This window comes from Manis pentadactyla, chromosome 1, assembly GCF_030020395.1.
Source record: "Manis pentadactyla isolate mManPen7 chromosome 1, mManPen7.hap1, whole genome shotgun sequence".
Classification (NCBI taxonomy): domain Eukaryota; kingdom Metazoa; phylum Chordata; class Mammalia; order Pholidota; family Manidae; genus Manis; species Manis pentadactyla.
Genome location: NC_080019.1, coordinates 233401800 through 233522727, shown reverse-complemented (window position 1 = coordinate 233522727; position 120928 = coordinate 233401800). Strand labels below are relative to the sequence as shown.

The 120928-nt window shown below is 41.6% G+C and overlaps 1 protein-coding gene and 1 pseudogene across 6 annotated transcripts; both read right to left on the bottom strand.

The window, feature by feature from the left end:
* Positions 1-434: 434 nt before the first annotated feature.
* Positions 435-118414, bottom strand: SFMBT1 (Scm like with four mbt domains 1). 6 transcript variants are annotated; one of them, XM_036877671.2, is made up of 22 exons: positions 118180-118414; positions 94339-94442; positions 50252-50404; positions 42964-43058; positions 36953-37193; positions 29357-29445; positions 26985-27231; positions 26208-26302; positions 25619-25720; positions 24255-24405; positions 22080-22162; positions 18065-18191; positions 16987-17100; positions 14750-14792; positions 13238-13302; positions 10299-10438; positions 9497-9606; positions 8619-8794; positions 3274-3452; positions 2916-3158; positions 1917-2045; positions 435-1069 (listed from the first exon to the last, which is right to left on the bottom strand). In XM_036877671.2, exons 3-22 carry the CDS (start codon positions 50277-50279, stop codon positions 929-931), a joined length of 2598 nt encoding a protein of 865 aa, XP_036733566.1. In that variant the 5' UTR covers positions 50280-50404; positions 94339-94442; positions 118180-118414; the 3' UTR covers positions 435-928. The 6 variants fall into 6 exon arrangements, with proteins under 6 accessions (XP_036733566.1, XP_057342511.1, XP_036733564.1 ...); XM_057486528.1 differs by lacking the exon at positions 94339-94442 and adding an exon at positions 75848-75919; XM_036877669.2 differs by lacking the exon at positions 94339-94442.
* Positions 3460-6460, bottom strand: LOC118908383 (translationally-controlled tumor protein-like; annotated as a pseudogene).
* Positions 118415-120928: the final 2514 nt, after the last annotated feature.

Sequence of the window (120928 nt, the reverse complement as noted above, 5' to 3'; positions counted from 1 at the left end):
CTTGAAATGGAACAGTTAGACAGAACAACTTAGAGAAAAGTAAACACAGAAATAAAAGCCATGGAAGTCCCTCTGAGAAATAGTGGGGAGGAGCAGTTAATCTGAAATACCAGTACTCCGAGATACTACTTAAGACAGGCAGCCGCACTGGGTCAAGGCGGAAGAGAACGGCAGCAGAGTTCCAGATCAGGTCAGTTAAGGAACTGGTGTAAGTGCTCACATGGTTTTTTTAGAAAGCAAACGGTGTTTTTTTTCCCTCCAACTTCTGTCATAGTTTTAGTGTTCATGTAGTTTAAAAATGGCCTCATACAAAAACCTTGCACATGGCTGTAAGCTCAGGTATCAACAGAGGTAGTAAACAAAGCAACTCCTCAGAATAGGTTTCAAAATGGATCAAAGTGTGACTGTACATTCAAAACCCTAGAGCCACATAATCATCCCCAAAAGGAACTGTTTTAATTTTAAAAAGCTTAAAAACACAATGACAATGAAGCACTGATGTGCCGTAGGCATAGTCCCAAATCAGTGCTGACTTAAAGCTATGGCCTCTCTTTCCAAACTAGATGGGAAGCAACAGGAACAAGCAGAAAACCGCCAAAGGGCACTTTCCATGAGCCGTCCTGCTTCGTTCGCAGACCTCACCACTGGAAATGCTCCCTCTTCTTATGTGAGTCTTTTCTTCACAACCTTCAGTTTTTAAAGACTGCACCCTGTTGAACAAGAGGTGCCCATGTTCCCACTGGCAGGAGGGCCACTTCTGTGCAGCCTTTGCTTCCTCAGTGAGGGTCCTCCTTCCTGAAAGTGCAGAGAGCAAGCCGACACCTGCAGGGCCCAGGGCCCCGGGACTATTTTCACTCTGCTTGTGGAGTGGGGCCAAGAGTTTGCTGCATTTGTGCGTCAAAGACACAGCTCACTTTGGTTGTCCTTCTCAGTCAGCAAATTGCTCATAAAAAGCAAACTTGATCCTCTCTATGTGATGGCACAGTTTGATGGCGGGGCCCAGCTTTAGGTCCATGCATTCTTGAACGGTGGAGAGGGTAAGGAGCAACAGGGCCTGCCCATCAATCTCCTGTTAAAGCACAAAATACAAATTACCTATGGTGGGCACATGAATGGCAGCTCGACCATGACAGTGGCACCCACTTTCTTTGTTGATGAGCCCCTGTGCTTCCACAACTTTTCTCTTTAAACCAGCACCACACGTTTCCTTCTAAGGGCCTCTCTAGACCTCCATCCTCATCAGCCGTCAGAGTGACTTTTACCAAGGATAAGAATCCATTCTACAGTTTCTGCTCTTCAGAAATTCAGTAAATTAACTAGCCTTATAACCGGTATCTAATGTGCCAAAAGAAACATCTTTTTACAGGACTCTTTCTAAATCTTAGAGAAAATACGAACTGTAAGCTTCAATGATGTCCTACTCTGCAACATTCATAGAAGCCTGATAAGCTCTTCAAGGATGTTGAGTTTTGAATCTCCCCAATTATCAAAGTAAAATGTATTTCAATATTTACTTAGGGCCATGCACTACTTTAGAAAACTTGCCTTAAAATTGAACAGCACTTTAGAGCCTAACATATTACAGATAATAATTATTTCTTAAAACAGGTCAATTCATTATTTCAGAAAAGAGAAGAACAATTAAACATGACATGCTTGATTTTAAGCAATTTAAATATTTGGGGGATGGAAACAAACTCTCAGGAAAAACAGGAAAGTAATGATAATCTGCTTCAACTATGGAGAAAGTCAGATTAAGTAACCTTGTATTATTTTTCTACTCCTCAATAAAGGAATTACATTTTTTTCTTTTGGCTAGAAATACTTTTCCTAAGACTTGTAAATACATTGCTACTACATCCATAATTGTATGCTAAAGAGACATATTACTAAAAATGAAGGGTCTCTGTGATTACCTGGTCCAGGAATATTCTGGCTAGTGGAGCACAGTCGGTGGATCTGATGAACCGGACCACGTCTGCCACACTCCACTGCAGGGGGTTACTGCTCAGATGGAGCCTTTCAGCAACGTCAAGCCTTATTTCCTTCATGCCCCACAACAAAAGCAAACCAAATGCTGTAAGAGCTGTTTTATTCTAAAAACATCTCTCTCTATAAATTTACAACCTTTCAGACAGGATGGAGATAGTCGAAAAGACATGATTTCCCCCCAGCAAAGATGGCAAAGGCAGATACGCATTAGGTACTTGGGAAATGTTTCTTTTATAAGAAGAAATATCAATAGGGAAGAATTTATCTCAAAGTTTCAGCACAAATCATCTGTACAATTTAACAGAGAATACCAGACTTTAAAACCTGCCATTTGTTACTTGGTGGATTTGAGCTCACTCCCTGGCAGGGTGCTGAGGTGACCGGGCGGCACTTCCAGTGAGAGAAGGCTCACCTAGATTATCAGGAGGAACCACTTACTGCTTCTGTTTACAGAATGTACTTAAAAAGCAACCCAGTTTTAAAACACGAACTTAATTACCATTCTTGGAGCATGTATATATATGCTAGGTTATATGCATATATGTATATATTAAGCGTTCTAAACAAAATGGCTTCCCTGTAAGCAAAAGGATATGTAACTGATTTCTACAAAACCATGTTTATTATGAAAAATATCAAAAATAGAGCCTTCCCTAAATGACAGGCTACAAATACACTAGCAATGAAACCTTTTTTACTAAAAACAAGCAGCCCCTCTGAGAAACCCTCCTCCTGATAAGCAGTTGAGCTCCAAATAATCCTTGAAACCCAAGTCAATCATTGACTTTGGACTCTTAAAAAGAGACTTAGGAAATTCAACTGAGCTCTGTACTGGAATAAATGGAATGCCGACATCATTGACAATCAGATTCTAGAGGGACATTCTAGCGAGGAGACAAGACGCGCTGTTCTCCGACGGGCACCTTTGGTGAGGGCGGCTTGTTCTCATCGTCGGAAAAGGACCCGCCCAGAAGCTCGCGTTTCCTCCGCGGCGCGTCCGGAGGCAGCGGGGCCGACACCTCGCTCTGCGCGGGCGACGAGGAGCACGACTTCTTTTCCGACGCCTCCGACTCGTCCTGCAGCTCGTCCTGCGGCTCGGACGTACTGCCCTCGCTCAGCGAGTCGTCCCCTTCGTCCGCGTCGTCCTCATCCTCAGCCCCGCTTCCCTGCGGGGGGCGCAGACAAGTTCACGGACACTCAGGACCGACCCGTTCCCGGGCGCCTGCCTCGCAAGGGCGGCCTGGCGGCTCCCGCCCCCACGGGTGCCGCCGGATCTCCTACCTGCGGGGACCCCACCGGCGTGTTATCCACAGACGCGGACGAGCGTTTCTTCTTGTGAACAAAAACGTTCTTCCGCCTCTTTCTCCTCTTACTGGCTTTTTTCAGGGCACATGCTAAGTTGCTGTGCCCTCCAGGTGGCCTTCCAATTCTTTTATTTTTCTTCTTGCCGTAATAGTGTGCTAAATGTGAAAGACAGAAAAATTTGCTTCATTATTTTTGTGCACCTCAAACCAGGAGATTCCACTGGTATAGCAGGAAATAGGTACACTGTGTTTTATGAAGCCTTAGATTCTATTCAGTGGAATAAACTTAACTGTAAAGATCTTAAAGGTACAGCGTGATTAGTACTGACAGAAGCATAAACCTGAATAACCCCACCCCATCAGGACCCAGAACATCTGCGGGAACCTAGAAAGTTCCAGGATTTCCTGGCCAGCGCCCCTCACCAGAAGCAACCACTGTTCCACTTTCTGTCACTGCAGACGGGTTCTGCCTCATCGAGGGAACCATTCAGTGGGTACTTTTTTGTACAAGGTTTCCCTCACTCAGCATCATGTTTTACAGTTTCATGTGTGCTGTTGTATGAGTAGTTCAGCCTTTATGCTGATGAATGGCATTCTGTTACATGAATATGCCAGTTTATCTGTTCTCCTGTTGATGGGCACCTGAGCTATTCCCAGGTTTTGGCTATTATTAAGTTGCAATGAACATTCGTGTACAAGGACTTTAATGGGCATGTTTTAATTTTCGTGGGGTAAATACCGAGGAATGGAGTTGCTGGATCACATGCAGGATGTACAATTAAAGTTTAAAGAAACTGCCAAACGTCAAAAGGACTGTATAATGCGACACCCCACCAGCAATGTACACGAGATGTAGCTGCTCTACACCTTTGCCAACACGTGGTGTTGTCAGTCCTTTTTTCCTTTTTTTTCCAACTGCATTAAGTCTCTTTTTATGCCATTGCTAATCTCTTCCAGTTAAGCACTTCCGTTTGGAGGTGATGAAATGTGTAAGCAATCCACATCAAAGGCTGGCACTGTTCTGAGCGGGTCTTGCCCTTTACTTCACTCAGAATTAAGACTCTGATTCTTGGTTTTTACATTCCAGTCTCAGAAGTAGTTTTCATTGTAGAAATTATCTGAAGACAGTCTCACGCTTCTACAACCAGGGCCTAGCTTCTCTAGGTACAGTACACACAGGATGGATTTAAATATGTACTAAACTAACAGGCATTCTCTCAAATGAGTTTAAATGCATTTTTTTAGACAACCTACATGACATGTTTTTTTCTTTAAAACAATGCCTCTGCTCCAAATAATTCAAGGTCAAAATAATTGAAGAGCTCAAGAGGAAATCGGCCCCTCTTGTCTAAATCCTGCTGTTGTGTGGGTGAAAAGTAGGAGCCAGTTACGACAGGTGACAGCTCCAAACAGTCAAACTTATTAACACTCTTCCATTTCCAAACCATCCTTACAGAAAATCACGTATGGGGTTACACCATCCTCATGGTAGTCCAGCAGAGCAACACCCCATCTGGACTCCCGTTTTCATGAAAAAGAACTGGTGGTTTCTGAAATTGGCAAGGCTGGACTCTATTTGTCCTGCAGCCTCTGCCATAAAAGGTTTTACTCTTTCTGGTCTCCGTTCTTCAAGTTTGCCTTTCGCTGATTTCATATAGTCTGTGACGTACTTCTTGCAGGCTTCTTTTGCGAAGCTGGATTCCAGCAAGTGATGGTTCAGACAGTACCAACACCAGCGGTTTTTTGTGCTTCCTGGACCTTTGCCAGTGGGGGGCCTTAAGCAAAGGCACTTCCACTAATGAGCGACTCATCGGTGTTACGTTCTGCCCTAGGGACCATCTTCCCCTCCACCTCCAGGCATAGGCCGTCTGTGATCTCCAGATCTTGTAGATGTCGGAGAACATCTCAGCAGAGCTGATAAGGTCCATGTCGTTGGTCATGACGGCAGCTGGAGGGAGAGGACGGCTGAGCTTGCTTATTAACAGGAGCCTGGCACTCGGGTTGGTGGGAGTGGACAGATTTGGTCTTCTCATGTTAGCACATCTAGTGGATGTGTAGTAATTTCTCATTGTAGCTCAAATCTGCAGTTCCCAGAGGACCACTGACCTTGAACATATTTTTCAAGCACTTACTGTCCATTTGCGTATCTTTTTAGGTGAAGTTTCTATTCAGGTCTTTCATTTTTTTTTAATGTTTTCTCTTAAAAATTTTTTTTATTGAGATATCATTCACATTAACATAAAACCCATCTTTCTAAGGTGTACATAGTCATGGTGTTTAGTACAATCATTAGGTTGTGCAACCACCACCACCATCTAGTTCCAGAACATTTTGCTTTTATTTTTCTTTTTATTAAATTGGGGTGAAAGTCATATACCACCAAGTTAACCAATTTAAATTGTACAACTCAGTTGTATTTATAGTACTTACAATGTTGTACAACAACCAGCTTTCTCTAGTTTCAAAACTCCTCTTTTCATTGAGTTTTTGATATATTCTGGAGAGAAGTTCTTTGTTCGCTATATATATATATTAAGAATATTTTCTCCAAGACTGTGGGTTGCCTTTTCCTTTTTATAAACAGTACTACTAAAGAGATGCTCTTTACATCAGTGATGTTTATTAGTTTCATCCTTTATGTTAGTGTACTCCGTGTCCTCTCTAAGAAATCTTTGCATATCCCCTTGAGCACACCATCCTTGTTTCCTTCTAGAAGCTTTATAGTTTTAGCTTTTACATTAGGTCTACGTTACATCTTGAATTACTTTTTGTACATAGTGAGGTAGAAGCCAAGGACTTTCATTTTTGGTTTTTGATTTGGATATCCAGTTGTACCAGTGCCATTTGTTCAAAGAATTTCCTTTCCCCTTATTAAATTTCTCTGTCATCTCTGTTGAAGATCATCTAACCATATAGGTTTGGCTCTTTTTCTGGACCCTCTGTTCTGTCCTATTACTCTATTGGACTATTTCATTAATACCCAACCCTTGGTTATTATAGCTTTACAGTAAAATGTGAAATCAGATAGAGTAAATTCTCCAACTTTATTCTTCTTTTTCAGGATTGTTTTTGCTGTTCTAGATCCTCTGCATTTTCACATAACTTTCAGAATAGAGAGACAATTCCAAAAATGAAACATATATATTCTAGCTCTCAGTTATATATTAAAGTAATATCAAAATACAATGTAATAATAATAATAAAGAGAGAAATGTGGTATCCACATATAAATCAAGTATAAAAATCAAATGAATATTCATATTTGAACTGACTATTTATAGTTCATAATGCATGAGCAAAACCAAAAAGCTTCTGTGATGACTGCCCTTGTACTGTTCACCATGTAACTTATTCACTATGTAAGAATTTGTTCTCCATGTAAGGACTTGTTCCTTGTTACGCTTCAGAAGATTGGAGACTGACGAAAATTAGGCTTGGGGTGGATTAATGATTGTGCATTGAGCATTGACTCCCCTATACAGAATTTTATTGTTGTTAACAACCATTTGATCAATAAATATGAGAGATGCCCTCACACACACACACAAAAAAAGTACACACTTCCAATTGTAAAATAAATAACCGGGATGTAATGTATAGCATAAGGAATATAGTCAAAATATTGTAACAACTTGGTATGGTGATAGCTGGTACCTAGAATTATCATGTATATAAATGTTGAATCACTGTGTTGTACACCTGAAACTAATGTAATACTGTGTGTCAACTACCCTTCAATAAAAAACAATTATCTAAAAAAAAAAAAAAAAAACAATGTAATTTGAGGAAAAAAAGAATTCTAAAGACAATTAAGTCCATTTGACAGCATTCAGATTACTAGTTGGGAAAAATTATAAACATTCTCTCCTAAAATCTAGGCTAATTTCAACTTTATCATTGTGAAAAATAAATTCAGGCAAAAAGCATGAAAATATCTGCGTATCTTCCAAATCCTCAATGATGTCCTTGCATATGTACTTAATATGAACAGTTTATCTCACTTACCTACCAGTAATTACAATTTGGTAAACTAAGTGCTAAGTCTGACACGATAATAAACTAAGACAATCCTTGCCCTTAAGGGGTTTATAGTCCAGTAAATATAAATGGACATTACGAAGTTAGACACTTGCATGATTTTGTGATTCAAATGCTGATCAGAAAGCTGACTGTGGGTCCCTGGATCAGCAGCCTGAGTCATGTCTGGGAGCTTGCTGGAAATGCAGACACCTAGGCCCCAGATATCCAGAGACCTGAGGAGTCAGAACCTCCATCTGAATGAGATCCTTGGGTAATTTGCATGCTTAATAAAGTTTAAGAGGCACCAAATTACAGATACCTAAAATAAATCTTCAAATTTAACAAAAATCTTCCTTGTATTATTCCTCCCCAGTGACATCAGGCTTGTAGGATTTAAGGAAAGGCAGAATCATAATTCTGTCTTTGGGTAACAAAGCCCTTGACAAAGCTCCAGATGTGGAAATTTCATCCTATGTGACTTTTTTTTCAGTTTCACAAGGGCAGGAGGTAAGCAGTGAGAGGCAAAGGTATTGCTATTAGAGTTCAGAGAGGGTCTAAAACTACCCCACTCCTACGGTCTCTGCCCCGTCACCTGGTTGCTCCTCAGGCACTGAGCACGCTCCTGCCCCAGGCTGTGCCCTTGGTGCCCTGCATCCCCGCCCCAGAGTGCTCTGCCTCCGGGTCTGCACAGCTGGCTCCCCTGCTTCCTGCAGTTATCCACGCCAGTATGAACAGCACCTGCCTCCAAGCCTTCCTCATTCTCCTGCTTTGCTAATCTTGCTGCTTTCTCCTGCACACCGCCTCTCTCTCTGTATTTGTTCACTTGCTTAGTATCTGCACCCCATAGTAAAATGTACACTCAGCACAGACAGGATGTTTGCTTCACTGTCGTACCTCAGGGCCAGAACAGTGGTGGCACACAGCAGGCACATAATATTTGCAGATTGCATGACTGAATGACATTTCCAGTTAATTTATATCCATACTTGATATAAAAGTTGGCAAACTAGGGCCTGTGACCAAATCTGGCCCATGGATTGTTTAAGTGTGGCCCTCAAGCTAAAAATGGTTTTTACATTTTTAAAAGTATTCTTTAAAAAATGAAAATAAGACAACATAAATAAATAAATAAACAATATGCAATAGAGATCACAGCCAGAGACTAAGATATTTACTATCTAGCCCTTTGTAGGAAAAGTCTGTGTACCTCTACTGTAGGTAAATGTCTGAAAAATTAAAACTTTCCAGGATAGAAGGTAGGATCAGCTGTTATACTCAGCACATTTGAAAAACTTGACTCACTATATTTGGTCTTTGTAAGCACAGAGCAGTTCTCAGAACATGTATCCAGAACCATCCGCGGACCGAAGAGATTTGGACAGCACTCCAGCTTGATACAGGTTTGCCGGCAAAAGTCAGTCACCCGGTCTGCAGTTTTCACCACCTCGACAGTAGCCCGATAACTCTTTCCTTTGTATCTGCCACAGGAAGACATCAGACAACAAGTTTACTGGGCTAGAGACCACCCAGGGGAAAATCAGGTCTATTAGCAGACCTGAAAAATATTTTTGCTTCTCATAATATTCTATAGCCCTTATAGTTTGAGGACTCTGAAAATAAGTCCATGCATATTGTACTTAGGTTTATAATCCAGTAAGCTGACAACTAAAAGCTGAGGTTTTTAAATTAGCAAAATGAGGTTCTTGCTTTCTGGCTCCAGTTTGTGGTTTTGAGATAGTAACTTCTACATTAACCACTCAAGAAAAGTGCCTTTCACTGAGTCTTCACCCGGGGGCACGGCGCTCAGAGTGTGGTTCACGGACCAGTACAACCGGCCAACTGTCGCCCACCGCTGGTAAGACCAGGTCAAAAAACAAGAACTTACAACTGTTCACAGTAATTTGCAAAAGCAATTTTATGGGTCTTAAATCTAATAGCAGAAAAGCTGCTCTTGTATTTTATGTCCTGTATATTTTATATTTCTTATAACTCACTTTTACAATCTTTTATAAAAGTATTGGCCCAAGACAGGATGGAAACAAAAAAAGAAACTGAACCGGTCCTTCAGCACAAAGAGCTGGAGAACTGCTCAAGGGACCTGAGAATCCTCAGGTCACCTCTGGGAGCACAGAGGCCGTGACCCGTCACACGTGAGGCCGATAAAGGCAGGAGCTACTCACTTGGCTTTCAGGACCTCGCCGCATCCGTGCCACACGGAGTCCTTGTCCAGCTGCAGCTCCCGAAGGACACGACTGGGTTTATAGGCTGCGTTGATAAGTAAAGTGAGGACCTGGGTGCCATTATTAAAGCAGAAATACAGGTTGGGCAGGAGAAAAGCAGACTGTCAGAACCTTGCTATCCCCTAGAATATCATTTAGAAGATTAATTCTAGTCTTATTAACTAACAAATATTAACAAAAAAATAACATTGAAGATAGGACAGCTGAGCAAAGTTGCAAGTAAGACAGCAATCTTAAATATGCAAAAACATGATGGTCAGGAGAAGCAGCACCACGGATTAGAAATTACTCCAGCATCTGCTCTGCTCTGGCCTCCCCAGACCCTGCCTTGCGGCAAGGACTAAGGGCTGAAAAGCTCAACAGCCCTCACATCTGTGACCCGCAGTGCAGCATCCAGGCTGGGGGCCCTGCTGGCCCAGCAGACACACAGCGTTATTGGGAACCCCAGCTACAGCCCCTCGGTCTGGACTCCGTGCACACTCACCCCTGCACAGCACCCACACAGCCTCCAACAGGAGCCCTTCTCACTGCCAGGGGTGAACCTGCTATGTGGAGAGCTGTCTAGGTGAATGTCCCCCAGGGACTGAAATAATTAAGTCCCCAGGTCATTGTCCAAAACACAGGAAAAGTCAGTCACCTCGCATAAAACCCAGAGCTGGGCACCTATGGCCTGTGGACCCTTGTGTGAATGGGTCTCTCAGAGTGCTGTGAAATAAATTTTCCAGTTCTGCTCCACCCTTACCTCTCTGAGGACCAGGACACAGTTCCCAGGGCCCACGCACTGAGGCAGCTCCGCAATTCTCCCTTTGTTAAGATACGGCCCTGAGAAGCAACGGTGGTTGAAGTATATCTTTGGACAGCAGTATTTTCCATTAATCATAACTGGGAAATGAAGAGAAACAAATATTCAGAACGGAGTCATTTTCCACTCCATGTTTCCAAAGATGGATTACTGGGGGGGAAAAGCAGCATATCCACCATCACAGAAAGCTAGGAATTAAATATTTTGGGGCTTAACGAGTTGTCTGAGAGTGCCCTTGAAATACCTTATCCTTCCAACATCTCTACCACAGAGCTCACCACTCTGCTGAAATCCAGCATCCTGAATCATGTGCAGACTAACTCCTGGGTGAACTGGACACCGTTCCAGACCCCTGTGCTTCTATCCATAAAGGAACTGGTGCATTTACTGCAAGAACACATGATGATTCCTGGCGACCAGCCATCCCACAATCTACTCTGGAATACATCCAGGGGGTGATGGTGGTGATCATCATCCGGAACTACAGTTTGTCCCCTTAGCCCCACCAAACGAATGTGATGGCAGCCTTCAGTACCGTGGGAGCCCTCAGGGCTGCAAGTGCACTGGGGAAACACTGCGAAGTACCCTAAGCACTGCGGGGTTCGGCCTGGCCTGGAGGGCCCTGCCTCCAACCTCTTGGTATGAATACTATACCTCAATACAATGTTTTTTAATCCTCTCATAGTGGTTGGGAATTCAGCTACTGAATGTAAAAAATTCAGACACTAGAACACCTTCATTTTAGCACAGACAAGCTCTTCTAAGGAGCCGTGCGCCCAGCCCTGCTGCAGGACCCTGACGCACCTGGTGCCCATCCTTCACAGCCAGTGTGGTCTTAGCACAGGCCAGCGCATCTGCGCCCGCTTCCTCACTGGGCTCTGCCACCAGGTCCCCCACCTCGGGATGAAGGCACTGGTGCTCTCTGCTGTGGCAGGCAGTTGCAGCTGCCGCTGAGGCCACATGGGAGGTATCAATGTCTTACTTCTGTTTCAGAATTAAGAATTATAGGACTACAGAATTCTGTAGTTAAGACTAGTCAGTCTTAACTGGCTACATCAAAAATAAGCAGTTACCCCTATTTTTTTTTTACTTTAACTTTTGATACCAAATCAAAACCACAATACGATTATCACTTTACATCTGTTAAAATGGCTATTATCAAAAAGACAGGAAATAACAAATGTTGGCAAGGATGTGGAGAAGAGGAAATCCTCATGCATTGTTGGTGGGAATGTAAACTGGTATAGCCACTACAGAAAACAGTATGAAGGGTCCTCAAAAAATTAAAAATAGGACTAAAATATGATCCAGCAATTCTACTTTTGGGTTTTTATCCAAAGAAAATGAAACCATTAATTTGCAAAGATATATACACCCCTGGGTTCACTGCAACACTATTCACAATAGCCAAGAGAAGGAAGCAATCTAAGTGTTTGATAACTTCTTGATGAATTGATAAATGTGGTACATATACACAATTAAAGGTTATTTAGCCACTAAAAAAAGGAAACCCAGCCATTTGTGACAACAAATGGGCCCCTAGGGCATTATGCTAAGTGAAATAATTCAAAGACAGACAAATATCCTATGATCTCACTTATATGTGGGATCTATTAAAAAAAAAAACCTCATAGATACAGAGTACAGACTGGTTGATGCCAGAGGCACGAGTGATTCAAAGTTGCCAACAGAGTGGATCTTAAAAGTTCTTACCATAAGAAAAAAAATTGTAACTATGTGTAGTGACAGATATTAATCAGACTTTGTGGTGATCATTTCACAATATACACAAATATCAAATCATTATGTTCTACACCTGAATAATTGACTAGTATGTCAATTTATGTTATTATATGTTAATTTAAAAATAGGTAATTAAAAGAAGATATTTACTAATGCTATTCTGCTGGGTATTCAAAAGATACCATTATGATCAAGCAAGAGTTATCTTAGAAACACAAGGATGATTCAACATTAGAAAAATCTATTAATGAAATTCAGCATATTAGTAAGAAAGAAAAGTCACATGCAATGTGAAAAAAGTTATTTTGTAAATGTAAACCTATTTATAACCGAGGCTCTTAGAAAACTAGAAATAGAAGGGAATTTGTTTAGCAGTTAAATGCCAGTCACCTCTTTAATAGAGAAAGTTTAAATACCTTCTCTTGAATATCACAAGTAAAACAATGGTGCAACTATCAGCACACCTGTTAAACACAGAGAAAAGTTCTACAAAGAGTTATAAGGAAATAGACAAGTATAGAAAACTTGTTATTATGATAAAGGAGATTGTTAAAAAAAGAGTTACTCAGCCTGGACCTTATGCATAATTGCTGTAATGAAAATACAGTGTGGGTCGAAGCACAGGTTTTGAATTTGAGAAAGATCTGAGCTCTTGTGTGACTTCTCTGAGCTTTGACTTCTTTTCTTTTCTCAGTATTTAGAAAATGCCATCCAAATGCCTAATCTGTGCTAGAATACACACAGTCAATAAGCTAAGCACTGTACACCAGCAAAGGGGGAAGTCAAGCAGTTTCAGGGAGGGCCTAGATGACAGGCATGTTCTTCCAGCAAGGATCCTGTTTCATGCATCAGGCAGTGCCTCTGGGACAATGTTTTTCCTGTGCTTTATTTTTTTAATTGTAAAATATATATGAAGAATATCATATAATTATTAAATATAATTTATTTTATAATTTAAAAGTAATTATTAAACTAAATCCATCTTAGACAATTGTAACTCTTCAGAATTACAGTTAAGAGACCCTTGTATAAAGCCACACCTTGAAAGTCAAATGTATTGTTTAAATTATTTTTAGATACAGTTCATTTTAAGAAAATCAAGGTCCTCTTTTCTCTAAGACTCCACGCGCTTATACCCGAGTCTGTGGGGTTCAGCTCCTGGTTCTTCAGGCCCTCCTGGACAGTCCTCAAGGACGGCATTCTGGGTGACGAAAACACAACAAAACGGTGAGATAATTCTTAAAATCAGTAAAGTGTGGGGATTAGCTTCCCTCGAGTCTCAGAAGAAGGCAAATGTGGCAGATTGCAAAATTTATAACAGAAGGTGCTTCCCTGATCTTTTTTTTTTTTTTTAACAGTAATTGTTTTCAAAACCATGTACATGGCTTAACAAGCCAGCGTTCTGTAGATGGTACTGTGAGACTGCATGTTCAAACCCACTTTCTTTATTCATGTAACAAATTATAGAATTCCTTTTGGGATTCTCAAGCCACAAATAAGCTATTCTTTTTTTAATACTCAAAGAACAAAAATATTTTTTATAAAGGGCCTGTTTTGTCTTCCATCACAATTTCAAAATTAAAGACAAATTATGTTAAAACAGAAAAACAGAATTATGCTATGTGTGACAATCCCTGAAAAAGGCTAGTCTCTCATCAGAATACTTCCTGACCCAAACTTTGGACCCCCCCTGGTGACTAGTCAGGGAGAACCCGCGCGGGGTATTGGTCACTGCTCTCTCGCTTCTCCGCCGGGCACAGAATTCTGTGGCCTTTTCCTACTTCCATTATCAGTTTTATTCCTCACATAGCCACAAAAGCAGCTGTTAATTACATGGAATTTGTTATAGACTGAATGGTATCTCCTTAAAATCCACATGATAAAGCCAAACCCACCCCGTAACTGTGTCTGGAGACAGTTTCCGGAGGTAAGGGTGGGGCTAGGAACAGAAAGGTCTCCCCTGTCCCCTGGCCCCCCACGAGGACAGAGTGATGGCAGTGTACAGCTAGGAAGAAGGCCCTCACCGGGAACCCAGTCAGGCTGGCACATTGACCTTGGACTTCCCAGCCTGCAGGACTGTGAGAAAATAAATGTCTGTTGCTTAAGCCGCCCAGTCTGTGATACATAGGCAGCCGGAGCAAAGACAGAACTGAAGACCCAAGACACAGAGAAACTTTTAAGGCACTAATTAGCTGCTGCTCACAATCGGTGCATGGGGATACTCCACAAAGGTTCCTCGGTGGGACCCAAAGCCCCTTTAGCATGCCTTTTCTTTCAGAGTTCTCGTCTTCTACCTCAAGTGTTTTTTCACTGTGACAAATCATATTCCAATTTACAACTCTTGCTCCTCCTCAACAAATAGTATAGAGACTCTATTTCCTCTTACTCAAATGCCTTCAGACTCTAAAGCCAAAGAAAACTCAATTTGGGGAACATCTTGAGAATGTACTTTAACCTGTTATAAGTGATGCCATTTTAGAAATTGCATCTACTGCAAGAAAGAGATGTAAACTACCAAAAGCTGAACTAAAGGGTTATGCTTCCATCTGAGAAAATAACATGAGAGACGTATTCTCTAAGTTAATTTCTTTTTCTAGATATTCTAACTTTCAAATTCAACTATTTAAACATATTATTATATTACTTACTGCTTTTCTGGTTGAACCACTGCAATTTTCCTCTGTTTGTGTACTGTAAGAAGAAAACAAAAATACAAATGTCATGGAAAATAAGAAAGCTAAGGAAAAGTGATATGTGTATTGAGCTAACATTAGCATACTAAAACTGGGGTCTGTATATGTGTACTACCCAGTACTAGAAATAAGTGCTAATCGGTCTGAATATGTAGACTAAGGCACATTTTCTGGGTAGGAGTCTTTATACAAAGACCATAAATAGTTCTTTCAAGGCTCTCTAGGTGAATCAATTCCTGTGAATATTTTCTAATAAGCAGAAATAGATATTCAAAAGAAAAACTGGTTTTGACAAGGGCACCAAGACCATTCAATGGGGAAATTAGAATTTTTTCAACAAATAGTGCTGGGAAAGCTGACATCCACATTAATGGAACGGGACCCTTACTTTACACCATATACAAAAATTAACTCAAAATGGACTGAAGACATAGCTCCTAAACATAGGAGCTAAAACTATAAAACTCTCAGAAGCAAACACAGGGGAAAACCTTCATGACACTGGATTCGGGGATGACTTCTTAGCTAGGACACCAAAACCACAGGCAACAAAAGAAACAACAGATAAACCGGGCCACATCAAAACTAAAAACTTTTGTGCATCAAAGGACAGTATCAAGGGAGAAAAAGCAACCCACAGAATGGGAGAAAATATTTTTAAATCATATGTCTGATAAAGGATTCATATGTAGAATATGTAACAAATCCTACAACAACAACAAAAAGCCAATTAAGAAATGGGAAAAGAACCTTAACAGACATTCCTCCACAGAATGTATACCAACGCCAACAAGCACATGGAAAGGCCCTCAGCCTTGCTAGTCATTAGGGAAATGCAGATCAAGACCACAGGAAGATACACCCCTACACTCACCAGGATGGCCATTATTAAAAAAAAAAAAAAAACATAAAAATCCCCAAAAACAAACAAGCAGGCAAACACGAACAAAATAACAAGTGTTGGGGAAAACATAACCCTCAGACATTGCCGGTAGGAGTAACGTGCTGCAGTGCTGTAAGAAACAGGTGGCAGTTCCTCAGTGTCACACAGTTATATACTCAAAAGAATAAAAAACATGTCCAAATAAAAACGTGTAGGAGCATTATTCATAGCAGCTGAAGAATGGAAACAATTCAAATGTCCATCAAATGATGCATGGATTAAAACAAAATGTGGTACATCACACAACGGAATAGTATTTAGAAATATAAATGAATGAAGTACTGAAACACTACGGCATGGATGAGCCCTGAAGACACACTCAGGGAAGGAAGCGGTCACAAAAGGCCACGTCCTGAGATCAGCACACATAATGTAGTGGGGGGGACACGGGAAAGGCAGTGTACACAGAGAAGACAAGTAATGATTCTACAGCATCTTACTACACGACGGTGACAGCGGTGGGGTATGTGTGGGGGACTTGATGGTGGGGGGAGTCTAGTAACCATAATGTTCAAGTAATTGTACATTAACGGTACCAAAAAAAAAAAAAAAAGGCCACGTACTGTAGCATTCCAGCTATACCAAATGTCCAGAACAGTAAAATCTATAGAGACGAACAGCAGATGGTCACTGCCGAGGGGTGGGCGTGGGGAGGTGACTGCTGAGGGGCACAGGGCTTGTCAGATGATGAAAACGTTCTTAAACTGACTGTGGTGATAGTTGCCCAACTCCATGAATATATTAAACACCACTGAATTGTACACTTTAAAAGAGCAAATTTTGTGTTATGTAAATGATAAAATGATACCTCAATAAAGCTATTTTTGAAAGGGGAAGTGGGATGGGATGCCACTTTAAGGTAAAGTTACAAGAACACTGGCTTCCATCTCCCTCCACCGCTCTGACGGACACCAACGACCAGGCTGTGAGCTGTGCTATGACGAGGCCCACGTGGCAAGAAATGAGGGAAGCGCTGACCCACAGCCGGCAAGGAACTGAGGCCCTCCACCCAGCACCCAGCACCTGCGCAAACCTGGGAGCTGCGCCCCGCTGGGCCTCAGATGACCAGCGCTCTGGCTGACCCTGCAGAGTGGCTGGCACAAGGGAACAAGTGCTTGTCTCAACAAATGGTTTCTCAGGCACGAACAGAGAACCGAACATTCTGTTTTTCTGGGAAATGTCCAGATTCATCCTAATTGGTTCTCAACAGATTACTTAGCCATCCACCCTCTGAGCCAGAAACAGTTACCTCGTGCCCGGCGAGGAGCACTTAGCGGATGGCCATTGGACTCACACCAGCCCAAAGGAAAGATGTCCATGGAATCCACACTCACAATACACTCAGGTATGGGCTTCTTAGAACCTGTGCAGATAAGAGAAACATTTTTAGGCCACTAAATAACCTTCTTCATTACCACTTCCTAGATAATCGGACACTATGGCAATAATACAGCACAGATTCTCTTGAGCAAGTTCCTGTTACGCAGAAGTCATACTTTTCCATGTGTGACAAACATTAAGAAAAAAGTAAACTGTCCCCCATAAAGACCAAAATGGGTAGTGAATATACAGGGTGACCCCTAGGTATGGAACAGCAAATAAGCAACTGGAACCAGTAAGTATCATTCAGATGGTTGACAAACAGTCAATTCCATAAAATAACATGAGCAGAACACAATTCAATATTCAATGAGAACATTCGTCCTGGTCTTCAGGAACAAGCCAGAAGGGAGACCAGTGAATTCAAATCGGGAGGTGGTGCAGTCAAGCTGACCAGCAGGGGGTTGCCTCAGTCTGTATTCAGCACAGCCCTTGGCATCTGCATTAAATGCCAATTCTACAAACCAGAAGAACAGGTACTGAGTCCATCTGGCAGCAGAATAAAAAAGAAACCCAGGCCCTGCGAGAGCCGCAGCACTGACTCCTCACACCTGTCTGATTGCTGAAGTGGCCTCCAGAGCACCCGAACTACCTTACGTGCTTTTAGGTTCTGTTTGTTGGGGGCAACCAAACTGTTACCTTTTGAGTAAACTAGGTGTTAATGCTCACATGTTTCAGTCACATCAAATACGTGCTATTTGACTTACAATTTTCCCTTCATGAGAACAGGGGACTCTGTAGAAGAAAGCTTTGTACTCCATTGATTTCCCAAAATTTCAAAGTTAAGGACAGGAAGATAAATTTTTAGCTTAGAATCTTGCATTACAAATTAGCAGTCTCTGAACAAGGCCCCCACGCTAACCAAGTTCAGAAGCCATGTGTCAGAAGCAAACAGGCCAGGCAAAGAACAGCGGCTCTGAAGGCTTCTCAGGGCTGCTGGCACTTACCCTCCAGCTGGAGCCACAGGTAGGAGCCCCTCACTGCAGTAATGGTGGCAACGCACACTTCTTCAGGGGAAAGAGGGTTCACGGCCTCCAGCTTCATGTTCTCCTTAAATCCATGCTCAGAAACGGACTAAAAAATCAATGAATCAAGTCCAAATATATACTCAGGATTGACTCACATGCTCATCTGAGAGCCCTTTTCCAGGTAATATTTAATCCCAGAGTATCATGTGAAAGCCCTAAGTTTATTTTGCTTTGTTTTGTTTCTTAATGAAGTAAAGGGAAAATGTCAGTCTCTCGAATGTCACAGGCACCATGGTCTTTGAGGCCAGATACGCTGCTTGACTGCTTCCTGTGTGACCTCGCTCAGGCTGACCTCTCTGCTGCGTCTCCACGTCTGTCAGACGACACTGAGAACACCAACCCACTGCATTACTCTGAGGTCTCCAAGGCTCTGTGCCCTGAACCAGGTGGTTTGCAGCCCCTGCTGGGTGGCTCCCCTTCCCATGAAGGGCCCCACCGCATAGTAACCTGCCTGCTCCCCTCTACGTCTATCATAAAAGGTGGTCAGGAGAAATAATGCTTATGAACAGGGGAAAGGGTCATTTAAAATAAATATGTTTCACACACGTCAAGCTTCTGGGTCCAGGTGGAGAATGAAACCTCTGTCTTTGACTATTCTCCTTCCTTCTGACCAAACCAGGCTTTTAAGAGATAAATCTACTAGGATGAATCTAACAGGCGAGAAGACAAGGGCAGTGTTTCATAAGCTAAAATTTACAACAGCGTCTAGGACTAACTTAGCACATTAAAGGAAGGTGGGTCTAAGCTGGCAGCGAGGCAAGCTGGGAACTGGCGGCAGCAGGCACTGGGCAGCTGGAGGCGGAGCAGCAACAGTCCAAATACGAAGACCGACTGAAAACATTTAAGCAGCATTTGGGTCCTCCAGTCCACACCCCAGGGCAACTGACCTATCCCACCCCTCAGAGGACGACATTTATTCCCCAGAGAGATGAAACACAAGCTCTCAGGAGGGAGGACCCGGGGCTGATGGACCACAAGCAGTGCCCCAATGGGGTCTGCACGTGGAAGGCGGAGAGGGCCAGCTCACACCTCCAGCCCTCAGGCAGGGACTCAACGAGACTCGGCAGCCATATGACGAGCGCACAAAAACCCCACGAAGATGTGCTAGGTGTCCCCAGAGGAAGGCCAGCCAGACCCCACCCTCGGGGAGGTTCAAGGTTGGCAAGCTGCGCTCACGTGCCCAGAGCTTCCCATCAGCTCTTTCAGTCTCCCATTCTCAAATACAAGCCAACAACCAAGAATCAGCAGACATCTAAAGATACGCAGGTCAGAGACCCAGACAGACAGAACAAGACTTGGAGAGGTGGTGGGTGCCCCTTTCTTGGGGAGAAATCATGACGCGAGAAAGACCCTCCCCCAGGCAGGCAGTTAAAGTCCTCTGAGTGCTAAGAGAAACTACCACACCCTCCCACCGAGAATTGGGTGCTACTGAAAACTAACACTGAGAACAGAAATAGTTCTGGAAAATAAAAAACACGACATTAAAAATTAGAAACTCAAAAGGATGGTTGAAAGATAAAGTTTAGGGAATTACTGGCAAGTGAAGCAAAAAGGCTAGGAAACAGAAACTGGAGAAGAAAGGTAAGCACAGCAGAGGTCTGATCTAGAGGACCAGCACTCAAGGAAAAGGAATTCCCGGGAAAGAGCACATGGAAGGGAGGGAGCCACAGGGACGGAAGGGTGGGTCCCCGCACAGAGACGCGAGGCTCTAGAGAGCACGCACTCAGAGAGCCCAGAGCATGGATGACAGCAGGCCCAGCACAGCCCATCACTGCAGACTGGGGTGGCACCGTGGCTCTGAAAGCTCCCAGGGAGGGAGCGAGGCAGGTCACCTCTGAAAGATCAGGAATAAGAATGGCTCTGAACTTCTCAACAGCTGTACTGGGTAGCAGGAAGTAACTGAGGGATGTTTTTAAAATTCTCAAGTAAAGAAACTTCCCACCTAAAATTTCACAGTTGGCCAAACCACCAATCAAGTTAGTAGAATGAAGTCATTTTCAAACATGTAAAGTCTACAGAAATTTACCCTTGCATCCCATTTCCAGAAGCTGCTGAGAGAGGAGCTCCATCAAAACAAGGGAGTAAACCAAGGAAGGGGAAGCCTTGAGATGCGCAAAACAGGAATCCCAAGTCCCAAGGGGCGAGGAGATCCCTAGGGTGGCGCTGAAGGGCAGTTCCCAGCAAGCCTGAAGAACAAACCACCTAGGGGGAGAGAACAGAGGCTGCTAAGTGGGATGCTGCTAAGAAAACTACTAGAACTGACAGACTTCCTACATCAGGGTATCTGAGCAGCCACAGCCATGAGGAAAAGAAAACATGTCTAGGAACACCTTGTACCTTAACCCTTTCACCCTAAAATACAAGGAGATAACTTCAATTAGAAAAAAACATCCATAGGTCGAGTTGGACCCAAGAGACTGTAGGGAAACACTGCAGGGCAGCTGCATGAGCATCGGGCTCCAGGCACGGCCTGTGAGGCAGGCTGGGGACCTGGGTTCTCCAGCCACCTCACTCAGGCCGCCTGAAGGGGATGGAGCCGCAGCAACACGCACTGACGGCAGAACTCGGGACACGTAGAGGTGGTGGGTGCCCCTTCTTGGTCCTTCTGAGCTCTTACCCAGGAGATGGCCGCCCTCCTCCACACACCAACATGAAACTATAGCTGCTAGTCAGAATAATAAAACTTTCAAAACTAGAAAAACTGAGCCAGAACAGGTGTAGGCAAGACAAGCTGAAAGGATGGGGAGAAAAGAAAAATAATTAAAAATTGAGAAGGATTCTGCATTCATGTTATTTCGAAGTATGAAAGTGCTCATTCCACTGAAAATCATACAATTACGTTAAGTGCAGTTTATGCGAGACTCAGGGGAACACGGGTGACAATTGGGTGACAATCTGTATGCACAGGAGAAGCCTCACCAAAGGCTGAGCAAGTGGATACATATTCATTCATCTTAAATGAAAATAGACTGTTTAATCAAAAGATGACTCTTTATCTGACTTTCAATTAACCCATTAATTACCTGTCTGACAGTCAGATAAAGGATTTTCTGCATATATCATTAATGTCTCCCCATCCCTTCAAATAAACTGTTAAGTTTCATAAAGGGGGAAAACAACAGATTTCCTTGATGCACCTGTCTTTGTAGAAATAGTTTTGAGAGGCTACTACAAGGTATAGGAAGAACCAGCAATAGAAACACAGAAAATTAAGCTACAAAAAACAAAGCAATTATTAACATGAGGACAAATGAACAATCAGAAAATACTGCAGCATTCAGTTATGAATAATAACTGAATGCACGTCAGAACATAAATATTCAATTTAGATTAACTAGAATCTTAAGGCAACTGTCACAGGCAGAGGAGGTGGAGAAACAGGACAAGGGCAGTACAGGCCTGCCAACCGCTTGCCACTGCAATGCGGAGCCGCCAGCAGGCCCAAAACGAATGCTCGGGAGACGGCAGCACGCCATTTTGGAAACGAGAAACAGGAATACCGAGGAACGGGGAGGACGCTAAGAAGCCAGGGCAGGGAGGGAAACCCTGGGAAGGGGCAGGGCAGCGCAGGGAGCTGCCGCCTTCTGTTACAAGCTTTTGACTGCTGCTGGGCTTTGTAAGCCATGTACACGTATTGTTTTGATAGAAGTATTTTTAAATAAATCTAAAAAATTTTCTCCACTTAGTATTTGGACATTTTTTCATATTTCTGAACCATTAAAAACAACTAAGAACTAAAATTTTAAACTCATATGATTTCAGCTAATAAAAGATAAAACTGATAAATTTAAAAAATGAACTATATTAACAAATCACTTCTGCAGTAAATGAATTTCCCATGAGCCATTTCACTACAATGAACACACAAACAATGAAGGCCTGTTGGGGTGGCAGGAGAGGGCAGCCATGGAGCCATGGCCACGAGGGTTCTCACCGGAGGGAAGCACCTCTGGGGGGCAGCTTCAGCACCACACTGTTTGAGGTAGTCGGCCCAGTCAAAGTCCTGGCTCAGGAAACCTAGGCAGAGCCGAAAGAACAATGAGCCAGATCACACACTCCACCAGGGGTCCGCCTACAACGTATTTTGCTAATTTGAGAGCTTTGATCGTTTTAGAGAGGGGGGAAAACACCCTAATGAATCAAAAGCATTGTTAATTTTATAAGCAACTCTGGCCAAACTGTAACAATACAATTCAATTCTTTAGGATACATAATACATTCATTCATTCATTCATTCATTCATTTATTAGGAGAGTAAGGCAGAGGCTTTTATTTAGAGATAAAGTGAGAGGACAGAGCTCCTGGCTCAGGCCAGGAGGGGACAAGAGAGCCCCCTCTAGGTAAATTTTAAAACTTCCAAGTTTCAAACTAGGCATTTATTCTGAACAATATATTGTATATGATCAGTTGCTGGCAATTTACCAAAAGAATTTAAGACATTTATGACTGGAGTTGATTTGTACTGAAAAATCCAGTCTTATTATCAATTCTACTATGAGTCAGGCTTTACAGGAGAAGAGACAGCATACAACCCACAGGGTTAGTCAGTGAAGCCTTTTTTCTTTCATAAGGCTACTCCTTAAATGTGTCTTAGCTACTACTGTTAAAACACTCAGCACTGTTTCCAAATTCATGTTCTACAGAATCTCAGGGCTCTGAAGCATGGCTCCATTTCAGGAAAAATGTTGCACTGAACTCCTGGGTTCCTGGGAGAAGCCCTGACAGCACTGTCTGTGGTCTGCAGGCGAGGAGCTGCACATGGCCGGCTGCCAGCTGCATCTGAGCTGAACACCTCACAGGCATGGAGCAGCCTCCTCAGGACCACGCCGCCCTGCAGCCAAACAAGCCTGTAGTTCCCTTCTCTGCCCAACTGGGATGCACCACGTTCTCTCTCAGCCCCCACCTCTATGCCTCCAGTAAATCAGCGGCCATTTTCATAATTAGCTGCAATTCCATTATCCACTACTTCCCTTCTGTTTACAAAGACAGCTAAATTGTCTATAACAATGCTCGAAGTCCCAGAACCTTTTAATAACTGTTTTTTCCTTTTCACATTAAGGCAGCAGGCAGAATAAATAACTTGGAGTATCCTGGGTCTTCCAGCAAAGCAAGAATTTCCTCCTGCAGGCATGTCCCCTTCACCGGTGCCCCCAGGCGGGCATGCCTGGCTTGCTGCTCACTGATGGGGGCACCTGGGGGCTGTTTCTCTTTCCCCATTTGCTCCTTGAAGAAGCTGTCATACTCACTTCTGTCTCCCCAGTGACAAGCCCAAAGCCTGGCTCACAGCAGACATGCCATGGGTGTGTATTAGGTGACTACGGGCTGAAGGGAGGGCAAAAGGTTCTCACTTCATGACTCTTACTAACACAGAAGAACACTCAAGTCCAGTGCTCCACCGTCTAGAAACTGAAGCTGTGCATCACCAAAGGCCTGCTAATAAAAAGTGTACAAACTGCCAATCAAATAATCTGACTGATATAAAAGGCAGATAGAACACCTGACCCTTCCAGGTAGTCTAAGTCAAAAAATATTCACAATTTCAGTCAAGCTCAACTGAATCATATTTATTTATTTTTTTAACTGAGTCATATTTAAAGCCTGGACAAAAGGGTCGAAGATTATATTTTTCGAAGTTGCCAACACCCAGAAAACAAGCCGCGCTTTCCTACCTACAGCCTGAGTCCTATTCTCAACTCTGCAATCTCAAGTTGTCCAGAGAATACCCAGAAACTTAAAAATCAATGTTCACTGCCTCAGTCTGGCTCTAAGGTTTTTCCTCACTCACTGTGCATGCCAGCCCCACACCTCGGTGCCCTCAAACCGACACACAATGGGATGAAACCAGGAATTGCATGGAAACCTAGGCTGTTAGACTTATTTGTCAATGTAGGAAGACAGGACATATTTTGTGTTTAGCTTAATTTAAAATTTTCAAATATATAAATATATGGAATCTAGGCCATCATTTATAATTTTTGGTCTTGGCATGTTAAGGATAGGCTGGGGCACAAGAAGATAAAGGGACAGAAGGTGCAGTTAATGCCATCTGATAAATCCCATTTCTGAGAAGAGTTCCCAAGGAACAATTCAGAACAGAATAAATACGCACCAGGAGGGGGGCTGATGTGTAAACCATTCTTCAGACTCCACTGCACAGGGAAAATACCAGGACTGCCGACGTGACACACAAAAGATCGCCGCACACAATTCTCTGGTCGCAAATCATCCATTTCCACCAGAAAGTACTTCTCATCAAAAACCTGGGCATACATTTAACAGATAAAATAGCCAAATGTTTTATGTGTATGTAAACATACACACACACATATGTGCCATTTCCTTGGCACAGCCAAACATGTTACAAAATTTCATAGCCACAGTGAGGATTGGTAATGATGCTAAGGACTCCGTAAATGTTTCCTTGTGTCAGGCACTGTTTAGATTAAATGCTTTTCACGTATTACTTCAGTTTTAATCTTCTTTACAATCTAATGAGGTAGGTATCATTATCAACTCCATTTTGTAGGTAAGAGGTTAAATAAATTGCCTCATTTTACAAAGCAATGGAAAAGCAGAACCTGGGTTCAAATCCAAGTATTTGGCTCAAAACAAAATTTAGTTAAGGCGTAGTGAGGAGTTGACCACATCTGAATATTTGATTTCCAGATCCTAGCCTAGCCTGAGATGCCAGAGATTTTTATGAACCTCCTCTGGCTCCTTATCACCCCACAGCCCTTCAGACTCCAGACAGGGCCTTCTGACCCCTCTGAGGTCCCGAGTCCCTCCTTTTCAACAACAGTCCTCTTCCAGGGCAAGGAAAATTTAAATCTCAACAGGCCTGACGATTCAGCATCCAAGCAACTATTTCTCTGGTTGCACTTGTGTTTTGGTTCTACTTTAAGTAAATGAGCTTCTACTCTTGTCCCAAACTCAGTCCCTTCCCTTATGCCTCAGTTCTAGTAACTGAGGAACTGGGCCTTGACAACCTGCCCAGTTCTCGTGGTCACTCCTAACAAGTCCCTTACTCTTGTCAGTCTTCCAAAAGACTGAGCCTGAATCTGGAATCCGTATCTGGAGCAGTCCTGCTGGCGGATCCTGCCCTGCTCCCCACCGGTCCTCCCTGCACCTGCTCGGACACTGATGATGCTGCCTGCCTCACACATTTCAGACACCATGGCCTACCTATTGGTGACCTCTCCTCGAGTGATGACAGCATGGCCTGTCCCAAAGATCACGTCCCTTATCACCCCAGTGCCCCGGCTTTGGTAGGCTAGGGCAACCAAGCTCAGGAGAAAGAATGGACCAGAGAGAGCTGCACAGTGCAAATACAAAATGTGCACAGAAGTAACTCTAGCCTCACAGCCTAGGAGGAACAACGGGTCAGATCAGCAGAGCATGAAGAACAAAATGCTACCAATTTCCTAAACCAGTCGCCCAGCAAGAATTCTTACCAGCAGAGTTGCCCCATTTTACCTTCACAACCGTAGCAGGAGAGATCCCAAAAGGAGACCAGGGATCCACAGCTTCCAATTTCATATTCATGCAGAATGAATGAGGGCTGACCACTTGTTTGTCCTGAAATGCAAACACCAAGAAGGAATAAAAATACAGCATTTTCACATTAATTTTATACTCATACGTAGCTGAATATTACTCTTTTAAAATTAATTAAAACTATCCAGCTTCTGGTAAATAATCTAGTCCTACAATTTTCTTTCCTGGAAAAAATCATTCAGAGAAAGAAACCACAGGAGGCTCCCTGACCCTGTCCATTTGGCCACGAAAGACACCTGGAGGAAAAACTAGTTTGTTTCGTACTAGGTCAGGGCTGAGGAGTTAAGAGTAGGTGAGAAAAGATTCTAAGTGCTTTCAGAAACTGGGAGAAAACCTAGACTACTTTTAGAAGAAAAAGAAGACGACTGTCACCCTGGCTTTCAAACCCCCCGCCCCCACAGCACAGCGCTCTCCCTGACCCCACTGGCTGGTAGACTCTGTACCCCCACAAACTGCTACACTCTACCGTGAGGAGGTGAGTATCTGCCCATCAGGCTTCTGCTTTTACCTTAAATATATAAGACGGCAATGGCTCTTCCTCTTCCTCTCTCACTTTGGCCAAGATCCCTTCCCACTCAGCTTCAGTTTTCAAATGTCTGATGGCTTTAGTAAAACAAGACAGGTAACCAAGAGAACACACACACTTTATACATGCTCTATAAGCATCCACATAAACACAAAATGTCACTTTCCACTGGGAAAAGGAAGGGGCTTCAAGCTCAATTACACCATCTTCACTCAAAGAACTTGCACCTAAGCCTCAGTACTCTGTCTCCTTTGCTCAGAGCCTGGGTAGTGAATGTGGTGGAAACACCTTGGTAAGATCATAAGGGTTGCTGAGGTCCACAAAGTAATACAACACAACATCCAAATCGGGGCCCAGGATAATAAATGCAAACTGACTTAAACAGCAACTCCAGCTTTAATAGTATTGGAATTCTTCTAGTTAACAATTTACCTTAAATCCAAGACTTGTCCTATTCCTTTACCTATCTGACTGCTACCTAAAGAATTTTTCTTTAATTTTGGTAAGGGAGTCATATGAGTTGGCACAGAAGCCTATGAAGTATATCAGTTTGTATGGCAAATTACTAAAGCAATGAAAGCAAAAGAAAAATAGGCTTTTAACAACTCCACAGACATTTTTTTGAAATATCTCTATTGTGCAAACTAACAAAGACTTTTCTAATATGCAGGATAATTCATTTTTCAGTCTTTTAGCTATTAATAAAAACATAACAACAATAATGTAATAGCTAAGGAAAAATGTTATATTACTCTTCACCTAATGGGGGCTGGAGCTCATATCCCTGTTGAGCAGCCCAACCAACATGATGAAGAAACGGATCCAAGTAATACAGCCAGTGTTCAAAACCGTCAGAACTTTCCAGCCCTTCATAACGCAGCTTCAGCCTTCCCCCAATGTTCTCTGCTACAGTGACAAGCCACGTGCTTAGAGAGTCCTGGGAAGCTTGACACTCTAGCCTGGAACCTGGAGCAATGAGATCTAAAGGGTTCCTCCCATTACGGAGCTACAGGAAAAAAAAAGAGAAGCAAATGATTAAATAAGAGAAGTCAGCTGAGTATTTTTAAAAGTCAAGTTTTAAATGATCACAAACTCGCCTTTAAATTTTTACTCTTTCAAAGCCAGTGCTGACTAATACCATATTGGTCTTGACAGTATTAGTTCTAGGTGATACAAAAATGATTATCTTAAAGAAACCTACCTACAATGCAATAAAACTAATAGATCTCTATCTCTAGGACTATGTTATAGAGTTTCATCTCGTAACACGTTTTAAAATGTCAACATTACTTAGTCTGATTGTAAAAGTGAATACGATCATTAGTTAAAGGAAAAATCAAACATGACAAAAGTGAAAATCCCCCACAATCTCTCCCAGGGAACCATGACAAACCTTTGACATACACTCTGAGACTGTGTCTGTCTCTTTCCTGCCTATATTTTCCAAAAAATGGGAGCACTGTATACCGTTTTGCAATCTATCACTTGACATATCACAGCTACCTTTCTACCACAGCACACACAAGCTTTTCTCATTCTTTTAAACTGTTTCATTGATATTCTATACTATAAATGGGCAGTAATTTATCTCCTTATTTACTGATGGCATTTCTGTTGTTTCTGATTTTTTAATCATTTCACAGCAATACTCTAATGAACTTTTGGTTACACTAATGGGAGGGAAAAGTTTTAATTTTTACTCGCTGGCTATATATTAAAAGCTACGATAAAGAATAAAAGGAATGCTGTTTCCAATATCATCACTTAACTACTTCTTAATATTCAAGCTTACATTTTTTTCCCTAGTAGAACTGCTCTGTGACACTTACACATTTATATGCAAAAAAGCAGATGAACAAATGGAGGAACACATTTACTGAAGATCAGGGTGGCAAAATCAAGGTCAATGCAAATCAAGGTCATGAACAATGAAATGTTCATGATTTCATTCATTCATTAAAATTTTACTGCATGTTTAGTATGTGCCAGACCCCAGCTAAGCATAATGATATAAAGATCAGCTTGAAATAGTGTTCACCAATCAAGTTTTAAAGAGGAATGTGAGTGGATCACAGAATTAGATTTGAGAGCTAAAATTATAAAAAAAAAACCCTGAAGAAAATAATAGGAGTAAATCTTCACGACCTTGGGCTAAACAAAGCCTTCTCAGATACGATAACAAAAGTATAAGCAACAAAAGAAAAAACAGATAAACTGAATTATATCAAAATGAAAAACTTTTGTGCTACAGTGTCATCAAGCAAGTGAAAAGACAACTCCCCAAATTGGGGAACATATCTGGAAATCATGTATCTGATCTGGACTTGTAAGCAGAATTTAGGAGTAACTTACAATTCAATAAAAGACAAATAACCCAATTTAAAAACGAGCAAAAGCACTTCTCAAAAAAAGATACACAAATGTCAAATAAGCTCATAAAAAGATGTTCAACATTGTTAGTCATCAGGGAAATGCAAATCAAAATGAGACCCTATTTCACACCCGCTTGAGTGGCGGCTATAATCAGAGAGAATAGCAAATGTCAGCAGGGATGTACAGAAATTAGAACCTTCCTAGGTTGCATTTTATATGTGCCAACAGACAATGTTTACTGGTCTGACAGAAAGTGACAAGATATAACTTAGAAATGTCACAACCAATAAATTGATTTCACAATAAGAAATCTATATTCACTAACAAGCTCAGAAGGGACACTCATTTAAAAGGACAGATGAAAGCAGGCAGGTGGTGGGAGTGCAGCGGGGCCAGAGTCTTCTGAGCAGAGGAAGAGGCTGTCTCGAGTGACCTGCTGTGGGCATTTAGTGTTCTTCCTGAAGTAGAATCAACCCTGCTCAGACACAGAGTGAGGCCCCAAAGAGGCCTCATCATCTGTAAAAGTGGATTTTTTGTGTTAGCAACCAATTGAGAACACTTCAGGCCCTGAGCAACCACCAGTGTGCAATCTCGGAGGGTGAGTTTAGATCTCCCAGACCCCATGCCTATGTCTATAGCGAGATGCTTATCTGCCTTAGTGTGGTAAACGAACAACCGGTTTCAAGATTCCTTGGCCAGGAAACATCGCTGAGGATGAGAAGGGTTTTCACGCCGATCCTGCCGGCAGTAATACTCACGCCCTCCAGCAGCGGGACAGGAGGACTACAGGCTCCTGTGAGGGTCTGCCGCAGAAACTCACCCCAGTCGGACAGTTTGTCTCTGATGCCTAGACAGGGGGCATAAGTGAGTGATTACTCATGATGTCAGTCACAAAACACAGGGAAACTAGACAGGATACAGACAAGTTAAGCCATGAAAACGGTGTAGAGGTGCATTTTAATATCTAGGGGTTCAATGTATTGCATCTTGGGGAACTTAAAAAAATCCTCCTCTAGACACATCTCTACTTCCTGGTTATTTAACAGGAGCTGTATACAAAACAAAGAGAATACAGTAACAGGCAATTGGGCTTAATTTAACCAAAACGTACAAAATTTATTTTTTATTATGTAAATTTAAAAATACATATTAAAAATCGAGAAAATAATATAATGTATCCTAGCCTCAACAACAGTCACTTCCTGATCAATCTTTCCACCTAGACCAGGAGTTATTAGCAAACCATAACCTGTGAGCTAAATCTAGCCTGTCTATTTTTATAAATAAAGATTTATTGGGACACAGCTATGGCTGTTTACATACTGTCCGTGGCTGCTTTCACACTACTAAAGTAGAGCTGGGCAGCTGTGACAGGGACCGTGTGGCCCATACAGCCTAAAAGTTCACTATTTCCCCCTTTATAGATACTCTACCAACTCCTGATCTGTACTCGTATGTATTCCACCCACCCGTATTCTACAGATTATTTAGAAGCCAATTCCTGATACCATATAATTTCATCCAATATAATCTCAGTATATATTTCTAAATAAGTAACATTTCTACATCACACCTTAGAAATTGACAGTATTTCCCTAATATCAAATATCTAGTCTGTGGGTTCAAATTTTTCCAAATATCTCATGAATGGACTTTCCAATTTTCTTGGTCAAATCATGATCCAAATGAGATCCATATCTTGACAACAGCTGATATATCGCCTAAATCTCTTTTAATCTGACCTTCCTCCTCCCATCTCCTCACTCCCTCTCTTCCTCCCAGCAAATGCGCTGAGAGGCTCTGCCTTTTGCCCCATAGAGTTTTTCCCGAGTCTGGTTGTACTGGTGGCCTCCCGTGGTAATCAGTTGTTCCACTGGTGTATGTTCCATAAATCAGTATTTAGAGCCAGAGCCTTGATCAAATTCAGATTTGACTCTTTGGGGGGTGCAAAGTCAAGAAAACTTCAAAAGTGGAGTTACATCCCCCCACTAAGGGGCACATTTGGCCTGGTTGGCCCTCCTTTCGTGATGTCAGCAACTGTTAATGGTCACTATATAAATACACTGATTCATCGGGCTCAAAATGGTGATTTTTCTATCATCCCTTCATTTACTCACCAAAATATTTCTATAAAGAAAAATTTCTCCAACTATTTGATGACCCTGAGATATTTATTCACAAAAAGAAGGCAGATACACATTCGACTCTCTTCTTGCCCTGTGTTCACCAGCTTTCAGAATGATCAGTTGGCTCCCTAGCACCCTCCAAAGGTGACCAATGAGAGTTCTCTTTAAGCTTCACCATGAAATCATAGCCTAAATCGCACAAGCTGTTTCAGGCTGCTGCAGCTATTGTCCCACTGGTGCTCGAACTGTGACCAGGTTGGCTTCTCAGACCTTTTGACGTGACCCACGTAAAGAGTCATTTATTTCTTGTTCACACTTGGCATGAAGATGCTGCAGGCTCACCCTGTGCACTTCCTGCCACTTCTCCAAGAAGGCCTAACTTACTTTGGTGAAAATGTATTTAGAGGTCATAATTCGGGTGCTGAGGGTGACTCAGTGTTACTGGGTTTGTTTCTAGGACCTTTCAGTGTCTAGAACTAATAATAATAAATAGCTTCTTTTTTAAAGATGAATCTCATCAGGAGTTCATATTGATACTTCCAATATGTATTCAGGTGACAGTGCATCTATATCATGTACCTGTTTCCTTTATCTCATGCTGAAAATGCCAGTCACACATTTCATTATTAATTAGCTTTATCCCACAATACAGAATTATTTCAAAATAACATTAACTCTATGACCAATAAGATCACTAAGAGCAGCTTACTTTTTTCCTTTTTTTGCAATGTTTTTTGTCCTTATGGATGTACACTTTAATCACTGTATTTGAAAGTCACTGACATGGTCCTTGCCTGGGTAGTTACGTCACAAGCCCCACACACAATCACGCTTCTCTGTTCACTTTTGTTTTCCTTTTTAGGAATGGCTTTTTAAAAATTTAATTGTTTTATAGTTCTATAAAATATTTACATGGTTCAAAATACAGATTTACAAGCGAAGGCATATTCAGAAAATCTAGCTCCTATCACCTTGTCCCCTCCATTCTGCTGCCTTCTTTTCCCACAGGTAACCTTTTAAAATGATTTATTCTTTTTAAAAAACGAACTTCACATATACACACTCACATGCTCTCCCCTCCTTCATCCTGTCCACATTCTTCTTCTTTCATAAAACAAGATATCCTGGAGACCATTCCTGGGCTGTACGGGGATGGTGCCTGTTTCCTCCCACCAATGACTGCAGCTGTTATTACGAAGGACACTTCTGTGTCTTGTAATGCTTCTGCCCGGAATTCCACCTTTGTGAGATACCAAGGCTCAGGCCCCTGCTTTCTGCTCTATTTGCGTTGTCTGTATATCTTTGTATATCCTTGTATTTTTACCCTTTCAGAATCTCCCCATTTAGTCACGTCTTCTGTATACAGTGGGTTTGCTTTGAAAGTCAACTTGCATTGTTTTTTACTTTTAATATAAGAGTAAGCCCATTAATATTTGTAGATATTATCACTTCTCATTGTTAAATATTACATAAATTACAGGTGTGTGTGTGTGTGTGTACAATCTTTCACTATGTGATCTATTTTATTTGAACATATGCCTTTTCTTTTTAAAGTCTATCTTTTGGCTTTAGAAAGGTTTGTGTTTTGTTCTTCTGGTTACCTTTATACTAACACTTTCTATTATACTTAAGTCCTCTCTATTTCTAAACTGTTTTTATAGTTTTGTTCTGTAAACAATACTAAAGTTATCCTTTCTCCTCTTCTTGACCATCTCATTTCGAATAATAGCCTTTTACTCCCATTACTACTTAAACGGCAATTAGCTAAATTACTCAGCAATAGAAAGCTGGAATGAAATGCAGCCACAGGCGGCAGTGAGCGAGGTCTTTGCACTACGCGCCCTCCCCACTGCTGCCCGCTTCCCACCGTGGTGCTGTATCCGCAGAGCACACACCATTATATACCGTACCGTCTCCCTTATAGCATCAGTATGTTTAGTGTTTCTCTAACAGTTCTTATGCTAATGTTTCTTCATTTGATTTTCTGAAGCTCATTCTCTAGTAATTTTCTTAGGAAGGGCTCCTGGGAACAATATTCTTGAATCTTTACAACTTCCTAACAGTCTGCATATGGCCTTCATACCGGAAGTTCAATTTGGCTACATGTAAAATGTTTGCCTCACCCTCCCTTTCACTGAATTCAATACGCTACCCTAGTGTCTTCTGGCGTAAAGCACTGCTGTCAGTTAGTCTGATGACAATCTTGTTTTCCTTCCTACTCAAGAACCAGTTTTTTTCCTGCCTAAATAACCAAGGGATTATTTTTTGCTTTAAAGTTCAATAGTTTCATTAGAAACTAATGTTCATTAGAACATATCAAATGTTCTCATTTGATTTTCCTATATACATAGGGAGCCCTTTCAAAATGTGTTTCGACTGCTATTTCATTTCAGTGCAGTTTTGTGGAATCGTAGTTGACAGCATGCCGTTATCTCACCACCACGCTGCTTCTTCAGGGGTTTCTATTTCATGCATGTTAAATCATTTCTGCCTATCTATACTATTTTTCCCAAGTTCTTTTTTATTTCTTTCTTCATTTTGTTATTAAAGTGTCATTAATAAACAATCTTAGGTTGTTTCAAACGTACATCACAGTGGTTCATCAGTCCCCATGATCAACTTTTATTGTGATTCTGAATTACTGCACCCCTTTACCCCCTCCCCAACTGCATCTGCCCCAACCTCTCCCCCTTGGTAACTACTAGTCACTTCTCAGTGTTTATGTGTCTAATGCTGTTTGGTTCCTTCTGTTTTGTTTTTATATTCCATAAATAAGTGAAATCATATGATACTTGTCTTTCTGCCTGGCTTATTTCACTGAGCATAATACCCTCTAGCTCCATCCATGTTGTTGCAGAAGGCAGGATTTCTTTTCTTTTTATGGCCAAATAATACTCCACTGTGTATATGTACCACATCTCTTTTATTCATTCATCTATTGATGGACACTTAGATTGCTTCCATATCTTGGCTATTGCAAATGGTGCTGCAGTAAACACAGGGATACATATGTCTTTTCAGGTCAGGGACTTTGTTTTCCACTTATGAGTGGAATTACTGGCTTAAATGGTATTTCTATTTTTAGTTTTTTGTGGAACCTCCATACTGTTTTCCACAGCAGTTCCACCAATTTGCAGTCCCACCAAGTGTAGGAGGGTTCCCCTTTCTCCACATCCTTGCCACCATTTGTTGTTTCTTGTCTGTTGGATGTGGGCCATGCTGACTGGTGTGAGGTGATATATCATTGTAGTTTTAATTTGCATATCCCTGATGATTAGTGATATAGAGCATTTTTCATGTGCTTGTTGGCCATCTGTACTTCTTGTTTGGATAAGTGTCCAGGTCCTCTGCCCATTTTTTCACCAGGTTTTTTGTTTTTTGGGTCTTGAGACGTGTGAGTTCTTTATATATTCTGGATGTTAACCTCTTATCAGATGAGTCATTTATGAATATATTCTCCCATACTGTAGGATGCCTTTTTGTTCTGCTGATGGTGTCCTTTGCTGTACAGAGGCTTTTTAGTTTGATGGAGTCTCACTTGTTCATTTTTTATTTTGCTTCCCTTGCCTGAGGAGATGTGCCCAGGAAAAAATTGCTTGTGCAATTCAAGAGATTTTTGCCTATCTTTTTCTTTAAGAGTTTTATGGTTTCATGACTTATATTCAGGTCGTTGTGATCCATTTTGAGTTAACTTTTGTATATGGAGTTAGACAATAATCCAATTTCATTCTTTTACATGTAGCTGTCCAGTTTTCCCAGCATCAGCTGTTGAAGAGGCTGTGTTTTCCCCACTGTATATTCATGACTTCTTTATCATGAATTAATTGACCATGTATGTGTGGGTTTACATAGGGGCTCTCTTCATTTTTTTATTTTAAAATTTTTCCTCTTTTTCATCTCCTATTTATTTCTCTTCAGATATTACACATGGCAGATTCATTCCTATGTTCATTTTAACTTAGTCTTCATTTCTAATATTTTTAAATTTCAAGTCCTTGATTCATTTCTAACCTTTTCTCTTTTCAAATCTTTCTTTACCCCAATGACCTCATTTCTGAATTTTTATAAACTAGCTTTTTTGCACTGCTTTTATGATTGTTACGACTTTCTCTTAACTTGTTTTGAAATCTTTTTATGTAACACAGTGTTCATCTCTACTGTGGTTATGTTTCTCTGGAAGATTTTTTTCTACCCTTTTTTCCTCTTTGTTTTCATAACCTAGTGTGAGATTCAGCTGAAACCACCTTCTGCTGCTCACATTAAGAGAGGTGGTAGGCCGGGCAGCCTCAAGTCTCTAGAGCTTCTCTCTTACATTGTTTTTACACAAATGTTAAAAACTCTGGCCAGCTAGAGCCCACAGTCTCCCAAGGACCCTAATAACCAGATTCTCTTTCTAAATAACCATTCTTTACCAAAAGAAACCAGGACTTCTTGGAGAAAAGGCTGATTTCAGGGCTGAAGCAAAGGAAACTTCTTGAACCAAAACACAAGAAACTACTCAAAGAATGATCGGAACATGACAAAGGACAGAGTAGCTAGCTTGAACAGGTGCCCCAAACCTAATCTAGGACAATGTGAGCATCAGAATAATGACAGTAAAGGATCATAACCTGCTTAATAAGAGTCATGAGTCTACCCTGACATACACACATACATATATGTATGTAAAAGGGGGAAAGGGAAGGCTCTTTCTATAGTAGAAATACAATTATGACATGTAGAAGACATTAGAAAATACGGTTTGGCAATCATGACAGAATAATTGTTTCAGACAAAAACTATCAATGGATGCTAAAAATAGTGAGTGAAAGTTTGAGTAATGGGATATTTACATTATCACAAAGTATCTTCCCACAAGACACCTATTAATAAAAAGGGTAAGAGTAGTTTTACAGTGGAAAAACCTGGCCTCTACCTACTCAATCAAGTGATGGAAGTTAATGTCACCAGTGACAGGACAAATCTATAGCACGTGTCTCCCAACACGACTGACGTGCTAGAGGGACATGGCATCACTCCTGCGTTTTTCCTACTAGAAGCGCACAATCTGAATGTGAGGAACATCAGACAAGCCCATGCCATGGGATGTCCTAAAACACAACTGACCTGTACTCTTCAAAAACATGACACCAAGAAAGACAACAACAGGTCAGGAAACTAAAAGGACACGGCAGCCCAACTCAGTGTGTTACCCTGGACAGAACTGGTCAGGAAAGAAAATGGGGCAGAATTAACATTACTGGGGAAACCAGCACGGAAGACAAGGGAAGCCGAGGGGCTGTCCCAGACTGCAGGAGCCTCATCAGATGTGACAACTGAAGGCAACACATGATCCGGGATTTTCTTTTATTATAAAAACATTGGTGGAACCAAATTAGCTCTATGGATTAAGTAACAGTAGTGTATTAAAATTAATTTCCTGCACGTTATTTTACTGCGCTCATGAATGTCCTTGTTTTTAGAACTACATTAACATATGAGCAAAAGGGCATCATGTCTACAACTAACTCTCAAATGGTTTGTTAAGAAAGTGTGGGGGACAGGGGAGGAAGAAGGGGATGTAATGTCAATATTTAAAAGGAAACTTGGCAAAATGCCACCAGAATTTTCTATACTAATTTGGCAAGTTTTCCATAAATCTGAAATTACATCAAAAGAAGAAACTGAAAGAAAATACATATGGTCTGGTATTTTCTTCAATCTGCAGCCTCCCTTCCCTTTCTCCTCCCTTACGCTACTCCTGTCTTCTGTCCTTTTGTCTCTATCCTGACTACTCTGGATTCTACTCCCAGTGAGGCTCTCTCCTGGAAGGGAGTTGCGGTTGACTCATTTTAAGAGTTCACAGGTCCCTGGCAGTGTGTGGGTGAAAGGAGGGAAGACAATAAAATCAGAAGAGAACCAACAGCACAGCAATCTGACCCAACGCACTTAATGACAATCCGACCTACAAGTCTCAAGCCCAGAGAGATTCACAGTCTTTACAGGATGAAAGGCAACCAATGAGCCCTTTAAATTTCATAACAACTTGGGGCTTTACAAAGCACAAAAAATAATTTCAGAAACAGGGAAATGTGCATTCCTCCTTATATTTTCATTCAAAATGCTAACCGAAAAAAGTTAGAAAAACCTATGTGCGTGGGTACATGGGAGATGGGAAACTTCAAGATTGCGGAAGGCCCAAATTTTCCTAAAGCAGCATCGTATCGCGTGACAGGAAGTATCGATTACCTTCCGGGGCTTCGAGGGTCTTCCTATTCTGCTCACACCACCCGATGGGGTAGAGGCCAGCCTTCCTGATGTCGCACCAGAAGTCTGCTCTGCGGTCCTCCCCGTAGCCGTCGTAGCGGAGGAGGAGCAGCTGTTCGCAGGCGGTGATGACAGTGGCGACCCAGTAGGTCTCAGGGTCTGTCTTCACGGCCACCTCCAGTTTCATCCCAGGAGCAAATCCATTTTGCAGACGTGTGTCCACCTGAACAGAGAAACATTACTAACCACCAGACAAGCACCTCACACGACTACTGCTTTGGCCAACACTGCTCTTTACAGCTTACAATTCTGAAGCAATAACATGCAATAAAATCTTGTGGGGAACCTGAAAAATCCCAGTTCTGACTCATAGGAGCGATCCAAGTGAAAGGGGACAGCAGGGCTGCCTGCTCTGGCTGACTCTGAGAAAGTCTAACAGAACTCAAAATTTTCACCAAAGCAGTCCACTGTGATCACAGGAAGTTTTCTGTTAAGCATGTATATCACTAAACGCTCACCACTTCAACAGCCTTCAACACATTAAGTTTTCAAGAATGAATCTTAAAATTATTCAAAAAATTTATGAAGCTAGAAAAGGAGGACAAAAATAAGCTATAGTGATAGTAACTGATGATAATATGAATCCTATGCAGGGAGCTGTACCTCCCAGTTCCCCTTAAACAGGCTGTGTTCATACCTGTTAATTCTGAGTGATTATTAATAATGCTCTTTTTCTCTCTCAAAAATGTCCTAATTTAGATGATAAGTTACATGGGCACACACATTTGGGTTCGCAATTCTGGAACTACTTCACGTGCACTCAGAATAAGTAATAAATATGTTGTGTATAATAAGGGCCAGGTTTCTCACTGCAGGAGAAAGAATAAGGAAATGGGGAGGCCTGAGTGAGCCACGTGGTGCGTAACTGGAATCGGAGGTACTGGGGCAAGGTCAGGATCACAGACAGACAGAAAGACAGAGAGATACGGGAAGAAGTACAGGTGTGTATGCAAGTATGTGCTAATATACATATATTTCCTAGTTCTGAATTGACAGAGACCAGGAGTAATGATCTCAGTAGAAATAAGCAAACTTAAATGTCCAAATCTTGATTTCTAAATGCCATCCTCCAATTAAAAAGAACAAGGGCTCCATGGAGAGACGACTGATCCCAATTCTGAGGCAGGGAAAACACGAAGAGCCTCGAATACCTTGTTCTACCAGGAAGTAAGGAAATGTCCAGAAATGATGAGGATTTGAAAAGGACACAGGAGCCTATGAGAAGGATCTCCCGATGGTCACCTTTGGGACGATGTGAGATATAAAATAAATAGTGAGAGTAATGGATTATAAACTATAGATTTAAATAAATAACCATGAGTCCATAGAGTTATAAAAATTGACAGAAAAAGGGACAGACCTCCCTTAGAGTAGAAGACCAATTAATAAATACAGAGAAAAATAATGGAACTAAAAAATCACCATTAGACAAACACCACAGAAATAAGCACTGCATAAAGAATCATGGATCGATGCTAAAATACCTAACGACTATGATATTTGAGAAATCTGAAGGATTCTCGCCAAAAGGTTCTTACTAACGAAAAGGGAAAAAGTCACATTAATGACAGTGAAGAAACCTGGCAGACCCGACCGTGGCAGACTGATCGAAGGTAACACCAGGATCACGGGCCCTTGATATTGTATGAGAAGAGCACGACATCATTTCTATGACATTCTTGACAAAGCTGCATAAACTCAAGCTAATCATGAGAGAAAAACAAACCTGCATTGAGAAATATTCTGCAAAATAGCTGATATGCAATATGCTCTTCAAAATGTCAAGGCCATGAAAGCAGAAGAATGAGGACCTGCCACAAGCTGGGGGAGTGTCTGGAGGCCTGACAACCAAACGCAAGGCAGCAGCCACAGCTCAGGAGTGGGGGCACTGAGGGGGCAAGTCCCACGTCTATACCAATTCCTGCCCCTTCTAATCACTGCCTGGAACCACAACACTCCAGCCTGACGTCGTCTGTGCTTTACCACCATGTTGGTGCAGTCACACAGCATGGGCGTTCCTGCGTGGGGCTTCTTCTGCCGAATGAGCCTCATTCATGCTCTTGTCGGTAACAGTGGTTTATTGCTTCTCACTGTTGTATAGTGTCCCATTATACAAATATGCCATGATTTACTCATTCTGATGCTACTAATGTTAGGCCTTTGGGGAAGTTTGCAGTTTTGGAAGGCTCTATATAATACTGCCATGAGTACGTGACTAATTTTGTATGTCTATCAGTGCATCTTTAATTAACTGGAGTCTGCTTACAAATTGTATTATACCATTCATGTGTTGCACAAAGATCTTACAACCACAAACTCCCAAATCCCCCCTTTCATCCTTTGTGCTACTCTAGTATGCTATAAACACATGCTATATTGCTATCATTCTTTGTTTCAGTTATATTTTAGACATATTAAAACTAAAAAAACACCCTAACATGAACCTTACATTTATGCCAATTCCATTGTCCTTCATTTTTTGTGTGTAGATCCAAGTTTCTGTCTTTTATCAAATTCATTCTGCCTTAAAAACTTCCTTTAATATTTTTTTGCAGGTCTTTAATTCTCTCAACTTCTGTTTTCCTGAAAAGGTCTATATTTCTCCTTTACTTTTGGAAGAAATTTCTGATGTGCATAGAATTCTAGGCTGACAGGTTTATTTCTTTTAACACTTTAAAGATCCTACCTCGTTGTCTTCTGATTAGGATAGCTTCTGACAAGAATTTTTGCTCTAAACTCTTACATTTGTTCCTCCGTATGGATTGTGTCTTTTTTTTCCTCTGGCTGCCTTCAAGATTTTCTTTCTCTTTGGTTTTCAGTAGTTTGAATATGATGTGTCAGGATGGGTTATACTTATTGTTTATAAATATTTTACATTCCCTAACCTTGTTCAGTCTGTGGCATGGCATCTTTCTTTCCTTTGGAAAATTTTCTGCCATTCTGTCTTCAAATATCTCTTCCCCACTTTCTCCCCCTTCTCCTGACACTCCAATTACAGGTACACTGGAGTTTTTTTTATAGTGTCCAGAGCTTTGGGTGTTCTGGTCTGTTTTTTTTCACTCTTTTTTCTGTTTGTATTTCAGTCTGGGCAATTTCTATTGAATTACCTTCAAGTACACTGATTCCTCCTTCATTTGTGTCAAGTCCACTGATGAGCCTGGCAAAAGCATCCATCATCTGTTACCATGCATTTTGCTTCCATGTAGTTCTTTCTAGTACTTTCCATCTCTGCTGAAATTCCTTTTATGTTCATGCACATTGTGTACCTATTCTGGAGAGCCTTTAACAAGTTACTCAGTTGTCTAAAAATCTGATAGCTCCATCATCTGGGTCACATGATTGCTTTATCTCTGGACAGTTTGCTGTTTTACTCGTTTCTTTATGTGTACCATAATTTTAGCTGAAAGCCAGACATCTGCACAGATATCCTGTGTAGAACAGAGACTGAGGCAAACATGTTCTGGAAATGGGCATGTTTCTTCTTAGGCCTTAAATTTGAGGGGAAGGTTAAGTCGCCTAGTTAGGAATGGAGCTGCCTTTGGGTTTTGTTGTTGCTACAGGTTATTTGTTGTTGTCCGGTTATTCACAGGACACCACGGGCTTAAAACTCCAAAGTCTAGTGTTTAAGGTGCAGGCACTCTTGTCAGGGGTTTTTATCCCACAATATTTGTTGCGGGATAAAAGACCTCAGATTTAGGTCTTCTCTTTGCAGCAGCATCCCAGAAGCCACCTTTCTCCACACTCCTGCCTCTCCTCCACAGATAGACCTCTGATATCCAACATCTTCTAACTTGGTTTTTGGGAGCAAGGGGCACTGAGCTACAGCCTCAGTCTGCCAGGTTATCCGTTCCTGCTTCTTGAGGCTGGGAACTGCTCCGTGATCTCCCCACCCCCCAACTATAGGGGCCTCAGACGCTCCAGCTTGTATTCCCGCCCCTCTCCCGGGGACAGAGGGCTCTCACTGATTCAGCTCCATCCCTGGATGGCAAGGAGTCTTCATCTGCGCCCTGGGGTTATTAGGGCTCACATTCCTTCCCCAGGCAGCTTGAAGCTTTTGTTCTAGAAGACCAGGTAAAGCTCAGTGTCTTTCCAAGAGAGGTTGCTGTTTCCTCCACCAGATATGTACCAGGAGGAAGGCTTTTTCACTTCAACTTGTCCACCTTGCAAATGTGATTTACTTCTAATTCTTCCTTCAGCCCTGCCTTCCCTGACTCCTTTATTCTAAACTAGGTCCTATAAAACTCTTTTGAGTGGCTTGCACTTCCATCTCCACTGTTTGGAGACCTGACTTTTATCAGCTTTGCTTACGATCTATTAGCCACAGGCATCCCTTCTCAGCATCTCCCTAAACTCCTGCATGATTCTCACTATATTTGGCAGATCTTCGCCATATACTGTTTCAGGTTTACAAATATTTCCTCTATTTGACAATGAGAAAATACACACTTATTTTTCATTCTCTCTGCTTCTTTGTCATTCAAAGAGAAGATGTAATCTGTTTCTTTAAAATTACATATTTGAGACTAGAATTATGGTCAGGGAATTTGTCCTCCATGTGTATTTTAGCATCAATATATAACCTTGTATAAATACATGTTAGATTAGTAATAGCATTAAAAATAAGAATTCAAAGATATTAAATAATTGTTAATGGATTACTTATAATTACTTTCCTTATTTAAAAATATTGAGGACAATTATAAAAGATTAGCCAATGGAATATGAAATGTATTCCTTACCTAAAAAATACAATTCTCACCACTTCAACTTAAGGTAAACTTAAGTGAACTAAGAAGAAATCTAAAAGGACAGCTATTCTGACTGAATTTTCACACGAGGACAGACGGAACATAGCAGGGCTCTTAAGCCGTAAAGACACCTACAGGAGTGCCATCAGCTGCACAAACACCGTGGGCAGTTCTGCAGGAGCACCTCCACGAGTCCCAGACGAGGGGACTGCACCCCCTGAACACTGCTGCGGACTGGGCCGTGCTCCCCCCAATTCCTACGTTCAAGCATAACCCCCAGTGTGACGGCACTTAGAGAGGGCCTTTACGGAGGCAGAAAGCCTAAATGTAGTTGTAAGGGCAAAGCCCTGATCCAACAGGATCACGTCCTTGTGAGAAGAAACACCAGAGGGTGTCCTCTCCCTCCCCACCACGGGAGGACACAGTGAGAGGCAGTCGACTGCCCGCCGGGAAGAGGGCCTCACCAGGAACAGACCACACGCTGCGCCAGACCTCAGACCTCCAGTCTCAGGCTGTGACAAAGTGAACTCCCCCTGTCTAAGCCACCCAGTCTATGGTGCTTTGTTACGGCAGCCTGAGCACACTGAAACACACACGAAACAGTTTTAAGATTAATAATTTTGTGTGTTTTAAGAGGGAGTAAAAGGGGGATAGGTTAAAAATCTGGGTCCATATAGAAATTATTAATAAAATTTTGAGTATTTTCTTGCATTCTAAAGGCATCATGTAGGGCAAATATGCTGTCCACCAACAAAGCATTAAAGCAGGACCTTCGCGTGTAAAGCATGTTGTACAGGCCACAGACATGACCGTGGGTGACATTACTTAGACTCTGCCCAATGACAGAGACAGCGTAACGTTCCTGAAATTACTTTCAATGAGCAAACCAATAGTCATGATATGCTATAAAGCAAAATGCAAGGAAATAAGCCATTTTCTCAACTTCTGAGAAGGTTTTTGGCAAAAACAAAGGAATACTCATGACCAGTTTAAAAGGTAAGTCCTGCACTAAGTGGCAGAAAGTACACAAAATCAAAAAGGATCGTAGAGTATGTCAAGTTTTCTTAATGAGGGTGACAGAGGGAGGGAAAAGGCACTCAAATTCTTTCAGGTGTCCCAGCTTAGAATACCTCTAAACTCTCTAATGAGCAGTGGGTCAGAAGAGCAGACACAATTACTGCTTACATGTTTAAAAGATCCATAGGGAACCGCTGTTGCCCCTGTCTCTTCTAGGTAATCTTCCCAGCTTAATTCCACTTCTTCCACACCAGATCCAGCATCTGAATTACAAACAAACAAAAATAGGTGAGCCCCAATTACAGAAAACTCAAGGTACAAAAACAAAATGTACAAACCTAACTAACAATTTACTTCACAAGTTAGTCCACATGAAATAATCATGTTCTTTTTAAATGGTAGGTTCCCCTGGTGCGTTAATGGTCAAAGAATCCTGGGATGGCCCCAAATGGTGACCATGTGGCAATTACAATCACTTAGACTATAAGTCAGTATCTATGCCAAATATTTGGACACCTAACAGACGTTTCAAACTTAAAGATTTAACCCAATTCTTCCTTAGCACTTCTCAACTGAGTAAAAGATACCAGAAGTTGATATTCTGGCTCAACCCAAAAAATGTGGGGTTATCCTTGCTTTCCTCCCATTCTTTCACATCTTACACCCAAACCACCTGTAGGTACTCCCTTTGAAACACATCCCCAGTCTAATCTCTAGTCCAAGACCTGGGCACAGCCGTCCCCCACCATTCAATCACACTTGGAATCTAACGTCTTCGGGAGACTGCCAAGGTCCCCCAGGGACGAGCCCCCGCTGCCTGCCTGCCACCCACTCCCGACACCCCCCCTGCGGGTGCACTGCACTCAGCAGTCCCGGGCTCCCCGCCAGGCTCCTCGCGTCACACTCGTCCCTCACAGCCTCACACCTGCTGTCTCCTCAGCTCCGAGGCTCATTCCTCAGCAGCATCCACAGCTTCATGTTACCCCAGCCTTTCTCCCCACATGTCACCTGCAAAAAGGCCTTCCACCATTCCCCACCGAAAGTAGAAACCCCCAGGCTGCTTTCATTACTCTCAAGAAACCCACTCCCACCTGACAGTGCATAGGGCCTTCTATTCTTCCCCACTGGATAACCAGCTCCATCAAGACAGGGACTGGGGTCTCTCCTCTGTCTAGGACACAGCAGAGACTCGATCAATGACTGTTGACTGAGAAGATTCAGACACTCCATAACCCAAGGATCCCAATTCACATAAGCTCCCTAAAGAGCAGGTTTTGTTTGCTGGCATATCCCCACTGCCCAGAACAATGCCTGATGGCAGCCAGTTCACATTAAACAGTGGCTGAATGAGTACACCCTAGGGGACCTAAGCTTCAGACAGACACGAGGAGGCAAATACAAGATGCTCGCCACGCCAGTGCTTGTAACAGCAAAAGACAGGCACAATCAGCAGGAGAAGAAGTAAATTATGGCACTCCCTCAAGGGAGCAGCCCTAATAGCAGGAGAGACGAATGCTCTGGCATTCACAAGGACACATCTCAAAAAAACACATCAGCTGAAAGCAGCAGGTGCAGAGTGTAAAGCACAAGAGATGATTTAGGTTTCACAACAGAACCCTGCAGTATCCTGTTTACACATATGCACGTGTTAATAAGAGTCAATCAAAACAAAGATGGGAAGAATATTCGTCAACTTCAACTTTTGGGGGTGAAGAGAAAACAGGATTAGAACGGATATACAAAAGAGGCCTCAGCTGTATCATGTTTCATTTCTTTTAAAAAATGTAAACAGCACATGAAAACAGGTCCACCATCCTTAGGGAAATGCAAATCAAACCAGAAGATACCACCGTCGACCCATTAGGAGGGCTATTATCAAAAATGCAGAAAACAAGTCCTGACAAAGATCTGAGACATTGGAATTGTCTCTGCTGGTCTGGGAAGGTAAGATGGGGCAGCCACTGTGGAAAACTACATGGGGTTCCTCAAACAACTAAAAATACAATTACCATATGATCCAGCCTTTCCACTTCTGGGTATATGACCGGAAGAACTGGAAGAAGGGACTCAAACAGACATTTGCACACCCATGTTCGTGGCAGCAAAATTCACAACCACCAAAAGGTGGAAGGAACCCTAGTGTCCACTGACAGATGAAAGGATAAACAAAATGTGATATATACATATAATGGAATCTTATTCAGCCTTAAAAAAGGAGGAAATTCTAACACATATAGCAACATGGGTTAACCCTGAGGACATGATGCTAAATGAAATAAGCCAGTCACAAAAGGACAAATTCTATATAATTTCACTTATGTGAGGTTTCCAGAGACAGAATTCATAAAGACAGAAAGTAGAATGAGGGTTGCAGGTGGGGATGGGGAGTTAACCGTTTAACAGGCACAGAGTTTCAGTTTGGGAAGATGAAAAACTCTGGAGATAGGATGGTGGTGATGGTTACACAACAATGTACTTAATGTCACTGACCTGTACAGTCAAAAATGGTTAAAACAGTAAACTTTGTGTTATGATAGTTTACCACGATTTAAAAAAAGAAAACAAATACTGGGTAACATTAACATTTAGTGGGTGTCTGTTATGTTGCTATCCATTAATTTTTGTGTATTTGAAATTTTTCTTTGAAATACAAGCCAACAAAGACAACTCTGGGAGCGTCCTGGGAGTACAACGAGTAGGTGATTTCCATCACTAAACAACAGGGTGGACATTCACGGTCCTGAGCAAGAACCCCAGTCCCTCAAACAGCATGCGAACTTAGGTTAAAAATAACAACAAAAAAAAAATAATGAAGAATTAAAACCTGTCATACATTAAAAACTACTAAAAAAACTAAGAAACAAGACTAATGATCTGATAGAAAAATGGGCAAAATATACAAAAAGAGAATTTACCAAAAAGAAATGCAATGGTCCTAAAACATACAGGAGGATGTGCAAATTTACTCACTTTTAAGAGAAATGCAAATTACAACTACACTGAAACATCAGATTAGAAGAAATCCCAAAGTTTGACAACATATTCTATGGTGAGGCTATATAGTTAAGCAGAGAAAGCCTAATGACACAACCCCGGTGAAAGAGAACTTGGAATATCTAACAAAATTACATATGTGTTCTCCTTTTGATCCTGAAATCCCACTTCTAAGAATTTATAGCAAAGACATGCTGGCAAAAATACAAGAAGACATATGTACAAAGCTATTCTTGCAGCACTATTTGTAATACCAAGACTAAAACAACCCAACTGTCCATCAATAAGGAATTGGTAAAAAAAAAATACTAATAAATAAGGAATTGGTAGAATAATCTACCCAGCGCTATCCAGCTGTAAAAAGGAATAGGGATTTCTACATACTGACGTGGGATAATCTCCAGTATATACTAAGTAAAATATAAAACTATAGGGCACTTTTTATTGTATCTCTACCTCTTGTATAAGGTGAGAGAGATATGAATATGCATATGTATGTATGTACACACTCATATTTTTTAATGTTTTTTTAAAATGAACAAAAAACAGAAGAATATAAAATAAAACTAGCTATGTATACAGAGAATAAAAAAGATGAATAGTAGCAGGTTGAAAGTGGGAATATATATAATTTTGACTTTATAAAAACGTAGATACTTTATACAGTTTAGAAGTATATTTAAATCAAAAGAAAAATCCTAAAAGCTGAAAATGAACTGCAACAAATATTCCTAAGTGTTGGTGGTAAAAACCGCAAGAGAAACAGGATTTCTTTAAGTCTTATTAAAAATACAGTATTTTGTCTGCAAACCACAGTGAAATATATTTAAAGGCGAAATCCATAAAGAAATCTTAAACTGTATATTGTTATCTTATTGATATTTGGAATGTTGGTACTGTTGTTTTGAAAAAATTATAGGAGTATTACAGGATAAAAACAAATAGGTAATGATATCAACATTATTATGAAACAATCACATTTCTAAAAGAAATGAGACATAAGCATAAAATCAAAGAAGTAAAATATCTGTAATTCTAAATTAAAATGTAAATATCAGATTAAGTCATTTGACTTTTTCTCTTCAAAAGATGTGTATTTCTAGCTATCTCTATGTATAAAGTCTAGAAGGACAACCTAGTATCAGTGAGCACCCCCATACACAGATTGTGATCTCTAAATATCATATCCACTTTAAAAAAAAAAAAAAAGAGCTCCTCAGAGAAATGGCAGACTGCAGGTTTGGGGCAGGAAATGCATAAGAGGTACCTAGGAATCTCACTACCCCAGAAAGCAAGGACTAGAACTATCACATGTACATGACATTGTATCCAAAGAGCACAGGAACCAATCTGAAAGAACTCTCATTGTTCTAGAGGGGGGCAATTTGATCATCAAATGAATGATGACTGCAAAGGATTCAAATTCAACACATACATATTCTTTTAAATCCATGAGTTACTAGTAACATTGAAAAAAAAAAACACATTAACTTCCTAAATAGTACAGTTGAGTACCTCAGTGAACCCACTCTACTAGAAAAGCAGCAAAAATAGTACTAAAACAATGAAAATCGACCATAAAAGTTCCAAAATCAACTGAAAGCACTGAACAAATCAAAAAGCATCTGTTCAGGACAAGCTACTGATCCTCGGTTAGAACAGCAGGGTGGTGGCATTTTAAACTGGGGCTGTTCCCACTCATCATCCTTCCTCATCTCAATACAGAAATTTCAGAATTGAAGATACAGTATCCAAAAGAAAACTCCATGGGTAAGCTTCACCAGAATGGGAAGGAGAGAGGAAAGAACCACAAAAACTGAAGACAGAGCAAGAGAAAATACCCAATCTAGACAACAGAGAAAATGCTGGGAAAAAACATGAAAAGAGCCTCACAACTGTGGAACAACAACAAAAAATCTAACATTAGTGTCACTGGAGTCCCAGAGGAGAAAGAGGACAGGGCTGAAAATTCTTGAAGGAATAATAGCTGGAAATTTCCAAATTTGGCAAAAGACATAAGCCTATAAATTCAAGCCAAGAAAACTCCAAATAAGACAAACTGAAGGAAATAAGTTCAGAGAGACACCAGTGTCAATCTTTGGAGAACTGAAGACACAAAGTCTTGAAAGCAGCAGGAAAAACAATACTTCTCTTACAGCGGGGGAGGGGGGAGATGGATTCCAAGGACAGCAGATTTCTCATCAGAAATCAGAAATGATGGAGGCCAGAAGACACAATACTTTTCAAGAAATGAAAGAAAACAGCTTTCAACTTAGAATTCTACATCCCGCAAAAACATCCTTCAGTAATGGGGAAATCAAGACATTGCCAGATGAAGGCAGAATAAGAAATTTTATCACCAGCGGACCTACACTTAAAAAAATGGCTAAATGAAATTCTATAAACAGAAATGAAATGAAATGACAGAAGAAGGCATCTTGGAAAATCAGAAAGGAATAAAAGACAATGGAAAGAGTAAAAATACTAGGAAATGTAATACATTTTACTTCTCTTGAGTTTTTAAAATCATGTTTGACAGTGGAAGCAAAAATATTAACAATGTCTGATGTGGTTTACAAAGTATGTAGCGGATATATTTAAGACAATTATATTATAAATAAAAGAAGGTAAAGAGATATAAAAGTAGGAAAACTTTCTCTACTTCACTCAAAGTAACAGTGATGACACCAGCAGCCTGTGATAAGTTCTGTATATATAATGCTATACCAAGAGTAACCAGTAAAAAGTTATAGAGATACACCCCAGAACAATACAGACAAATCAAAATGGAATACTAAAAATGTCTTCAAGTAACCCACTGGACAGCAGGAAAAAAAAAAGAGAAATAAAAAACAGAGAAAACCAATGAACTAAAAATGGCAGACTTGAGCCCTAATATATTAATAGTTACATTAAATGTAAATGGTCTAAAATACCCCCATCATAAGACCGAAATTTTTTACAAGCATATGCTGGTGCAAGAAACTACTTCAGACACAATGACACAGGAAGGTATAGAAAGTGAATGAAAAAGATAAACCTTAACCAAAATAAAGCAGGAATAAGTAAATCTATAGCAACAAAAGAAGGTTAATGGCTGCCAGAAGCTGGATGGAGCAAGAAATGACTAATGGTTTCTTTTGAGGGCGGGTAATGAAAATGTTCTGGAATCAGAGAGTGATGATGATCACACAACTTTGTGAATATGAGAAAAAACACTCAACTGTGCACTCTAAAAGGGTGAATTTTATGATATGTGAGTTCCTCAAGAAAAATCCCTCAACAAAGTTCTTTTTTAAAACCCTCAATAGAAAAAAATCACTACTGATTAAAAAGCAAATATATATATATTTAATAAATGAGTCAAAGACATGAAGACAGTGTACTGAAGAGGATCTAGGGATGGCAAACGAGCACATGTCCAACATCACCAGCCACTAGGGGAATGCAAACTAAGGCCAGGATGAGCTTTTGTTACATACCTATCAGAACAACTGAAATAAAAAATAATGACAGTACCAAATGGCGTTGAGGACATGCAGAAACTAGATCTCTCATACACTGCTGGTGAGAATGTGATGTGGGACAGCCACTCTGGAAAGTAGTTTGACAGTTTCTTTATTAAACATATGATCTAGCAACTGTGTTCCTTGGCATTCATGCCAGAAAAATGAAATCTTATGTATACAAATGCTCACAGCAACTTTCCTTGTAATAACCCAAAACTGGAAGCAACCAAAATGCTCTACAATAGGTGAGTGAGTGGTTAACCAAACTGTAGTATATCCATGGGATATTACTCAGAAAAAAAGGGAACAAACTATCGATATATGTAAGAATTTGGATGGTCTTAAGGGAATTATTTTGAGTGAAAAAAAGTCACATACTATGTGGTCCTTGAAATGACAACAAGATAGAGATGGACAATAGACTAGGCTGCCTGGGGCAAGGGAAGGCTAGGGGAAGAGAACCAGGTGTAACCAGAGGGGCGGTGCGGAGGAGCTCTTCGTAGTGAAGGAATCGCTCTGCATCTCCACTCAGACGGCAGCTACAAGAACCTACACGCAGTAGAATGACATCGAGTTCCTTTATACCTACTGCAGCTTCCCAGCCTTCAGTTTTTAAAACTAACAGTAGAAACCAATCAAGAGGACATGGGACCTGTCTGTACTATACTTGCACCTTCCTATGAGTCTATGATTATTTCAAAGTAATTTGAAAGTAACTATCAAAGTAAAAATGTGGTTTTTTGAAAAAGCTTTTTCATGAAAGTTATTATTTTTTTCAGCAAAAGTATGAGTACCCCACAGTGCCAGATTCTCTGCCTGGTACAGAGAAAGACAACTCATGTCTTCAAAGAGCTTCCCATTTAGTGCTAGAAAGACAAGTCAGACAATACAACACAGGAAAGCAACATAATTCTACACTCTGAAGAATGAATTCTGCTCAGCAAAATGAATACCTGCATCAAGCTGCTGCTCCCCGTTCATTTCCACAGCACATGGGCTATCTCCTTCCTGCACAAACGACAGGCTTTATGGTTCTGCCACAATCTGAAGATTACTTGAACGTCTCAAGCATCTGTCAATAGCATCCAAAGGTCCAAATGAAAGTGCTGAAAAATCAAAAAGAACATGTATTCAGCCTAAAGCCGAAGTATGCTTACTCATTCATAAGACATGGCACTCCGTGGGCTGAGAGGCACTGTGTGTGTGTGTGTGTGCGCGCGCACACATGTGTCTAAAAGTCACAGATTAATATGTATATGAATCACAGCCTTTTAGACTTAAGATTGTAATACTTAGCACAATGTCCTATCCAAACAAAATTCTAAATCCTAATGAACTCCTAGGAGGATAAAGTTAGCTTTCAATATTCTGTCTTACCCCATCGATAAGATTCAGGATACAGTGTATTGCTTTATCTAGTTTTCCATTCCATTTATTGAGAACATTATGCAGAACCAAAAAGTATTGACTACATTAGCCTACAATTAAACCCATAAAGAGGACCCCTCAAAAATAAGCTCTGAACCCTTTTTTTTTTAAAACAGCTTTATTGGGATGTAATTCATGTACCAATATTTCCCACTTTAAGTGTGCAATTCAATAATTTTTAGTACGTTTACTAAACATTGTGTTATCATCACTATAATCCAATCTGAGAATACTTCCATCAGCCTGAAAAGACACTTCATTACTGCCTGTAACTCGTCCCCATTTTGTCCCTAGCCTCAAGCAGCCACTATTTCACTTTCTGTCTCTGGACATTTTACCTCTTCCAGACATTTCACATAAATGGAACCATATGTAATCTTTCACATCTCGCTTCTTTTACTTGGCGTGCTTTTGAGGTTCATCCATGTCGCAGTATGGGTGAGTTATTCCTTCTCCCTTTACACACACGTAAAACAATCTAAGATAGCGCCTTCACATGTGCCTAATAGATTAGCAAGGTGCATACAAGGGGGGCAGGAGCACATCCAGGAAGGCCGGTGTGACCGACCACAGGCGACAATGCAGAGCGCTTCCGAGGCAGGCCGGGAACACGAGGCCGCGGGGGGTCCCTACAGCACCAGGCAACTCCATTTCTATCAAAAAGGCTCTGAGGGTGTGTGAGAGCTCCCGGCAATTGAGTCTCCTACGAAAACCTTTAAACACTACAAAAAAGTTAGTAGAAATTTTAAAATACCCTTTGAAAAAATTTAAGTTAGTTAAATACACAGGCTTGGAGGTAAGAGAAATTACCCAGGTTCTAAATCCTGCCTACTGTTAACTACCTATGCAATCTTAACCATGTTATGTCAATTTTTCAATGTGTAACATGAATATACAACTTGTCAGATTTTTAAATTTCATTTCATTATGACCATAGAGAAAGTCTCAATAAGTGTTAAAATTGTGGATATCCCATCTGAGATAACTGCCAGTTGTTCCAATCAGTACAACAGAAGCAGTGAAACTCACACTTGCACAGACAGAACAATTGAACAGAAACTTGTTAGTGAGATTTAAAGTCTCTAAACATACACTCTTCTCTCCATTTACTTTTCTACCCCAAACCCAAAACATTCAAACTGTACCATCCCACCTACTCACTTATTCATTCCCTCTGTTTATCAAACACCAGTCCATTACCATCCACCATTCTAGGGGTAAGGGTAAATCAATCAAGAAACATAGTTCTTGCTTTCATGAGGTTTATTTTTGACTGGAGGGAGACAAATTAAGCCAACAATTTAAAATAACTATTTAAAGTGCTACAAAAGGAAAAAGTAGCTACAGTACAACACAATGGCAGACGTAACCTAAACTGAGCTCCCTGGCAGCATCCCCCAAAAAGGGGGATTTAAGCTGAGGCTAAAGGAGAAATGGAAGTTCGGTGGGAAGGAGAGGAGCCCTGCAGGCACAGGCGGCTGCACACAGGGGCTCTCCGGCGGCCAGGACCAGGAGGAGGCCCCTGCGGCCGGAGCAGGGGGGCCCGCGGCCAGACTGGATGGGAAGAGAGGGCCTGCCGGCAGCTCGCGCGTACCGAGGCTGCACTCCAGGCCGGGCAGTGCCCTGAGCGCCTGGACATACCTATGGCAGTTCCATAGGGCCAGCGGCAGCCGTGGGAAGTGGGCACAGAGCAGGGACCTGGCCCGCCCAGGGTCCCCCAGCTAATAAGTAGAAGAACCAGGTTGCCAAACAACCAACGTGTCTATATTCCACATCCTCAAGCATTGAATTATACTGCCTCTCAATGGGAAGCAACCAAAGGTTTCTTTAAGCAGGGATAAGAAATGAACAAATTTGTGTTTTAAAAAAGTTTTCTCTGGTCCCCATATAGAAAACCCATAAAAGGGTGACAGCAAGGACAAGATAAAAGGAGAAACTTCTACACGGCCAAAGACCATAAATAAACTCAAAGATATAGAACTTATAAGTTGCAATCACAAGAAAAAAAATTTTTTTGTAACTATGTATGGTGACAGAAGTTAACTAGACTTATTGTGTAAATATGCAAATATTGAATCATTATGTTGTACATCTGAAACTAATATGTTATGCCTCTTGTACTTGGATGAAAATAAATAAGACTAATGAGATGGGTGGGAACATTAGCAACATATAAGATAATGGGGTTAATTTCCATATACAAGTTCTGTAATTCAACCAGGAAGAGAAAAAGACAAAATATAATTAGTCCACATTAAAAAATCAGAGTTAATACTTATAAAAATGTGCTCAATCTCCTTAGCAGTAAGGAAAATAGGAATTTTTAATTACAGGTAACCCTTGGACAACATGGGTTTGAACGGCATGGGTCCACTTGCACATGGATTTTTTTCAGTACGTATGCGCTATCTGTAACTGGAGGTAGGGCAGCAGACTCCACAAGTGATGTGGTTAATAGAAAATGGAAAAGGAAAAGCTTGTACATAGGTAGCCATAGGGGGATCGACCCACAACTTTGGTATTATTAGAATTACACCCTAAGTGAGCTGGCTGGCTACCTGGGCCAGAGAGAAAGCCGCGGTCTGACGGAGCAGAGGAGCCAGGCCTGGACAGGGAAGGGCACCCTTGCAGCCGGGGCCTGATCAGTCTGCGCACAAGCTAATCCACCCTCTGCTGGCTCTTTTCCGGGCAGGACCCTACAACCATCCCATTTCTTTTCTACTATTCTACTTCCTGCTGTATCTGGAGTTAATTAACCCAGCTTATATATAATAGGCGATTAGTAAAAGTTTTTGGGGACTCAAAAAGTTATATGCAGACTTTCAACTGCATGGAGATCAGTGCTCCTAATCCTCACCTTGTTCAAGGGTCAAGTGTACATACTATTTCTTTTCACCTTTCATATTTTTAAACTAAAAATATCTGGTGTTGGCAGGGAAGGTGGATGAATGGAAGGACTAGGGAGTGTAGATTGGTACCACCTCTTTGAAGAAGAACATATCAGTAAATAACTTACCTCATAAAGATGTAAAAGACACAAGCTCTGTGAGCAGTAATTCTAAGAATCTTTGATACAAAGCGTGTGGAAACATATGTGTGGAAGGCTTCATGACCAATGAATGATGTGTGCCGCAGTATCTATGACAGTGAGAAACCAGGGACAACCTACACATCTACCTAACGGGAATGAGATGGCCACATACATTGTGATACACCTACACCAGGAAATGTGCCACAATCATTAGACGAATTTAGGTAGATCCATAAAAGCACACGGGAATGCTGTCTACACTGTTGAGTGGAAAAAAAGAGAAAGACCACATTATTTATATTAACTTTTTAAAATCTCATATCCATTGTGCATTTGGCTAAGTGACTTTTAACAAATAACCAAAGGCATCATTTGTAAAAGGGGGCCATCAATCCCATACCCACCTCACAGGAGGTATGAGGGAAAGTGAGCGAATCCATGAGGAGCACCTGGCACAAAGCTGGCTACGCAGCACACGGTAAATGCTGAGTGAACGCCATCATGCAATGCCAAGCCAAGTCCCTCTGGCACTAAGCACAGCATCTCTCTCTCTCTACATACAGTCCTGATCTTTCATCATGGGTCTGCTATAAACAAAGCAGTACGAGTAAGTATCTGTTGGCTCACTAGGCTTTGAAGATGTTACCCACTGCTGATGTTCATAAACTCTCGGAATACGCTGGCATATTTTGTGCAGAGAGCCACACAGTCCAAAATGATGATGATGATGGTGGAGGAGGAGGAGGCTCAGCTGGGGCGGGGGGTAGGGAGGAGAAATGCAACGCACTAAGGCTGTGATAGTTTTGCGACCTTACAGTATCAGTTAGATTTTAACCAATGAGCCATCAGTTCATCATCCTAATAGGACCATGAGAAATGGATGAAGCCTTTGGCTCTGAAATATACACTAGTTCTCTCTCTTTATTGCTCTCTTTTTATGCAGTGAGGAAAAAAACAGCAAAATATCCAGGAGCTTAGACTATGGAAATTTAACTCACTTTTTATTTCCTCTTACTTCATTTATTTCCTATTCAAATTAAATTGTTTTGCTGACTTTGTTTATTTTATCATTCATTTTGGTACTGTAATTCCTCATGTGGTGATCAGAACACATTAAGAGTTATTTATTTAAACAAGTTCTCATGAACTAAGTGATCTGGACCTTGCTCATCTTATTTAGAGTGTTTCAGTAAACTAAACGGGTGTCTAGGTATTTACAGGAGTTCTTAATAAGACATACTGATGCCAGTATGAGCCATACTAAAATTTGAAACACTTCTAAGAAATACAAAAATTTTAAAAATGAAGTTACATATACAAAACAAGATTTGATGTCAAACACAAAGAAAACAAGAATGAAACCTAGCCAGAATAAAACCAAACTGAATTCACTACTTCACTTTCAGTGTTACATGAATGTAAAAAAACCATCACAGAACAATTACTTTTTAACAGATCTTCTAAAGATCTGAACAACAAACAGCTATATGATGCTTTCCCTCCCCATCTCGTTTTAGCTTACACATGCAGTCCACACTCTAGGCTGATACTATCTGCCTTCATGTAATGCACTTTGTTTTCAAGATTAAACACAGGAGTATGAGTATTTATTACATGGAAAAGTTACAATAATGCAAGAGAGATGTCTATGGGATAAACCATCAGCCAAATAATTTAATATGTCCAACGTAACTCTGAAAGCACTTAGGAACAACAGGAACTCAGTGTGGCTCTACGGATATGTATCCAGTATGTATGGTGGTTGCAAGAAAACACTTTAATTCAATAAATATTTGCCAGGCAGTTAAAAGGAAAACCCCCACTGAGGTGTCTGAATTTGTACTCCTATCCCTCAAAAATGGAAGTCCAGTAATAATTTCAACTATGCTGTTAAATATGGTATATTCAGACAATTCTGCAAAACAGATGCTCTACTTTGGCAGATTTGCAAAGTTAACCCTGCCCATGACTGTAAGTGCTAGTGATCAAGTCATTGCATATTTTTTATTCCCCAAAGGTGCATATTTCTGTTGGCCTTTCCTTATGCATAACAGTCATGACTCCAGGACCTTGTACACTTCCTGTGTGATGGGCCATCTACATGAGATGTTGTGCTTCCATCTCAAAAGTCAATGTACCTTAATTATTAGGGGTAGAAATCTATTGTTTCATTAAGCTGCTTGTTACTGTTATTTTTTTTTTTTTTAATAATTATTTTTTATTGAAGGGTAGTTGACGCACAGTATTACATTACATTAGTTTCAAGTGTACAACACAGTGGTAGAACATTTATATACATAATTCTAGGTTCCAGCTATCACCCTACCAAGCTGTTACAATATCTTGACTATATTCCTTATGCTATACATTACATCCTGGTTACTTACTTATTTTACCATTGGAAGTCTGTCCTTTTTTTTTTTTTTTTTTTTTGTGAGGGCATCTCTCATATTTATTGATCAAATGGTTGTTAACGACAATAAAATTCTGTAATAGGGGAGTCAATGCTCAATGCACAATCATTAATCCACCCCAAGCCTAATTTTCGTCAGTCTCCAATCTTCTGAGGCATAACAAACAAGTTCTTACATGTAGAACAAATTCTTACATAATGAATAAGTTACATAGTGAACAGTACAAGGGCAGTCATCACAGAAACTTTCGGTTTTGCTCATGCATTATGAACTCTAAACAGTCAGTTCAAATATGAATACTCATTTGGTTTTTATACTTGATTTATATGTGGATACCACATTTCTCTCTTTATTATTATTATTTTTAATAAAATGCTGAAGTGGTAGGTAGATGCAAGATAAAGGTAGAAAACATAGTTTAGTGTTGTAAGAGAGCAAATGTAGATGATCAGGTGTGTGCCTGTAGACTATGTGTTAATCCAAGCTAGACAAGGGCAATAAAACATCCACGTATGCAGAAGATTTCTCTCAGAACAGGGGGGGTGAGGTTCTAAGCCTCACCTCTGTTGATCCCCAATTTCTCACCTGACGGCCCCCCTGCGACTGTGCCTGTCTTAGGTTGTTCCTCCCTTGAGGAATCTTACCCGTCTCTGGCTAGCCAGTCATCTTCCGGGGCCATACAGGGAGATGTAAAGTTGGTAAGTGAGAGGGAAGCCTTATTGTTTGAAAAGGTTAGCTTTTTACTTCTTTGCATATTTATGCCCTGTGGCTTCTATGCCCAGCATTTGTCTTGAGGTATCTTTACCACTTGGAAGATTTATGATACTCGGTAAATTTGATATGAGGCACGAATTCTATTTAAGGGTTGTAATTAGGAAGGAAGAAGAAAAGCTATAGAAGTAGCAGGCGGCAGAAAACATGGGAAGATTGATTATTTCTTTGACATATCTTCTTGTAGAGTAACTTCAGCATGTATAGGTTTTAAACTACTACTTAAATTGCGCACACACATTAACATAATAGGAGTATAGTTACATAACCAAAGCATATCTGTAATTACCAGCCATCTCCAGTGAAACCAAGAAAACCAGTTAGGCACCTTAGGCATTTGTGAAAACTTATCTCTGATATGGTGGATATTGTCCAACTGAACTTGAACAGTCTGAGAGAAATCAGACAAATTAAAACAACCCATTCCTGGGGACTGTTCACATCCCATATGTTCTTTTAACAGTAAATAGTCTGTAGTTGTAAGACTTTGGAGCGCTACAATTTGCACTTCTCCTAATTCTTGGTTGAGTTCCAACAGTATAGATCCAGTCAAATTTGTTGTTTTACTGTATGCACAGGCCAGCTTAGATATCTCCTTCCTCATTCCCATGGCAAGTCCAGGAACCGGTGGGATGAGTGCATCTACAGCTGTAGCAGTGCGTGGATCTTTGTTGGGGTTTTTTGATGATCATCTTCTGGCATGAGTCTTCCAGAGAATGCTGATGTTGGAAGTTCTTTTACATATCGTATCTTAGTTCATTTTCGGGGTAGCCAAATTAGGCTTTGATCCTCTGTATAAACACAAACAGACCCTTTGCCTACACTTTTATATGCCCTTTATACCCTTGTGTAGAACTCGTTGGAGGTTACCACACAGTAACTGCCCTTTTTTTTTTTGCTTTGTTTTTGGTATCACTAATCTACACTTACATGACGAATATTATGTTTACTAGGCTCTCCCCTATACCAGCTCTCCCCTATAAACCCCTTTACAGTCACTGTCCATCAGCATAGCAAAATGTTGTAGAATCAATACTTGCCTTCTCTGTGTTGTACAGCCCTCCCTTTTCTTCTACCCCCCCATGCATGTTAATCTTAATACCCCCCTACTTCTCCCCCCCTTATCCCTCCCTACCCACCCATCCTCCCCAGTCCCTTTCCCTTTGGTACCTGTTAGTCCATTCTTGAGTTCTGTGATTCTGCTGCTGTTTTGTTCCTTCAGTTTTTCCTTTGTTCTTATATTCCACAGATAAGTGAAATCATTTGGTATTTCTCTTTCTCCGCTTGGCTTGTTTCACTGAGCATAATACCCTCCAGCTCCATCCATGTTGCTGCAAATGATTGGATTTGCCCTTTTCTTATGGCTGAGTAGTATTCCATTGTGTATATGTACCACATCTTCTTTATCCAGTCATCTATTGATGGACATTTAGGTTGCTTCCAATTCTTGGCTATTGTAAATAGTGCTGCAATAAACATAGGGGTGCATCTGTCTTTCTCAAACTTGATTGCTGCGTTCTTAGGGTAAATTCCTAGGAGTGGAATTCCTGGGTCAAATGGTAAGTCTGTTTTGAGCATTTTGATGTACCTCCATACTGCTTTCCACAATGGTTGAACTAACTTACATTCCCACCAGCAGTGTAGGAGGGTTCCCCTTTCTCCACAGCCTCACCAACATTTGTTGTTGTTTGTCTTTTGGATGGCAGCCATCCTTACTGGTGTGAGGTGATACCTCATTGTAGTTTTAATTTGCATTTCTCTGATAATTAGCGATGTGGAGCATCTTTTCATGTGTCTGTTGGCCATCTGTATTTCTTTTTTGGAGAACTGTCTGTTCAGTTCCTCTGCTCATTTTTTAATTGGGTTATTTGTTTTTTGTTTGTTGAGGCGTGTGAGCTCCTTATATATTCTGGACGTCAAGCCTTTATCGGATGTGTCATTTTCAAATATATTCTCCCATACTGTAGGGATCCTTCTTGTTCTATTGATGGTGTCTTTTGCTGTACAGAAGCTTTTCAGCTTAATATAGTCCCACTTACTCATTTTTGCTGTTGTTTTCCTTGCCCGGGGAGATATGTTCAAGAAGAGGTCACTCATGTTTATGTCTAAGAGGTTTTTGCCTATGTTTTCTTCCAAGAGTTTAATGGTTTCATGGCTTACATTCAGGTCTTTGATCCATTTTGAGTTTACTTTTGTATATGGGGTTAGACAATGGTCCAGTTTCATTCTCCTACATGTAGCTGTCCAGTTTTGCCAGCACCACCTATTGAAGAGACTGTCATTTCGCCATTGTATGTCCATGGCTCCTTTACCAAATATTAATTGACCATATATGTCTGGGTTAATGTCTGGATTCTCTAGTCTGTTCCATTGGTCTGTGGCTCTGCTCTTGTGCCAGTACCAAATTGTCTTGATTACTATGGCTTTATAGTAGAGCTTGAAGTTGGGGAGTGAGATCCCCCCTACTTTATTCTTCTTTCTCAGGATTGCTTTGGCTATTCGGGGTCTTTGGTGTTTCCATATGAATTTTTGAATTATTTGTTCCAGTTCATTGAAGAATGTTGCTGGTAGTTTCATAGGGATTGCATCAAATCTGTATATTGCTTTGGGCAGGATGGCCATTTTAACGATATTAATTCTTCCTAGCCACGAGCATGGGATGAGTTTCCATCTGTTAGTGTCCCCTTTAATTTCTCTTAAGAGTGACTTGTAGTTTTCAGAGTATAAGTCTTTCACTTCTTTGGCTAGGTTTATTCCTAGGTATTTTATTTTTTTTGATGCAATTGTGAATGGAGTTGTTTTCCTGATTTCTCTTTCTGTTGGTTCATTGTTAGTATATAGGAAAGCCACAGATTTCTGTGTGTTGATTTTGTATCCTGCAACTTTGCTGTATTCCGATATCAGTTCTAGTAGTTTTGGGGTGGAGTCTTTAGGGTTTTTTATGTACAGTATCATGTCATCTGCAAATAGTGACAGTTTAACTTCTTCTTTACCAATCTGGATTCCTTGTATTTCTTTATTTTGTCTGATTGCCGTGGCTAGGACCTCCAGTACTATGTTAAATAACAGTGGAGAGAGTGGGCATCCCTGTCTAGTTCCCGATCTCAGAGGAAATGCTTTCAGCTTCTCGCTGTTCAATATAATGTTGGCTGTGGGTTTATCATAGATGGCCTTTATTATGTTGAGGTACTTGCCCTCTATTCCCATTTTGCTGAGAGTTTTTAACATGAATGGATGTTGAACTTTGTCAAATGCTTTTTCAGCATCTATGGAGATGATCATGTGGTTTTTGTCTTTCTTTTTGTTGATGTGGTGGATGATGTTGATGGACTTTCGAATGTTGTACCATCCTTGCATCCCTGGGATGAATCCCACTTGGTCATGGTGTATGATCCTTTTGATGTATTTTTGAATTCGATTTGCTAATATTTTGTTGAGTATTTTTGCATCTACGTTCATCAGGGATATTGGTCTGTAGTTTTCTTTTTTGGTGGGGTCTTTGCCTGGTTTTGGTATTAGGGTGATGTTAGCTTCATAGAATGAGTTTGGGAGTATCCCCTCCTCCTCTATTTTTTGGAAAACTTTAAGGAGAATGGGTATTATGTCTTCCCTGTATGTCTGATAAAATTCCGAGGTAAATCCATCTGGCCCGGGGGTTTTGTTCTTTGGTAGTTTTTTGATTACCGCTTCAATTTCGTTGCTGGTAATTGGTCTGTTTAGATTTTCTGTTTCTTCCTGGGTCAATCTTGGAAGGTTGTATTTTTCTAGGAAGTTGTCCATTTCTCCTAGGTTTCCCAGCTTGTTAGATATAGGTTTTCATAGTATTCTCCAATAATTCTTTGCATTTCCATGGGGTCCGTCGTGATTTTTCCTTTCTCGTTTCTGATACTGTTGATTTGTGTTGACTCTCTTTTCTTCTTAATAAGTCTGGCTAGAGGCTTATCGATTTTGTTTATTTTCTCGAAGAACCAGCTCTTGGTTTCATTGATTTTTGCTATTGTTTTATTCTTCTCAATTTTATTTATTTCTTCTCTGATCTTTATTATGTCCCTCCTTCTGCTGACCTTAGGCCTCATCTGTTCTTCTTTTTCCAATTTCGATAATTGTGACATTAGACCATTCATTTGGGATTGCTCTTCCTTTTTTAAATATGCTTGGATTGCTATATACTTTCCTCTTAAGACTGCTTTTACTGTGTCCCACAGAAGTTGGGGCTTAGTGTTGTTGTTGTCATTTGTTTCCATATATTGCTGGATCTCCATTTTGATTTGGTCATTGATCCATTGATTATTTAGGAGCGTGTTGTTAAGCCTCCATGTGTTTGTGAGCCTCTTTGCTTTCTTTGTACAGTTTATTTCTAGTTTTATGCCTTTGTGGTCTGAAAAGTTGGTTGGTAGGATTTCAATCTTTTGGAATTTATTGAGGCTCTTTTTGTGGCCTAGTATGTGGTCTATTCTGGAGAATGTTCCATGTGCACTTGAGAGGAATGTGTATCCTGCTGCTTTTGGATGTAGAGTTCTATAGATGTCTATTAGGTCCATCTGCTCTACTGTGTTGTTCAGTGCTTCTGTGTCCTTACTTATTTTCTGCCCAGTGGATCTATCCTTTGGGGTGAGTGGTGTGTTGAAGTCTCCTAGAATGAATGCATTGCAGTCTATATCCCCCTTTAGTTCTGTTAGTATTTGTTTCACATATGCTGGTGCTCCTGTGTTGGGTGCATATATATTTAGAATGGTTATATCCTCTTGTTTGACTGAGCCCTTTATCATTATGTAGTGTCCTTCTTTATCTCTTGTTACTTTGTTTTGAAGTCTATTTTGTCTGATATTAGTACTGCAACCCCTGCTTTCTTCTCACTGTTGTTTGCTTGAAATATGTTTTTCCATCCCTTGACTTTTAGTCTGTACATGTCTTTGGGTTTGAGGTGAGTTTCTTGTAAGCAGCCTATAGATGGGTCTTGCTTTTTTATCCATTCTGTTACTCTGTGTCTTTTGATTGGTGCATTCAACCCATTAACATTTAGGGTGACTATTGAAAGATATGTACTTATTGCCATTGCAGGCTTTAAATTCGTGGTTACCAAAGGTTCAAGGTTAGCCTCTTTAGTATCTTACTGCCTAACTTAGCTCGCTTATTGAGCTGTTATATACACTGTCTGGAGATTCTTTTCTTCTCTCCCTTCTTGTTCCTCCTCCTCGATTCTTCATATGTTGGGTGTTTTGTGCTGTGCTCTTTCTAGGAGTGCTCCCATCTAGAGCAGTCCCTGTAAGATGTTCTGTAGAGGTGGTTTGTGGAAAGCAAATTCCCTCAGCTTTTGTTTGTCTGGGAATTGTTTAATCCCACCGTCATATTTGAATGATAGTCGTGCTGGATACAGTATCCTTGGTTCAAGGCCCTTCTGTTTCATTGCATTAAATATATCATGCCATTCTCTTCTGGCCTGTAGGGTTTCTGTTGAGAAATCTGACGTTAGCCTGATGGGTTTCCCTTTATAGGTGACCTTTTTCTCTCTAGCTGCCTTTAACACTCTTTCCTTGTCCTTGATCTTTGCCATTTTAATTATTATGTGTCTTGGTGTTGCCCTTCTTGGATCCTTTCTGTTGGGGGTTCTGTGTATTTCCGTGGTCTGTTTGATTACTTCCTCCCCCAGTGTGGGGAAGTTTTCAGCAATTATTTCTTCTAAGATACTTTCCATCTCTTTTCCTCTCTCTTCTTCTTCTGGGACCCCTATAATACGGATATTGTTCCTTTTGGATTGGTCACACAGTTCTCTTAATATTGTTTCATTCCTGGAGATCCTTTTGTCTCTCTCTCTGTCAGCTTCTATGCGTTCCTGTTCTCTGATTTCAATTCCATCAATGGCCTCTTGCATTCTATCCATTCTGCTTATAAACCCTTCCAGAGTTTGTTTCATTTCTGCGATCTCCTTTCTGGCATCTGTGATCTCCTTCCGGACTTCATCCCATGTCTCTTGCGTATTTCTCTGCATCTCTGTCAGCATGTTTATGATTCTTATTTTGAATTCTTTTTCAGGAAGACTGGTTAGGTCTGTCTCCTTCTCTGGTGTTGTCTCTGTGATCTTTGTCTGCCTGTAGCTTTGCCTTTTCATGGTGATAGGAATAGTCTGCAGAACTGGGACGAGTGACGGCTGGAAGGACTTCCCTTCTTGTTGGTTTGTGGCCCTCCTCTCCTGGGAGAACAGCGGCCTCTAGTGGCTTGTGCTGCGCAGCTGCGCGCAGACAGGGCTTCTGCTTCCTGCCCGGCTGCTATGGAGTTAATCTCCGCTGTTGCTGTGGGCGTGGCCTGGCTCGGGCAGCTGCTCCAAAATGGTGGAGTCGCGTTGGAGCAGGAGCTGCTGGGAGGCTATTTATCTCCGTAAGGGGCCTCCCTGCTCCCTGCAGCCCAGGGGTTAGGGTGCCCAGAGATCCCCGGATTCCCTACCTCTGGATTAAGTGACCCGCCCTGCCCCTTTAAGACTTCCAACAAGCACCCGCCAAAACAAAACAACGCCCACCCAAAAAAAAAATTTTTTTAATTAAAAAAAAAAAAAAGTTTTTAATTAAAAAAAAAAAAAAAAAAGGTGGTCGTTCGTTTGTCTTTATTCTCCGGTGCCAGCCTCGGGCCTCTGCTCACCGGTCTTGCTGCCCTGTTTCCCTAGTATTGGGGTCCTTATCCCTTTAAGACTTCCAAAAAGCGCTCGCCAAAACAAAACAGCAAAAAAGCAAAAAAAAATGGTCGCGCGCTTTTCTTATGCCCTCTGTCGCCCAGCCTCCAGTGCCCGCTCACTGTTCTTGCTGCCCTGTTTTCCTAGTATCGAGCGCCCTGCACTCTGGCCCGGATGGCTGGGGCTGGGTGCTCGGCAGTCCTGGGCTCCGTCTCCCTCCCGCTCTGCCTGCTCTTCTCCCGCCGGGAGCTGGGGGGAGGGGCGCTCGGCTCCCGCGGGGCCGGGGCTTGTATCTTACCCCCTTCGCGAGGCGCTGGGTTCTCTCAGGTGCGGATGTGGTCTGGATATTGTCCTGTGTCCTCTGGTCTTTATTCTGGGAAGGGTTGTCTTTGTTATATTTTCATAGATATATGTTGTTTTGGGAGGAGATTTCCGCTGCTCTACTCACGCCGCCATCTTCCGCCCCTCTGTTACTGTTATTTTTAACCCACTGTTTCATGTCTAATTAGGGAAATAAAAAAATTAAGTCTGATAAAATCAATCTTAGCCACTAAGATTGACAAACCTTAGCCACTTGTATCATCTAAATTAAATCTGACCCTAACTTAACCTTTTCATGATTATATAAACCCAACACAGGGCATATCTATCTCAGTACTAATGAATGTACAAAACCAGTACAAGTTTTAAACAATACCCAGAATTCAAGAATACACTAAATTTTTTTTAAAGGTGCTAAAAATCACTAATCATCACAGAAATGCAAATCAAAACCACAATGAGATATCCCCTCACACCTGTTACAACAGATATGATCAGAAGGACAAGTGGTAACAAGTGTTGGCAAGGATGTGGAGAAAAGGGAACTTTTGGGCACCCACCATTGGTGGGAATGCAAGTGGGTGCAGCCACTATGGAAACCCTGGAGGTTCCTCAGGAAATTTAAAAAGAACTAAAACATGATCCAGCAAGTCCACTTCGAGTATTTATCCGAAGGAAACAAAGACATCTACACCCCCACATTCACTGCAGCATTGTTTACAACAGCCAAGACACAGAAGCAACCTAAGTGCCCACTGGTGGACAAGAAAATGTCACTCTCATAGTATACATAGAGAGGAATATTATTCAGCCATAAAAAAGATGGAACTCCTTTTATTTGCAACAACATGGATGGACCCTGAGAGCATTATGTTAAGTGAAGTAAGCCAGAGAAATCCAACTACTGCCTGATCTCACTTAATATGTGGAATCTAAAGGAGAGAAGGGAGGGAGGGAGGGAACCTGAGCTCATAGATCGGGAGAACAGACTGGTTGTTGCCAGAGGAAGGGGGCAAGAGGGGTAAAGGTGGCCAAAAGGTACAAACTTCCAGTTAGTCCGGGGGATGTCATGTACAGTGTGATGACTACAGTTAACAGTATTATATTATGTATTTGAAGGTTAAGAAAGTAAATCTTAACAGTTCTCATCACAAGAAAAAAATCTGCAACTATATGTGGTGATAGATGTTAATTAAACTCACTGTGGTCATCATTTTGTAATATATACATTTATCAAATCATTATGTTGTACACCTTGGACTAAACACAATGTTATATCAATTATATGTCAATTAAAAAAAAAGGCAAATTATGAGGCAATATTTTAAAAGGGTTATTTTGGGCTAACAGTGAGAAATTTTGAGGTAAAATATGGCACAAGCATACAATATAATACTATGTGGCCATTAAAAATTGTGTTAGTGAAGTGTTTTTCTTCTCAATTAAAATGCCAACAGAGTAATTTGTTCACCTTGGTGAGCTAATTTTATAATGCATCTAAAAGAGAAAATGTGCAACCAGCTGCATTTTTGTAAAAGATGATATATGATAAGGCTAGTTCCTTCTACCAAAATGTTAAAATGGTGTGGTATTAGTGCAAGACAAAAACAAATACATCAACCAAGTAGAATGAGGTTGAGAAACAGACCCATGTCTGAGAGCCACAGGCTGTGACAAATGGCATCCTATATCTGCTGTGGAACAATGGACAAGTGAGTGTTCAAGACTTGGCTGTCTATTCTGGGATGACAAAAATCAGATCCTTACTTCACGCTGCTACACAAATAAATTCCAGGTGAATTAGAAGAGCAAAACATCAAAAAGGAGACTCCAAACTAATTCAAAGAAAACATCAGAGAATATGGTTACAACTGGGATAGCATAAATTTCTTAAGCAAGAAACCCATAAAGTAGGTATGTTTAAAACTTCTGATTGGCAAAAAGACACCATAAACAACTTTTAAAGCCAACTACACTGGAAGAAAATATTTCCAGCATACATAATAGACAAAGGATTACTAGCCATAATCACAGAAATCACCTATAAATCAATAAAGAAAAAAAGAAGACCAAACCTAATAGGGAAAAGTCAGGTATGAACAGGAGTCTTATGGAAGAAATGCAAATGACCAATAAGTAAAATGTGTTCATCGTCAAGAGCTAAAATGAGTTATTTTTCACTCAGACTGGCAAAAACACAGGATTAATAACATCCAATATGGGTGAAAACATGAAGAAATGCATGCTATCATTACCAGCTGAAGAGCACAAATGGATACCACCCTTTCAGAGAGAAATTTTATTCCATTGAGTATTTTAACTTGCATTCTCCACAAACTAGAAATTCCATGTCCAATACCTGTCTCAGAAAAATACCCAAAAGAAGATAAGAAAAATAAGGAAATAAGCAGCATAACAATTTCAAAGAAAGACTAAGCTGTTCTTACTTAAAGGAAAAACAGAGAGCCACACCCCAGGTACACGAAGCACAAGAGCCCCACTGTGTGCCGGAACAACGTCTGTACTAGGGAGAGATTGGGAACTTCATCAGGAATAAGTTAGAGCATATCCACAAGACGAGAGTTAAAAAGTACAGGATAGTTCACTGGGTACAGAATTATGCTGGGGGTGATGGAAGAACTTTTGCGTTTATAGTCAGTTTATGTAATATTTGTGTGTTTGTGTATAAAACATACTCAAACACACACAAACAACTTATTTCTACAGGTGCACATATATATATGTGGAGATACCTTAAGAATGGTCTGGAAGAACACATCCAATCACTCACACCAGTGGCTACCTCTAAAGGAGAGGGATTCAGGGACAGAATAGAAGGGAATTTTTGCCTTATCTGCACTGGATAAACTTTTTATGATGAAAATGTATTCATATGTGTACTTCTATTATTTAAACTTTTATTTTAAGAAAAACAATGCATTTATTGACATGGAAAGTTATTCATTCATTCTTTCAACAAATATTTACCAGCAAACTACCATGTGCTGGGCCCTGTCAAAATACTAGAGATATACCAGCAAAGAAATCTGGTCAAAATCTCTGCCCTGGTGACACTCATGTTTTAGTGAGTAGGGGAAGTAGTACAGTACTTTTTCTAAATGTGGTAAGTGATAGAGCTGGGCAGGGGTGAAGGCTTGGGTTGGAAGCCAAACAGAGTGGCAAGGGGGAGGGCTCACTGCGAAGGTCACTTTTGGACACAGACTTGAAAGACACCAGGAAGGAAAGAACATGCCAGGCAGAGGGAAAAGCCATTACAAAGGCCTTACAGTGAGCACACGAGCTGTGTTTTCGAAGTAACAAGGAGGCCAGGGCAGAAGAGGCGACACCAGTACAAGAGATAAGGCAAGAAAGACATCAGCCTCACACTGCTTGCCACACCCCCAGTCCCCTTTGTGAGCATTCCACATTTACAGCCCTTAAGGAACTGTATTTAACAGGTGCCCCTACTCATCTGGAGGTGAAAAACCTAAAGGCAGTTCTGGTCAGAAGGTGAAATGGTGCGATAACTTTGGGGTTTCTTTTGAAACATTCTAAAATTAGGTTTCATCATGATGGTGTATAACTCTGAATACCAACCATTTAACTGTACACTTAAAATAGGTGAATTTTATGGCATGTGAAATACATCTTGATAAAGCTGTAAAAAAATAAAGGCACTTATATTAGGACACAACTGCTTTTAAAATAAAATTACTCCCATTTTCAAATATGGAGGCTAATGACAAAAAAAGACACAAAAAATCTGGGCTGCCATTAGGATATACAACAGGACAAGGAAAGCAATGATTTAGCTATCACTGTTTCTATTAGTTAGGGTAATGCTGTGCTTTAACAGATAAATTCCAAATTTCGGTTGCTTAATCCAACAGCTATTTATTTCTAACTAAAGTCCAAATAGGTGTTCCTGGTAGGTGGGCAACTCCCCTCCACGTGGTAGTCCCTGAAACCGAGTGCCTTCCACCCTACAGCTCCGCTATCTTCAACACAGGCTTCTCAAACTCGCAAGTACGGGCGGGTCCTTGGACCTGCCACCCCCGCTCTGCTGGTTAGAACGCAGTCACGCAGCCCATCCAACGCCAAGGGAGGCTTGGAATGATGATGCAGTACTTAGATGTGGGCGTTTAGAATCAGCACTATCATTTTCCAGACATTGTGTTAAGTAAGTTCGGTGAGCGATTTTTGTTTAAAGAAGGCTGAGTGAATCAGCTGCAGTGATACTACGAGCTGCTGTGGAACTGCTGTGTCAATTGGAGGTGAACATTTACAGGGCATATACTATTTGCCACATACTGTTTTAAGTAAACAAACAGAGGAAACAAAACCTTTCCTCACAGACCTCACCATCTAGGGTGGGGAGACAGACAATAACGCATACAGTATGTTGAATGAAAGTAAACGTTCGGGGAAAATGAAGCAAGGAAGGACAGGGAGTTACTACTTTCCAAGGGTGATCAAGGTCTTGGTGACGAGGTGCCATGAGCCCACACCTGAGGGAGTGAGGACGTGGCACCTGGGGAAGAACATTCCAGACAGGAGAACGCAAAGCGGGAAGCCCTGAGGTGAGGGATCGTGCAGCAGGTTCTAGCCATCGTTGCTGGTGCTAGGAGAGCCCAGCAAGGTGCCGGGGAGCTGGATCACACACGAACTGCAGTTTGCTGTGAAGACTCTGGTTTGGGGGAAGGCAGTGGAGGACTGGAGCAGAGGAGGGGCATCATTTGACCCATATCGTAAAGGAGCCTCTCCGCTGCTATGCTGAGGACAGACTGTAAGTGGGCGAGAGCAGGAGCAGAAGCACCGATGAAGAGATCCTGGGATGGCCCAGGCGATGGCCCAGGGGGCGAGCTCAGCACCGGAGCAGTGCGAACGCCGCAGGGCAGAAGGGACTGGACACGGGGGGTGGGAGGAAGAGCAGCAGCTGAGCTGACCCCGAGTTTCTGGCCTGAGCAATAGAAAGGATGAAACTGGCAGCTGGGGAAAAAGGGAAGTCTGAAGGAGGAGTGGTTTGAGGAAGAGAAATCAGGGGTTTCAAATACAAAATAGAGCAATATGATTACTTTCTTCATTACTAAAGAATGAAGTTTGCTCTTGGAGTTTTAGGAAGATTTTTTAGTCAAAAAAAGTATAATCATTACACTCCTTATATGTCTAATGCTACCAATTTATAAGCTATTTTCATATGCTATCTTCATCTGAGCATTAAAAAAAACCCTTTAACACAGGTAGAATGGGTTCAATCCCTATTTTTACATCTTAGGAACCTTCTTGTCAGCTTCGATCCCACTTTCACAATTCACTTTTCTTTTCTAGGTTTACTGATCATCCATGAAGGCATTTCCTCAAACCATTTCAGTAATTTATGCTGTTTTATTATTTAAAGCCCCGATTTTAACAACCACACTTTCCATTCAAAGTACTTCAATGTCAATTTTTCTAACTCTTCCTTAATACAAATCTTCCAAAGATTTCAAATGTAAATAATTTTTAAAAACCGATTCATACTAAAATGAGGTTGGCAATTTCATATCAACCAATTTAGAAATGCCCGGGTCCTGGCTCTCAGCACGACCACCTCACAGCCCTGTTTCCTCGGCAGTCACTCACGGGCGCTGGAGTGCTGAGCACCTGTTCTGTGCCAGCTGCCAGGATTAGTAAACTACAGCTTTGAAACCTACATTGTCATGTCAGATGCTTTAAAACTCATTTTTTTACTCTTACATTATCTTGTAAGCTGGTAAAATGGTAGATTTTCCAGAGTCCAAACAGCACATTTTTCATCGATTACAGGCTTTACTGATGGGAGCCAGTAACATGGGCACATGTTGAAACAGTCAGTGAATTTGTTCTGATTAAATAAGAAGGTATTTCATTCACCAACATAAGCACTACCAACAATGTACCAACTTCATTAATATTATAAAATGATTACAGGAATAGATCATGTTCAGATATGAAAAGCCTTGAAATAATTCTATAATTTCACACTTGCTGTTTCTTAGACTTCTCATGGCAAAAAAAAGATTAGAAACTTCATTCCAACTCCACAAATGTTTGTTAACCATTCACCTAAAAAGGGGAAAGATGTAGTGTCTGATCACCTGCTGTGTAGGTGCCTGGCACTTTTTTTTTCTGCCCAACAACATATGGTAAGAATATGAGTGTTAACTCTTGTTGAATTACACCTTATATGATCCTCACATTCTATTTGTTCCATACACGATGACCCCATTTTACGGAGGAGGAACTGAGGGTCAGATAAATTAAACAACGTATGCAACCAGACAGGTAACAGCAGGACCAGCGTCTGAACCCCAGTCTGACTCCAGGGCCCAGACTCCTCTCAGGTCCTTGGCTGTTCTCGGCGCTCAGGATGACTGTGGGAATAGCATGGGGAGTCTGCCTCCTATACCATAAAGTATGGCCACAGATGATGGACACTAGTTCTTTTGTTTATTCACTTATTTAACTTCAAGGTTCTGTATTGTTCTACTATGGTGAGCAACCAGGCCTCTGGATGGTATCTAGATAGGGATCAACATCTAGGAACTTCTGCTAGAATGTTACTCTGGTAGGTCCTTAAACTAGATTAAGACATAAATTAGATGGAAGAATAAAAGTCTAATTAAAACAAAAATTCAGAATTCCTGAATACTTGTACAAAGAAATATAATGTTCTTATTCTTTAAATGAAATGATCAAGCTAATCTCTAAGTGTTTCCAAGTAAGAGGATTTATGAGGCTTTTGCTTAGAGTATTAAGATTTAAGTTGGTTCTCGAATTGGTCAAAATTCCCACTTCACTCTTTTACACACTTAGAAGTTACTTTCATCACAGCACCGCACAAAATCGAGCCCAGTCCAGACTCAAATCTCTCCACTTCTGTAGTAAGTTCTCCCTCTATCTCTTCCCCTTGCCACCAAATCCCACATTTGTTCTGGGTGGCAAAGTCCCCCATCCCCCATGAAGGATCCGCTCAGCCCGTCAGTCTCATCCCTCCTTGTCAGCTATTTGTGTTCTGAGCTTTCCCTGTGGCTGTGTGACCCAGTGCTGGCTGAAAGAGAAGTAACAGAAAGTGCTGGAATACTCTGGGATTATCTTCTCATTCTTAACAGGAGAAGCAAGGCAGTTTCAGAATATCTTGAGTCTTTTTAATGTCACCCAATGTCACCTTGCAGTGATAGTTCCCACAGCTCGGGTCAACCAACACAGTGCATTACAACATGTACAGGTTGTGTATCTGCTTATTTTAGGGCCTTGTGGAGCTAGATAGGCAGGCATTACACAAGAATGCAAACTGATAAGGACCGTGCATTGTGCTTCATTCAACATACCTACTGCATGCCAGGTTCGGGCTGGGCATCAGGTTAGAGTAATGAGCAAGTCAGTTTGAACTCCCTGCTCCTAAAACATAGATGATAATCAATACCTGTTGGATTAATGAACTGCTAATTCAAATGATGAATTACTGAACTAAACTTTGGTAGAATAAACTATTTTTACATTGTAAAATAATAAATTGAACTGAAACTAATATTCAAATAATGTTATATATAATACCTCTAGATCAACCAGTTTTTGCTACATAGCTAATATATATTATTGCTACCAGAGAATAGATAATATAAAAAATATTGTCAGGCAATTACACATATTATAAGCAAACTGGAGAATTTCCAATTTCTCAACAAAAAATATACAGGTATAAACTGAAGGAGAAAGTGCCCCTACAGAATGAATTCTGCTGTACCTCTAAGGAATATAAGTTTAAAGAGAAGCAGACAGTGAAGATTTAAATCAAAATCAAAATCTGATTTCTGCCCACACTCCCCACCCCAAACCTAAAGTATTGTGAGAGGTACAAGGGAAAGTTGGAGCAGGAAACAAAAAATGAACATTTTTAATTACTTGTGGATTTTGATACCCTTATCCCCATCCTGCCTCCAAGCACCATGATCAAGAAGAACAGGTTACGTGACTTTCATCTGGACATCTGCTAAGGGTGCAGTAAAACTCGAGACCATGATCAAATGTACATCTTTAAGCAAAAAGGGAATCTGGCAATAGGACAGACTGATACTCAAAAGGGGTCACTGAGAGACCAGAGACACTAATACAGCCCAACGGTAAGTGCTCAGCTACAGACGGGACAAACAGCCCTAACATAAGGCCTCCAAGTATTCCCGAGGGTCTCAGCTAACGGCTAAGGAACTGACCACCAACCAAAAGACCCAGAAGTTCAAATCAGGCCGAGAAAGTTTCTCAATTGTCTTTACCTCCCAAACAGCAACCTATGTGCTCACTGCATCACAGGCAGCCCCCCAGGAAAGAGCAAGCACTGGACAGGGATGTGGGGAGGCCTGAGAACCCCTTGGTAAGTACACCGGGAATCAGAAAGCCGGGTCGATCAAAGGAGACACGGAGCGCACATACACACGTCAAGAGATAAGAAGGCATCAGACTGGACCACAAAGCCTCCTGACATCTGTACTTTTTTCTCCCTCTAATTCCTGTTGCCTTACATGTGATATTATATTAGCAAATTCTCTGGCACAAAAACTGTTGGAAGTAACACAAAGTAAATTACAGTTCATTAAAAGCAGACTATCCTCTTGAAGAGAATGAAGAACCAACTGAAGCTGGATAATGCGTGTAACTGCATTTGTTCCACCCAGAGGTCAGCTCATAAGTCTCCTGGAAAAGACCACTCAGCAAAACCAGCAGAGCACCCAGAAGGGCGCTCAGGCCTTTAACTCTGGGCCTGTGCCTTCACTGGTCCACCGTGTCTCAGAAGAGTGAACAGCAAAGCTCACACCCTGGGGACTGCAAATAGTGAGCTAAAGGACCGGACGACCCCAAAAATGAGAGTCACTAAATGCCCTGGGCCACCACTTGCTAGCACAGTTTTCTTACCTGTTAAAAAAGGAATACATACAGGCTCAAGAGTTGTTGTCAAGATTAAATGATAATTTACCAAAAAAGGAGCACCATACAGTGGGTACCTAAAAAATCCTATTCATGACAAAATTAGAAAGACGTATAATTTAAGCAAAGGCTACAAGGAGGAAGAAGTGAGCCCTCTTTCCCAGACCAATAGAACCTAGAATGAAGTCTATTTTGAAGTTTCCTGTTTTTATGTATTTGTGAGACTCTGGTATCCCACAGCTTATGTTCACAGGGTGTTGCATGTTCACTGCATATTTTCAGTGCCAAATATTTTGAGAAAATAAAGGGAAGAAATTGCCAGTCAAAAAAAAGAAAGAAAGAAAGATGTCTAAACTCTCATGTTCCCAGGTAACCATGTCTTCCCAGCTAAGAAAGTTCAGGGTCACAAATTTTAGAGGCTATTGACCCTACAATACAACTTTCAAAAGTACAGGAAGTGCAATAAAAAGTTTTAAGTGGTTAATAGAGCCCTATAAGGGGAGAAAAAGGTGTATGTATGGTCAACACCCCACAGCAAAAGTAACTAGCCCACCCTGGTGAGGAAGCACGGGGCCTCAGGAGCCACACTGCGGGCCTGAGTGCTCCGGGCTACATGGCCTTGGGCAAGTCACACACCAGTTTGTGCCTCAGTGTCCTCATCTGTAAAATGGACATAACAATAGAATCTATCTCATAAAGTCACTTGGATTATTCAATCAAAGTATGTGAAACTTTACAGCACTGTAAGCCCTCAAGGAATATTAGCTACTACTGCTCTAAGGAGCTTCTTGCTAGACAATGCTTGTTTCAAGTGATTCGCAGCCTGAGTAGAAAATGCCGTCTATTTTTCTTACAAATGTCCTTTTAACCCCTCCCAGAGAGGTTATACAGTACACATCTTTTAAATTAAAATACATGTCTTTATTAACTCTCTGTTGGAATAGAATGACACTGAGTTTAGAGAACAGTAGAAAGCTTAAAAAAGAATCAGTGTGATCAACAGCCACGACAACCACCTTGGAATCAGCAGGAAAGCATGTGAACAAAGCCTCTGCCTCAGGGGAGCAGGAGGCTTCGCCCCCCCCGGAGGCTGCACTGGCTGACGTCTGCAGACCCCAGCACCACTGCCTTCCGAACATTCATTTGCCAAACTTGCACTGACTCTTTCTCCTCAAAGCCTTCAAAGGAGGACACGGTGATAAGGCAGGAGGCTTTGGGTGTCGTGCTGCTTTGTTAACATTAAGCACACAGGTAATTTAAAAAGCTTTATGTGAGACTTCAAAGACTCTCCTGGACTATAATCACAAGTGCTATACAATTCATGCACTGAAATTTTTCAAGAATTTAAGGCCCTAACAGAAGCAGATTCGCAGTTGTAAATGCTAAGGACCTTAGGACAGGCCACTACCCCTCAGAATCACTACCTGCACCTATGCAGCCTGATCAGATACAGGCCATCCCCCCGGGCCCCCTACCAACTCCAGGCAACGCAACTGCTGCCCAGGGCACCCTAGGGAGCAGAGAGAGCTTCACCTCGCTGCAAAACACTAGGCTGGGAACAGGTAGATTTACTTAGAAAAAGCATAAATTATTTAGCAAACAAAACTCCTCAACTGGTTTCAAAATAAACGCTTCCAGAAAAGGAAAGAATCAAATCTCTGGTTACTATTAGAGATATGCTGCAACACATGTTAAATCTGTAAAATAACTCAGTGCAGAGCTAAACAGGCAAAAGAAAAAAATGGCCTAACTTATGCTAACTAATTAGAAATCCAATTAAACTCCTATGCAAGATGTAAAACTAAAACCCTAACTGGCAAAACAGGTCTCTTTACCTATTATCCTAGAGTTCAGCGGGATGCCCGGCAGCCTCCGTTCCAGTATGAGAATTCAGTATGAGAATTCAGTCATAGCCTATTTGCTTTCCTAGATTTCAACAGCCACATATGCTAATTTATACAGTAAACATCCTTGGAAACTACTTTCAATAGAAAGAAATTTTTGTTTAAATCTCTATACCTTTCAAACAAAAAACGATGCCTCTTCTTCTACTTTTTCTATTCTGACCCTGAAAATAATGGTTTTCTTCCTACCATTAAATAATAATTTAAGTAAACTTAAATACAATATTACAAAGGTTGCCAGTTTTCTAAGATTAGCACTTACCAATTTCCCTTTCTAGCATGTAATACAAAATTATCTACATAATTTTCAATCCTTAATAGTACTAACTATGCTACATTTTCATGTTTTATAAGGAAAATATTTACAAAATAGAAAACTTCTTTCAATCTTAGAGAAAACTATAACTGAAGAGAGCTGCCTTAAGTCATTAAAACAAGCTGACAGCAACTTAAAACTTCGTTATTTGAAAATTAATAAAAGATAGACATAAGAGGGGATTGTGGAGTATAATGATTGGTGCACATGGTGTGTGTGGGGTCACAGGGAAGACAGTGTAGTTCAGAGAAGACAAATAAGGGACTCTGTGGCATCTTACTACACTGATGGACAGTGACTACAATGGGGTATTGGGAGGGACTCGATAGTAAGGGTGAATGTAATAACCACATTGTTTTTCTTGTGAAACCTTCATAAGAGTGTATATCAACGATACCTTAATAAAAAAAAAAGATAGACATAGGGCAAGCAACTGCTTATTAATGTCTTTTTTGTAGGGAAAATTTCCAACACCATCTATGAAAACAGTTCTGACTTAACAGTCCAAAGCTTAGCTGTTTTTTAGGATGGGGAGAAGAGGAATGAGGCTATAATAAATGCTTCCAGATTAATTTAATTGTTCGGAAAATAAATGAGTTAGTAGGTCAAAATATAATCACTCACACAGGGAAACACTACTATAAATACAACTCATTAACATGTTTTTGTTCATTTTTTTCTTACAGGATGTGAGATTATAAATGCAGTATCTTCTCTATTAAAGTATAAAAGAGAACTCAATTCAGTTGTTTCAACTCACATTAAATTCCTCCAACATGGTAATTTGAAGATTACCATAAGCACAGCCACTTCAAGACTGGGATTTCATGACCTACAGTAAGAAGAGAGAGACAGACAGGGCACTAAGTCAGTCCTTGTTGACTTGGACACCAAAACCCAGTGCTGGAGGAGGCTTTTACTCTCTAAGCTCATTACTAAAACGTTACTAGCTCACTTCAAATGCCTCTCAAAACAACCTTTGAAGAAAAAAACCCAATATGCCATTCAAACACCAACATATACTCTTGCCTGAATCTTTAACAAAATGTCAAACACAGTCAGACTGCCAGTTGGTTAGACTTCCAACAGTCATCTTAATGAAAAGTCTTGCCAAGAAAGGCAGGGAAGGGAAGTTTTGCTGACTTTAACAAATATTATGATGAGAACTTAAACATCATGGAATTTTGGCCTTGGGAACTTAGACATTAGCACACCTTGTAAAACAAGTGAATAAACTCAATCCAGGTACACCTGGCAGATATCTGCAGGTTCAGTTCCAAACCACCGCAATAAAATGAGTATCACAGTAAAGCAGCAAAATGAATTTTTTTATTTTCCAGTGCATATTATGTTTACATTATACTGAAGCCTATTAAGCGTGCAATAGCATTATCTTTAAAACAATACCTTAATTAAAATATTTTATTGCTAAAAAATGCTAACCATCATCTGAGCTTTCAGTGAGTTGTAATCTTTTGGCATTTGGAGGGTCCTGCCTCCACGCTGATGGTTGCCGACTGCTCAGGGTGGCGGTCGCTGGTGGCCAGGTGGCTGGGGCAGTTTCTTAAACTACGACAACAAAGAAGTCTGCCACATGGATGGACTCTTCCTTTGGTGAGTGATTTCTCTGGAGCATTGGATGCTGTTTGATAGCATTTTACCCATAGGAGGACTTTCAAAATTAGATTCCATCCTCTCAAACCCTGTTGCTGCTTTATCAGCTAAGTTTATGGAATATTCTAAATCCTTTGTTGTCATTTCATCAATCTTCACAACATCTTCACAACATCTTGAGTAGGTTCCATCTCAAGAAACCACTGCCTGTGCTTATATACAAGCAGCAGCTCCTCACCCATTAAAGTTTTACCATGAGATTGCAGCAATTCAAATATAATAATGAAAATGTCTGAGACTGGAAAAGGATGGTGGAGTAGGAAGGCAAGGCAGAAACCTCCTCCCAAACACACGTAAAAGAAGAAAACACAGCAAATACAACTAAACCTGAAGACTGCAGAACGGACCACCTGCACCTGGGGAAGAAGAGAGGACCACCCAGGGAAGGGTAAAGTGGAGGAGCTGCAAGTGAGCAGGGCCCCAGGCCTCCTCCTGCCCCAGCCTACAAGCAGGAGAAAGAGGAACGGAGCACGGAGGGAGCAGAAGCCCAGGAGCGCTGAACCCCTGGCCCTGGAGACCGCCCCAGGATCACAGGCCCACATTACATGGTGTTCTGGTGACTGGTGAGGGTGGACACCGGAGAGAAGTGTAACACTCTGGAGGGCTGGCCCTCTGACCACTGTGGGCAGGTGCACTCGAGACCCGGAGCAGAGAGGGTGGTTTGAGAGACCTGCCAGCAGTGCGAGGGGGGCCAGGGGGGTGAGGGTTGGACAGAACTCTCTCCCAGAAGAAAGGGCAGAGGGTGGATACCTCCCCAGCCTTCCTCAACCAACAGGGAACTCTCAGGGGCCCCGAGCATCCACTGCTCTTGCTGGAGCTCAGCCCTGAAGCTCCTCTCTGCGCACGTGGCAGGGCCCACAGCAGCCTCAGACTTGCCACCTGGCAGGCAGCAGGAGACTCTCCCACCTTCCTTGGCTATCCAATACAAAGGAAGAAACACAGAAACCCTGATAAAATGAGTAGGCAGAGGAAAACGATCCAAACAAAACTATAGGATAGACCCCAGAAAGAGAGCTAAATGAAATGGAGACCACCAATCTTCCTGATAAAGATTTCAAAAGTCATAAACATGCTCATGGATTTACAGAAAAGCAAGTAGTCAAGATCTCAGGGAGGACTTCAACAAAGAGATAGAAAACCTGAAAAAGAGAGCTACTCAGAGCTGAAGAATACAGTACCTAAAATGAAACAACAGAGGGTTTAAGAGCAGATTAGAACAGGTAGAGGAGATGGTAAATGAAATGGAAATTAGACAACAGGAAAACAAAGGTGAAGAAAAGAGAGAAAAAAGGATCTCTACGAATGAAAGAATGGTAAGAGAGCTATGTGACCAACCCAAATGAAGCAATATTTGCATAAAAGGGGTACCAGAAGGAGAAGAGAAGGACCAAGGGACAGAAAGTCTCTTTAAGGAAATTATTGTTGAAAACTTCCCCAATCTAGGGAAGGAAATAGACTCTCAGGTCATGGAAGTACAGAGATCGACTAACAAAAGGAACCCCAGCAAGATAACACCAAGACATATAATAATTAAAATGGCAAAGATCAAGGATAAGAAGAGAGTGTTGAAAGCAACCAGAGAAAGAAAAATGATTACTTATAAAGGAAATCCCATCAGGCTATTAGCAGACTTCTCAGCAGAAACTCTACAGGCCAGAAGGGAGTGGCATGAAATACTCAATGTATTAAAACAAAAGGGCCTCCAACCAAGAATTCTCTACCTGGCAAGACAATCATTTAAATTTGAAGCAGGGATTAAACAATTTCCAGACAAACAAAGGTTGAAGGAACTCACCACCAGCCTTACAGGGTATGTTAAAGGGACTGCTGTAGATGGAAATGACCCTAAGGCTAAATAGCTTCCACCAGGGAAAATAAACCCACAGTGAAGGTAATAGATCAACTAATGCCCAAGCAAGTAAGAAATTAAAACAAAAAAGAAACAAAACCAACTATACACAGAATCAGTCAAAGGATACACAAAAAGTGCAGATATGATATCTAATACAAAAAAAGTGGAGGAGGTAGAAGAAGAGGGAAAAATAATGAGAAAGTCTAAAATACTGCTTGGATTACCAAACAGGGCACCGAGACAGGAAGTGAGAAGTGCTGCTGGAAAGCGGTTCCGACAGACCTGCTCGACACTGCGCTGCCAACCTTCCCTTTGTGGAAGACACGGTATCTGCAGAGCATAATGAGATGAGATGCGCCTGCAAGGAAGCGTTCCTACTGCCAACACTGATTCCAGAGGGATATGGAGGGAGGGGGTGAAGTATGAAGAGAACAAAATAATTGTCCACTTACTCAATGTGATGAAGTTTGTCACAGAAACTTCTTTCCTGTTGCTCACTTCCCCCCAAATAATAAAATACTTTATACTCACATCACTGTCTCACCTCTAAACATTTGCTTACTGCCTCAAGGACCCACACCCAGTGCTGCCCTTTTACAAATGCTAAGTCAACTGGAGGATTTTTTAAAAATCTTTGTTTCACTAAATAATTGAGACTGGTGAATCTAAAGTGAGCAGGAACTTGAACAGGTCCCCCTAGTCCAATGTCCTCACAATTTTGTAGTCTCATACCATTCTCATGCCCCTACATTTCCACTAGTAATGTCCCTCCATTATGGTGCTTCTCCAGCAAGCCCTTCCCCACACATGCCCAAGGAGGAAGGCATCCATTCTACGTGCAGATGCCATCAGTGACACGGTGACAGAAAACTGCCAAGGGCACCTTCCGGGACAACCTCCCACTGCACAAAGCCTGTCCTCGCGCTGCCCACGCCCTGGTGTGCCTGTGTTCACACAGGAGCCCTCTACACCCTGAGAACTAAGTCCTTCCCAAGACAGATCCCTCACACCCTAATCTTCCTCTGAACAAATTTCAGTTTATCTATATTCCAATGGAATACAAAAGAATAAATTAAAATCTTAAAGTGATTTTGTTCACATTACCGTCTACTACTTACGTGACCAGGCAAAATATTACAAAGCTAAGTTTGCTCAGTTAATTAGACTTTGATACTAAGACTTTGGTAATCAGGTTTGATAGAACAAAGTATTGTTTATTTCCCAATGTTTCTTTAAATTTAACCAGTCATACAACTAGAGACTCTATAGCATCTTACTATGCTGATGGACAGTGACTGCAATGGGGTATGCAGTGGGGACTTGATAATGGGGGGAATCTAGTAACCACCATGTTGCTCATGTGATTGTATATCAATGACACCTTAATAAAAAAATTAATTAAATTAAATAAAAAATAAAATAAAATAAATTTAACCAGTCTTAAAACTAAACATGATGACAGGGGGAGTCTAATAAACATAATGTTGCTCATGTAATTATAGATTAATGATACCAAATAAATTAACTAAATTAAAAATTAAAAAAAAAAAACTAAAAAGATATTTTTCCAAAGATGACATACAGATGGCAAAAAGGCACATGAAAAGACGCTCCACGTCACTAATCCTCAGGGAAATGCAAATCAAAGCCACAGTGAGTGGGCACTATCCAAAAGACAAGAGATAACAAGTGCTGGTGAGGACGTGGAGGAATGGGAACCACTGGTGGGAACATAAATTGGTGCAGCCAATGTGGAAAGCAGTATGGTGGTTCCTCAAAAAATTAAAAATAGAAGTACCATACAACCCAGTATTTATCCAAAGGAAACAAAATCACTCTCCACAAAAGCTATCTGCACCCCCATGTGCACTGCATTATTTACAACAGCCAAGACGCAGAAACGATGTGAATGCCCATCCAAGGATGAATGGGTTAAGAAAATGTGGAATGTACACACAATGGAATAATGTTCAGACATAAAAAAGATGAAAATCTTGCCGTTTGTGACAGCATCGATGGACCCTGAGGGCATTATGCTGACTGAAGTAAGTGGAGAAAGACAAACACTGTGTGATGTCACCTATACATTGAATTTTAAGAAAACAAACTCACAGATCCTGAGAACAGATAGGTGGTTGCCAGAAGTTGGGGGAGTGGTAAGAGTGGATGAAGGGAGCCAAAAGGAACTTCGAGATATGAGAAAAGTCAGTCCTGGGGATGTAATGTACAATGTGGTGACTACAGTTAATAATACTGTGTTGTATATTTGAAAGCTGCTAGGAGAGTAAGTCTTTAAAGTTCTCACCATAGGAAATAAAAATGTGTCAAGTGTGAGGTGACAGATGTTAACTAAGCATGGTCACCATTTTGCACTATACATGTATATCAAATTGTTAGGCTGTATACTTTGGCCTAACACAATGTTATATGTCAACTATATCTCAAAAGAAGTTGGGGGGGGTAGAATTTTGATGTTGAGACCCACAGTTACTCCTAAAGTCAGGGACTTGATTATTTTCCCTCTCTAGCCCCAGTTCTAGATTGACAATGAATGTTTGGAAGGAAGGAAAAGGAGGAATAGGAATGTGACCTTAAAGCTGCAAGATCTGTGTGAGGAAGGGCAATCTAAGCAGGGCAAGACAGTGCACAGTAATAAACGAGTACAAGCAAATAGGCTTGGTAGCATATGCAGACTTAGAACAAATCTGGAGAAATTAAATTCCAAGGGCAAAATCCAGCCACTGATATTCAGGAGTTTAGAGCACCAACCTCACCATTTTAAGTGGGGAAAATGTCAAGGACCCAGTTATGAGGAACCTTATCACCAAGGTCAAAAAGACTCACTAGGCACTGACCTGGAGGCTGCACTAGGGACTTACTGCCACACGTAAGCCATTCACATACGACCTCATTGGGGGTGAAGATGCGCCCCAGAGTCTGGGCGGAAGCAGGCCTCCTGGCAGGGTCCCAGTCAGCACAGTGAGGTCCTGATTGTGGAAGTGCAGCACTACATGGAAAGGACAAGGGCCAGAGAAGGAAAAGGAGCCTTTCTCAGGTAAACTAAGTTATTTGCAGTTTGGTTTATGATTTTTAAATTTCCAGATTTTCAACTGTGAACTCTGGCTTTCCAGGAAAAAAAAAATTACCGATCTTTCATAAAAAGGGAGCACATTTCAGAAAGAGAAACTAAAGGAAACCACACGTCAACCAGCACACTCTGCAACATTAAGGGAAAAACAACTGAACGCCCATTCCTTGGCAGAATTCAGTTCTCCCTCTCCAGAGCTTCTGCAGCACATGTGGGACCTTCCAGAAGCACACTTTGGCCCACCTGTGTCTCGGGGGCTGGCCCCACCTTAGTCTGGCCCTAAGGTTTGGCACAGTGCCTGCAATTTGTGTCTGCTGAATGAAATTAACTAGGGGTAGTTATGTCAGCTATTTGGATAGGATTTGAGTCTCAACTCTCAATACTTTTCATAATCATCTCTTTATCCGAAAGTGTGCTAAAACACTAAAATAATTACTGAAAAGTATCCCAACTCTGAAACTCGGATGCCTTCTCAGTTTAAAAAAAACAGAGAATTTACAAAACACCACATAATTAAGGAGAATAAGAGACCAAATTTTCTTTTCTACACAAAAGCCTTAACATTTATAATCGCCAACTAAAAAAACCCATAAGAACTTGTAGTTTTTGCAGTTCAATCCATATGCTAAATAGACATGTTTAATTTTAGGTTTCTTGGACAGTATTTTTTATTTGTAGCACAGCTATTACATCTGATACATTATATTACACATAAAAGTCCATTTTAAAACAAATTACAGTCTAACCTATTATACATCTGGCACAGACTAGCTGTTCTGTACACTGTTTAAACGCCTGCTACCTTCCCAGCATTTAATCACAAAACACATGTTCTTTGCCTGTTGGCACTAAATTTTTCTACCTTCACGAGCTAATTCTAGGTTGATCAGTCAGTACACAAACCTTCTCCACCGCCGGCCCCATCCATCCATCCATTCACTTAGCTCTGCCCATTCTAACCACCTGCTACATATACTGCTATTACAGTAGGTGCATATACTTAGAAAACACTAAATTATTGTAACATTGGATTTGTGTTTAAAACAGATACTTGCCCACCCCCATCCCCTCCCCTAAAAAAATCATCCCATTTGGAAATTCTGAAAACAGAGTTAACAACTAAGATACAAAAAATGAAAATTAGTAATAGTGAAAGCTCAATAGAATTTATGTCAACTTTATAACTTTCTTATTTATACTTAAGATCAAGAAAAGAACAGAATACTTTCATAACAATAGAGCAGCATTACCATAAATCAAATCTGTAAAAAAAACAGAAGCAAACAATTACTATATACTCATTACCAAATACCATGCTGGGGAAAGGTAAGGTGGAGATCGCAATTTGTTCTTCTAAAGCAGTACCTGAGTATACGTAGCCTTTGCCTATAAACAAGGAAGCAAAGAACACTTTTATAGTTTCCAACAGAAGGGTTTGTTCATAAGCCATTTATCCAAAGAGTGAGGGGAAAAAACCCTCAACTTGTTAATTAGTTGAAACTGTCTGCCAATTCAACTGGGAAGTGGTGCATTAGAAAAAAATACCAACTCCAAACAACTTACTGGAGTCATTGCATTTGTAACTAAAGCGATCATCCACAACTATCAAAATAAGACTAGCTAACAAAATAAAAGACTAGGAGACGTTTCTTTTAATAAAAGTAATCCAGCTAATAAACGGTGAAGGAATGACAGATGCTCTAGTAAAATCAATTTCTGGATCTCAGTTAATGCATCTAAGCACTGGCTGTCAATGACAGCTTCACATCAATTATAAAACAAGAGAACCTCAAATATTATATTCCCCTGATAGAAGAACACAACACTAACACCAACTATGAAAAGTCTTGAAAGAAAGAAAAAAAAAACCCCAAATCAGACTGAACTTCTAGATCTGACTTCTACAGAAGCCAGAGGAACAGTAAACATCACGGTGACCTTACCTCACACCGTACATAACAAAAACTCAAAGTGAATCTGAAACTTAAATATGAGCTAAAATTATAAAACAGCTAGCAAAACATTGGAGAAAATCTTTCTGACCTGGGTTTGGCAAAGATTTTTTAGATATGACCCCAAAAAAGCACAATGAAAGAAAAACCAATAAACTGGGACTATATCAAAGTTTAAGACTTTTTGCTCTTCAAAGATTCCATTAAGAAAAAGAAAAGAAAAGCTACAAACTGGGGGAAAAAAAATTGTAAAACATATATCTCATAAAGAATTTATCAGTTTATTATATAACTCAATAAATGATCCAATTTTTTAAATAGGCAAAAGGTATGAATAGACATATCAACAGAGAAGATATATGAATGGTAAATAAGATAGTTATCACTAGTCATTAGGGAAATGCAAATCAAAACCTCAAAGAAGTATCGTTACCAACCAAGGAAATGGCTGAAGTGACAGAGTAAAGACACCAACCGTTAACACAGATGTGGAGAGACCGCAGCTCTCGCATGATGCCAGTGCGAGTGGAAAATGGTGCAGCCGCTTTGAATATATGGTTTGGCAGTGCAACTTCCTTAAAAAGTTAAACATACAGTTAGCATAAAAACCAGCATTCCACTCTTGGGTATCTTCTAGGAGAAACGAAAACAGAGTCACACAAAACATTTACACAAGTGATCACTGCTAGGAGCTGGAGCAACCCAATGTCCACCAGTCGCTGAACAGACACACCCTGGAGGTGGTCTATCTTGTACCATGGAATACTTTTCAGCCATAAAAATGAATGAACTTCTGGACACATTCAGTAACAGTGGTGAACCCCAAAAACATCACACTAAATGAAATACGCCAGACACAAAAGCTATGACTGAATGACCCTATCTATGTGGAATGTGTAGAAAAGGCAAAACTGTAGAGGAAAATGTGACCAGTGGCTGCTTGGGGCCAGTAAGAGGCAGGAGTTATTGGTAAACGGTCACAAGATCATTTTGGGGGTGATGGAAGATTTCTAAAACTTATAGTTACACAATTGTATAAATTTGTGAAAACTCATCAAGCTATTCACTTAAACATGTAAAATACACCTCAATTAAAACTATTAATTTTTTTTTAAAGAGAGACATATGAGACCAATTGCAATGCATTGGTCATTTGGATCCTACAAACAGTATTTTTTAAATTTATTTTCTTTATTGTGATAAAATATGCATAACAAAGTATCATTTTAATCACTTTTAAGCATAGTTCTGTGACATTCACTACACTCACATTGTTGAGCAACATATTAAAAAAAAATAACAGCATGTGTGATACAAAGGGAATTGAGCTCTGCATGGATTCTGATGTTATCAAGAAGAAAAGTGTAGGTCAATAATAGTATTGTGCTTATGTTTTAACAATAGCAAAAAGAACCCTTAGTTTTCAGAAGTACATATAAAAATATTTACCAGTGAAATGAGTTGATATTTGTTTTAAAATATTGAGAGTGCATGACAACCAAGCAAAATACATGATTCTTAACTAGATAATGGATGAAAAAACTACAAAGGACATTATTAGGACAATCAAAAAAATATCATGATGGACAAATGAGATAATAGTATTTTTATCAATGTTAAATTCCCCAAGTGTGATCATTGTATTGAGGGTTATGCAGGAAACTATCTTATTCTTAGAGATGCAAGCTGATTAGGAGTGAAGTAACATGATATCTACAATGGATTTTCAAATGTTTCAGGAAAAAAAAATGCCAGTATAAATTATATCATTATAAATATTACATACACAAATTATATAGACACATACACACAAATATACATATATGTATATAAAAGAGGAAAAGCAAATGGTGATTCCAGGTGGATTAAAAACGGGAACTTAACTTAGCAAAATTGTTAATTGGGGTAAGTTCACTGGAAAGCAATGTTATGACATCTTAAACACTAAAGACATTTATAAAAACTAAAACATGCATACTCTTTGACCCAGCGCCCCTTCTTTGGACTTCCCTTTAAGAAATTCACATAAGAGTGCAAGGAATGAAAGGAATTTTTCATAATCTTTTTTTAATGGTTAAAAAAAATTAGAAACCTTTAAATATTCACCAATAGGAGGCAGGGCAAATAAATTAAGGCAAATACTTATAATGAAAAACCATATGAGAGGAAGAAAAGGGTATGAGTATAGACGAAACACCACTGGCTTGTAAGGTGATTACTGCAAAAGCATCAGTCCTTAGATAACGGGCACATGGATGTTCATTTTACTATTATGTCTACTCTTGTATATACTTGAAATTCTCCATGACAAGGAACTTTTTTTAGAAAAGGGACCATATAAAATTCCAAGGACACAATTCTTTACAAAAGATCATCTACCTCCTTTCTTTCCCAAACTAAAGTATCAGTACAGTGGGTGTGGGGGGTTTTAACTACACAAACAGGTGCATCTAAATATCAAGGTTCCAGAAACCTTAATTTTTTCTTAAGTCCTCAGGTCATCCTGAGCAGAAGAATCTCAATTTTCAAACATCCCAAATACAGCAGAAAGTGAGTGGTGGTTCACACGCACTGTGCCTGGTGGCCGAGCACTTCATTCTAATGCAGGAACCACACTGCTCTAGCCAAGGAAGGAGAGGAGCACAGAAAAGGTCGTCACCTATTTTACACTTTTTCTCTGGGGTTGTCCATGTTATTCTGTTCACAATTCAAATATTCTTTGTGCTGTGTATTGTGCTATTTCTGAATTAAAACAGAAGCCAGGGAATTATTTCAGCTTAACCCAACATTCAGCCTTTGGGAAGCATTCTCCTCAGTTTAGTCTGCACAGAGTGAGTGCCCATTCAAACACCTGCTGAAATGCATACTGAGTAACTGGGGCAAAAACCTGATGCCAGTCCTGAAGGCCCAAAACCCTAGTCCAAGACCACTAACTGCCACCCAGAGCCTCATGGCCACGGCTCAAAAGGCCACCACCTCATCACCTGGTCAGCACCAACTTGCAGACCCTGGGTCAGGAGTTTTCTGAATAGCCTCCTTTTTCCCAACAAGCTATGTCTATTCACTAAGTACAAAAGCAATGGGAAAATAAAATTAGTCAGGTTAAATTTAATCAGGATAATTACTTATACATAGATTCCCAGTAGTTAGTTGTTTGTTTGGTGTTAGACCAAAATATTTTACAAAATTATGGTATTTAAATTTTCATTCCGGAAACAGAACTATTCTTTTTATATCTCAATTTCAAGAGAAAAGAACCTCTACAGGTTCTGCATAACAACCAACCACAAATCAAGTTCTAATCTTCACATGGAAGAGGATTTAAAATGAGAGGATACAAGCTGATCACTTAATAATATTAAGGCGTTAAATGATTTCCTTTTTAATCCTTATGTATTTACTTAAAACCATTAATCTGAGAATGGGTCTACAGGCTTCTCTAGTTTACCAAAGGGGTATCGGAATACCAAAAAGCTTAAGAACCTCTGGTTTTGAACAACAAAGCTGTTAATCTGCTGAGAATTTGAGAGAATACAGGAAAAAAAGTTTGATGCTGGATAATATGATCCTTATTCTTTGGGTAAATTTGTATTGTAAACATATGGATCACTTATTTACTCAAGAAATATTTGCTTGGTTCCCATACTGTGTTCTATGTAGCAGTTACATGGATGAAACACTACCCGTTTGCCTCAAACCAGCAGAAAAGGAGACAAAGGCATGTGACAACGTAGAAGGTGAAAAAGCATCAGAGGGGGACAAAGAAACCTTTAAACTCAAACAACGGAGAGATTCTCTCTTTCCCAGGGAGGAGGAGGAGGAGATGATTCCAGCCCCCAGGTGCCCCTAGGGCCTGCAGCTCAGGGGCTGCGCAGAGCACAGGACTGCCTAGCCCAGGATGGGGCACAGGGAGACGGATCACAAGGCGGCAGCAGGCGGTGGCGGGACTGCCCAGCCAGTGGAGAGTGGCTCAAGGTCCTGACTTAACCCCCCATGGTGCTGGGAAGCCCTTCCTATTCCTAAGTTGCTTTTGGGAAAGAAGATACAACAGGAAGTTTTCTAGTTTTCCTCATCTAATGTAGATGGGGAAACTGCCCAAGGGGGTGAGGGAAGCCATGTTTCAAAGTCAAATGATATTTACTTACTTTGTACAACCAAAATACAGTCTGTCTAAGGACATTTCATCTATAGCATGGTCTTTGTTTCACAGTAGCGGACTGAGAGAATGGCAAATGAGCCTCTCTCTATATATGCAACCTAACTCATAAAACAAGATGTTAAATATAAAGCTTCCTCCACTGAACTTTAATACCCTACCAACAAAATGACACCAGGTGAAAAGATAACAGCGTCCTAAGCAAAGACCACTAACCTTGTGAACATCTGTTCTGCACCTTTACCTTTATAACTGCCTTATAGCCTTTACCACCACCACGTTTTCAGTGTTCTCAACTGACCATCCTTGCAATGTGCCTCCCTCCATCTCATACCAAGCTCCTCCTCTGTCTACCCCAGGATGGCCACACCTCACAATGCTCAGTTTTGCCGTAAAAGATTTTATTTCAGACAGTGCCACTGGGGGAAATTCTGAAATGTAAGGAATCAGGAAATTAGCTGCGCAGAGAAGGGAGAGTTAACTATGGGTCAAGAGAGCTGCAAACTTCACCTGGAGCAAAGCATGGGCTTCATCCTGAAGGCTGGACAGGGCCTTGGAGAGGAAGGAGTGGAAGATGTTCCCAGCAGAACAAGCAGCATGCAAAAGTCAGCAAGCAGGCCTGAGGCTGGCGTCAGCTGTGGGGGCAGGGTGGGGGGACAGGTGCCTGCACGTAAAGGGGCAGGAGAGATCCGTCTGCTGGTGTAGGATAAGGCCACATGGAAGGGTATGAATAACACACAGAAGTTATTACTCCACAAAGGGCATAAGCAGGAGACTTTAGGAATATCTGTCAGACACAGACACAGTCCAAAGACTGTCAGGACCAGAGGCAGACCAGCAGGAAGATGCTGGACTAACCCAGAGATGAAAGGCTGGGGCATGGTGCAAAGAAGCCGGCAACCAGAATGGTGTGAAACACTAGCCCTAAGAGACACTTCAAAGTAGGAAATGACAGAAAATCCAAGGTTAACTCCAAATTCTACCCTATGAAAGGCCAGAGTCACAAAGAACTGAGGCTGGAAGCGGTGCACTCCACAGGGACCCCTGGCCTCTGGCGCTAAGCATGGTGAAGATGACCAGGAGCAGCTAAGAACTGGGCTCTAGGAGACAACAGTGCGTAAGACAGCCTTGGGCAGCAGATTTGGCACTGACCAGGCAGCTACGTAACACACAACCGGAAGGAGAGGTGAGCAGATAATGAAGAAAGGAGGAAATTAAAAGGGGGAGAGGAATTAACGCTTTCTGCAGGCACTACGCAAGTCGCTCTGTACACTACATGAAACAGAGAAGTCTAGAGGTAGGAGGCTGAGACAACGTCCTCTCACAAACAGGGCACCACCAGCAAAGCCAAAATATGAGGGGAAGTGTAAAGGAGAAGGAAGCCAGAGAAGAGTGCACGGGCCTTGCCCATGCAGAGGTCACAGGTCACCTCCGAGAGAGCTTTCCGGGTGTGGGTAGAGGCAGAGGCTGTGAAGCAGGCGTTGGAGAAGGGACTGGGTAAACACGCGGGGAAGGAGGAGGAGGCATATATTCAGATATCTAGGCGGCAAATGACCGAGAGTAACAGCCACTGTACGAGGACAACTGTCTGCAGTTTTCCTAACCTCTGTCTACGCCAGTCATTAGGGAAACACTGACCGATCAACCCAAGTCAGAGCGGAGGGCCCATACTTCACATTCGTCAAGGTGCTGGAACTGAAGGAAAATGACAGACAAATCTTAGTTCTTGCAGGTTCAATTCCATGAACAACAAGGAGTTCAGCTATAAATATAACAATAAAAAAATGTGAATTTAACATATACTGACTGCAGTGTACTCCACTGGCCATACAGTTGAAAGCTAACACCTCTCAAAACTGAATGGTAAAGAGAATCACAATAGGAACACAAGGAGACTGTTATGCTATTAAAAAATTATAAATATTTCATACAACCTCTCCCAAATCCTAAACCATGTTTTTCTAAGTAAAACATCTGGAAGACCTATCACAATCAGCTAGAACTTATATAGCAATTGTAATGCTCTAAGGTTTGATTATAATGTTAGCAAAATACTCACTGGTTCGATGGAAAATGTTTTCCCATCTGCTTCTGATACTGAGCTTTAAATGGAGATAGTCTGACCCATTCATAAAACTTGCTAAGATAAAACTTATGCCTTAGTTTGTACTCAAAATAATGAACATATTCATTCTTCAATCCTTTACCTGAAGAATGAACTCTTGTAACAGAGGGAATCATGAGTAACGTAAACCTAGAATGAGCAGAACATGACATCATGAGTATAACTCTTGGTGGTATTTATGGTTGAGCTGTTCAAAGCTTACCAGAGGCAAGCATTCTGCTAAATCACCTTTCTACCCACTCCTGCTTCAGAATTTCATAATACTCAACACAATGCAAGAACTACTGCACCAGATAAAAGAATTCCAGACAACAGGTTGCTTATGGATTCTGAAATTCATTCACTATAACAGACATCTACTACATGAGTCATTAATCCAGATGCAAACCTCACCTTTCACAAAGCATGACCTGATACCAACTTTCTTTATATAAAAAAAGAGCAGTTTTCTCAGTTAAGGACATATTAATGATTTTCAATAAAAGGGTAGAAAACAAAACATTGAATTTATGACCATTTCCCTCGTTTTTTATCAAAAACAGTCTTAGAAATTACTGTTGCAAGAAGTACCTTTCTAGAATATAGTTATGACTTCTAAAAAATCTAATCCACCTAAAGCAATCTACAGATTCAATGCAATCCCTATCAAAATACAACAGCATTCTTCAACAAACCAGAACAAATAGTTCTAAAATTCATATGGAACCACAAAACACCCCAAATAGACAAAGCAATCCTGAAAAGGAAGAATAAAGCAGGGGGATCTCACTTCCCAACTTCAAACTCTACTACAAAGCCACAGTAATCAAGACAATTTGGTCCTGGCACAAGAACAGAGCCACAGACCAATGGATCAGGATAGAGAGTCCAAATATTAACTCAAACATATACGGTCAATTAATATATGATAAAGGAGCCATGGACATACAATGGGGAAATGAAAGCCTCTTCAATAGACGGTGTTGGCACAACTGGACAGCTACATGTAAGAGAATGAAACTGGATCACTGTCTAACCCCATACACAAAAGTAAATTCAAAATGGATCAAAGACCTGAATGTAAGTCATGAAACCATAAAACTCTTAGAAAAAAACATAGGCAAAAATCTCTTGGACATATATATGAGTGACTTCTTCATGAACATATCCCCCCGGGCAAGGGAAACAAAAGCAAAGATGAACAAGTGGGACTATATCAAGCTGAAAAGCTTCTGTACAGCAAAGGACACCATCAATAGAACAAAAAAGGTATCCTACAGTATGGGAGAACATATTCATAAATGACAGATCCGATAAAGGATTGACATCCAAAATATATAAAGAGCTCACACACCTCAACAAACAAAAAGCAAATAATCCAGTTAAAAAATGGGCAGAAGAGCTGAACAGACACTTCTCCAAAGAAGAAATCCAGATGGCCAACAGACACATGAAAAGATGCTCCACGTTGCTAATTATCAGAGAAATGCAAATTAAAACTACAATGAGATATCACCTCACATCAGTTAGGATGGCCACCATCCAAAAGACAAACAACAAATGTTGGCGATGATGTGGAGAAAGGGGAACCCTCCTATACTGCGGGTGGGAATGTAAATTAGTTCAACCATTGTGGAAAGCAGTATGGAGTTTCCTCAAAATGCTCAAAATAGAAATACCATTTGACCCAGGAATTCCACTTCTAGGAATTTACCCTAAGAATGCAGCAGCCCAGTTCGAAAAAGACATATGCACCCCTATGTTTATCGGAGCACTGTTTACAATAGCCAAGAAATGGAAGCAACCTAAGTGTCCATCAGTAGATGAATGGATAAAGAAGATGTGGTACATATACACAATGGAATATTATTCAGCCATAAGAAGAAAACAAATCCTACCATTTGCAACAACATGGATGGAGCTAGAGGGTATTATGCTCAGTGAAATAAGCCAGGCAGAAAAAGACAAGTATCAAATGATTTCACTCATATGTGGAGTATAACAAAGAAAAAAAACTGAAGGAACAAAACAGCAGAAGACCCACAGAACCCAAGAATGGACTAACAGTTACCAAAGGGAAAGGGACTGGGGAGGATGGGTGGGAAGGGAGGGACAAGGGGGGAAAGGGAGCATTAAGATTAGCAGACATAATGTAGGGGGTGGGGGGTATGCGGAGGGCTGTACAACACAGAGCAGACAAGTAGTGATTCTACAGCATCTCACTACGCTGATGGACTGTAATGGGGTATATGGGGGGGGGACTTGATGATGGGGGGAGTCTAGTAACGATAATGTCACTTATGTAATTGTAGATTAATGATACCAAAATAAAAATTAATAAAAATATAAATATAAATAAATAAATAAATAAAAACAAAGATCTTATCCAGTGAAGAATTCCTAATTACTTATACCCTGAAATAGCAGAATAAACTAGAACTGACAAAACACAGTACAACTCCTAGGAATTAAGTGTTTTTAAATTGCATCAATTTTGTCACATTCTAGGAAACAATTAAAACTTAGTGTATTATTATGTTTACTTTCTCTTTTTTTGCCAAAATGTTCTCATAATTTTGTTATTAGGTAATAATTAGTTAATGAGTAGCCTTAATTACTTCAAGACAGAGCACGGCTTATTTATGGAGAACTACTTTAACAACCGTCCTGTGGTCCAGGGGAAGAGCACCGACTCTGAAGGCCAGCTGGGGCAGGCGCTGGGATAGGATGCCTCCTCCTTTCCACCACCCTTTGAAGTGTTTCCATTTTAATGGTCAGGAAACAAGGCTTAAAGAAGTTATTTTACTTGTCCAAGGTTACACAAATAGTAAATGACAGCCAAATCCAAAACCTAAGCTCTTTCTCTACCATACTGAGCTGAAATTCAAAAATAAAATCTTTACACATAAGCTTTTCCCAAAATGGATTTCCTCATCTTCTTCACTTCCTCTTAGACTTTCACTGCCTATTCTAAAGCCTCTATTCAAGGAAAAAAAGACCACTTTTGAGCAAATTTTTAGAGCCACCACCCAATGAATTGGCTAACAATAAATTAAAAATACATCTGAGAGCTGCCAGGGGTAACAGGCATTGTGTGTAAGGAGCTCCGGGGAGCAAAAGCACATCTCTTCGACCTTACAGTGGTAAGCTAGCTTATATAACATTTTTACTCCCAAATCACAATGTCACGTGTCCTAGTCCCTGACTGGTGTCTAGGCCCTCTGGGCTGGACTCTGGAGAACAGACAGGAATTCAAAAAGTGTTCAAGGTCTGAGAGAATGAATAAATAAATACACAGCCAACAGAGCTTGCACACAGCAGAGGGAAAGCATGAAGCTGGAGGTCCCTAAGCAGGAGCTTAGAGCAACCTCAGCTCAACAAAACCATTTAAAATACCAAAATCATGTAAAACACAAGAGACCTCTGATAGCCACTTCCCACAGTCAGACCATTAGGTAAATACCTACCTGATGAGGGTGTACGGCATTGTTTTAATTTCAATTCCCCAAGTAAAGCCACAAGAATGGCTATAATCAGAGAGAGAAAGAGAGAGGCAATAGTAAATGCTGGTGAGGGCATGGAACCCTCATACGTTGCTGGTGGGAATGGAAAATGGTACAACTACCTGGGAAAACCATTTGGCAGTTTCTGAAGAAACTGCCACATGATCTGCAATGAAAATATTACACATATTTACACATGACTTACACTTGAATGTTCACAGCAGCATTATTTATAACAACCAAAAAGCAGAAGCACCCAAATGTTCATCAGCTGATGAAAGGGCAAATAAAATGTGGTATATCCATGTATTATCTAGCAATAAAAAGAAATTAAACACTGTACGCTACAACACAAATGAACCTCAAAACCTTTATGCTAAATGAAAGAAGCCAGTCACAAAAGATCACATATTACCATTTACACCAAACATCCAAAAAAGGGCAAAATTAGAAACAAAGTAGATGAACCGTTGCCTCCAGCTAAGGTGGTGGGGCAGGAGGAACAGGGAGTAACTGCTACAGGGTACAGGTTTCTTTGGGGACTAATGAAAATGTTCTAAATTTGATTATGATGATGGTTGTACAACTCTATAAATATACTAAAAACCACTGAACTCTATACTTTAAGTGACCTTTATGATATGTAAATCATATCTCAACAAAGCTATTTTTTTAAATAAGAGAAAAAATAAAACCTGTAATCGTTTCTCAATTTTCTGCCTCAGATGGCAAGGTGTGCAGTGGGGAAGATATTTCATCAAAACCAATGTGATTGTTTTTCTTTTATTTAGGCCGATTTCTTAGCACCCTACTTTAAACAGTAAAAGAAAATAAGGGTTTTTGAAGATCCAGACACAGTCATTCATAAATTAAAGGACAAAGGAACTGCTAACTCCAAAGTAGGAGCCATTTGCTCACTCACTCGGATGCCGCAGTCCCAAGCTCTGGTAACTGCAGGTGCAGCCTTGATCTTCGCAGCGCTAGTCTGGATACAGGCAGCCACAGCTTGGCGAGCATATAGCCAACCTTTCAAGCAGACAATGTCCAACTTTCCCAAGGTGTCTGCACCATCTCCCACCCCACCACAGTGAACAGAGCTCCCATGCTCCACATACTCACTTATAGAGATTTTTAATTTTTGCAAATCTATTGAGTGTGTCAGAGTATCTCACTGGGTTCTAATTTGCATTTCCTAGTTAAAGTGAGACTGCACACCATTTCTTATGTTTACAGACCACTGGATTTCCTCTGTTGGAAAGTGCCTGTTCAGGTCATTTTTCTACTGAGCTTTATTAACCTATTGATTTGAAAGAGCTCTTTATATATTCTGGCAGTTACAGGTGATTAAAATTTATTCTCCTTAGTGGCTCATTTTTTTCATTCCCTCTATGGGGTTTGTTGATAAGGTTTTAATTTTCATGTTATCACATTTATTAATCTTTTCCTTTGTGGTTAGTGTTTTTTGCAACTTTAGAAATTCTTCTACACTCTAAAGTCAGAAAGATCTTCTCTTATCACCTAAAAGTTTTCTAATTACATCTTTTACACTCACTGCTTTAATTCACTTGATACAAGGGAAATATGTATTTCATTTTTTTCCCCAAAAAGGAAAATTGATTATTGGGAACTAGATCTGACTCCAACCTGGACTCAACGACTAAGTAAAACAGGAAACTGATCTTCCTTTGTTGAGGACCTATTATGCCAGATAGTTCAGTATTCTATACACATTCCACAAATATACAGTGATTCTGTAAAGCACGTTACTATTCCCATCTTACAGATAAAGAAACTAAGGCTAAGAAACATGTCCAAGGTATTAAGCTATAAAGATGGGACTTATGTATGTCTTACCTAATGCCACTGTTCTTTCCACCACACCACATTGTTGTTTTATATAAGAATTTCATCTCTAGGTAAGAGGAAACATCTTCATTTTGAGATGCTGTGGTCACTTTACTCTAAAGTTTCACTATACAATGAGGCTTACTTTATTTTAGTAGTTAATTTATTCATTCATTCTTTAAACAAACATTTATTGAGAGTCTATTACCTGCCAGGCATAATTCCAGGCTCTGGAGATCAAGTAATGAACAAAGCCCTCATTCCCTTGGGTGCTCACCATCTGACCTGTCCGTAGTCGTCTCCAGCGTCCCCTTACATGACTCAGCCTTACACACACTTCATAGAATAACCTTCTTCATGCAGCAGAGTGACAGGAGGGCAACATGTTACACAGTCAAGTTTAAGGCTGAACCTACATAGGAATTCCAGCATTGATACTGAAAGAACCCTCACAAAATAACACATCCCCATGCCTCTTCCCTTCTTCTGAAGCTTATACCTTCCCTTTTCAAGAAAACATTAGCAATATTTCTGATTTCCTTAACGAACTGAGTGTAACTTCTTACAAGCATCTCCATACATCTTGTACTATTTCTAAAACCTTTTTCTGCTCTCCTTGAAAAGAGGTACTTCAGTGTACAGTAAGTAGAATAAACTTCCACTTCTTTATTTCTTTAATACAAACTGGATGTCTACGCATATTCAGAAAACTGAAGAGTGCAGGAACGAGGACAGAAGAAAGTGACTTACGCAGAGCGATGTGCAGTGCTGAGAACGTCTCTGGTTTCCCCACCACCTGCCTGCACCTGCTCCCACACGCCAAGGGGGGCTCCCTGAGGCTCTGGATTCCAGCCCCGTCACCCACTTACCATCATGCAGCCTTCAGTCATTCCGTCGCCACAGCATCCCTCTCAGGCAGATTAATCCCACCAGAGCAACAGACAAACCTGCTGTAATGTGCCACCCAGGGACGCAAGAAAACCTCCCTCAGCCCCCTACGCTCTCCAAGGACTTCACGCCCCTGCTTCCCCTTCAGGTGGCAAGTCCCAGCACAGAGGCTTGCCTCCATGGGCTGCTTCCTCCCTTCCTCTCCAGTCTGGCGACAGTCTGTCCTAACGCATGACACTGCTCCCAGCGAGGTCACCAACAGCCTTCCAATCACCAAATCCGATGCTTCCTCCTGACCTTACGGGGCCGCGCACCCCCCAGGTAAACGGCCCCTGTTCCTCCAAGCACTGCTTCTCCCAGCTACTGTAACGCTGCTGCTCCGGGTTCCCTTCTTCCCTCTAGCTAGTCCTCCTCAGCCTTCTTCGCTGGCTGCTCCAGAGTCACACAAACTCTAGATCCTGGAATTCCTCAGAGTTGGCACTGAGTTCTTTCCCCCCCATATACATTCAGGATTTTCTTCCTGGCTGACGTCACACACATTTATGGCTATAAATACTATCAATGTTATGAGGACTTACCCTGAGCTCCAGGCATATAGGTCTTACTCCTTTGGAATCTCCATTTAATGCTGCACAGGCCACCAAAGCTGAACTCCACACTGCCCCCAAACCCAAGGCTCCCTAGGCTCCCCAGGCTCCCCATCTCAGTACTATACACCAACCAAGCAAAAACCTTAGCAACTGTCACTGATGGCTCCCTGACCCCTGCCCCATCCGCCAGGCAAATTCTGCCGAGTCCGCTGTCACCACACATCTTCAAGCTAGTCATTTCTGTCCAAGGTCACTGCCGTCATTCCACTCCAAGCTGCAGAGTCCAAACGGCCTTCCCTTTCACTCTGGGAGTCCATTCTCCACACAGGAGGTAGACACCTGTGTAAAAGGCCAAGGAGATCCTGTCATAATCCCACTTAAAGCCTTTCAGTAGCCTCTGAAGTGATAAACCCCAACTCCTTACAGGATCTACAAGGCCTGAAAGGTCTGGTCCCACTTACCACTCCCTCTGCCATGTACCCAGAGGCCCTCAAACTGTCCCTAAGTCAGCAGAGGCCCTTCCATCTCAGGGCCTTTGCAAGTGCTGTCCTCACAGCCACTCCTCACCCTTCACATCCTGGCCTGGAAGTCGGCAGCACACAGAGATGTTTTCTGTCACCCTACTGAGCACCCCACATCCTATTCTTCAACATATCACTCAAACCTGCCAGAATTCATCACAAATACTAGTCTCTATTCACTTTCTTACAGGTTTATTGTCTCCCTGTTTCCCACAACGCAAGCTTCCACTCGTTTGAGCTGTATGTGCTGCACCAATAAATACTTGTAGAATGAATGGCAGAAAGAAGCAGCAAAGTGAGGGTGGAGGAAGGAGGCGTGTGGGGGAAGAAAACATTTCCAATCTGTATTGAATCTGTACAAAGCTTCACTAGGGCTTTATAGTACAGATTTTTCCATACTGCAAGTGAGAGCACAAGTTCCCATTGGCTGAGCAGAGCCTACCAGTAATCTTCTATATATAACCTAACCTGTTCATAAAGTACGGCTCCAGCAGCAATCTTTATTGTACACAGTGCATTTCTACTGAAAGATCAAGTTCGGTTATTGCTTCTCTGCAACCAGTCTCAGGAGTTATCAGTGTAGACCTAAGCGTACCATTGTAAAGTAGGAGAAAAATTGCTTACAACATAATGCCATGAGGAGGAAAGCATCATACAAAATGCAAGTGTTTCATGCTTAAATTCATTAGAAAATGCCTCTAAAACAGCAAAATGTTAATGCAGGGTGATTGGGAAATGGGGGCATATTATATCATTATCTCTTTGTTTGAACATGTTTAAGATTTCCCATTATAAAAAGTTAAATAAAAGCAAATGCCTCTAAGAAGTCAAAGCGCGTAAGTATCCTAGGCCATAGATGTGCACTTTGCTCCCATCTGGAAATTTAACTTAAATAAACTGATGGCAGTTTCTAAAGGTGATTTCGCAAGACAGCAGCTCCGTGGGAGCATCTGAGGACACAGGAGTGGGGCTGCCCTCCCACCTGCTCCGTGTCACAGCCTTGCAGCCCGGCCCCGGCCCCAGTATCTTCTGTGGGAGCATCCGGTGCCCACAGCTCGAACACAGAGCAACTTTAAAAGGGAACGGTGGTGGAAGCATGCAGCAGAGGAAGGAAGCCACTGTGCCCAGACTCAAACACAGCACTTTGCTCCTACAATTCTGATGACGTCATATTTCTTTCTAAACTGGCACTTCAAATTCAGAAGGGGCTTACAGAAGAGACTAAGTGCAAACCCGCCCGCAGAGGCCAGCATCCCCACCCACGCAGTCCCTCCACTCAAGGATTCCTTCTCTGCAGCACTGAATCAAACACTACGGCTGTCAGCAATGAGAGGGCGAGTACTAAGCCCGTTTATCAGGTGGCACAAAAAACAGAAGAGTCTAAGCTGCACTGGCAGTTAATTTTTTTGCTATAGAAATACTCTGCTATATGGGAAAACAAAAATAAAAGTTTATTTTCAGTTGCTTTGGATTAAAGAAAATAATTTTTAAATCCTATTAGGAAATTAAGGGGCTGCAGCTGGTACAATTTTAAGAAATCGATTATGTCCTTACTAGTGAATCCATGAACATAATGAGACGGAGCCAAAACAGCGCATGAGAGATCCGTTTACTTATGTTTACAAGTAGCACAGGATCATCCTTAAATAAAAGGAATTAGCTGAAGAATAAGGTAAGCCAGCACTTGAATATAAATCTAGTTCATCAAAAACATGATAAACTACTCTCTGAAGATACTATTTAACATTAAAAGCCCTTAGAATTTCAGTTTTTAAGGACAAAAGAACAATATGAATTTCATAAAAAATAATTTTTGGTAGGTTCTAAATCTGTAAATATGATCAGTGCACAGGATTTAATTTTGTCTTTCTTTTTTCATGGGGCAGGTGAAGAAGGTAGTTTCGTGGTCTATCGATGACAGACCTCCCCCTCAAGAAATAGACACTCAACCTAAATCCCTGGGCCAGACTTAACTGGGGCCACAGGAAGCGGGGGAAAAAGACAAGGCGGAGATGCATTTCCGCTACTTCTCCCTCCACCTCTTGATCTAAAATGTTGCCACCCTTAATAAAAATAAGCTTATTAGTGACAGATCCACATCATAAATATGAAGAGCACTGAACATGAATAGTTAGCAATCAAGTATAAGACGACTTCGGTGTCCTTGTTCATGTGAAAAGAGAAAAGGAAGAAGAGGCGATGCCTGGGGCGGGCGGGGTGGTCGGAGGAGCAGGGCAGGGGCTGTAAGTACAGGCCTGTGACACCGGAGGCCTCCAAACGACAGCAGGGCTCTGAGGAACGACTCTAATCAGATTACCAGAGGCCAGTACGATCCTTTAGGTGACAGAGATCTAATCTGGAACACAATTGGGCCCAAACACAGATTTACTGAACTCACGGAAATGAGCACTTAATCACACTACGAGATCACAGCCACAGTGAAGATATGTTTCCTGTCATGTTCCATTTCTGGAGGCTGAGTTCAGTTTTGTGGTTCAACACATGGATGTGACCAGGCTAAACTGGGATTTAATTCGTAGCTTTCTAATGTTTCACTCATGATCTCTGATGCCACCCTGTGCTATTAAGTTGGCATTAAATCCCAAAGTACTTGATTTAGTTTGTTCTGCATCTAAGTTCATCTGCAACATGAATGAAACAAACAGCACCTATGCTGGATAGTTTAGGTCAGGGCTTAGCCCCACACCCACCCTTCTGACTGTCCCCGAATCATCAGGCTGCACCCCACCCTCCCACCCCATTGTCAGCTCGGCCGAGGCCCCCTCAGGCCCTGGCAGCAGCATCGTGGGGAAAAGCAGGCGCACAGGCTCTCAGTAATGCCACCCTGCCCGTGCTCCTCAGGCCCTTCCTTTTGCACCTTTTGATGAAGCACCTACAGTGGTTTCCTGAGTGGACAGCCCACCAAACTCAGGAATTTATATCCTTCACAGACCAGGGAGGGCCTAGGCTATGAAATGAGGGGTATACACAGTTTCTGTGCTACAAAGCAGTTATCCCTCATTCAACAAACTTTTACTGAGCACTGAGTACAGGCCAGACCCTGTTCCAGGTGCTGGAGATAATAGTAAACCACACAGACAACAGCCCTGTCCTCAGAGAGCTTATACTCTGGGGGAGGAGAGGGACAAAAAACAGGACAGATAAGTGTAGTGCACAGCACTGGACAATAAATGCTAAGGAGAAAAAAACTAAGCAAGAACAGGGATATGAAATGTTGGAGGAGGGTTGAAAATTTAGATACACATGGAGTGAGGTGATTTGGGGACCCCAAGAAGTGAGAGAGCTGGACATGCACATTCTACAGGCAGAGCGTTGCATGAAGAGCCCCTAAGGAGGGAGCCCCTTGGCATGCCAGAGAAGAGGAGTCCTGTGCGGCCAGAGCAGAGGAGGGGAGGAAGTCGGCAAGGTGGGGAGACTAGGCCACAGGAGCCACGTGGGGTGCAGCAAGATCCAGCTGCAGCAGCACATTCCGAGCCGGACTGGCACCATGTGAACCACCTGTGACCAGGATCCCTCTGGGACTGGAGGGGGCAAGGGCAGGAGGGGAACCAGTTAGGCAGCTACTGCAATAATCCAGCTGAGACTGAATGAAGCTAGGACCAAAGTGGTGACAGTGGAGGACAGTGAGCAAATTCTGAATATAATCTGAACTCATATCTGACCCTTTAAAAGTCAGGGGATGATCCTGAGTCTTGCTGAGATCCACACCATTAGAAATTTCCATAGGACTCCTACCAGGACTCTATATAATGGTTTTAGCCAAAGAAAAATATTTCCAAGTAACATTCTGCAATAGTCAATACAGTGGATTAATTAATGTATAACATGTCAGGGTTATAAAAATTTTAATATCTTTATAGAAAAATTAAAAAGAAACACCATAGAAATACAGAAGTACCTGTAAGTTTTTATTTAACTGATATAATTAGAGATAAAGTATTACCTTATTAACTCTACTTCTAAGAGGAAAATTATCATGCAAATTTTCTAGAGCAGTGAGGAGTTTTAGAAACAGAAGGAAACTGGAAGCCCCATTCCCTTCATTTTTGGACAAAGGTAATAAAGCCCAGATGTAAATGAAGCTTGGTGCTTCTCCAAACATCAAAACATATTTTAATAGTGGATGGAAATATTCCTATAATGTATTTTTACTGTTTTATCTTCTTAAGACCAATAGTCTTGAACACACTTTAAAGAGCCCTTTATAACTGTGGCCTCAGAGGAACCCTTACGTCCAGCCCATGATGCTGCCTTGCTAACTGCTGCCACTGCTACGCAGCCCCCCGCAAGCTCCACACACCTCCCTCCCAGCTGATGGGGTCTAGTCAACAGAAAGTTGCAAAACAGTTCCGAATGATGCATAAAGGAAAGTGACACTGGGTAAGAATCAGAGAAGAAAAACAATTAGCTTTATAACAATTAGTGCCCACACTTAGAAATCAATTTTGCTTGTTCAGGGTATTGGGCTAAGACTGTTCTGTAGGGCTAAGACTGCCCCCAAACGCATGGCTAGAAAGATGACCTATACCTGTGTGCAGTCCTTTAGAACAAGTTCTACCCCCAAATGCAAGTCTTCACTATGGAGAAAACGTAAAGTTTAAAACCACTTAGAGAGAAATTTTTTTTGACCATTAACACTATAAACATTACTACATAAGCAAGCAAACTGCCAAGGTAATATTTATGTCCTAAACAACATCTTAAAGGTATAAACAGGAAAGTAATAAGCTTTAATAAAAGGGCACTTCATTTCTTCTAAAACCTACCCTACCAAAATTCTCTAACAGGCTAACATGAACTCACTACTCTGGTCTCTTTCCTGTCATGCTACCAAAACTAGTTTGTGTTTTAAATTAATAATAAGAAAAAGTTTAATCTGTATTGAGAAGGGAAGATGCACACAGAACCAAAAATCACAACAGCAAATGACTCACATATAAGCTCTCAGCATACTATTCTCCCTCAGCAATTGAAGAGCAAATAGGGGAGCTCAACAGCCAACATAGAGTAAAAAGTCTGGGGCCCGTGTAGGATATACTGTAATTCCTGCCAAGCTTCATGCTCACAACCACATGTTTAACAGAGTTTCCCTCCATCCCCACGGCCCAGCTGCTGCTCACTCCAGGTTCAGGCAGGTCCCTGCAGGCCTGACCCCAGTACCAGATGTGACAGCCCAGGGATCACCGTAGCCCGTTCTTTGCTTCCTCCACTACTCAGAGAGGAAGAGCCAGCAGAACCTCACCAACGTTGCAGAGCTTTAGGAGGAAGCGGAACAAAGGATAAGGGCTTGGAAAGGGATCTGAAGAGGAAAAGGTCGGGACTATTATTTTACACTGGGCCTTTCTCCATTAAAAACTGAAAATTTTAGATTAGAAAGTCTTACGCTAACAATATTTGAGTAACTATTCAGATTGCCCACTCCCGGACCTTTACTTCCACAACAACTATTCTCAAAACAATATCCTATAAAGACATAAGTTACCCCTTCCTACGCCCTGCCAAAATTATTTCCCACAGTAGGCACTTTGTACCTCTGACAGCACTTACACACAAACTGTTTTATACTGTATTTTATCCCAGTAATAAAAGCTTCTCCAGGGCAGGAACTTACTCAATTTTGCATTCCCTAAACTCCTGGCCACTGCTTCACTGCACAGCTAGTTAGCATCTGCTAAATGATGTTTGATGGTATCAGATGGTGGTGCCTCCAATTCACTTATGAGAAAAAAACACAACTTCCTAGCCAGCAGTAACATCTCTGCCTCCAAAAAGGGGTGCTGTATATTTCACAAGAGAAATTCAGCATCGACCATCTCCCTTGCAGTCATTACCTCTGACGAGTCCTAGTGTGCATGCCAGCCAGTCAGGAGTGCCTTTCTCAGCAAGAATGAGGGGAGAACCAGAGGTCACCGAAGCAGAGTCCCTGTGTGCATTTATTAGGCAGTATGCACAGACAACCTGCTTGTACTCAGTCCTCTTCAAAACCTCTGGAGTTAAAACATGCCTTTGAGCCACTGTTTTTCCACCTGTCTTTACACACCGGATGGGCCAGCTTGCCAGGCTGCCCCGATGCTCACAAGACCCTTCACAACATAAACATCCTGCCTAACCCGCACGGCCACTGACCTCTACACTTAGGTTTTCTCAGAGCACTTCCTGAAGGTGCCTTAATAAGCCGTAAGATTTGCTTTCTGACGCTGTGTGATGCTGCTCCTTGGCCACCGGTCCAAGTCTACAAGTCGCATCCTTTTGTCTGCCTTCGTGGGTCTAAACTACCCAGTAGAACACAAAATAAATGGCAGAAAGAAGGCCAGAGCCGAGCACACATGCCGACCCAGGAGAGCGCAGCAGCACACTGAGCTGCTGAGCCATGCCCAGGCCACCAGCTCCTGCCCCCAAGGCCTCCATGTCAATGTCCTCAGTAAGCCACAGCAGGCCTGGGCTAGGAATATCTACTCCAATTTTAAAAGAGGCATATGTTACCATGAATTATTCCCCTATTTTGAGGAAAGCATTTCACAGGCAGGAGCAGTCAGCAGATGCTAATGGGGTACGAATGTATGCTCTTGGGAGCATTCAGAACTTCTTTTAGTAAAGGGCATTAGCCAAGGACTCGGACTACTGAGCGCCTGGACTACGGAAGGCATCAAGATCCCGAAATCAGTTTCTTCAGCAATCACTGCACAGCAGCCAGGGCACCATGTTTAAAATTCGTCACCAAGTAGCTCTGATAAAAATCAGCTTTAAAAACTGTATTTCTGTCAATAAACAAAAGCATATGAAAATTTTTTCAAAAAGTTATGTAATTTGTTAGACAAGTCCAGCTGCCACCAAAATACAAAAACAAATTACCTAAACTTCTAACAAGCAGCATGCACTCAGGCAGTAGGGGAGCACAGTCAACACCTCGGAGGCCACCTGCAGACCCACAGGGTCTGGCAGGGAAGGGGAAAGAATGGCAGGGTGGGGAAGACCCCCCAGCTCCCCTAACCCTACTGCACCCAGTTTCTCGCTCTCCTGCATTTGGGGTGCAGGGAGTGGTTGGAAAATGGTCTACCTTTATAAATACACTAACAGGGGAAAAAAGCTTATTTTATCCAAGCAAATACAGTCATCATTAGTAGATGATACTGTCTATAACATACAAAAACTGGAAATAACGCAAAACATATACATCTAGGGAACTGACTGAATGAAGTGAATCCACATAACAAGATACTAGGCAATCATTATTAGAGAACGAGGCAAATCAGTGTGTGCTTGACCACATCTGAGACATTTTAAATCAAAAGAGTACTACCAATTGACTTATTAAAAAAGTGGGTAGAGAAATATATTTTTACCCAAATTGAATTTTTCTGGGAAAAAAAAAAACTAAAGGAAGTAGGAATAACAGTGGCTTCCAGAAGGGGCTGCCGGTCTCAGTAAAGGAGTACAATCTTTTACCTATTTAAAAAATTTTTTACTATGTACCCATATCCCTTTTCTAAAAACATTTTTTTTAAGGTGTATTTAAGTCTGTGATACAAATAAAGCAATGGAAGAAAAAGTGATGCCTATTAAAAGCAATCTCAGCTTTCTTACCTATAACTTCTTTGTAGCAAAATGTACATTCAGTGAAACAGGTAAACGGGGAGTGGGATATGCATAAGTCCATTCTACCCTCAGTCAAAGCCACAGTAACTTTCAGTTTCTTGCCATATACTTAAAAAAAAATTTACACTTGCTTCTCAAACCTAGGTGCAAAAACCCCTTAAATGTTTGGTTCTATTGTAACCAAAGCTTAAATGATTCAAACATAAACATTAATAAATCTGAAACTAAAGTTCAATTACATTTCATATGTTAATATTACATACTATTCATATTTTATGAGTTAACAGTTTCATATGTTTTGTTTCTAAACAAAAGAACTTTAGAATTACTGAAGAATCCAAATGTCCTAAGCTATAGTTCAGTAAAAAAACAGAGGGTTTTCCCCCATAGCTTCAAAATTTCTAAAACTTCTCCATTTCCAAGCAGGACTCGGGGGTGGGGGGTTGCAGGCAAAGCCTAAGCCTGGTACGCCCTCTGTCACCTGCTGGCACTCCCCCACCCTGGGCTCAGGGGTAGCAGGTCCTCATCTGGACAGAGCATCAGCGCCCTCAGTGGGAAGAGCACTGGCTCAGCTGGCAGGGGTGGGAGCACCGGGGAGCCACCTGCACTGGATTCTGAAGCTCAGCCTGGGGCTCACACACCTGCAAATAACAGGCTCTCCTCAGCCACACCAGGGCACAGGAAGCGGGGTGCCCCACCCCACACCCACAGAGCACCAGACTGCTGGCTGCTTCTTTGTAACTATCACTGTGAACATCAAAGCAAAGGCCTAGAGCTAACGCCCTTCAATCTGGTTTTTACTAATGGAAATATATTTGTCAAAGATCTAAGGATGTGCTGTTATCTGGAAAAAGGGATTTATAAGTTAATACGATAAAGAAAATGGAGTTGAGGAAAGGAATTTTGCTAACCTAAAACATTAAACAGACACTGAGCAGCAAAATATGACAAAATATTGACTTCTCTTAAAAAAAGTCTGAGCATACCCCGAAAATGAACTAAGATACGATATGAAAAAGAACTTCCAACATCAGCACTCTCTGGAAGACTCATGCCAGAAGATGATCATCAAAAAACCCCAACAAAGATCCACGCACTGCTACAGCTGTAGATGCACCATCCCACCAGTTCCTGGACTTGCCATGGGAATGAAGGGGGAGATATCTAAGCTGGCCTGTGCATACAGTAAAACAACAAATTTGACTGGATCTATACTGTTGGAACTCAACCAAGAATTAGGAGAAGTGCAAATTGTAGCGCTCCAAAATCTTACAACTACAGACTATTTACTGTTAAAAGAACATATGGGATGTGAACAGTCCCCAGGAATGGGTTGTTTTAATTTGTCTGATTTCTCTCAGACTGTTCAAGTTCAGTTGGACAATATCCACCATATCATAGATAAGTTTTCACAAATGCCTAAGGTGCCTAACTGGTTTTCTTGGTTTCACTGGAGATGGCTGGTAATTACAGGTATGCTTTGGTTATGTAACTATACTCCTATTATGTTAATGTGTGTGTGCAATTTTATTAGTAGTTTAAAACCTATTCATGCTGAAGTTACTCTACAAGAAGATATGTCAAAGAAATAATCAATCTTCCCATGTTTTCTTCCGCCTGCTACTTTTATAGCTTTTCTTCTTCCTTCCTAATTACAACCCTTAAATAGAATTCGTGCCTCATATCAAATTTACCGAGTATCATAATTCTTCCAAGTGGTAAAGATACCTCAAGACAAATGCTGGGCATAGAAGCCACAGGGCATTAATATGCAAAGAAGTAAAAAGCTAACCTTTTCAAACAATAAGGCTTCTCTCTCACTTACCAACTTTACATTTCCCTGTATGGCTCCGGAAGATGACTGGTTAGCCAGAGACGGGTAAGATTCCTCAAGGGAGGAACAACCTAAGACAGGCACAGTCACAGGGGGGCCATCAGGTGAGAAATTGGGGATCAACAGAGGTGAGGCTTAGAACCTCACCCCCCCTGTTCTGAGAGAAATCTTCTGCATACGTGGATGTTTTATTGCCCTTGTCTAGCTTGGATTAACACACAGTCTACAGACACACCTGATCATCTACATTTGCTCTCTTACAACACTAAACTATGTTCTCTACCTTTATCTTGTATCTACCTACCACTTCAGCATTTTATTAAAAATTATAATAATAAAGAGAGAAATGTGGTATCCATACATAAATCAAGTATAAAAATCAAATGAGTACTCATATTTGAACTGTTTATAGTTCATAATGCATGAGCAAAACCGAAAGTTTCTGTGATGACTGCCCTTGTGCTGTTCACCATGTAACTTATTCACTACGTAAGAATTTGTTCTCCATGTAAGAACTTGCTCGTTATGCTTCAGAAGATTGGAGACTGATGAAAATTAGGCTTGGGGTGGATTAATGGTTGTGCATTGAGCATTGACCGCCCTATACAGAATTTTATTGTTGTTAACAATCATTTGATCAATAAATATGAGAGATGCCCTCACACACACACAAAAAAAAAGTACACACTTCCAATTGTAAAATAAATAAGTAACCGGGATGTAATGTATAGCATAAGGAATATAGTCAAAATATTGTAACAACTTGGTATGGTGATAGCTGGTACCTAGAATTATCATGTATATAAATGTTGAATCACTGTGTTGTACACCTGAAACTAATGTAATACTGTGTGTCAACTACCCTTCAATAAAAAATAATTATCTACAAAAAAAAAAAAAAATGAATACATAAAGGAAAAAAAATGTCTGAGCATTCAGAACTAAACTATAACAGTGTACAAACAATTCCTGGAGTTCTAAAAAAATTGTCTCTTAGATCATTTACAAGTTGGTTTACCCACACCCCCATTGAATATCTATGCATCTGCTACGCACGCCTCACACCAGGGATGCATGCTGACGAACAGCCAGACAAGGTTCCTGTATCCGTGGAGCTGACAACAGCAACGAGCAGCACGTTAGTACACGTGCTCCACAGGACAGGGAGAAGCATCCAGGGAGTAGGCTTTAAATACAGTCTGGCTTTAAGGCGTTTACAATAAATCAAAATGGTAAGTATTAAAATGAACTAAAATTAAGATAATCTCATACAGTGACGAGAAAGGTATGCTAGAGTGGAGGTGGGATGTTTACGGAAGGCTTCATCACCGAGCAAGCAGAGCCCTTCAGGATGAAAGGGAACTAAGTGTGACAAACTCGGTGTACGTGGAGGGACAGAAAAACACATGGCTGGACTGTGGGACAGAGGGCCCCGAAGTGTAGAAGTGGCAGAGCACAAACTACAGAGGGCATCACAGGCCCCTAAAGGAGAAGGATTTTATTCCCACTCCTCTGAAAGCCACTGCAGGCCCCAAGCCTGGGGTGACAAGAAGGGATCTAATTAAACCTAACAGCTTCTTGTTTAGAGCACAATGTTTCCAAGTAGAAATAGTGTTGCGAACAGTGGTGCTGCAGTCGGCTTCTGCGCCTTCATTCAGCTATTGTTCCTCTAGGTCAGGTGCAAGGTAGTGACGAGGAAAAGAGCAGGGTGTCCGACCTTGGGCACACAGTCTGGAGGAGGTAAGAACAAGCGCCTCTGAACAAATGATCACAACCGCCATGCTTACAGGAGTGGGAGACGCAGAATGCTGCGAGTGGCCAGGGCAGGCGTGGCTAACCAAGCTGGAGGAGTCCGGCACAGACGACTTCACAGAAGACCTGAGTCTTCCATGACAGGCAGGCCTTCCTTAGCGCACCCCCCTCAGTGCAAGACCCAAACCGCTTGGGGGACATAAGACAAGTTAGGGGCTACCAAGAACTCCTTCTTTTAAAGTATATATGTAGAATTAAAGTAGAATGAAGGAAAAAGTTAACACAAAACATGCAACTGGTACTCCACAGGTATTGCTTAAATAAGGCTTTATTAAGAATTTCAAAGGTGCAAACTTACAGTTATAAAATCAGTAAGTCCTGGGGATATATGCACAGCATGGCAGCTATAGTAAATGCTGCACTGCATAATGGGAAGTTGCTAAATCTTAGAGGTTCTCATCATAAGAAAAAAAGGCTTCATCACTATGTATGGTGACAGATGTCACTAGACTTACTGCAGTGACCATTTCTCAGTGTATACAAATACCGAATCATTACATTGTACACCTGGAACTAATAAAATGTATGTCAATTATACCTCAATAAAAAAAGTAATAGAAAAAAAGAACTTCAATAATTTGTTTTTCCCACAACTAATGAAAATGTGGTAGTCTAAATGTAAATGTGACTTCAACATGTGGGCTGTGCGCCGTGTGTGTGACCACCCACTGTGAACTGGGGTTAAAAACTTTTTTAGTATCAACTTTTTTGCAGCCTTTTGTATATTCCCCCAAAGCAGCTTTTACCAGAGATTTTGAAAAAATTCCAAATACTCTCCACTTAGTTTCAAAAATTAATAAAATTTTCCCAATTTGCTTTCTCTTTCTATACGTGTGCATATATGTACACTTCATGAGCCATCTGGAAAGTGCTGAAGATACCATATCTCACCTCTAAACTCTTCAGCTGCTATCTCCCAAGAGTAAGGGAATTCTCCTAGATAATCACAATGCCACCATTAAACCTAAAAAAAAAAAAAAATCAACAATTCCTTTATTTATATCACCTATTATTAGGTACATAATTTTTAAAAACGTTAAGTACAAATGGCTTTGTCAGGAACCCTACTGAAGGAATGTATTTTAATAAACTGATTAGACTTATTACTACTTCATTTCACTATTTTATTTTTTAAATGTAATATAATACCTCATAAAATTTAAAAGTCAAATGTTTAAAAATCAAGTTTAAAAATATTAAAAGAATACTTGTGGTACTCAAATATGGCAAAAGGTGTGAAAGGGGTACCTGTGAGATGGACGTTTTGGGAGCACACCTTAGTGGAAGGACCCTCTAGGCAGAGGACATGTGCAGGGAAGGCTCTGGGATGCTGGGATCTCAGTGCTGGAGGGAGGGCACGTGAGAGGGCGGTGAGCTGAGCAAGCTCTTCAAGGATTCTGTGTACTTTCCTGAGGAGTTTGAACTTTACCCTGCCAGTAGTGGGGTTTTATGTGATAAAATCAAGTTTGTTTAGAAAACTCTATGTGGTCAGTGTATTGGATGGACTGAAGTGATGACGTGGGGGGACCATTTGCAGGCACTAGGACAAGGTTTTTATTTTTTACTACAAAAGTTTAACATTTTAGTTACAATAAGGGTTGAAAAACCTGCTATGCTGGTAAATAAAACAAAAATGGTAAAAGTAAACTAAGTTTATCTTGAATGTTCCTGTTGTAGAAATGCAGCTTCCAAGAAAGACAAGAGTCAGTAGAGACTTAATAATTGGGAAGGAACCCTGGCCACTTCCGAAGGCTCAGCGTTTCATGAAGCTGGCTCTTTTTGGTACCCAGCTTCACTCTCCCAAGAGGCCTTCCTTTTCCTTGGCAAGATTCACCAGTGGAACTAATTTTATGCTGATCATTCACAAAAATAACTTCCAAGGAGACCAATGGGAAAGAGGTGGGATGCAGAACAGACAGCAGGGTTCAAGTCCACGGGGCACCCCAGGGCGGCTGCAGCAGCTCTGGGAGGCTCTGTCCCCGCCAGCTCTGCCCGGAGAAGGCAGAGGGAGCACTGGGAGGCCCAGGGACCGGACAGAAGGCTGGCCCTTCTCCCCGTCCCACCAGGAGAATTTTAGCTTTAGTTATTTACAGACTGGGCTCCTAGAAAGATTTCATTTGAACAAAGTTTTAAAAATGGCCAATGAGTCAGAACTGCACATTCTTAAGTCAGGGGTTGATAATTCAAGACTTAAGGCTGGTGAGTTCCAGAGGAAAGCTGCCGGGGGACAAGACTAACACCATCACCGAGGAGGGAGGCGAAGACAGGGGCCTGGGCAGACAGGCCAGCCACAGGAGCGGCAGCGCGGGGTCAGAATGGGGACTCTGCTTGGGGCCTACGGATTCTGAGGGGCCAGTGGGGCATCAAACCGACGAGGGCCAGAGAGCAGAGCCATAGGGGCCTGAAGCTCAGCAGAAAGGTTTAGGAGGGCACAAGGGCCAGGTGAAGTCTAAACGTGGATGAAACCAGAGGGATAGATGTAAACCGAGAAACAGGGAGGGTCTGAAAAGGTCACAGAAGGCAAAAAGAAAAGGGTCTGCCTCCAGACTGGACTGAAGGGAGCCACCCACACACAGGCACACCCCAAGAGACGCTGCCTTTGGAGCAGTCTGTGTCCAGGAGCAGAGAGGCCCAAGGCTGGACTGAATGGCGTGGCATTCTACAGAAGAGAGGCTACAGGAGGGCAGGGGGGCAAGAGTAAAGGACAGGGGCTGGGGAGCAAATGAAACACTGCACAGAGGGTCTAGGCCTGAAGGCGCTGGAACACTGAGAGAAAAAGGAGGTCACAACGAGGTCAAAGATGAGACAGGGAGAGTAGGGAAGCCTCTCAAGGAGGCTATGGAAAAAGAATACCATACCAGAACCTAAGATTTCACTAGCAGAGTTGTTCTGGAAAGAGCTCCTTTCAGACCAAGTTAATAAGAAGCCAAAATCAGGGTAAAGGTCAGGGGTTGGGGGGCCATCTTCAGAACCCTGCTGGGCCTTAAAGCCCTGGGTCTGGCTGAAGGACTCCTGGAGTCCTCCTCAAGCACACACTGCAGAGGAAGGAGACCCCCTCAGAAGGGGAGGCCAGAAGAGCCCACCCAACCCTCTGCCTCCCTTGGCACAGCTACTGCTGGCAATAGGGTCTGGCAACAGTCATTTAAAGCTTCTCTCCATCCACCTAGGAGCCCCTACGTGCCGTTAAGGAAAACCAGGTGCAGATAAAGCCTAAAAGCAGATCTAAGTCTGTTTCCCAATTTGTGCCGTGTTACTTATACTAACAATAATAAAAACTACACATATTTTACACGTGAATATAACTCATGACTGAGGACTGGAAAGCCATCCTTAAAAAGGGAACAAAATGAAAATGGTAAGCGTTTATTATATTAAGAGGTCAAGGAGTTTAGGTATCATAAATGACCATAAAAACAAAAACAAAACCCCCAAAGTTTCTCAAGTTTCTAGCTTTATTTCCTAGACCACTTACCTCTGTCCATTTTACTCAATAATAAAAATAAACACTAATCAAAGGAAACCATATTCCTGGGAAGACCACCTACCTATTTATTTAAAAAAAAGAGACTGTCTCTTCCAACAGTTTACTTAGAAACTTCAATTTTTATTTTAAAAATTAACAAACTGACTCTGGCATATAAATTGGACTTTTCAACATATTTAACTGACATTCAAGAGTATCACTGGTACACAATGGGGGTAGAATGGTGTGAACAACGGGCTTACTAGTGCCCAAAACTGATGTTTTCAGAAAAGCCTATGAATCTAGGAAACAACTAACCACTATGATTTTCTTAAGAACTGAGCAGTAATTTATGAGACCAAAAATCAGGCTTCAAGACATTCTTTGTCAATTCTTCAAGGGTTTCAAGAAAGTCAAAGTACCCTTCTCAAGAAAGAAGCAGGGGGTGATCAAGAGGTGATCTATGGTGTCTGCCTTCCCCTGGGGAACAAACAGTATTCAGGAGACACTCTCCATGCTTACTACCCTAATACAGGCATTGAAAATAATAATAAAAGCCTCTTTAGCCATTCTGACCACTAACTGATCGATACGCAATCCTTAATTCTGTCAACCTGCCTTCTCTCTACCTTGACTGGACATCTTTATTTCAAAAACACAGAGCTAAAGTAATACAATTAACTATGTGGTATCATTATTATGCAAGTTACTGAAACTCTTTAAATACTTAATAGCTTTCCATTAATACAGAAGTGAATGAAATATGGCAAACCCGAAGCAGGGGAATGCATGGTTGCATAATCATACTCTCAGATAGATGAAGGCTTAGCTACAATTTGAACACAAACTTTTCAGGGTAACTCTTTTGGGTAGAATGCTTTCACTCAGGCCTACACACAGTATGATGGCATCCTCGGTCCAGAACGGTCTCTCCATCCCTATGCAAGTGAGACCCCAGGCTGCAGCGACCTTTGTCTTTCACTTTCCCTGTCTCCCACCCGGCTGTCACACCCTGCTTCCATCTCTCCCTGTCACTAGAGTAACCAAGTGTGTCAGAACTGCAGATAAAGAAAAAGGAGCTGGTTCTCAGCTGGGCACCTACAGAGCTCCTCCCAGGGAAGTAAGTGAGGCTCAATGTGCAGCGTTCTGTGACTTCTATTTTACCTGCTGTGGAAACATTTTTAAAAATGTATTTCCTCAAAAGAAAATTCCAAAACACAGGCTATACCGTGGATGACCCCTGAGGACACATGCTAAGTGACATGGGGACAAACACCCCATGACTCCACTCACAGGAGTATCACTATGGTGATACAAGAGAAGTCAAATTCACAGAGACAGAAGGTAGAATGGGGGAAGCCAGGGCTGGGGGAGGCAGGAATGGGGAGTTAAGGTTTAATTACAGATTTCAGTTTGGGAAGATGAAAAATTTCTGGAAATGAACAGCATGACAATTGCATAACATTATGGATGTACTTAATGCCACTGAACTGTACACTTGAAAATGGTAAATTTTATGTTATGTGTATTTTACCACAAGTAAAAAAATTAGACTTTTAAAAATAATGAAAATTTACTTCACCATCATTTACCATGTTCTGGACAAGTGATATGCTAGGCGCATCTGTGTTATCATTATGTAATCACTCCAAGGTTATTTTATAATGACATGAATGAAATGAGCCAAAATGGTGTCTTAAATTTATAATTCCAAATTATCATATATTACTTTTAACATGGAAAAGCACGTTCCACAGGAAGTGACCCAGAAGAAAGAACACAGCAAAAATTCACAGACGAGAAAGCACTCTAGTCAGGGTGGCAAATTAATGTGAAAAGAAATGAAAAACCATGGGGACCCTCAGGGAGCCTTATCACAGAACAAATATTACATAGCAGTCACCTCAATACTTCTAAACCAGTCAGAGTTAAAAAATAATAATAATTTGGATTCAATTCAAAATACTTGTTGGTTAACACTTTAAATTGAATTTCAGCAGGAAAAAAACTCTTGCAGTATTTTAATAATTGCCACATTTCTTGTCTATCTTGTGTTGTCTTTCCAAACACGTGGCTGTCCTGCACTTGTAACTTACACAGGTTCTCCCCACTGCCCTATGTGACCCCACCTGGCCTCATTTCCTTTCCTCTAGATGAAGAAAAGATTATCCAAAAGGAGCCTGCATGCAGCACTGTATACATACCCCGTTAGCAACAGCCTCTCCCTGTACAACCAAGGGCTTGGCCCCTACATTACTCACCTACCAAATCACAAAGTTCAACAAGGACTTCCTATCTTTTAGTAATAATATATAGACTACATTTTTTGTTTCTTAATTATATCCCTGAGTAATCATCTAAAGACAAAGAGAGCTGAATAAGGCTATAAACATTCTCTTAAATAAAAAAGACTAGAAAATAATTATATACAAATCTTCAGGTACGTCTGAGTTACAGGCAAAAGTTTACAATCGTACTTGTTAAAACTCCTGCAGTGAAGTCATAATTGTTCCACTAATAACTTGTCTTAGTTCTTATCCTCTCTCCCACTTTTGTAGAGTTTAAAAATGAACTTGTAGCAACCTGACTACATCCTTTCTAAATTGTTTTCCAATGGGGATCGTATCACTTGAGGAAGCATAGAGTTGTATCAAAATCCCACTCCCCAGAGTCTAAGGTTCAAAATCTCCCAGGTAACCAAAATCCCCAGAGACTGCCACCCAATTTAACAATTATGTATAAGGAGAAATATTTTTTCAATTACAAAACATCCCGGTTAGGTAACAAATGCCATTTACTGAAAGAAAAATACCCTGCCATAACAAAGATGCACCATTTACTGATACCTGTTCTTTTATTCTCATTTCATTTATTCTGAAATACTGGTTAAAAGGCAAATAAGTCCATAAAATGAAGTTTCCGGAAATTATTAGATAGAAAAATTTAAATATAAAAATACTTATCATTCAAAATACCTGCCTACACAATGGTCTTCTGCTTTCTGGATTGTACTCATTTATTTAATGGGAACATAACATGAAATCATAAAAAAAAATACAGTTCATCTCTTCCATAACCTTCAGAGTCAAATGATATCTGCTTCTATACCATCATTACCATCATTCTAGAACCAGGACCAATCTAGGTGCCACTGGGAAAGCAAAAGTACTCCCAGAAGCAGCAAGATTAGGGATAGGAAAAGTGATTTTAAAGAGAAAAGTCAGTTTACAAAGAAACAAATATCAAAAAAGGAAATGCCCTTTCAACATGTATTTTGTTTCTCGTTTTGCATCTCTTTGCTTGCATCTCTCAAAAATGTGATAAATTTTATGTTAAATATCCGATAATGCAAAAACTAAGAAATCTAAAAGAGACACCAAAAAAACAAAAAAACAGAAATAGTGGATCAATTATCACTAAGTGATCAATTACCCTCTTGGCTAATGGTGTTATGAATCTTGGGGTAGAGTGACCCAAGCCAACTGAGATGAAGGCCAGTCTGTTGGCTGGCTTAGTCACAGAAAAACAGCATTCTTTAGCAGAATTATTTCACAAAAGAAAATCTTTGGACTTTGTGGACAATGACTGCATACATCCCTACCACAGGCCTTAGCCAGTTCCCAGTTTCCTATCACACATATGTCCTTGCGGTAAAAACACAGGCCTTTGTAAGAACTAACAAGAATTTACTTACAACATGCAGCTACTCTCCTTTAGCAGAAACAAGAAAAGATACAAGACTATTATTAAAAGGCATTTAGGAAGGATAAGCAAATTGTTTAAGTACTTGCAACAGTGGAGAATATAAAAAACCTAACTTCCTGGGGTCTTAATGGTATCTTAATCAGGTTGAAATTTTTTAAAAAATCACACCTGACATAATTTTTAGTTACCATTTGTTTTTGCTTTCATCAGTAGAGTTTTAATGATTTGATAAGTCAGGAGAATACCCTTAATACATAAATCAAGTTAACTGCTGTCATTTAAAAGGTTGTTAAAGCTTCATGCGCACATTCTTTAATTCACTGAACTTTAAAAAATCAATTTTCATTCAATTTTCTCAGCAAATTCTAGGCTTTAAGAAACTGATTCATCTACTGAAACCTTAAACTCTGACGTGTTGGGGAACTTCATGATTCATTCTCCAAGTGCACTGTCTGCAAATATACCTGTATTCCAAAAATGGTAAGTAATAGATTAATAAGGGGCCTGTGACCCCAAGGACTTCCAGAACCACAGATCTAAGGCTGCAAAGTATTGCCTCAGCTAAAAAGTGACCTTCTGACTGACAAGTCTCTGAGGTCAGAATTTTACTTAGCCTAGGTAGCAAAAAGCCTAAGAACTGTTACACAAGCATTCCAGATCATGGCAGAATGGACCATAACTCCAGGTGTACACATCTGTTGTCCTTCAGCCTATTATTATTGCCGCCTTTCACCCTCAAAAGGGTCCTGTTCTGAATAAAAACTCACCAGAGGTGATGGATATCAGAATAGTGGCCGCCTTGGGGAGTGGGGAGGTATTTACTGGGGGAAGAAATAGTAAAGAGAGCCCTCTGGGAAGCTGAAAATACTCTACATCTTGACTAGAATGTGGTTATCAGGGCAAATACATATGTAAAAAGTCATTGAACTGTATGTACTCTTAAGATCTTACTGTTAGACCTCAATAAAAAAATACAACTTTTCAAACACACTGAAACATGCTCTCCAATGTCTTTGTTTAGATAATAAACTACATAAATCAGTCTATAGTTTCTAAAAATCATTTTAATAAAGATGCACATTGTAAGCACTTTTATGTAAAATCTCTCAAAATACAGGCTGGGTTTTTTGGGGTTTTTTTAGCTTTCATTTTAAAGTCTTCCAATTTTAGAAGCGAAAGCATTTAGGAAGATGATCTATTCATTCTCCAACTCTGTAAATGAGGAAAGCCAAACCAGTAAAGGGTAAATAAAACAGGTACCCATAATAAGGCAGGTAGTGAATGACAACCGCAGAGACAGCACGGTGTCCTGACCTTGGGCCACTCCCGTTTGCACCGGGACGTTACTTTTCTGACACTGTGAACAAATCCGAACTCTGGATCTACCTGCGACCTAGAAGGATCCAACACATCCCTCTAAACACTAGGCCGACAGGCCGCAAAGAGCACACACGAAGACACAGCTTCCTTGTTGCTCAAGGCGGCTGGCAAATGAACAATTACATTTTCAGGCGACTCACTTGCGATGCAATCAAGTGGGACGTCCTAACAATGTGGCTCCAGGGGAGCAGGCACACCAGGGGTCTGCAAATCCGTCGCTTTCCTGGCGCCCGTGCGGGGTCCCTCGGGCCTCCGCAGAGCGGGACTCGGCGCGCGGCGGGCCGGCGGCGGCTGGGGGACGCCCCCGAAACTCCCCTCCGCCAGCGCTGTCCCACCTCGTGCCCTCTCGCCCCGGCCCCGCAACTGACCGCGCGTTCGGCGGCTTCAGACCCAGGGATCAGCTGACAGCCTGAGAAAACTTAACGGCACGTCCATCCTTTCCGCGGGAACCCGCTTCCCTCTCGCAGGCGCCGCGGCTCCCCGCAGCAGGCCTCGCCTCAGCAACGGCTCGCCGCTCCACCGGACCTCCGGAGACCCCCGGTCGGCGAGGACCGCGGCGGCGAGCCCCACGTCCGCCTGCTCGGCGCGGGAGGCCCTGCGCCCCCACGTCGCCAGCAACCGGTGGCGCGGCCGCTGGACGCCGGCACGCGCGGCGCCGCACGCCCCGAAGTTCGGACCTCCGCGCCCCCGGCCCCGCTGCGGGTTCGCGCCGGCCGGAGCGAGCCCGGGGGGCGGGTCCGCGGGGCTCGGCGGGCGGGAGCGCGGTCCGGGAACTTGGACGCCCTCGGGCCGCCGCCCGGCCGCGTCCCTCGCCCGGGCTCGCGAGGCGCCCGGCGCGCTCCCGCTCCCGGCCGGCCGGCGCGCGGGGCCGCACGAGGACGCGCGGGCCGCTCCCGTCCCGCCCCGCCCCTGCCCGGCGTGCCGCCGCCCGTTGGCGCCTCCGCCCGCGTGCCCGCCCGCCCGCTGCCCGCGCGGCCCGGCGGCGTCCGTCGGCAAAGTTGAGCGGCCGCTGGAGGCGGGCGTCGCGCGGCCCCCGCCCCGCGCCGCTGCCGCCGCCGCCCGCAGGCCGCCGCGCGGGAAGGCCCGGCTGGCGGCCCCGCTCTTTTACCTGCCGGGAGTTTTCGCGCGCGCCCGCTCAACCGCGGGCTTCCCGTCTCGCGCTCGCTCGCTTTCTTTCTTCCCGTCTTTCGCTCCCAGCGCGGCGCCCTCGCCGCCCGCCGCCCGCGCTCGCCGCGCGCGCCCTTCTTCCTGCTGGGCTCGGCGGAGCGGCGGCCAGCGCTCTCCCCGCCCCTCCACCCGCGCTCCGGCGGCGGCGGCGGCGGCGGCGCTCCGCGCTCGGCTCATTCCAATATGGCACGCGCGCACGGCGCATGCGCCCGCGCCCCCCCACCCCCGCCCCGCGCGCCTCCCGGCAGCCCGCGCCCCTCGCGCCGCGCGCGTGGCCCCGGCCCGGCCTCCCGCGCCGCCGGCCGCCCTCCGCTCTCGCGCCCCGCCCGCAGTCTCCGCGGACGCCCGAGGGCCACAGCGGCGCTGCGACCCGCGCAGACTGCCCGCCGGGAACACGCGCCCCGGGGGCCCCGCGCCCACCTGTACGCTCCCGACCCCCGGGGAAGGGCCCCCGCGCCTCACCTCGGGCTGTGTACGGAGCGCGGGCACCCGGGGTCGCCGGTCGGCTGTGGGGCGCGCACGGATGCGGTCCGCACATGACGCCCCCGACGGGAGTGCACAGGCGGACAGGGACAGGCGCGTGTCGCCGCGGGATGGGGCTGCGTGCGCCCCCTGGAAGGGCACCCAGTGCCCCCTGCCTGCGGAGCCAAACGCGGGCCCAGCGCTGAAGTCCGCAGGCTTCTGCAGGAGGTGTTCCCGGCCGAGCATGAGACGGCGCCGGATTCAGGCGGCAGAGCGCGGACTGGGCTCGGACCGACGCTCGAAGGCGGCTGCAGGCCGCCCCCCAAGCCGCATCCCCACCCCCGAGCTCACCCCTTCCGCAGCGAGCGCGGATGCCCGGGGAACATACCCTCCTCACCTGCTCGAGAAAGTTCCCTCGCTCCACCGAGACCCATCAGTGCCAGACGCTGGCCCGGGGAGGAGCCTCGGCAGGGCGCTGATGGTCCCTGCCCTTCAGGAAGGAGGAGGCTCCCCCACCGCCGCCGAGGGGGTCTGGGTGCTGGACGCGGGCTCAGGCCGCTTCCCACTGACCTCACCCGCGCGCTGGCAAGTGTCACCCCACTTTACAAACTTGCTCAAAGTCACACTGATGGCTGGATTTGAATCCAGATTTTTTTACCGCCCCTGAAAAGACAATATGACTACCAGAAAGAAAGAAAAATGTGGGAAGAATAAATTATCCACAATACTACTGCTGAATGTAACTTTTCACCCATAAAATCTTCCCCCTATGCACATCTTTGCATAATTGCAGCCACACATTCTCTTTTGTGTTACTATCACCAACATTTTTCTCTCGTTCACGATTCATGTTTAAGGTGTACAGATGCCCCCATGTATTCAGTCTCCTAATATGGCACACTGGCTTTTACAATTGTGCACAATATATTCTTTAATTCTGCACTTGGGACAAATTCCTGGCATTTGAATAACCAGGTGGAAGTCTGTGGAGGTAGAGTGGGTGTGCTCCACAAGTGCCCTAGAACAGTCCCAAAAAGCTGCGGCACTTTGCCGCCTCTCAGGACCAAATGTAAGGAGTTCGATACACATTTCTAAGCATTGGGTCCATCCCTTTTTTGGTCCACCTTGCATAGTGTCTATCAGTAGTTCAAGGTTACTTTAGCATTTCTCATATGACTTTAAAATAAATGTCTTCACTTACACCTACTATCTATCTGTATTTCCTATTCTATGAATGATCTTGAACCTCTTCTAACTTTGAATAAGCATTCTGTATATTATAGATATTCCTGTGTCATCAATGGTGCAAACATTTCCCAGTCTGTTGTTCTCTTTTGTTTTATTGTCCTGTTCGATCTGTCATGCTAGTCCTTTGTAATTCTTTTATTGCTTCAGTGCTGATAAAGTGAGCTTCCTTCCATTGGATAGTCTATTGTCTGCTAGTTTGCTAAAATTTCGCTTTATATTTAGTTATCTGATGGCTACCCCTCCCAAGTCTATTTTGCTGTGTGGAGTGAAATATGGATTTAACTCATCACCAACATCATCAGTTTTTATCATTTATGCAGTCACCACTCATTAGATAATTCTTTGTTTAGTAAAATCCACTTTTATGCTAGGCTTTTGGTGTTGGTTGATGTATTTCTGAATTCTCTATTTCCTTCCATATACCCAATTTGAGCAGATACCATATGAATCTAAATATTGGTTTCTAAAATAGGCTCTAGCATCTAACAGGGCTAGATTCCCCCAATGGAGTCTTCTTTCATTCAGAATATCACCTGATGCCCACACTGGTCTATGTATCCGTACACAGTCTAGGTAATCATAGAGTGGTTACGAATGCTGCCTTTGGAGATGGGACCATCCAGGTTCAACACTTCACAGCCTGTGCACTTGGCCAGTTACTTATCCCCTGTAGGCCTGAGGATCTTGGTCTATCGTGCGGGAGCAAGAGTAACTCCTGCTTCACAAGATCAGGGCCTGGCACGTAGGAAATGCTCAGTAAGTGTCAGCTGTTATTACAGATACTTTTTGTTAAAAAAAAAAAAAAGATTTTGCATGGAGTTGCATTAAACCTATGAATTAATTTAAACAGATCAAATGCTCTGTAATATTTCATTCTCCCAACCAGGCCATGTGCCGTCCCTCAATTTATTCAAATATTTTAAAACTCAGACAGACACTTTGATTCCAGCGTCTCTCCACTGCCTGCCTTCATGACCTTC

Excerpts from the sequence above, each read along its gene's own strand:
- SFMBT1 (XM_036877671.2), bottom strand. The coding sequence starts at position 50,279 with ATGAACGGGGAGCAGCAGCTTGATGCAG. Across the intron at positions 17,101-18,064 it reads CCTGTGGCTCCAGCTGGAGG|GTTCTAAGAAGCCCATACCT; the intron begins GTAAGTGCCAGC and ends TTATCTGCACAG. Across the intron at positions 3,159-3,273 it reads CGCCGGTGGGGTCCCCGCAG|GGAAGCGGGGCTGAGGATGA; the intron begins GTAGGAGATCCG and ends CGCCCCCCGCAG.